This window comes from Arachis hypogaea, chromosome 19, assembly GCF_003086295.3.
Source record: "Arachis hypogaea cultivar Tifrunner chromosome 19, arahy.Tifrunner.gnm2.J5K5, whole genome shotgun sequence".
In the NCBI taxonomy this organism is placed as follows: Eukaryota; Viridiplantae; Streptophyta; class Magnoliopsida; order Fabales; family Fabaceae; genus Arachis; species Arachis hypogaea.
In genome coordinates, this window is record NC_092054.1 from 159,256,723 (window position 1) to 159,361,216 (window position 104,494).

Consider the following 104,494-nt stretch of genomic DNA (forward strand, 5'->3'; position numbering starts at 1 on the left):
AGAGGAGATGCAAGCCAGAACCAAGGAAGGGGGAGTTGTCGTCGCCGTTGTGCCTTGCTGCTGCCGGTTCCGTCGCCTCTATCGCCGCCATTGATTGAGTCCGTCGCTGTCATTGTCGCTGGTCTGGAAGGAAGAGAGCGCGCAAGAGATTGGAGAAGGAGCAGAGGGCGACGACGCCGGTGGGTGTCACTGCCACCATGGTTGTCGACGCTGTTCAGTGAGGGGGAAGAACCGTTTTTTCTCTTTGCTTTTACTATTGTTGTTGTTGTTGTTATTGCTTTATGTGAAGAAGATGATGATGGAGGTATAGTGATGGTGATGAAAGAAATGAGGTGGTGGTGCTTTTGAACTCAGAGTTTGACTCAGGTGAGGGCGAGACAGGGAAGGAGGGGGTGGATGATGCGGATGATGATAAGGGTAATTTAAAAATTTTATGTGATTTTTTAGTGTTTAAATAATTTTGTTATATGGAATTCATGTTCTGTGGATACAAATAGTAATTTTATTTTTTTTTATGGGTAAAAATAGTAGTTTACTCTTATTTTCGCTATTGAAGATCAGATGACAATGTAGGAAGTCAATAGAAGAGCTGAGAGGCTGTAGAAAGTCAATAGAAAAGCTGAGAGACGGAGAGTGTGAACTGTGGAGGATATCGTAGTGGAGAAGAACGGCATAAGAGAGTAAAATAAAGTCAATTGAGGTTATCTATATTATTTTCACAATTGAAAGTTATTTATAAGTTTATTTATAAAAGATAAAAGTGAGTATTTTTGTTTAAAAAGAATGCGAGTGATACAATTTTTTATATCAAGTTGTGAAAGTTACGTTATCGAATTTCCTATATACAAATATAGACCATGAAAAAAAGAGTTATTCTATGGTACAGATGTAAATTGGTACAAATTTACAGATTTTTTTCCTGAGTGAACATGAGATCGACACGTGGCTATGTTGATCCAGGGCTTGTCTCCCCTTTGATGGCTGGGGCTGGCTAAGTCGTTAGCCATTCTTTTTTGATTGGGTCTTTGTTGGTGGGCTGTTTGACTTGGACTTTGACAAACAAAAAAATTGGGTATCTAATCATGTAACTTTTCGTTTTTTTTTTTTTTGTGTGGGTTCCTTTATTAATGGGAGGAGGAACACTGAATAGCAAGTGTTGATGCATCCATGGAGGCCGAACCAGTAAGGATTATGGTATCCCTAAAAAGGAAGCCCTAGGTTTCGAGGGATAGGGAGAGAGCTGCTGAAGGCGTCGCCATTGGTGGTGGATCTAGCCTCGAAGCTGGGAATGATCGACGCTCGAGGTTTGTTTCGTTTTCCGTGCCAACAACGTGATCCACGCACCGTTTTTCCTCTTTTTGTTGTTGGGCCAAGCACAAATACATCTTACCCAACCCGAAACCCGTCGAACCGAGACGGATCCCCAACACCTCGTCCTGCTACCAACAGGACTCCGCACAAAGCCCCTCGTTTCCATAGGTGCCGCTACTGAACCATCGCATCTCTTACCAACGATTTATCATCGGATCTGGACTCAGGACTTGATGTACTTGCTATGGCCCGAACAGGTCTTTCCACGACGACCACATGCACAACAACAACCTCGTTTCCATAGGTGCCGCTACTGAACCATCGCATTTCTTACCAACGATTTATCATCGGATCTGGACTCAGGACTTGATGTACTTGCTGTGGCCCGAACAGGTCTTTCCACGACGACCACATGCACAACAACAACCTCCGGAGAAGCCGACGCAGTCTCTGCAATTTGTGCCCCCTACTCCACGCGATAGAGACGACGAATTTCAGAACGCGGTGAGCCCCAACCGCTTCGACTCATCAAAGGCATACAACAAAACGTCGTCGTCCGGGTTTGTGTTGGTCTTTCTCCACTAGCTTTACCCGACCCAAACGAGCGGCGGCTTCGTTGATGGTCATCAGATCTCGATTCCGTTGTTGGTGTTCATGGTAGTGCTGTGGGCTGTAGATCTCCTCGTTTGTCAACAGTCACTCGGATGCTGTTGTTGTCGCTTTCGTCTTTATCTTCTTCCTCTAGATTGCTGTGATGTGGACCTATACGAAACATTGTGTATAAGCCCAATTCTCTTTAGGGAGTCCACCACTGATGACCAACAAAAAAAATACAAAACACCGGCCCGGCCCAACTCCCTTGCAGTTGCTTTTGATTGGCTTATTCCAGAAGCCGGCTCCTCCTTCGAAAACTAAGGCAGACAAGCTTTTAAACCTCTGCCAAGCTTGTTCCCTCCGGCCAACAACTTGCACACTTGTCAACATATTATCTCATCTGTATGTATTAATCTGTACCATATAATTGGCCTGAAAAAAATTGTGCAAGAGTAGGCTCAAAGAATAATTTTGCAATATATAGGGTGCCCGTGTAAATATGTAAATAGCATGTTAATGTTGAAATACTTTGCCAAATACGAACGTTCTCCTCCCGCTTGCAACCATGTCCCAGTGTCGAGATCGCACACCCCATTTCACAAACGTATAATAATGCTATATGACCAATAAATTAGAACATCAATATAATATTGATCCCTATTTGATTTGTTTGTGTGTATTAGTCGCAAACTATTTGTACGCATGAATTCATGAGTAGTTACTAAATAAAAATTTGATATTAGACCTAGGTTTTTGTTTTTTGGAAAAAAAAATTATTCATACACCGAATATTCTTGATACCTATATAAAAGTACAGTTATTATTTATTAATTGTGTACTAAAATTATTTTTTAATTAACAAAACAAAAAGAATACATGTTTAATTATTAAAAAATATACTAATATCAAAACAATATTTATTATAAAAGATATTATAAAAGATATAAATATAAAGATATTATTTTTTGAACATTCATTTATTCATCTTCATAAAAAAATATAATACACTCGACATAAATTCATCAAATTTAAAATATAAAAAGATCACCGTTTTTCAAATATATTTAAAAAAATTACATAAAAATTTTCTAAATTTTTTTTGAAAATACTCTTTGTATTTGGAATATTTTAGATCTTTTAATAGATAAAAAAAATTACATTTTTAGTTGTCTTTTCATAGTTGATAATTAAAATTTTTTAAATAATTATTTAATTAAAAAGTCAAAATAGCTAACTATTCTCAACTTTTAACTTCTCATAATTCGTTAACTATTAGCTGACAAAATTCATTATCTGGAGCCATCACTTGCCAAGTTGCCATAATTCGACTCTTCACCTCGTGTGGCAAGGGCATCTGCAACCCCATTGGCACTTCTTTGGATCAAATTGATTGAACCTCATAGACCAAGGCTGACCGTGTTTCATGCCAAAAATCTTCCCGCTAATATCTCTCTTTCAATGATCTAAAGGCACCCTCCAATGGCCAAGTCTATGACCTTGTATTTTCTTACATCTTTGGTAATGCCCATAACCTAGAAACTGGTCCTCCTTCTGAATCACTATCACTGTCTGAGGAAGATGTCAAGGATAGAGAATCATCAAGAACATATTCCACAACCTGCAATTAATAGGTCTACATTCGTTAATAAATAAGGTTATATATATCAACTTTGCAAAATACCAGCCAACTTTAAAAAGAATTGGTACTTTCAGAAACATCTTTAGCTTTTTAAAGTTAAAACTTAGAAGCACAAAAAGTTTGGTCTTACTATAATGCCAATGAGATTATGGCTAAACAATGCAGCACAAACCTGGAATGGTGTTACAGGCTTGATTTCCTGAACTTCGGAGATCATTCCGCTATGTACATTGGGGCATTTTGAGTTATTTAGCCAAACTACTGTTCTGCAGTTTACACAGTATCCGCGATTGGTTGTTAATTTCTTTGCCAATGCTCCTGCATCGGAGTAGACTGATTAACATAAGAAGAAAATATGAGGATTTGTGTTTATCTTAATGAGAGAAGAGAAAGAGTAGCTTCTTCATAGTGTGATAAAACATGACTGCGGAAAAGTAATGAAATGAAACTCATTACTCCTGACAATATCCGAAGGTAAAGGATAAAAACATGAAGAATGCTAGAGGGCCATCAAAATTTATAATTTTTGTTCATCACTTGGCAATCAATGTTTAAAAGTATGGGATAAAGTATGTTGTTGGATTACTAAATTAAAGGAATTGACTTGATGGCTAAAAACAATAAATTCTTATGATCCCCTAGCATTTCTCTAAAAACATTTGACAATTCGAGTAAAATTACATTGCATAGTGGGAAATAAATAAACACTTGGTTAATTGGTTTACCCGTGTATGCTCTATTGACTGCCTCTTTCCAGTCAGTAATGCTTTTGGTATCTGTGAGATCCTGCAGATGCCTCTTATTACGATCTTCAACCCTATTTATAAGCTGCTGTTTAGCAGCATTGCCATATAGCACAACATACTGCAACTCCCACAGATGATTATCATTTGCAGCTAAGTTCCATGACCTGAAAAATGCAATATCATGTATCCATGAGTTAACAGTGAAGCAATATTGATGATAAATTTAATTTCCAGACTAAGCAAACAAAAAGATATCAATATCATTGGTAGTTATTGTTTCAGGAATGACATGCTCAATCACCAGGATGAATGATACATGACGAGTTGATGCAATATATGTCATGAAGGTAGGAGAAAAAAAGTATTACCAGCAGACTAACCCCACCGAGACCAAAGATTGCATATCGAGAAAACTGAAAATGTGCACCAGAACATCATGCGGCAGTTGGAACGAATCTGAATTACAGGATGGGGAAAGCTTCATAAAGACATGATTTGTTTTCATTCGTCAATGGAATAAACAAAGCTGTTTTGCAATGTAATCTGACCTTTTTCTTCCTGATGCTGAGGTTTGCTGCGCCTCTTATGAGCAACCATGGCGAGCTTAAATTCTTTTACAGCCATATTCCTTTTTTGCTTTGGCAGTGCAGCTTCTACACTCTGAAGAAGGAAATGGACTGCAGAAACGGCACTCTGAGTCTGTATTCTAGAATTAGAAGAGCAATAAAAAAAATTGTGATAATAATAATAATAATAATAATAATAATAATAATAATAATAATAAAAGAAAAGAGATGTGAGAATGCCTTCTCTACTAATACAACTTTAATTCCCAACAGTATTGCTCGGTAACATTCAATAATAGTTCTCAATATCTTGGCAATTACATAAAAAATGTTATTCTTGAAAGCATAACAATAATCACCTAGGAAATTATAACAAGAAACAACCTTTTTTCATTACAAAAGCACATACGAATTTCTCCATATTTTAACAAAAAATAAAAATATAAATTTCAAGAATTATCAGCTTGAACTTGTCTATCAAGTTGATACAAGAATACTATTGAAAATCATATATCCTGAATTCCATTCAATCTCAAAGTACCAAAGTTTCAACTTGAATGAAAAGCAGAAGAAAATGAACAGAATTGATGGTGTTGACATACTGAGGAAGGAGGCGAAAGGCGGCGAGAGTGTCATGGAAGATGATGGATTGCAAATTCTTTGGGAATTGAATGTAAGCCTCCCTTAGAATGAACCCAATTTCTCTGCACGCAATCGGGTATCTGTAGATTTTTGGGAGAGACTCCCTCAGCCCCAATTTCTCGTACCTCTCTATTTGGCTTCTCATGTTCATGTTCTCTTCTCAATCGCAAGAATCAGACACAATCTTCTATGGTTCTGCTGAATTCGGGGACAACCTTCTTAGGGTTCCCGTTTTGCAATCGAAATCTACCGCCTTTTCTACGTTTCCACGAACGGCTATGATTTTACTAAATCAAAATTGGAAGATTTTTTTATTTTTTTTTAAAAAAGGGGTAAATAACTAAATATAAATATTTTTCTTTCCTTTTTCAGCGTGGCTTAAGGAGAAGGGTGGGAATTAACTTACAGAGCATTGCATTATTGTCTTCCTTAATGGCACCCAAGCTAAAATGGAATACTTGTGGAACCTAAGTGCTGAAAGTTTGAGCACTATTCATTTTTAAAGCTTGGAGAACTATTCATTTTTAAAAGATGGATCTTAACAGCTATATTGTTATTTATTGACTTTCATGGTTGAGCGTGTTTATTTAATATTTATCCAAGAAAACTAACGGGTTGTGTTAGGTAATCAATTACTTTCTTAAACAACATGAATAATAGACCTTAAAATTGGCCCAATTCAAATAAAACACTATACACTCCAAATTATTCACCTAAATCTTAATATTAGAATAACCATCCGCACACCTAATAAATTGAACATCCGATATATCTATTGTTCACATTGTTTAATATTTTCATTGTGTATCTATATTTTTCCATTACTAATTTATTATATGAAGATATAATAATTCAGACATTTCTATTTAACATGATAGGATTTGGTTGAAATGCATTTATTGATGTACAAAATACTGCTATATTACGTTGTTCTTCATTGTTAATACATACATAATGCACATGGTGCTCCTACACTTAAAAACGGCACCACATTTGACACAGAATATAGATCCCTAGACAGTACATGTGGTGAATGATCACTGGTTTGCAGAGAACCCACACACAAACCGAGAACCCTCTACAAAATTTGATGCATATATATTCTCCAATAGCTCCTTGATTTGATGCTACAGTTGAGCATCTTTAAGTTGAATTTCTCATGCTGAAGAGTTATTTGTATTCCCCTGTTCCAAGTTATGCACTCACTGGCTTTAGCACTATCTATAGGAAATAAGTGAGTTGCTCTTTCTTCCTTGAACCTCCTTCTCCATACAAATCATTCCACTGCTTCAGCTCGCTCATTATTGATCCTTCTGCAGCAAAACTTGCAGCCACCTACATTTGCAGTTGCACTTACATCTATCAGACAATTTCTAACCTATGTGATGCCAAGAAAGTGAGTGAAAAATGATCAGTATGCCATACCTGATTCTTTGCCTTTCTAATGTCTTCCATGGTCAAAGGCCTCAGGGTAACTGATTGACCTTTTTTATCCTCTGTAGCATTGGACATATCTTCTGAGATTTGGCCTTGTGCCGCTTTCTTCTTCCGTTCCTGAAATAAGGTGCAATGGGGTTATTACTTATCAGTTAAGCACAGCACACAGAAAATACTTATTCAGAAGTGAGTTGGTAGCTACCACTTCCTTCATGGTCTCCTGCTTGAGTAGCTCCCTAACAGGCCGATAAGCCGCTGTCATGCACAAATTCTGTTCCCAGAAATGATTAAGGTCAATAGATTGTCCTAAAATCAAACAAATTAGAGTCACCAACTAACAAGAAGACAAACCTTAAGATCACTCCCGCTATATCCTTCCGTCATATCTGCAACCTCTTTGAAGTCTATATTTTCATGTTTTTCCTTACTTAGAAGAGTTTTCAAGATGCCTTCCCGGTTTTCAGCAGATGGAAGACCAACCATAATCCTGCGCTCAAACCGTCTTATAATAGCCTCATCGAGATCAAATGGCCTGTTGGTTGCAGCAAGAACCAGAATCTGCTCACTAGGCTTTGTCAATAGTCCGTCCCAATGAGTCATGAATTCATTTTTAATCTTCCTCATTGCCTCGTGCTCTCCGGCTCTGTTACGCTGCCCAAGCATGCTATCAACCTCGTCAACAAAAATAATAGTTGGAGCAACCTTTGCTGCAAGCGTGAACAAAGCTCGAACATTCTTTTCATCTTCCCCAAACCACTTTGAAGTTATGGTGGACATTGAAACATTAATGAAACTTGCACCTGCTTCATTTGCAATCGCCTTTGCCAGCATTGTTTTTCCTGTACCAGGAGGCCCGAAAAGCAATATACCTCTACAAGGCTTTAGAAGGCCACCTTTGAAGAGGTCTGGTCTTCTAAGGGGAAGCATCACCGCCTCTTGAAGTGATTCTTTAATCTCATCCAATGCACCAATGTCTCCAAATGTAACCCCTATCTCATTTGCAGGTATCACCTCTGGTCTTATTCGCTTCTCGAACTCATTGTCCGGAGGAGGTTCCTGTAAGCATGCAATTCATTGAGAAAAAACAACTAGTTTCCAAGTAGCTAGCTATTAAGATATTGATCATACAGCTGCTTTTGCAGGAGTGCTATTCTCTCCATCCTTCTTTGTTACTGGGTTAGATTTCTCTCCCTCGCTTTTTTCAGGTGCTTGGGCATCGCTCCTTGTATCATTCTTTGCACCAATACCATCTTCTCCCGCATCATCCTACCAAATCAATGAATACAAGTATGTAACCAATAATCCTGGATTATTCTTTGAACCACTATCTATGAATATAGATGTGAACGAACCTTGGTCTCATTAGTTTTTGTATTATCCTTTCCACTGACTTTGCCTTCCTGGAACAGATTCAGCGCCTGACACAGACTGCGCGCATCCAATATCAGTGATGAGAAGGAAGAGTTTTCTTTCCTTTCAAAGAACCATTGATCAGTAATAGCATACTTACCTCTTAGCCGATACAACTAGCTTTCCGTTCCGGTATTGTGGATCCTTAGTGTTCATCAAATGATAGGAAACTGCAGATGCCACGACTTCCTCAATGTAGTTACTGAGTAGCATAGTGTCAGAGTGGCAGATTGAATGCAAGTCATCACAATCGATGCCACTTGTTGATAGAACTTCAGCAATGTGGTTTCTGTTATCTTGAAACTGAAATACTTTCATGTCCTCTTCCAGTTGGGCTTTCCAGTTGCCAGATTGAGTCTCATCTTCAGGGGGTTTGATCTCAATGTTGTAAGGAAATAATATACCTAGCCGTTCATCAACTTCTTTACAGTAATCTGAATCCACCACTTGGGAACCAAGTATCAACACTGACCCTGTCAGTTTCTTCATTAGTCTTTGCAACATACTATACATTGTCGGCAATCGAAGGAATAGCTTATCAACATCCCTGATATATAGAACAATGGCACTAGTTTCTGAGACAGAAACCAAGACCTGCAAAAATTACATTAACATAAGTATTTAACACAATATAACCTCAGCTTTATAAGTAAGTTTTCAGTGATGCAATGACCTTGTAAAGTGACTTCACAAATAGCTTTTCATCAAAAGAAACATGGTTTGTTCGCTGCAAAGAACCTGTAAACCAAAAAAAAATGAGCAGTAAGAATCAGAACAACATTGTAACTTGATGAGTTAGCAACGAAACAGAGCACCATTTAATTAGCTGAATTACAAGTTTAAGGCTAAGGCATTGTTTTAGCTGCAGTATTATGAATATTGATGTATGGCATTACAAGTAAAAATAAAAGATGAATGTTTGAGAAGGAGGAGTAGGCCTAAAAATATAGGGAATAAGGGCTAAAAGAACATTTTTTCTTTCAAGTATAACCTGAATCATTTGGACCAAACAGGGAGGTACTTATATCAGATGAAGAAGAGGAAGTCCTTCGGAGCTTTGAAGCATTGTTAAAATTTTCATTTCCACCGCTACTTTGTCTATTTTCTTGTCCGCTACTACGATGTCGACGATGACTACCTGCATAGCAAATATCAATCAAGATATAGTGAAGTAGGAGTTACAAATATAAAGCTTGCAGCATCTAAGTAAAGTTCAAGAACGAAATAAGAGATATGGAATAGATCATTTATAAAAAAGAGAGAAACAATTTTAGAAACCTTGAGAACTTCTTCCTTCAGTACCTCTACTTTCGCTTGCTGACGGGAGGAGTGAAAAGTTACTAAATAAACCAGACATTCGCTCCATAGTTACCTCGGATAGGGACCTTTTCAAACACTATGAACACAAGCAAATGTGTTAGCAAAGTCTCACCGTACAGATGCACAGAAACAATTCTTAATGCAGAATACAATATACACAATACATAAATAAATAATGTAGTGCATGCAAAACTTACTGATTCTCTTCTAGAGCATCCATATTTGCTCTGCATCTGTATAACGGAAAAACAAAAGGTAGATGATATGCATTTCATAATTCAAAGCGAAAAAAAGTGAGAATCTCTAAAAATAATCACCTTCAAAGAGAATTCAGTAATATCTAGCAGCAGCAACTTGGATTCAAAAAAGTGTGCTAAAGCTTTGACAAGCATTTGCTGGTAAATTTCTTCAAAAGTTTAAATGCAACTTGTGTTAGCCATGTCAAATCAACCTAAGAACCAGAAAGCTTTTGAATGATTGACAACATAGAAGTTGAACATAACATACCTGCAGGTCCGGAGAGCAAAATAGCTCTGCTTACTGGTGAAAGGTTCCTCATGTGTTTGGAGAAGTGTTGTTGTTTTAAATGAACATATCCAGCACTTGTCAACAAAACTCGAGTTTTCTCACTGTCATTGTAGGCATCATTAACATTTGGCCCAATCAGGAAAATAATGTTAACCTCAATATATGACTTTGAATATCAGCTAGCACAACTCAAAAATTGGGTAAGCTATATTTGTTCAAATAATATCATGAAAGTGACAACAAATTTCTTTCAGTTCTCATCTGTTGTTTCAACGCAATAGATATGCGAAAAAGCAACCAAAAGAACAACACATTGAAAAGCCAAATCGAGCCTGTGCCAACAGAACATTCATGATAGTTTGTGAGGTAGGGCTGGTAAACTTGATGGTGAAAACCTTGAGATAAATCTCAAAGATATGAGAAGAACCCATCATGCAAAAAGCTAAATTTATAAATACCCAAGTATTCAAAGAAAATTACCATGAAATACGTATATAAAATTGACGTGCCATTCTTCAGGGACAAAATGTGAAGAAGCCAAATTTGAAAGAGAAAGATGCAGAGAGTGAATGAATAAATTACCTCAAGTAATAAGGGAACTCGTCAAAAGTGACCTTGCTGTTCTTTCCATCAATGATCTGCTTCTTGAGCTCCTGAACAATCTGTTCCCCAGGAAGCTCGTCTACGTCATGGCTCCCTCCTCCAACCCATTTCTGCCCTGAGCTCAATCCCAACCCAACACCCAACCCAACCCCAACACTCAATGCAGACAACAGCACGTGCTTCTGTTCCATCACAACAACAAACAAATAAACACAACCAAAGAAGGAGAAAAAGTTTGATTCTTTAGGACCCTTCCAATCGTTTCTCACCAGAGGGTATCAGAATTATTGATCAAGTTCATATATTGATGAAGGCATATTTGGATATTGGAGGAAATGTTGGGGACAAGAAAAGTATGTATGTATGTATGTATGCATGCATGTAAGGGGAAGAAGATAATAGATAGATATGTCCGAGGAGAACGTTGGTGTGAGGGATTTGTGGCTCGTGCTATATATAGCTTCCAATGTTATCACCGTTAAATTATACGTTGCCGGGAACCAAATACCACAATGTCTTTAAAAGTAACTAAATAATAATAATAATAAAGGAAAAAAAAAGGGAAGGATCAATTCTTGCTACTTTCCTAAATTCCTGTTTACTGATTTTTAGCTCTCACAATAAAGTGCTGATCACTGCGCACAGGCGTGTTGGTACCACCAAAATTGGATGAGTTTCTATAGTTATTAGGTACATTGTTAGGTATAGTATCTTTTCTCCTGCTGCTAATACCATCTTTTATTTTATTGAGAACATTGATTAGCATTTACAGAATTATTAAATACATAATAAAAATATTATAGTATATTTTTGTATAAATATATATGTTATTTAATTTATTTTAAATATATATTTTGTATCTTAATATATATTTTATATGAATGTTTGAGATAATACTCAATTTGATCCTGAACTTGCGACGGGCCTCAATTTAATCATAAAGTTTTAATTGTATTGTTTAGTTTTTAAATTTTGGTAACGTGACTCATTTTAGTTTTTAGAATGATTTTCGATGTACAGACATAATGGAATAAAAAATAATATTATAAATAGTATTTATGAAAAATTTTTTTTCTAAAAACAAGTGATAAGATTTATTTTTTAATATTTAATTGTCAAAACTAAAACAGTTTTAGTTTAAAAGTTCTAATATAATATTTGATTGTCTGTCATATTTTTATTAATATTTATGTGTTAAAAATTAATTTGAATCACGCTTATAAAATTTAAGAATTAAATAAATGTAATTAAAATTTAAAAATTAAATTAAATTTTTACATATAAATTTAGATACTAAATTAAATATTAATTGGATTAATTTAGTGGCTAATTTTTTTTATACAACTAGCACGAATGAATAATGATACGTAATTAATGTGATACCGCATATAACATTAACTTGTAGCGGGATTGATGATTTATTTTCATTATTTTAAGAATTTTTTTTCTTTTCTTTCCTTTAGCAAAAAGCCAAAAAAATCAAGAATTGTACTAGGATCAATTATTTTCAATATTTATATAAACTTTTTAATAGAGTAGTTATCACATTATAATGGAGTTACATTAGGTGGCACAGTAAACGGGTGTATGCTTGGCAGCTTTATCCACCCATAATGTCTATTTTTGTCATAGCTTGGGCGTAACATACTAACATATGATATAAATTTAATGTATTATTATTTACAAATATTTTTACCAAAATGTTATTTTTATTAAAAATTTATTTGTTTTATATATGGTGGGTAACTCTTTTATTGTGTTAACTAGGAGGTGCCATAGCTAATGAACCCTAACTAATATGACATTTGTTTTCTCTTTCCACGTAAAAATATTTAAGTTCGAACAATCGAACCTCACATGATGTAATGACAAAAAAATAATAATAAAAATTAAAAGCTGTAATTTATTTATGATTTTACATATCATCATTCTAACTTTTATATCTACCATACCAAAATTTCCACCCTCATGATATTATCCTAAGCATTTAGGATTATGGTATACATTTACGGATTTTGTAATATTTTCTCAAGTTTGGTATTATTTTATTATGATTTTTACCTTTTGTTTGGCACAAAATCATTTTGGCTTTTTTTCCCCTTTAAAAATATGCCATAGAGTGAAATTTAGTATGGTTGACAAGTGTTTTTTTTTTTTTTCGATAACTAACCCACACAAAATCATTTTGTCCCAATATAGTTACTGTAAACTACTAAACTATGATAATGAACACATAAGGATATATAACTGGATAGATAAGCCACTGATCAAGTAAAGCTATATTTTATATATGAAAAGAATTTTAAAAAAATACTAAAGTTAATGCATTAATTAATTATTTTAATACTAAAATGTGATATGCAGAACACGAAACTCAGAAACTGCATAGGAATTTAACTATAGCTGCGTCAAGTATTCCTCAGTCTATTCCCATTTGCTTGCTGATTATATTTCCACGCGGGATGCGATTGTATTATTAATTATTCATATACTTATATTTTCTCACATGTCGTTTTCTTTAAGAGTTACTAGTGAGTTTCCCAGTAATTTACCTGCAAATTACTTGAGTTTTCTAGTTTGTACAATCATCGATGACAGCTACGAAAATACGAAGGCATTAAGGCACACGTCAAAGGGCAAACCTCAGGTCAACGAGATTGGTTTTTCTGAAGTCAAGCTCAAATAATTAAACACTTAACGTACACTTTCGTGTATTTTTTTTTTATTTTATTTCTCTCTTTGGAATCTAAAATATGAACTTAATATTTAAATTAATCTATAAAAAATATAATTTTAAATTAATTAATTTGATTTTTTTTATTAATTAGATATTAATATATCACGTTAAATACTATATAAGTATGATAATATGATATGTTAATAACTTAATACTAGAGACAGAATTTAGTGTAGTTTAAAAAAAGTAATGATCTCTTTTAAAATAATAATTCTACATGTAAAATTCTTTATTTTTATGGTTTATTTAGTCTCTTTTAATTTAATTTTATTTTTTAGCTTTTTATTTAATTATGTTTTTTATGTTGGCTTCCTCCAAACAAAGTTTTAGTTCTATTTCTGGTTAATACTACATGTTACAAAATAATTAACTAACGTATCATATCACTAGCACATAGCATATTACATATTATTTGATATATCATAAATTTATGTAAAACCAAGTAAGTTATTAAAAATATATTTGTGAGTCATTTTGTTCATAAAATTTAAAAAAGTAAATCAAGTTATTTCTTAGACAACTTTTTCATAATTTTTTTTTATTTTTTTAAATATTTTTTTATTCTATTAACGTTAATCTTATTTATTACACCATAGCAAGTAAGATTTTCTTAACAAAGAATAATAGAAAAATAATATATTATTAATTATATATACTTTTTATGTCTCCAATAACTATGAATATAAACTATAATTATTAATCAACTTGGATTGGTCGAGTGGTTAATTCACTCGTCGCCTAAGCAAGTGTTGGGGGGTTTAAATCCCGCCTTTTGCATGCAGCAATTCATACCGCGTGGACAACACAAAAAAAATATAATTATTCATCAAAGTAATTAATAATTAAAGTATTAAAAAATTATTTTCTCATCCAAATTTTTAGATTTTTAGATTTTAACATTTTAAAATTTTTGTTTTTTAAATGGAAATCTTTTTATTTAAAATTTTTATCAAATAACTATGAATTATTTTCTAAAAAAATTTTGTTGGATTCTGACACTGAATAAATATAGCAGTTATTTTAAATTTTTAGTCATTCACTCATTCAAACCTTTTTCTTTGAATTATAAAATTTATCTTAGTTTAAATTTAGATCATCTCTATTGATAAGGTAAATCAAATTGATGTTAGTTGTAATCTATTAAATCTAATAATTAATTATTGAATAATTTTAATTTATGTCAATGATTGTTGGAGACATAAATATATAAAATTAATATTTTTTTTTATTATTTTATGTGAAACAAATTTTGTTTGTTAAGGTATAATAAATGAGATCAAAATTTTTAAGATTAGAAATATTAAAAGTTTAATATTATATTGAAGGAAAAAATAAGAGAGATTTGTATACAGATTACTTGATTCACTTTTAAAAATGGTAGATATCACTGCAAAAAAAACGTTAAGTACCATCAGAATTACTGTTGAGAAAACGAATAAAATCCGAAGATAAATTATTTACCGACGGAAGAAATCCAACGGTGTAAACCTTGCCGATAGCTAGTTACCGTCGGATTTTTTCGTCCGACAGATTACTTGCTCAAAAATCATTTGATTACCGGTGAATTTTTCCGACGATAACGTTAGCGCTACAATATCCTTTTTTCCGCATTATTAGGTAAATCCAACGGTAATGTCAATTTGTTTTTTAAATATTATGACACAATTTTTTTCTTTTTAACTTTAGTTTTTTATTTAAATTTATTTTTTACATAATTAGTGATCAAATTATAAATAATAGAAATCAATTATATAATATTAAATATCTAAAAGAATAGATGTAATTAGTTAATTACACAATACACTATGCATCACTATGTCTCACATTCTGGAGAGATCAACATGTAAGAATGGTAGGAGGACAAATGATATTAGTAAGAGTACTGCTAGGGAGCCAATGACCTAAGTGTACAATGTGTATAATTGGCTAAATCTTTGGTCCATGAATAAAATGAACATCACTCATACTATCCAGAATAACCATTCGGATACCAGAGATAATAAACATCTCATGTCATAAAACTACTCATCCCAAAAGCTTAAGCTTTTTGATTTTGGGGTTCACAAAGAATCGAACTCGACCTTTTGGATCTAGAACTCTAATACTATATCATGAAACCACTCATCCTAAAAGCGTAACCTGACAGGACAACGTAACATTAATGGTCATATCTCTAATACTTCCTAAATCTCCATTGTACACATTGTACGCTTAGACCATTGAATCCCTATACTTTCTCTATTAGTAATTTTGTATCGTTTGAAATAAAAGAAATCCTAGTTGTTTTTTAACTTTTCGTCTTTATTCAACTTTTTTTTAAGGATTTATTATTTAATTAATTTAAATATCTACTTTTACGTATTATTTATTCAAAACATCAAAAAAGTTATTTTTTATTCTTTCTCCTCTAAAAATTGAATAAAGAACAATACTTAAAGAATACCTAGTTACACTGAAACAAACCAACTTTTTATCAAGGAAAAATCAGTTAAGGTGATAAATATCGCAATTCCTTAAACAAATGATTTAAGTACAATGTCTACCAAAAAAAAAAAAAACAAATGATTCAAGTTCAAGTTTTGAAAATAAAAAACTTGTTAAAAATTTCGATGAAAGACTTATGCCCCTTTATATAGTGTATACCCATGTAGTGTGTATTAGTGTGTTGTATGGATATGTAGTACATAGATATAATACTTAGGATTGGAAATTGTTCAATCCAAACAAAAAAAAAATCGATGCTAGTGGCTTAATTAGAACGCCGAAAAAGAAAAGAACAGAAATAAATCAAATTATGTTTTCTCATTTCACAGTTGACCTTTATTGCTCATAATTCACACGATACACAAACACAACAATCACTACCGCAACCTCATCTCATTAATCCTCCATGCGCATTATTGAGAAGTATAATTTTATATACTAAATAAATCTTGGAGATTTGGGTGACAGTGAGTAGGGAGGCGCCAGAAACATGATACTATTAAGAACTATATTACTTCATTAGATCCAGAAATACAAAAGCATTCCACAAACTATGCAACAACATTGATGGAAAGAGGTTCTTAGATCTTACAAAGACAGCACCCATCACTATGCCTAGAAATACAAGTGGCAGCATCCTCTGAATGTTAAAATGTGCCAAGGCAAATGCTACTGAGCTAACTAATATGGCAGACCATAGTGGCATGTACTTGGTTAAAGACGGGAGAAGGAAACCTCGGAAGACGATCTCCTCCCATATTGGGGCGCAAACTGAGACAACCATTGCATAGAGGGCCATTGCCACTGGGTCTCGTGCCACAATTGATTGCTCTACGCTTGAGACAGTCACAGGACTAGATTGAAGCACAGGTAACAAATTTAGGTTCACCTGTGACAGGTGATTGATAACAGGGAACATGAGGCAGCCTAAACTGACATCAAAAAGCCAATTGCCTTTGAATTCAAATTTAAACCAGTCGGATGTGAGTGGTTTAAACTTTGCAAGGCAACGATGAAGTATCACTATGCCAACCACACCTTCAGCAATATCAGTTAATAGGCTGTACAATGCTTGTCCCCTGTATGTGAGAGACTCCTTTCTAAACCCCGCCATGGAAGCCAAAAATGGAACTATCCAAGATCCTACAAACCAAAATGAAGCGATCCAAAGAAGCATAACCTGCAGAATCCATCTAAGAGACTAAGAGTTCTTAACTAAAAGGAATTATAACATACACCTTTACAATCACAATCACACACATTTATATTATTATATATACACTCATTCTCAAGCACCAGCCAGAAACTCCTCATTCCTCCCAAAAGAGGGAGAAATACATCTTTCTGGTCTTGTCGAATCAGGGCCTATGATGGAATGATCATTGCATGCATTTTCCACATGGTCATTCCAATCAAAAGAAGCAGGAGAACAGAACCTCAATTTACCATACCAAACATATTCTGAGAAAATACATTATTGATAATGGTATCTAAAAGATAAAAGATAAGAAATGCTTTTACCTGAACAATGGTCTTTGCCGTCCAAGGAACTGCCCAAGGTTCCCCATCAACGATGGAACTAATGATCTGAATGCAACAACATCACTTTCACTTTTTCATCAAGGAAAAGAAAAAACTTCACCATTGATGCTTGCATTGTTTAACATAACATAAATGGGATTTAGGGTTTAGGGTTGAAGTTAAGTTGTTTTTAATTGATCATGCTATACTTTTTAGGGCAAACCATAATAAAAGCTGCTTAATTTTGCCAAAAGTGATGCATCAAGGTATAAATTCCATAGAACTTTAACACCAAATTGGGTTATTAATTTGGCTCTCATTCAATAATCTAAAACACATTCAAATTAAGCGCAGGTTCTTACTAACAATTTTTTTTCCTACGGAAAGGCTCTAAAACCATGTTGGAGAGAGAAGGGTATATAATCAGTGGCTGAATAATATAAATCTGATTAATGTAGTCCCATGATTAGCAATCAGTATAATTAGATTATTTGGTTAGACTATCCAATCAATCTAGACCTATTTTATATAATAACTCCGCCCATGTTACATAGTTGGTTCCAAGCCCAGATAAAGGAAGAGGATTGTGTTTGACCCTCGACAGCCAGCATAAAAACTTATTTGAATCTTCATGACATAGACTAGAGACATTATTGCGCTAAAGTTAGGTTGCTGACTCGAAGCAACGCGCTGTATAGCTCGAATATAGTGTCAAATGAGCAAGAGCCGCTGCATCAAAACCCAGGTGTAGTGCAAACTAAGCAAGGGATTTCACGTTTGGTTTTTGTGAACAGATGAGGATAAATAAGTTAGTTAACCAAGGAAGAGTGAAAGTAAAGACATAGGTAACAGAACACTACAGTTTGGGGTATGGAACATAGGCACACTTACAGGAAAATCTATAGAGGTGGTGGACACCATCACAAGGAGAAAGATTAACATAATGTGCCTACAAAAAATGAAATGAGCAAGGATGAAGACAAGAGAGTTAACTTTAGGGTTTAAGCTTTGGTATGCAGGAAAGGTGACAAATAGAAATGGAGTAGGCATTATTGTATTTAAGCAGCGGAAAAAGGATGTGGTAGAGGTCAAAAGGGTAAGGGATCGGATTATCGCTATAAAACTTGCGGTAGAAGGGGATATTTTTCATGTGATTTAGCGCATATGCACCAAAAGTAGGTTTAGAAGAACAACACAAGAAGAAGTTCTAGGAGGAGTTAGAAAGTTTAATTCAAGACATACCTTTGGGAGACAAGAATTTTTTAGGAAGAAATTTAAACAGTCATGTTGGAAACGATGTAAATGGATATGAGAGAATACTGGGGGCCATGGTTTTGAGGCTGCCAATACGAAGAGCAAAATTATCTTGGACTTTTCCTCAACTTTTGATCTCCTCATCGCAAATACTTATTTTAAGAAGAGAACGAACACCTTATAACCTATAAGAGTGGTGTAATAAGCTCTCAAATCGATTTCCTTTTGCTAAGGAGAGTCGACCAGAAATTTTGCACCAATTGTAAAATTATTCCGGAAAAGAAGTTGACAACACAATATAGGGTGTTCGTCATAGATTTTCGCATTGAACGAAAGGTGAAAAGCAAAGAAGCTACAAAGATGGGTAGAAGAAAAAGCTGCAAGGAGTCATGGTGGTGGAACACAAATATTCAAGAGAAGAAAAAGGTAAAGAGGAAATGTTTTAAAAAATGGTCTTTAAGCTGCAATGTTAAAAATTGAGAAAAAAAATTATAAGATTGCTAAGAAGGAGACTAAAGTGGTAGTAAGTAAAGTAAGAACAAGAACAATAGCATATGAGGATTTTTATCATTATTTGGGTACGAAGGAAAGGAAAAAAGATATATATAAAATCGCAGAGTCAAGAAAGAAGAACAAGAGATTTGGATCAAGTTAAATGCATCAAAAGCAAAAACAGTAAGGATTTGGTCCAAGATGAGAGTATTAATAAAAGATGGAGGAGCTACTTGTATGAGTTATTTAATAAATAACAAGAGACTTTTCCATGATTTGGTTGGTTATATACAAGGAAAGGAAAACAAAACTTTAACTATTATAGAATGATTCGAGATTTCGAAGTAAGAGGATGTCGGATGAGTGGAGTTAAAACCCTTTGGTCTCTATTTACAAAAATAAGAGGGATATACAAAATTATGAAAACTACATAGGGATCAAACTCATGAGTCATACATGAAATTGTGGGAGAGGATAATAGAACGGAGGTTGATACATGAGATACAGGTCTCGGAGAACTAATTTGGCTTTATGCCGAATAAATCCACCATTAGATCTATATACTTGTTAAGGAGAATGATGGAGAGATACCAGAGTAACGAAAAAGATCTACACATGTTGTTTATTGATTTGGAAAAGCATATGACAAAGTACCAAGAGAGGTTCTATAGAAGGTTTTAGAGAAGAAGTGTGTAAGGATTGCATATATTCGTATAAGTAAGGATATGCGAGACGAAATATATGGGATGTAAGTTTGGTAGGCGAAGGAGAAACAATAATACAGAAGCGAAAATTGAAGAAACTATCTTACCACAAGTAAAGTGTTTTTAAGTATCTTGGATGCATAATTAAGGATAATGGAGAGATTGAGAAATATGGAAAAGATAGGATACACGCAAGCTGGTCAAAGTGGCAGAGTGCGTCTTGTTTTACATGCGACAAAAAAGTACTTTTAAAACTTAAAGGGAAATTTTATCGCACTGCCATTAGACTGACTATGTTGTATGGAACAGAGTATTGAACAGTAAAAGGTGAGCATGGACATAAGTTTAGTGTGACAAAAATGAGGATGTTGCGCATGATCAGCCACACATGTATGGATAAAATAAGAAACGAAGATATAAGAGAGAAAGTTGGAATAACGTCTATTGTAGAGCATCTGATCAAGTGGATGGATGAGATGAAAGGTAAACACGGAGCAAATAGTAGAGAAAGACCAAAAATAAAATCATACATGAGGTGGTCAATGAAAATTTGTGTAAACAGTCTCACTGTTAACATAATACATGATAGGCCGCAATAAAATTGTTTGATGTATGTAGTCGACCCCACCTAATGGGATAAGACTTTATTATTATTATTGTTGTTGTATCGCTCTAATAAGAATATATAAATAACATAATGTTTTTTCTTTTTTCTTATATATATATATATATACACCCCATTTGGAATGTGATAATCAAGAATGGGAAGTGATCACAAAGACAACTCTAAATTTTCAGGTCCATGGAATTAAATCAGAATTTATGTCAAGTTTGTCAAAAAAATTGAGGAGTAGGTCCGTTATTCAGTGATCACAAGCATTGGAAATGCATGAGAAACCAACTTTAAACAAGGTTAGCATGTCAGAGAGTTTATGAAGGGACAGACTCCACAATAAATTTAGCAGTATTTCACCAACATGAAGGAAACCAAACGGAAGTCATAAAATTCATTTTAGGCCTATACAGTAGTACCCTAATGGGTTGTGCTGATGTGCAAATTAAAAACAATATGAACAAGATCCATATAAATGGCCATATGACATAATCTATTAAATTAGTGCTTATTAAGATTTGATTTGGTGAAATTTTTATTTTTTTAAAAATAGTTTATAAAAACAAACTTTTAAAAGATAGTTTTTTTTTTTTTAAATTATAACATTTATATTTGATAAATTAAATTAAAAATGACTTTTAATAAACACAAGCAACAAATATGTTTGGTAAAATAACTTTTAAAATTTAAAAATATTAATATAAGAATTAAATTTGAATATTAATTAAATTTGAAGTTATATTAGACTTTTTAATTTGAGAAAAAATTCTAAACGGTCCCTGACAATTACTTCGAAAGACAATGAGACCCTCAATAAAAAAATATTCTTTTCGGCCCTTGGTATTTATTTCTATGAGACTGATTAGCCTCTTTGTTAATATTTTTCCTTTGTATTAATGAAATAAGTTTACATGGCATGTTAAACTGTTGATTTATCCGTTAAGAGCCAACTAGGATTAACAAATTCTTTTTTGTTGGGAGTCTCGTCTTTAGAGGTAATTGTCAAGGCCTTAGTTTTTTTTATTATCTTTTTCAAATATATTGGCTAAATTTTTTTTTGTGTAAAACTAAAAAATAATAGTGATTTTTAAATTATTTTTATTTAGAAGATATATTAGTAATTAACGTGTCACGTAAGTATGTTTTGAAAAAAGATCATTGACAGATGGACTAATCAGTCTCACGAAATTAAATATCAAAGAATGAAAAAAGTATTTTTTTTATTGGAGGCCTCATAGTCCTTGGAAAAAAAATTTTTATTGGAAGTCTCGTAGTCCTTTAAACAATTATCAGGACCGAAATAGATATTTACCTTTTTAATTTTGCCAAGTACAAGTTATCTTTCAAAAGCTTTACTTTAAATGCTTTTAAAAACACCCATATTTTTTTAAAATTGCATGATTTTTTTTTATAGACTATGTTACGTGTGCACTAAAATCAACCACCAAAGTCAGCCACCCAGTATAAAATATATGTTAAAATACAAATACACATTGAAAATAAATTAAACCACACATGTATTTATACACAAATATATTAGTGGCTGATTTTAATAATTGAGTTTAGTGTACAAATAGCATTTTTGTTTTTTTTATTTATCAAACCCAAAACGAGTAGCTGTGTGCTTTCTACCAAACCAAGCCTAAGCACAGGACTTCAAATTTTTAAGCCAAAATAGGTTATAAGATATAAGAGATAGGCAGATGAGTAAATTCCTTAAACATACTGAAAATGATCTTCATGAAACATGACTAAACAAATGAAATCAATACCTTATGGAGAGTTGCAATCCAATCTTTATTTAACTCCTTGGACTTGTCACCTTTAGGCTTCACCAAATCTCCTGCCAATTTATCTGTGAACTCGGAGCCATTATTTTCCAATGGAGCGTTTTCATGCCTAAGACACAGCAGTCTCCACTTCTACAATGGAGAAATGAATTATTCGGATCAGAACAAAATTTACCAGCAAAGAACCTTAAAAAGAAAAACTAACTAACCATTTCAGCACTTCACATAATTCAGTCATCAAATTAAATATCTGAATATTTTTTCATTTTGAAAAAACAAACGCACAATTCAATTGAGCTACGAGACAAAATTTTAAAGAACGAAGGGTAAAAAGAAATGGACATAGAGTTATCTACACAGAGAGAGAGAGAGAGATAGAGAGAGAGAGAGAGGGGTTACCTTTTTAGGAGGGGGGGATAAATTGAATGAAAGGGGAGATGGGGTTGTTGGACAAAGAAGCGTAGCCCGAGAATTGTGGAGGCGGAGGGAAAGAGAGAAGGGAAGGGAAAATAAGGCGGAGGCGGAGGGCATAACTCCAATTAAAACTGATGAATTAATGTTATCACAGAACAATGGGCACCGCCATGATCGACATTGGAATTGGAGCTTTCAGCTTTCACGAATGAAAGGGAATGAAGGACCCGCACCCAACCCAACCCAACCCAACCCAACCCAACCAGCCCAAAGTGGGTGGCTGCTAGACACTGTTTCTGTGTTTAACCGTTTATGACTTACGGCTTATTGCTCTGCTGTTGATGTCACTGTCTAGTGTCTAAGACTATGTAATTAAAGCTTTTTATTTGGATTTAAATACTTAATAATCGATTATAGATAATTATTAACCAAATCTCATATGGTTTACGGCGGGAATTTCGCCATGTAATGCCCTAATGATACTGTTAAAAGCCTATTTCTCTCAAATATTAAAAGAAAAATAACATCCAATTTTTCTTACTCTCTCAAATAAAACTAGTCATCTTTTACATAATTACAAAATAAAACTATTAATAAGTACTAAGTAGAGCTAGCTGAGCTCAAAGAAGACACCATTCTTTCCTTTTCACTGTCGGTACCAGCTAGAAACACTATGTCAACCCTCCATTTTCGTAAGTGTGAACTGGTATTTGATCCTAAATTTTAGACCAATTCAATTGGACCTTTCAAATTTTAATATCCAAAATAATTTTTAAAATTAATTCAATATGGTCTATTAACTCTTAGCTCACTTAATTTTAGATTTAACATTATTTAAAATATAAAATAAAATATATTATTAAATTATTAAATTAAAAAATTAACTAAGAAAATTAAACTGATAATTAAATAACAATAAAAAATAATAAATTATAATTAATATTTTTATATCAAAGCTACACTCTTATAAATAATTTTTGTTATTATAAATATTTTTTTTTGTTTTACTTAAAATTACGTATATTATTGCTTCTAATTCTAAATATATATACATTTTCTTTGTCAATCTTAAATAACATTTTTAATAGGACACCAAAAAAATAACATTTTTAATTGCTAAAATTTTGACATAATTTTATTTGTTAATAGATAAAATGTATGTTTTAAATTTTGAAAATTTTTAGTGAAAATTATGGTCTAAAGAAGAGAGAGTTAAATCTATGATCTCTTTTAAATTTATTCACTTTGACTTCAAACAAGAGTTAGAAATTAGAATTGAATTGTTGTTGAGTCTATCAACTTAATAATACAGGAAATATTTTTGTTTTATCTTTTTATGATTAATTAGGAACAAAATAAATTCGTTATTTTTGTATACTCTGAGTTACTATAATTTCTGTGAGATAGATTAAGTAGGACACAATTTCATTTTGTCTTATATCAAATATAAAATAGAAACAGAACAGAGAAGAAAAAAATGATACAATCATGTATTCTGATTTAACCATCATGTACAAAGTGACCTACGTCTAGTCTTGTGGTGGAATTTTTCCTATATTTTACAAAAATTACAATCACCAATTCTCTAGAATTCTACTCAATTTTCTATATGGGACAAACCAAACTTCTACCCAAGCTTAATATAGTTAGGTTCACTCCCTAAACTTTCAATAGCTAAGTGCTCACTCAACTTAGGGCTTGTTTGGGTAAGCTTCTAAGAAAATATCTTTTTTTGAATTATCTTTTTTTTTTAAAAGATCTTATAGAAAAGTAGAAGTAATTTTATATTTGGATATCTCATTCCAAAATATCTTTTTATTTATCAATTATATTTGGATATAACAATATAAAAGTATTTTTTTATTTATTTATTAATACATGAAAAATATCCTTTTTTTTTAATGAAAAAAAATCTTTTTAAAAAAAGATGTACAACTTCTCAAAAAAGATGTTTTTTAAAATTTTTTAGTGCTTTTACTTTTACTACTAGAAATTTGTTAAACACACTAAAAAATAAAAAATATCTTTTTTTCATTGAGAAAATATATTTTTTTTATCAAGATAATGGCGCCCAAACAAGCACTTAATAAGGAAATCTCCTCAAAATCATAAATACAAAACATAAATACTTACAAAAGAGTTTGACATAATTTTATGGATTTTCTCCAATATTCCTCTCTTTGTCTTTTCTCTCAATGACTTTTTCTAATACCTCAAATGAAAATTGAAGAACTGAAAATTCAATATAAAGCGAAGAAGGAGAAGAATGTTAAGTTTGAAAGATATGAAGACCCAAACAGTGTGCTCACTCACCTTGCTTCAATTTCTGATCGTTTATCCTTTTTAAAGAAGAGTAAAATTTTCAAAACTTGAGTTTGGTTGAACACTTTTGACTTATTCTTCTTCTCCAAAATTTAGAGTTGAAGCGCATAGAAGAGATTGGACAACAGTAATGATTACAATTGGCTTAAATTTTTACCTAATTGCTTCAACAATCTAAACCATTGATCCATTTTTTGACTCTAAATTTTAATTATAACATTTAATTTACAGTAGAGATACACAATCTTCTTTTTCTTTATGTTATCCTACTCAGGAGGAAGACAGCTTTAAAAAGTTAGAATGGAAGTATAAAGATGGAAACTTGCTTCTCTAATTTGCCTATGAATCAAATCAGATTTGATTTTGCTTCTTGGCTTCAAGTCTTAACTTCTTTCTCTCTCTCTTTTTCGTTGTCCAAATTTGTGATTATTTTTTTTTTTGAATGCTTGAATCCTGTTCTGAACGCTCCTTTTTGCTCGTGAAAATTCTTTTTCTTCCTTAACTTAGGGATTAATCATATGGGTTGCAATAAAAATAGAAAAGTGACTATTTAGTTAGAGTGTTGGACTCATTGGATATGGACTTGAGAAATAAATGAGTTGGATGTTACAATTGGGCCTATTTTAAATATTTTTTAATACAAAATACACATATCACAAAGATTTTTAGGATTTTAATTCAAGATTATAATGTTAGTTATTATTAAATTATTTTTTTTTTAAAACTCAACAATCTCCTATTTGATGACAAATTTTACGCAATAAAATGAATTGGCATTAAAAAAGTAAGAAAAATTTTTTGATACTTCCCTTTGATGTTTCAATTTCAAGTTGATTTTTTCCCTTTTTTTTTCCGTTTAATTGGCTCTCTTTAAATGTGAGCTTTTCTTAACCTGTGATTATTAATAAACAATCATTTATGTACAAAAACTATAATCAATAGTTATTATTAACTTCAATCAAAACACTTTCTCAAAATATTTGTCACGACCTAAAATGAGACATGACCGGCGCTCAGGAGAATAATCTCATAACAAGTTTAACATACGCAAACATAAATTGAATAAGAAATTTACAAATATTTTACAAGTTTTAAAATAAATAGTTATACATTTTTAACAAAAATTAAAATAATTAATAATAGTTAGATCCTGCCTGTGACATATGGAGCATATACACCTAGGAACTCGATAAAGAATAGATACTCATTGGAGATTGTTACTCTTGAATAGAAAGTCTCACATAGTCAAGTATTTGTTCCTGAAAAATATTTTTAGAAAAATGGGGTGAGTTTTGCAACTCAGTGACTAGACAATACATATATAATCGGCATGAGACCATATAAACATTACTATCAAAATAATTTTAATTAGAAAATAATAATTGATAATAATAATAAGTGAATCAATAAGGGAGTTCTCATATAGAAATTAAATCAAAAGTCCACACTTGGGCGGCTCCACCTCTATGGGTAGCCCTTTCCTCTAGTATGTCCTAACAGAATAACAGATCTAACGTGTGGCCTATACATTAGGCTAGCAACATCCCTGCTAGCTGGAGTCTGAGTCAGATGCATCTAAGTTAACATCATAACCGCCGTTAACTACGGTTTTTTAATACGAGCCTCCCAGACTAATTCAAAACATATAGTTTCAAATACAATAAATCTTTCAGATATATAAAGTATTGAATCAAACCAAATCAAATAATATTTTCTCGTTAGAAATCTTTTTCAATCATACTTTTTAAATCATAAAAACAAATTTTACAATTTCAAAGTAAGTGAATGTTAACAAATACTTTAATGCTTCAAAAGTATATATTCGAGTAAAATCAAATATTCTAAAATAATATAAAGCTTTATCAAATATATATATAGTCTCGTGTAAAATTTAAGGTATGAGCATCATAAAAATAATTATTCAACTATAATAAATCAATTATTTTAATGAAATTAAAGTTCTTCAATAATAGTTATAAATATAATTAAAAACTTATAATAGCATAAACCACAAGATTAACAGTTATAAATGTAAAGCTTACTCACAACGTGGTCCAAAGGACCGAAGAGACCAAACCCGAATTGTCGAATTAAAGGGTGAGGATAATTGAAGTAGAATGGAATGGAAGAGCGCAGAAGCGGCAGCTCCGACAGGCAAACAAAACAACGAATCGAGACATAATGGAGCGGGAGCAGCAAACTAGTGGCACGCAGCAACAACGGCTAAAGACAGAGCAACGACAACATCATCAATGGCAATGGTAAAACAGTGGCAAAGCCAAAACAGAACAAACAACCACTAACCAGGCTAGAATGGTGGTGAAACAAAACTGATAAAGGTGCAAGGCGTTTTCAAAAGGGCAAGGGCAGTGGCGAAAGGCTCCAGTGAAGGAATAATAAAGGACAGAGCTGGGTCAAGCTGGCAGAGGCTCCAGCGGTGGTTTTTCCGGCGACAATAGCGCCACACAGCTCGACAGCGGCCTCCTTCCACAATAACAACAACGGTGGCAACACCCACTACCAACACCCCCCTTGCCAGCGACAAACTCCGTCGCGTTTTCCTTCCCCTTTCTCAAAGTCTATCTCTTTGGGTTCTTTGGCGGCGGCGACAACTTGGTGGTGGCAGAAGCAACACCTCCTCCCTCTTCTCCATCGTGGTCTCCTTCTCTATCTTAAGTTGTCGCTCTCTTTCTCTCGCACGCGCATCACTCTCCTTCCTCGAGCCTCTCTGTGAGTTCTGTCTGTGACGGCGACGGCGAACCTCCCTCTGCCAGCGCTGTCTTTCCCTCCCCTCGTCTCCTTCTCTCCTTTGAACCCCTCATTCCTCTTTCTCTCTTTTGTTTTCTTTGTGCGTAGGTGTTTTGTGTGAGAATGTGAGTGGGTTTAATTTTGGAATTAAGGTTAGAGTTTGATAAAATGGATAAGGGTAGAATAAGTATTTTGATAACATTTGAGGGGGTAGGATAGCAATAGAAGAAATTAAATATAAAATATTTTAGAAAAATCTTGAGACATTACAATATTGTACTAGTATTTTAAAAATTATCAAGCTTCAAAGTCTATAATGCAGCATCAAACAAATAGCCTACAGCCAAATTGATTCAATTCATTTTCATATTAACTCCCCTTTTATTATCAAGAAGGTAAAATATATTCTGCACATAATTTTGTTAAGCAGAAACAGTCATCAGTTCAAAATTTTAAATTCCATCAATCAGATTACAGTCATCTAGATAAAGAAAAAAATATCAAAAGATCACAATATAAATATAGAAATAGTTTTTAAGCAGACGCAACAAAGACACTGGACTAGCCATGAGATCTTTCATCTTCGATTTTCAAGATCTCTTCATCTTTTTTATCAGATTGGACCGGTTTATCTTCTAAGAAATCAATGTACTTAAGAAGCACTTCAACTCGGTTATAAGACTTTCTCAAAGAATTTTTATTTTGAATTGCCAATTTTCTTATTTGTTTGCTCTAGTTGATGAGATGTTTGGTCAGATTCATAAATTCTTGTAGAACATCTTTCACTACGCCATTGACCAAATACTTATTGGAGGAGGATATACTGGCAGTGATAAGAAGAAATTAGAACAAAGAGTAAAGGGATAAGAAAAAATGGAGGAAAGACGCAGCGAAAATATAAAAGGATAAATAAGAAATTTTTCGACTAGACCTCTAAGAAACCTGTTCTTAACAACCTAGGTCACCGGAAGAGTTTTCCTACTAGACCTCTAAAAAACTTGTTCTTGGCAACCTAGGTCACCGGAAGGGTTTTCCCTATTAGACCTCCAAAGAACCTATACTTGACAACCTAGATTAGGGGGATGAACATTGAAAGAGACCACCACGCAGATCACCTTAGTGTTGGATCCTTCAATCTTCTTCATGCAACAAGCGAAAAAAATTACTCACTTCACTTAATCACACTAAAAAAACGTGCATAAAGCATTAAAAAAATTTTATTCATTAAAAAGTTATGTAAATTGTCTCACCAAAAGTGTTTAAATAGGCCCATAACAAACTAACTAAAAGATAAGATAATATAACTTAATTTAAATCTACTAAAGATAAGATAACTAATTTAAATAATATTTGATCTTATTGGATTATATCAGATTTGATTTAAATTTAAAATTCTAAAGATATATGATAACTAATTTAAATCAGATTTGATCTTATCAGATTAGATTTGATTTGATTTAAATTTAAAATTACTATTAAGAAAATAAGAAGCAAATCAAATCTTCCAAGTTCCAACAACCTCTAACAGCAAACCAAATAAAAATAAATGCCTAAAAAATTCGAAAATTAATAATAAATTATGCCTTCAATTGATTTTGAAAAGCATTATTGGACTTCTTGTTGTCCTGCCTTAACCCAATAAGTTTTATGAGTTGTCGCCATTTCAGCACCACTACTGTTTTTGAGACGGACTCTTGGTCTTCTTGATGTCTAAGACCGGCATGGTACAATTCTTTTAGTATTCAAATCTTTGAATGTGACGAGATTACCATTCTACCTCTTAGCTCTAAAATGACAAAAATGCCCTCCTAATCACGTATCATCCTCTCGCTCTTTAAAAAGATTCGTCCTCGAATCTTGAATGAGAAGCTCTTTTTCTCTCCAATGAATCCAAACTCAATCTCCAGGTTCAAATATTATGGTTTGATGGCTCTTCTCTATCCACTAAATTGTGGCTATGTTCCCTCATGTGTGCAAGTTCAATCTTTTTAACCATACTTTCACCATTTTGTTCAAAGTATGCAATTTGTCTTTCTTCCTTTTCATCCATATTAATGCCTCTATAATTGACCAGTGAATCTACAAAACCTAGGAGAGTTGATATAAAAATACTAAAAATTTCATGGTTAGATATATGAGAAACTAAGGACTCCATAAAATTCAATGATACTAATGTACTCTTGTCTAAGCTAGAACTTTCTAGATCTCTCTCACAAGTGTGTTTATTACTCTCAGTTTCTTTTTCGCTCATTGACTCCTCTCGCTCACTATTCTCCTCTTTTCTCTCAAAACTCTCGCTTTCAATCAAACATGGATTCTTTTCACTCAAACACTCACCCTCTTTCTCAGTTTCTTTTTCACTCATAGACTCCTCTCGCTCGCTAGTCTCGTTTTTTCTCTCAAAACTCTCGCTTTCAATCAAATATGGATTCTTTTCACTCAAATACTCACTCTCTTTCTCAGTTTCTTTTCTTTCATATTTTTCAAATTGCTCACATTCCAATGATCTAGTTGAGAAATTCTGTACTTTTGAATCTTCCAAGGACACATCACCCTCTATAATATACTCAACAAATTCTTCCATCTCTGGCTTTGAAGAAGAATGAAAGATAGGCATAGAAGAAATTTTTTTCTTATGTCGATCTATAATACCCTTCTTGAAGTCAGAAACTTTGACTTTTGTCTGATCCTCAAATTTTGCTCCTTTGGACCGCCAAGTTGCTATAAATTGTTGCATATACTCCATGTAAATGGCTACTTTGACCAAATCCTCCATGGTCTCGTAACGGTAGCGTTATATTTTATCTGCAAGTTCTTCGCGTAATCCAATCAAAAATCGTTCCATAAGAACCTCAGGACTCAGTTTAATATTGGCTTTGTCCATCAAATAAAGAAACTCATTGTGGTACTCCATCACTAATTGTGAACCTTGTTGTAACGTACAAAATTTTCTAAAAAATTCGTTGTGGTATGATGGTGGCACAACCCGATTCCTTATGTAGTATGATGATGGCACAAACTGGTTTCTCATAATTTTTTTCATCTTCTCCAAGGTGCAAATTAGACTTTTTTCATACAGTCTTCTAGATCTTCCTAATTCAATCTACCATATATGGGCAGCATCGAAAAAATTGGCTTGTACCAGTCGAACTTTTTTTTCCTGTGAAAGGATGCAATTTGCAAAAATCGACTCTACCTTCCTTTCCCATCCGACATAAGCTTCAAGATTATTCATCTCTTTAAATGCAGAGATTTGCAACCGAGAACCCTTTTTCGCATATGAGATTCCTTCATCATCACTATTGTAATACTCAATCATTTTTTTTACAACTCTTTTTTTTTGTTTTTTTTAATCTAAAGTGAATTTGCAGAAATTAAAGAGAAAAAAACAAAGAGACTAAACAAGATCCATGGAACGTGTAGATAAATAAGAATTTACCTACGACTTGTAACTGATACCAGATGATAAGAAGAAATTAAAACGAGAAATTAAAACGAAAGATAAAGAGATAAGAAAAAATGGAGGAATGACGCAGCAAAAACATAAAAAGATAGATAAGGAGTTTTCCTACTATACCTCTAAGAAACCTGTTCTTAGCAACCTAGGTCACCGGAAGAATTTTTCTACTAGACCTTTAAGAAACTTGTTGTTAACAACCTAGGTCACCGGAAGAGTTTTCCCTACTAGACCTTCAAAGAACCTGTACTTGACAAATTAGATCAGAGGGATGAACTAACTAAAAGATAAGATAAGATAACTTAATTTAAATCTCCTAAAGATAAGATAACTAATTTAAATCATATTTGATCTTAAATTTAAAATTCTAAAGATATATGATAACTAATTTAAATCAGATTAGATCAGATTTAATTTGAATTTAAAATTCCTAAAATTACTACTAAGCAAATCAGAAGCAAATCAAATCTTCCAACAACCTCTAACATCAAAACAAATTAAAATAAATGCCTAAAAAAATCGAAAATTAATAATAAATTATACCTCCCATTGATTTTGAAAAGTATTATTGGACTTCTTGTTGTCCTGCCTTAACCCAATAGGCTTTATGAGTTGTCGCTATTTCAGCATCACTGTTTTTGAGACCGACTCTTGGTCTTCTTGATGTCAAAGACCGGTATGGTACAATTCTTCTAGTATTCAAATCTTTGAATGTGACGAGATTACCATTCTATCCCTTTTAACTCTAAAATGACGAAAATGCTCTCCTGACCACATATGAAGCAGCCGAGGGTGGATGAAGACTTTCATCTCCTTCTTCTTTCATGACAATGTTCTTTCCCGTTTTAGTCCCTTTTTTTCTTAGATTGTTTTATTACATCACCGCCTTTCAGATAAGAAGTTTTATTTTCTTGTTATCATTTATGTGACGCATCATCAAGTATGCAAAAGAGAATTCAGCTTTATTGAGAATGACAAAGAAGCGCAATAAAAAGATGGGACAGCAACAACGATTAGAGTTGGCTTGAATCCTTACCTAGTTGTTTCTTTTTCTTCTTATTTCTTCTGACTTTAACAATCTGAATCATTGATCCATTCTTTGACCCCAAATTTTAATCATGACCTTTGATTTATTGTAGAGATACGCCATCTCTATTTTCTTCATATTACCCAAATGATGCATTTAGGAGGAAGGCCGTTTCAACAAATTAGAATTAAAGCACAAAAATGAAAACTTGGCTTCTCTAATTTGTCTCTGAATCAAATCATATTTGATTTTGTTTTTTGGCTTTAAATGTTGACTTTTTTCCTCTCTTTCCTTTTCAGTTCAAGATTTATAATTTTTTTTCTTTTTCGAATGCTTGAATCCTATTTTGAACATAAGTGTTTGGTTGGAGTGTTAATCTCATTGGATATGGGTTTAAGAAGTGAATGAATTGGATGTTGCAATTTGGCCTATTTTAAATATTTTATTTTTATGCACAAAGTACACATATCACAAATATTTTGGGATTTTCAATCTAACATTATAATATTAGTCATTATCAAATTATTATGGTTGTTTTTCACAAACTCAACATTTAGGGTCTGGTGTATGTTAAGTTGGAATTTGGGTTTTCTAAATATGTGGATAGAAATAAACTCTTTTACTTTAATGATTATCATTTCATTCATTTGTTAATGTAGCAATGAAAAACGCAACCATACCAAGTGACTAGATTCCTGGATTTTGCTTATAGACATAAAGAAAGTAGCAAAAAAGGCACCGCTATCTGATTTAGTTAAGATAAAACATTGTCATTATGCAAAATCCAGTTCTAATGTAGGAGATAATATATATGCATTTAGCAAATACTTCGGAATATAATCTGACCGAATCCTTGTAATATGTTTCTGACTATAAGACAAAGATGCGTCGAAGCACGGCCTTTCAAAAGTCAAAGAGTACAACATTACGGCTTAAAATTTGATTTCGCGGATACAATCAACATGAAGAAACATGATACTTCTTAATCATTCCTCATTCCTCACGTACGATTTGGTTCATGTCTCACAACTTATGATTATTTCAATGCAGGTCACTATTCACTTTTTTCCGCATTTTCTCATGACAGTTATGGTATTTGGTATACACTATTTTCTAAGACTTTATAAGGAGTGCCATTTTTAAAATGAACAACTTCAATTGGAAAGGCTACAGTGTTACACTACACAAGTGATTCTTAGCGACTAGTGAGCAACTCATTTATCAAAGTTTCAAGCAACTTTGATGGCTTCATATTTGATCATTGTAATTGCACTCCTATCATTCTTTCTGCCAACTATTATAGCAATAAGCTCAAATAATGCAGGTGGAATTGCCATCTACTGGGGTCAACGTGGAGATGAGGGAACCTTGGAAGAAACTTGTGCTTCTGGGAACTATGCATTTGTGAACATAGCTTTCCTATCTGCATTTGGGAACGGCACAAATCCAGTTTTGAATCTTGCTGGCCATTGTGACGCCCACACCGGTCAATGCACTGTTTTGAGTTCTGATATCAAGTCATGTCAAGCCAAGAACATCAAGGTCATGCTTTCCATTGGAGGAGCTACCTTCCAAAACTACACACTCACTTCAAGCGTGGATGCAGGCCAGGTAGCAGCATACTTGTGGAACAACTTCTTGGGTGGACAATCTTCTTTGCGGCCGCTAGGGGATGCTGTCCTGGATGGAATTGATTTCGTTATTGAGGGTGGGCAATACCATTACTGGGACGATCTTGCCAAAAACCTCTCCAGTTACAACAACCAAAGCAAGAAAGTGTACCTAACTGCTGCACCACAATGTCCTTTCCCTGATACTTGTCTTGGAACTGCTCTCAGCACTGGCCTATTTGACTATGTTTGGGTTCAATTCTATAACAACCATCAATGTGAGTACAATAAAGGAAATATAACTGGTCTTCAAGATTATTGGGGAATTTGGACTTCAAATATCCATGCAGATATGATTTTCTTAGGGCTACCTGCTGCAATTAATGCTTCTATTACCGGCTTTATCCCTCCGGCAAATCTAACTTCAGAAGTTCTTCCAATAGTCAAGAATTCAACTAAATATGGAGGAGTTATGCTGTGGTCCAGATATTGGGATAAACTCACAAACTACAGCTCTTTCATCAAAAGTTATGTTTGATGCGTGAGCTCTGTGTGAACATGTTCAATTTCACAGATATGATTAATACTTTTTACCTGCATAGATCAAGCAGTATAGTTCTTTGTGTGATTTGATCTTTTCCAATAATAGTTGTCCCCCTATCTACGGTGAACTGATGACTTACTGAATTATGTTTTCATGTATATCTATCTAATTAAAACTTGTATGTTTATTATATATTTGTATTGGTGAGAGCACAATCGTTTCTTTTCTTCTTTGAAGTTGAAACATTATCTTGGTGACATTGTGGAATTGCTACATGTGGCTCGAGATGTCAGATGGCTTGTAATGGTTGATGAGCTGGAAGGGTTATACTCTCTTTTCATGGCTTTATATACATGTTCTAAGCCTTCCTCAATTAAGTCTAGTACTGTCTGAGGCATTGGAGGCATGTTAATGTTGGTTGATCCTTCTAGCATCCTCACCACTTCCCCCATTGTTGGTCTCAAGAAAACCACATCTTGGATGCACCAAAATGCAACTTTCAGAGTTCTCATTAGCTCTTCTTCGTCAACCACCCCATTTAGTCTTCTATCTGCCACTTCGATTGTAGATCCATTAGTCATCTCCTACAGTAACCAAACATGACATGAACATTATTTATCTAGTTAACACTTGTTGGTTTTATTTAAACAGCATCATCCTTAATTAGAATTCAATGGGCTTATCATCCCAGCGTATGGTCTTATAATGAGTGTAGCCTTTTATGTTCATTCTGATTCGGAAAAACAAGTAAATAAAGTTGCACGGTTCATTCAACAACAATTAATTAAGGATAGAAGAACACTGAACACTAATATATGAAACACACCTTGTAAGCCCAACCAGGATAGAAGAAATCCTCTGCATCAAAGGACATATCAAGATTTCTCCTGCCACCAATTATCTCTAAGAGAAGCATCCCATAGCTGTAAACATCGGCTTTTACGGTTATAGGGCGATTACTAACCCATTCTGGTGCCAAATAACCTCTTGTCCCTCTTACCATTGTCACCACATGAGAGTGCTCCCTTCCCATCAATTTGGCTAATCCAAAATCAGACACTTTAGGACAAAAGTTTTCATCCAACAATATGTTTTCAGGTTTGATGTCACAATGTATTATCCGGTTCCTGCACTGCTCATGAAAGTAAGCTATCCCTTGTGCAGTAGCTACAGCTATATAAAACCGTGTTGGCCAATCTAGTACTCTATCTCTTGCTTCATATGAAGGGAAGATCCACTTATCCAAGGAACCATTCTTCATGAACTCATAAACTAGCAGCCTGCCAAATAAGCAATTGTTTTAACAACAAAAACTTCTGCTTTGATAGCCAACTCAGATTTTTTAGATGTTTAGAAGAAAATTTAATAACTTGATTGTCAAGTAACAATGCATACCGATGCAATCCCTCGGAGCAGTAGCCGCATAGGCGAACTAAATTCATATGATGCATTGAGCCAATGGTGTTCACTTCAGTAATAAATTCTCTCTCTCCATGTGGCAGAACTCTGTCAAGTTTCTTAACTGCAATTAGTGTCCCATCTCCCAAGCTTCCTTTGTACACACTCCCAAATCCACCTGCAAAATATGTACAGTTAGCAAGTATTTAAACTCAATCAAAACACTCAATATAGGATACACTAACTACCTGTTCCTAGCAGCTGCGAAAAGTTGCTAGTCCTGATTTGCATATCGCGATAACTGAAATTCATGGGAGCACCTGATAAGATCATGGAACTTTCCATTTCTCTTCTCAACATTCTTTTTCTGTGAACACTGTAATACAGCAATAAGCATAGCAGCACAATGAGAACCATCATGATCAGAACAGTTGGAATAATCACAGCCTTCTCTTTCACACTCCCCATCCCATCCGAAGAGCTATTAGACCCTCCAGCTTTGCCATATGGTGTCACTGAGCTGTTTGCTCTGACCTTCACAAACAAGGTTGAGCTAGTATCCTCAAAACCACCAAAATCCAAGCTCCTTAACACCCAGCAGTATGGTCTCTCCTCATCTAGCCCATAAACAGATGCAACGCAGTTGCAGTCTGATAAGCAAGCATCCCCACATTTTGATACTGAAGCAACATCACTGTAGTTAGCTATCACTGAAAATTCAGAATAGTAATAATTTGTTAGCTGCACTGTTGAAATCCTAAACTGCGATGTCTGGCTTTCGCGCCTTGAATTGCATTTTCCAACAAGAGATGAATTCTCATAGCACTGGCCTTCCTTGCCAACTTTAGAAGTTCCTGGCAAGCAAGTGCAAGAGGCATTTGTCTTGGTTCTGTCCAAATGACAAACTCCATTGCCACAAATTCCAGCAATATCACATGGATTTGAAACTGCAGCCCATTCTGGCACCCATTGTCTCGACCCATTTACATCATCGTCCCATCGATACAAACGCAAGTTGCCATTCTTTTCCAGGGTTAATCTTCGAAGAACGGTCAATTGTGTAGATTGGTGAACTGCAGCAGACAAACCTGCATCGTCGTTGTCATTCTTATAAACATAAACTGCTCCATCAGAGGCATCTCCGTAAACAATTCTAAAGCTTCCGGCTTGGCCTAAAACTGCTATAACTTTTCCGGTCACATTCGAGATATCAGGACCCTGCCAATAGGAATAGTTGGTGTATGATTCCTCCGAAGCCTTGGAAGTTTCAGGTAGATTGTAAGTCAAGGCAAGGCTTAAAGAAGTAGGCTGTTGAAGCATTTTGAGAGCATAGTAGCCTTCATGAGAGGAAGACTTTGATGAGGTTAACTCTGAAGAAACTGTTAAGGGCTGGTTTGGGAGGAGTGTGTCAGATGGTTGCAAAAAACTCTGCCACACAAGGTTTTTTCTACTGTCATGGAGAATGAAGTTACCGGATTCTTCCATGGTTGCTGCTTCTACACCAGCACCTGAGGTGTTTGAAGCCCAAACGGTGGTGTCTCCGTCCATGAGGACAAGGTTGCCGGTTGTGTCCAGCTCCAGCATTGCATCTTTGGATACAGGAGAGTCTCTATTTGGATTCAAAAGGAAAATGAAAAATGTTGCAACTTGGCATATATAGAGATGATGATAACTTGCAAAAGCTGTTGTAAAGACTAAAAGACTAGATGGAGATATGATTTATGACTTTCTCTTTTGTTTAAGTGAAAAATCAGAACTAGCCATCTAATCTCCAATATCTAATTTCATAAACTAATCATATTAATAGTCAATTAACACTCTTAGATATGTGTTGGGATGTCACTTCACGTGTCGCATTAGCAAATTTTAACACAATCAACAAACAAAGTAAGGAAATGACTAACATGACTAATTTAAAATATTTAAAAGACAAATTTAATTAAAAAAATCTTTTAGAATTAATTTGGAGAATGAATGATCTTTCTAATTTGACCATCTACTCATAAAGATAAGTATGAGATTAGTTTAAATATATATGTTTTTTATGTTGTATATGACAAAAGGTATTTTAGAAAGAAAATTTATGCATCGACATTTTTCAATCCTCATAAAATATGTAATAGATAACAGATAAAAAATAATAGATTATTGGTGTGAGATTTGACTCATTATACTTACAAGAACAATTTAATTGCATATCATTTTTGTTGAATGATATCATACTAAGACTAATGAGAATGAGACTGGTAGGAGAAATACCTGTTAGGTGACCAAACCAGTGTTGGATCTCCTGGAAGCTCATTAAACCAAATGCCCAGCTGAAATAATCGATTATCATTCTCTGATTTTGTGAACCCAAAAGCAAATGTATTATTATCAGAAACCCATGTTTGTCCCTTACTAGCCAATAACCTCGAGCCCAAACCAATCTGATTAGAAGAAACGCAGCTACTGATGAAACACCCCAAGACCATAACAAGAACTCTAGCCCCATAGCAATGAAATGAAAAAGCAGCACTTTTCATATTTAACATGCAACTCTTTAGTTTGTATATATAGTAATATGTTAGTGAAAAAAGAACCAAGATTTCATGATAGTTTGCCATGGTGTTATATATTGAAGAAAATACAGTGTTCTATTTGGAGAAGAAAAGCACAATTAATAAATACTGTTAGCGGTGGTTGAGCTACGAAGTACAAAGTTTGAAAAAGGTTAGTTTCATGTGTTGTGGTCGGCCAAGAGGATATGATTAGTTATATGGCTTCCCCTTTTCCATTGCTTTGGTGTCTTCAAGTTCAAATCATCAAATGTGAATTCAAGTCTGTGAGACTGTGACTCAACAAAAAGAACAACGGCCTTACATGGCTGACACGTATATGATGGTTCCTAATAACTCAATTTGATTTTTAAATTTCAATTGACACAAAATAATACTAAAGTTTAACTCAGCGATTAACGTGGTTCCTCAATTTCCAATTTATTCTACTTGCGTTCTCAAATTTTAAGTAGTAGTAAGTAGCAACTCAATTTGTTTTTTCAATGTTTCATTAACGTCTATCAAATAAAATCCAAAACCACAGCGTTCAATAGTAATTCAAATAACAAATTGAAAATTTTTCCCAACAAACGCTCCTAAAGAGCGCCGCATTCTGCCAGTCCCCAACCCACGCTCTCTCTGCTAATGGAGAACATGCAGTCCGCGGAGGAGCTGGTTCGGGAGTTCCTCGTCTTCCGAGGCTTCACCAACACTCTCCAATCCTACGACTCTGAGCTCCGAACCGATCTTGGAAAGGGCTTCCACGTCGATAAGATCCTCGACCTCATCTTCTCCCTCTACGTTCCCAAATTCCAAGCCGATAGGCTCGTTGCCCTCCTCTCCTTCTTTAAGCACTACCTCTCCTCTTCTTCCGAAACCGCACTCCTTTCTACGCTCTCCAAAATCCAAACTTCTCTTCTCCGCTTCTACGTGGTTCACGCCTTGCAAGCCAATCGCAGGGACAGAGTCATCGACTTCTTCGCTGTCCATGGCAGTGACCTCTTGCAACGCTCACAGGATTGGACTCGCTGGTTCGGTGCGTTTTGCTGTCGACGTTGTTTTTCTCTAATCTGTTGTGAGTGTAATTGTGATTTTGAATTGCGATGATGCAGCGATTCCTTATGTTAAGAATCCGAACCTGGATCCTGAATTTCGGGTTTGTTTCTCCAAGGAGTGGTATGAGGCCTTGCATCTTTCTGTCAGAAACTTCTTTAGCGAGATATTCAATGGAACTCATATCCTTCACAATTACTCCTCTAAGTATTATAAATAACTCTGATTTTTATGTTTTCGATGTAATTTTTAATGTAGTTAATAGTTATCCTTAATAAAAATCACGGCTACCTGCACTGCTGAAGATCAGTTCAGAGATGAATGCCACCAACGTACTCAAAAAAGATATCCTGAATCTGAATATTAAATTGGCAGAGCTTCAGGCTTTGCTTGATGAGAAAGAGGCGAAATTATCACACTATAGGAGGTAAGCATGTTCAATTCTCTCGAGACTCTAATGAGATATAAATATTTGGTTTTTCTAATTAGTTGTGATTGAAGTATGGAAGGAAGCATTAGTTCATTGAGCAATTTGCGGGAGGAAAGTTCTCAGATGTCAAGAGGTTTTCCAGAGGTTTCCCCAACTGCTGTTCCACGAGCAGTTCAAACAGAAATTAACCAAGATTCAGTTGTGAATGGAGCTGCAAATATTCAGTCTGAGTATGTCATTTCCAAGTCAGGTGATAATTCAACTGTGGCATTGAATGACCGTGTTGGAAATGGTGGATCAGGCGATACCATGCAAACAGTTCATGAAAGTCCAAGTATAGGTATATGCTCTTCAAGACTGCTTCCATATTGTTAAGTGATGTTGATTATTCACTTGATCTAAGCTCTTTAATTTAGTTGATTACTACTTTCTACTGATACACTTTTGTTGAATTAACATGATACTGAGACTAAAATAGCAATTATCAGGCTAAGAAACTAGCCAAACAGAAAAGAGAAGAAATAAAAAAGCACTTGGTCTTTAGGCTGAGATAGCAATTATTAAATGATTGAGTAACCATTGATTGTTTATTTCAAATTAAAAATAAAAAAAATTAACAGTTACTTCTGTGGCAGAAATTAGTGGAGAAGTTTGTGGTGAAGAAGATTTTCCTGATGTCAAAGTAGAGCACCAGGTAAATTTGCGAATAATTCTCTATTTATGTCTTCTTCCCACCCCCCCCCTCCCCCCTCTCTCCTCCTCCTCCTCCTCCTCCTCCTCCTCTTTTATCCATTTCGCATATGCAATTTCAATTCCATTATCTTAGTAAATATTTAATTGCTGTGGTGTTTTTAGGAGACGTTCTTGGGGCACACTAGTCCAATCAGCCGATGTTGCTTCTCTGCTTCCGGGAACAATATCGCTAGTGCTTCTCTAGATGGAACTGTTAGGTAAGCTTGACTGGTGATGAAGACAAACATATCAAGATTATTACTTGGAAAAATGGAGCAGTCTTAATGTAATTTTCAGTTTTGGTTGTATCCATTTGCCATAGTCTATTTTGAACAGTAGCATCACCAATATCAAATACAGCAAAAAGAAACAATGCCATGATATGAGCCACCCGCAATAGATTTTTGTTTCCAAATAGCACTTTATTATGTTTTCCTTCACCAATATTTTTTCTTAACCATATCTGCTACTCAATATTTATGATAACTCTCTCAAGCAACTTGGCCTTTGTTTGTTTCACATGTTTTAATAAAGAATATGGACATATGATTCATCAACTCCGGTGTCTAGAAATGCAACCATATATTGTGGCACGGAAATTTTGTCTCTTGACTGGGAATGTAAATCTGACCGCTTGGTATGTGAATTGACTTCTCATTGTGATGGAAATTATTCAATTGTATTGATCATATGAGATTTCAAATCAAAATAATTAAGTTGTTTCTCTTGAAAAAAGCTGTTAATAGGTACATCAGATGGGTGTATTAAGGCATGGAATGTAGATGCAAAGAGAGTTGTTTGTGATCTCAATACAACTCAAGCATTTCCAAGGTATTTACTGAAAATAAAATTTTATGGTCTCTGTGCATTGCTTTTATGCTCTCTCTGACACATATGTGGTTTTGCAGTGTCTTGGACATAAAGTGCAGTCCTGTGGAACCTATTTTTGTATCTGCAGCAGGATCTGGAGGGTATTTATCAAATTTTATATCATTTTTTTGTTGACATGTTGATTTTTTTGTTTGGTCATATGATTTTCTGTTTTAACAGTATTTTACTCCAATTTAGTTTCGATATGTACATTTACTTTCTGATTTTTGGACATAAGGATGAAAGTATAGTTATATACCATTTGGTGAGCTATCCTGCCTTTCATCATATTTTCAATGCCCATCTTTTATGTAGTTTATTTTTTCTTATTATTACAATGTTGCATACTTTTTAGCATGGGAGTATGAGTATCATATTGTCTGTGTAGTGCTGGTTCCAATTATTTTGACAACCTGGGTTTTGCTTCTCTCACTGTGTGGAACATGAAGACGTGGAAACCCATGGTATGTGCTTCTTTGTGTAGAATATTTGTGTAAATTTTTTGGCAATGATTAATTTTGGATCTCATAAAGACAGTCCTTCCTCTTGGAGAAGATCCACCAGCTATTACTTCTCTATGCTTTAATCACAATGGAAAGATTTTAGCTGCTTCTGCTGTTGATGGAATGATCCACATGTTTGGTATCCTTTATTTAGTCATCTGGCTACTTTGCAGCGTTGATGTATTTTTGTGCTTTGTATATGAAATCAAATATTTTTGTATTCATTGCATCTAGAAAGTTATTATATTTATCCTTGATAGAGTTGCCAATACAGTAAAGTTCATTTGTCTGGTAAAAAAATGCTGCCAATATTTGTCCTTTTTTAAAAGGTGAGAGTTATACTTTATGTATTAACTGGGGTCCCATGGGTGCCACTTCATCCTTAATTAGCCAAAGACATGTCTGCTGGCCTACAAATTACTGGCTGGCCTGCACATGATTCTTCTATCAGTTCTATTCTTTTTGGACCGGATGAGACTAGCATTTTTAGCCTGGGCTCTGACAGGAAGGCAAGTACTATAATGTAACATTTTGCCATGTATGCAGCTTCTGACATGGATTTTACACTTCGTACTAATTGGTGCTTTGTTTTCAGATTTTTGAGTGGAGTTTGCAAAATCAAGGTCAAATTCTATGGTCAAGAGACTGCAGTAGGTATGTTTCTTTTTTGACACCTGATGCTTGGCTGCAGGTGTGAAATCCCACTGTGAAGTGCACTTGGTTGCTCTTTATAGCTTATGAAATCAAATATACAGTTTATCAGAGTTATCGTTAGTATTTATTATTTGAGGCAATTTCAAGTGTTGTTCTTGAAGGAATTTGTAAGAACTATTACCCATTACCTAAAGCTGACTTTATGGAGTAAATTTTCTAAATAGTATCAATGTAAAAACATTTGGCCTAGGTTAATAGTATGAAATTATCTATAGCTCAATCCAAATTTTGAGGGGTGTGTTGTGGCACTGCTGTAGTTTTGTTACTTCCTTTTTCTATTTTGGACATTTTAGTTCATTTATGCCATGCCATGTGAGGGATTTTCTTGTATCTCCATTGCTTCTGTCTTCGCATATGGATATGTTCAAAGAATTGATTTGCAGCATTTTATGTTTTTATTTAACAGGTTCTCTTACCCTCTGAAAGGTTCACAATATTGCAGACATGAGATGGCATTAGATGCAAGTGGGAGAAGACTCTTGGTAACGTCTAGTTCAGTTAGAGCCCCCATATACCAGGTTTATGTTTCCTGAATTCTTCTCATACTCTGATTAGAGATTCAGTTTCAAGGGACTACTATTTACTTGTGGCCTCATATTTCTGATTATCTTAGTTATCTAACATGTTAATGTCTCATCCTCTCATGTCAGGTTCAAGGTCATTTAAATGGTTGGAGAACACTTCCTCATGGTGCTCCTATTACTGCTGTGGATTGGCATCCTACCTCGCCCATTTTCCTGACTGGATCAGCTGATAACTCTGTCCGAGTGACATCTTTATCATAGCGTCACATGTTGTAAGTCGATTTTTTTCATCTTTCTCTGGACAACATTTAAGTTGGAATTATTGGATTCTTATGTTGTAATCTGTCTGTTATTTTATATTTTTTATTTAACGAATTAAAGATGATTTGTTGGCATTTGTATGCAATTTACTTTTGTGTATATTTATACTTTTGTTTTTTTTCTCCATCCTTTTTACTTTTTACCATGTGTATGTATTATATTTTAAATTTTAAGTATTAGAATCTTCAGTTTAATTTCATATCTTTTTATTTTATTTTATTTTATTTATTTAGTAAATTGAGCTTTATATTAGTGTGTTTACTATTTAGGGTTTTTATCTTTAACCTAATGCAAGAGGTATAAATACCTCCTAAACTATTATAGCCATCTTACAAAGATGTTAGAGGAATGAAAGCTCTTTTTAGTTTTGTGATAAAATCATGATGTGGACAAAAGAGGTTGGGTGAACCCTTCTCGCTTCTCTGACAAAGAAATTGAAAGCGGTTTGGTGACGTTATTGATGATGCTGGTTATAATTGCTTGAGCGATGGTGGTTGATTGTTGATTACATGGACTGATTCGGCTAGGGAAAGTGAAAAAGAAGAGAGCTAAAGAAAACTGAAAGAAGAGCAATTTGCAATACGTAATATGTATTGTTTGTTGTGTGTTGTGTATATTTAAGGTACTAGTATTTATATTGCAAGCTAAGTAAGGAAATTGCTAGTATTTATGGAGTTTGAATGAACTTGGTTTTATAGAATTGATTTTGGGTAAAAGTGAATTTGTGTCAACATGATTTTGTTTGGTAATTGTTCTGGCCCAGTTCAATAAGTATCGAAGGTCCACCAAGTAGACCCACGACCCGGCCGTACGATGAGACGCCCATCACGTGACACGATCTCCTGTGGGAGGATCTAGACAGTTAGTAGAAACTTCTAAGGGGTTGGGCTTAAGTGAGAGGGTCCACTTGATGAATGGGGATAAAAGATCCTCAGGTACGTCACCATAACCCCAATCTTACCGTCTTATTATACGGACGTTTACTTTGGCATCGGAGTGTCCTTGTAGGTGGCCCACCGACGACTACTGGCAACATACCTCACCTCAATTCTCGCGCTCGGGTTTCGATCCTCACCTCCACCAATCCAACGAACTATCGAACAATGGCGCCGTTTATGGGGACCTGACCCGAGTTGATGATGGAGGCTTTCCGCCAGTTGGACGAGCCAGAAGAAGGGATGGGGGGGGGGACCTCACATCTGTTCAAAAGGGCCATGATAAAGGGGGAGAAGGGAAGCCGAACACCTAAGGTGGTGAACATGTGTTTATACACCTAAATCTAGTCCGGGACACGAGGAGCATCAAGATTAAGTTGGCAAACGCGTTTCCGGGGGCCTGGCACTAGGAGCTCGTAATTCGCCTCCTTGGTGCCACCGTGGCACCGCCACACAATGCTCCTGAATTGCAGAGCTATTGTAATTCCTCCACGGTTACCCTGGAGGATGTGCTTGTGACGTCGGTAGTGCACCACACGCAGCGATTTATAGGAGGTCGTTGCGCCATACCTATAGTGAGGGTACCATTTAAGTTAAATCGTGAGGTCGGAAGCAGCTTCTAAGCCAAAACTAAGTTATTCTACGATAAGCAATTGTTATTCTATACTACACCGTTCTAGCCTAAACCATGAAAAAGACACCTATGGCACCTCCTAAAAGCTATCTAGCAAGCACCAATTCGATCTAAAAAGCAACAACAAAAAGGAAACCAAGATGGCAATGGCGGAGAGTAAGCAAAATGGCACAGCTAAATGGTCACCTACCAACAATTGCGACGCAAAAAGGTACTGGAAGTTGGAAATCGCAGGACTCTCGTGACCGTAGCAAGAAATCAACAAGCAAGGAGGGAAATGGCAATTGCAGAAGGGAGGGAAAATGGGTGAGTATGGTAAGCAGTTATGAAAAAAAAAAAAAAAGAGAAAAGGAAAATGATAATAGGAAACGAGAGTGGAAAACGTAACTGAAGAAGAAGCGCGAAAGGCTAGGGGTAGAATAAACCTTTCCACGTGCTTTCAAATCACATTTAAACACATTTAATGTCCCGGGCATGATAATCGAAGTGGCGTCCTCGAATAGGGGGTTAGGGGCAACCCCCACACGCGAGGAAAGCACTAGAGGCCTGAACTCTTGCTGAAAAGCCATGTTGGGCAAAAACCACCTCTCATGGGAACACGGGTAGTCGAATACGTTAGTCACGAGTCTCGCGACTTGATGCATTGGAGGCACTGTTCTGGCCTAACCCAATAAGTATTGGAGGTCCACCAAGCGGACCCATGATCCGGCTCAGCACGTGACACAACCTCCTGTGGGAGGATCTAGACAGCTCGCAGAAGTTTCTAAGGGGCTGGGCCCAAATGAGAGAGCCCACCCGATGAATGGGGATGAAGGAGAGGGACCTATTCCTCTCCTCAAATACATCACCATAACCCTAATCTAGCTGCCTTATCGTATGGACGTTTATTTTGGTATAAGAGTGTCCTTGCAGGTGGCCCCACCTGCTAACCCACCGACGACTACTGGCAACACACCTCACCTCAATTCTCGTGTTCGAGTTCTGATCCTCACTTCCACCGATCCAACAAACTACCGAATAGTAACTCTATACAAAATTGATTTTGATAGAATGAATATTGTTTGTATAATGTTAGTTAAAATTACTTTTAGATAGATAATTACTAAAAAAGACATGACATTAAATTATGTATTATCTTTTTAAACATGTTTAAATTTTTTGATATTTTTTCTAATATATTTTTATATTGTATTTTCTCTAATACTCTTTTTAGTATTCTATAATTTTTTACTATTATTATTTATAATTAATTTTTTGTTTAATTTGCTCTACTTAATAAAAACAACAATTCATATTATAAAAAATAACAACAATGGACATAATATACAAGGACAACAATTATAAAATTATACGCCAAACTCAATATTTCTTCATCCTTGTGCTATGGAATCTTAACAAAAAGGATATGGAAGTTTTCTGAAATTTATGGCGTCATTTGATTGGATTCATGTAGAAGTGATTAAATGACTAGATTTTATAAAAATTACAATAATATTACAAAGCCAAACAAAAAAAATCATAATTTTTTTTATAATCCTCTCATTACTCTTTTAATTAATATTATTTTGTATTACAATTTTTCATTACTTATAATTTTTTAAAAAGAGAATAAAGGATTGAATTAATAAAAAAGAAATAAAATTTTCTCAACTAATAGTCTAAGGAGCTAACCCAACGCATAAGTTAAAATTTTTAGATTGAAATGTTAAAAAAAATTGAATGTATTTACTATGGTTCAAACGCTAGACCAAAAACACCCATAAATTAATTTGTAGTCGTGATTAAATGAGAAAATTTTGTTAAAAAACACGTAATCTTTTTTTAATTTGCAGATTTTTTGTTGAATATAAAAGAAAAAATATCACACTTTTAGTTGTAAAACACATAAATTTTGATTGCATAACACAAATTATTTGAGTTGGGAAAGATGTTTTAATTGAATGACATAAAGAATAACATATGAGTTTTAGTTGAGAAACACATAAATTCAGTAACTTTAAAATAAATAACACATAGATTGCTTTGAATTGTGTGTATTTTTTAGTTGAATAATAAAAAAGCATCTTCAATATTAGTTTTAGTTTAATTTTATTTTGGATTTTACACAATGTTATATAAGTATTTGTTGGATCATATATTATAAAAATTGATTTGATATTTCAATTTAACATTACAATGTTTATCTTTATTACTAGTTTTAATTTTAATTTTATTTTGAGTCTTACAAGATGACATATAAACATTTGCGGGATCATATGTTATAAATAGTAATTTGAAATTAATTTTTTTTTTCTAATGTTTAGTCTTAATTTAGTTAAAATTTTATATTATTTTTAATTACTCTATCAACATAATAATATGAGAAGCAAAATTTTATTGGTTCTCTATCAAAGTGATACCGTTTTTTTAAGGTGAGACTAGTTTCATTTTTCGATCAATTTCAATGTAAGTTTTAATTTTAAATCAATTCATTTCTTGAAATATCAAAAGTAATATTCTAAAAGCACTCCATTGGAATTGTTCTAATTTTCAATTTCAAATCAGCCCAGTCTCTAGTTACTATAAAAATAAAAAGTGATATTCAAAAAATATTATATTAAAATTGTTTTAAAAATAAAAAATTTGCATGGTTCTTCTTTAAGCTTTGTTATTGATAAAAAATAGTTGTGTCTTTCTATATTTTTCTTAAAAAATAAGAATTTCATTAAAAAGTACAAATTTTAATTAAGAAATATAAAAAACTTATTTTAAAATGTGCAAATTTTTAAATAGAGTAAGAAGAAGAAGAAAACAGTAGAAGAAGGAGCCATAGGAATTAATTTTGTGTTTAATTTTTTAATTCTAAAGTGCTTATTTTAAAAGAAATGTGATAAAAAAAATTTATTATGAGAAAAATTATTTTTTTAATTTTTTTATAAATACTTAAATAGCTTTTTAGAAAGCTATAATTTGATCTTGAAAATTGTACCAAATATTAATATTATTAATTTTTTCATAAATCAAAACTAAAAAAAAAAAAAAAAACTTTTGAAGTTTTCCAAACGAAAAAAAAGGAGAGGCGTTGGTGTGGGGCAAGCTACAATTTAGAATTTTATTGAGTAGTATATAATAATAATATTTATTTGCCCCCATTAAATTATTAAATTTGATCCCACAATAATTTTTTATTCAGCTTTCAACACTTGATAGCCAATTTGAAAACTTCATATTAGATGTCCATTATAATGACGAATTTTCAAATTTACATAAGATTAGTGTTCTTTCTTAGAAATCGACTCGAAAGAATATTATCTATTCATTTGTGTTTCTTCTTTTAAAATTAGCTTTAGTTTTTTCATAATAACTACACTAATTGAATGAACTTCTTCAACTATGAATATCATCAAGAGCTAATTTGTATGAAAGTTGAGTTTTAAATGATTGTTTAACGATATATAAAAAAAAGACATTTTAATTATATTGTCAAGATTTTAAAATATGAAATATAAAAAATTAAATTTTAAATTATATGTTATTATTTAAATTATTATTTTAATATTTTAATTTGTAATTAGATATTTTAAAACTTAATAATATTTTATAATAACAAAATATAATTATAAAATAAGTTAAATGATATATGTATTTATACATAAATTTATAATAGATAATTTAATAACTAATTTTTTATGTAAACGTAATATTTTTATTATAAAAATTATTATAATATTATATATATTTCGCCCCACTATCAAAATTTTCTAGATCCGTCACATATGTGTACTATAACATGTCTAAAATTAGCATGTGAGCAATGGGTAAATAATGGTAAAAACATTAAAGAAATATGATAACATTATATATTTTTCTAAACATTAATTTAGCAATATACACTTAGATATCCATTTTTCATCCTTAACTATATATGTAAATAAAATCGCTTTTGATAGAATTATAAAAGAGTAAAGTTTATTTCTTGTCTTTAATATTTTCAAAAAATTTTACAAATATTCGTAACGTTTTTTTTCTAATAATTTTCTTTCTATAAAGTTCAATTCTACTATCAATTTTAAGGTTTGACAATGAACAATTAATCAACCTTTTTTCTTGAAAATAGTATGCCTTAACCATTAAAATAAAGTTCAATTTTGATGACGTATAGAATTTTACGTAATCATTCAGTCAGATTTGACTGAATTATGTGTTTACATAAATTTTTAATTGGTAAATTTAAAAATTAATTATTTTTTATGATTTGATAATACATGATTAATTTTTGTATAGAATTATTTTATATTGATATGGTATAAAAATTAAATTTTTAAAAATATTTTAAAAGATGCTCGAAAGTATTAATTAAAAAAATTTACTCTCAAATTATATTATAAAAAAAAACTTAAAAATTATTAAAATTAATTATTTTTTATTATTAATCTAATTTTTTTAATTTAATAATTTAATAATATATTTTTAATTCACACTTTTAAATATTGATTACTAACTACTAACTAAAAATAATAAATTCTAGTGGTTGTCTAGTATTTTTCTATTATAAATATATCGTTTTCTTTACCAAATTATGAATATATTTATTATTTATTATTGACAAATCAATAAAGGTTAAACGGTGTCGTTTCTAATGCGCGCCCTCAAAAGCGCGGGAAAACTTTCCGCCTCTTCAATTAAGCTCAGGCACACTCAGATCCCCAAATAACCCACTCTGCAACCTCCAACCTAAAAATTCTGCAGAATCTTATTCTGATTCCAACAATACCCTAGTCCTGAGCAACATCAGCAAACACCATGGACATGGAAGGATTATCGCTAATCTGCGCCTCCCTAGGCACCGTCGAGGAGGATGACCAAGGCAACCGCATAGGCTACGTCAAGGGAGAATACTGCCTCGGTATTAATTTCACCCATTTCCCATTTTTGTTCTCTAAATTCAATTCGGTGAAGGTTTCTCGGTTCCTAATGGGTCAATTATCGGTACCGACTTTCCAGATAACCTGAAAGACTTGCTGAGGTTTCTGCGGCGCGACGACCCACAAACCCGTGAGGCGTTCAAGCAGGTGTGCAAATGGAACAAGGTTTCCAAGGATTTGATTCCGATCATTGAGTACTACCAGGAGGATCGAAATTTGCTTTTGAATGCAGGTTTAGCTTTGTTTTTACTTATTTGAATTTGAATGAATGATGCTGATTGTTGTGGGTTTGATTGATTTTTGGTTGTTGATGGCCTTTTCTATATATATTTATTTATTTATTTCAGTGAAGGTTTTGGTGTTCCTTACAATGCCAATAGAACCAGGTTCCACGGATATTCAGCAGCAGCTTGAGTATCTGTGGGGATTGAAGTCTGCACTGACGAGTAGTGATGTAGTTGCTGTGGTAGTGTCATTACTAGAAAGACCACTCGAGAATTTGGAACAGTAAGCTTTATATTGTAACTATTGTTGAAAATCATTAGAAGGGAAGGAATTGGGAACCTCTAGTTTGTGTTGGCATATCTCTTATTTATTTGTTCTGTTTTACAGTGATGCATTCACTGAGGATGATTGGAAATTGGTACAGCTACTGCTTACATTATTTAGAAATATCCTGGCTGTACAGGAAATCCCATTGCAACAGAGTTCAGCGGGATTTGCTACTGAGTTCTTATCAGTGAGAGATAAGTTTCTGGAACTGTTGTTCCGTGAAAATGTAATGGATATACTATTGGTTATATCTCAATATGTCGGTGGCTCCAGCATTTATCTCCAGCAGGATAACTTGCTTCTACTGGAAATTTTCCATTACATATTCTTCGGTCAGGATCCAGTGTTGATTGTTAAGACACATTTACATGGAGCAAAGGTTTTCCCTCTCAACTTAGCGCATCAAGTTACTAATTTACATTATTCTTTCTAGAATGTATTTCAACAATACAATGAACTAGTTTCTTTGGATACGTAATAATTTCATCTTGGTATCTGCTACCTCTCTAGCGGTTTTGTTTCTTATCTTTAAGTGTTATGTTTGGTCTTGTTTCTCAGGTGGAGGAAAACTCCCAAGCTTCTCTTAGCAGTCTCCAGTCCATTATGGAGGAGGAAAAGAAGAAAAAAAATATCTGTAGTCTCAACAATTTTAGTAGGCATTCTCAATTTAGTGGGACATTTTCAAGGCTTACCATGGTATTACATTTTGGCTCTTCTGTTTAGCTTTCATTATAGTAAACTTCAATGATACCAGTTTGCTCTTTTCGGTAGGATGGTTCTAAGGCAGTACTTAAAGGAAATCCTAATTCTTCTCTTAATGTAACGCTTAAATCAAAAAACATCACGCGAGCACATGCCAAAAAAATTGCATGGGACCATCCAAGGTTTCCTCCAACAAAGGATAAGATATTGGAGTTGCTTCAAGCATTTATTAATCAGTTCCTTTCTGGGGGATACAATGGTATAACTTTTACGATTTTCTTATTTTTATGTTTAGTTACAAGTATATTATTCTGTAGTTTTTCAATTGCAAACCAGAAAGTAAGAAAGTAATCGCATTGTAAGTTTAACCCGTGCCAGTTTTGATGCGGTCTATTCGTGAGGATATTGAAAAGGAGCATCCTGCAATTCAAAAAAGTGACGTTGTTGTTTTCTTTCAAGTGGCTGAATTTGTCACTTCATTTCAGTTTCACAAGTATTCAGCTTCTAAGGTGAGAATAGTTAGTTGAGATCTCATATCTCTTGGCACATTTTCTCCCTTCCTCTATTAATGCTAGAGATGTTAAATCCATATTTCATGATATTCATGGTTCTAACCAGGAATGACTTCTGATTCATCTGAACTTTGGAACTTGATGTAGATTCTCCACACATAAGTTCCTGACATTTTTACTCAAGTATGCAACTGTATTGATTTCATTTAGCTGAATATAGAAATAACTCTTTATTCACCTGATGAATGATAAATTTATAACAGAAGAATTTTGGCTGAATGATTGGAAACCAATAAAATACCATTACAATTATAAAGTAAACTGCAACATCATTTGTGCTTATGTGGTGTGAGCCTATGAAGATCACTTCTGCCTTGATTTATAATAGTACTACCTTTCCTTTGTGAAAGGATATGATCACAAACTTTGGGTTTAAATAATAGGCCCTTATTACTTTGATATCTATTTTGGGTTGGTTCTTTGAATTATTTTAATATGTTTTTCATACATGTTGTCTCTTCTTTAATAGAGTAAGGAGGGAGGGGATACATTTGAGACATTGGGCGACAAAGGTGTTTATTCCTCAGATTTCAACGGTCAAATATGTGGTCCAATTGCAGCATCCTTGAATGAGTCAATGTTTCAATTAGTGATCTCAAAGTGGCGCCAAGCCTATGAAGGTTTGAAGGAAACAAATGACTACAAGTTCCTATCTGCAGCTGGTTCACTTTTGAAAAACATGGTAATGTTCGCTGCAAAATTCTAATATTTTAAGCTATTTACTTTTGATTTCAAAGATGTATGTACCCTTACACAGTGATGTGGAAATTGAGAACTTTTGGCATTTCCTTCTTTTACATCTGTACTCTTATTTTAAATTATGATGCCTAGGTTATGATAAATATACCTCAGATTCTTCACTTTTGCAAACACTGTTGCGTGGAAATTACCATCTCATTTCAACTCCGTTTTCTTCACATTCCTCATTTCAGTCAAAATCTTGTCCTTTTCTCAAGTCCATAATCATTGTCTTACTCTTATACTAAGGATACATATTTAGGAAAACCCTGTCAATTGGGGAATAGTAGCAAGAACTTCACCTTTGCTCATAATCTCACTATAGGCTGCCTAATTATCATTTCTTGATTTTGCAGATTCGCATGCTTGATTTAGTACTTAAATTATTTCCAGAAGACTCCAAGGAGCCACAAACAGCTCGCATCCTTCTTTACAAGTTATTTTATGATCAGACTGAGGAAGGGATGACTCAGTTCCTCTTGAATTTGATAAAAACTTTTGACAACCACAAACAACCCAAAAGGTTTAACCTCTTAATCTAAAAAGGGAAAACTCACGTCTAACATACAAATGGGATTGCAATTTTTCATGTGTTAAATTCATACTTTGGCAGCATTCAGGTGTAGAATAATTATCTATCCGAAGTACTTTTCTTGATCCTTTACAATGTGTACTAGTTAATATTCTATATATCTATTTGTAGAAGTTGTGGGGTAATGCTCTATGCTGCTAGGCTGTAGTATGATTGCAATCAGAAGGGTGTTTATTTATAATCCAAACATTTTCTCCTTTTTTAGTCAACTCAACTAATTGATACTGTTCAATTTCAATCTGTTATGTGTACAACCAAAGGTATCCAACTATGGTCATGACTAATGATAATAGTGATTTTAATGCATATTTTGTATCTATGTTTGTGTATCATTTTTTGTTGTTGCAGTTCTTACTATCGTTGTTTCTTGTCAGTGATCTTGCAGATCTGGTGGAAATCATTCACAAGGTTGTAAAGCTAATGGATAATCTCCAATCTCGGGGAGCATTGAGGGTAAGCTGAGATTATTTATATATTTGTTTCGAACTGTTGAGTGTTGATTAAAATCTGACTTAAGTGTGTTTTCAAGCTAGCAACCAAAAATTTAGATCATTACAAACATTTAAAAATTGAAATGTGTACATAATTAATCAGGCCAAAATTTAACAATCATATAGATTACTCTAAAAGTGGGTACTTTAATTTACTGAATGAAAAGTGATATCCATAAAGTCAAATACCGTACAAGTCAAATTCTCCACTATCATTTGTGTTTTCATCTTGCTTATTATCTGATAATTTTGCAACTCTTAATCCTTTTCTTTATTTTGTACGTTACTAATTCAAGGTGTCTAAAAAATCAAAGAAAATAAGAAAGAAGAAACTTCCTGAAGTAATAGAATCCGCAGACAAACAAATTGAAGAGCATTCTAGCATTCAAAATGAGGATGGCATCTGTATTGGTAATGAATCAGCTGAAAGTCAGCCACTGCAAAAGGACAACCCATCAAATGCAAATCCCCCTGGTGAAGAAGGCATTGTTGTCCCTGATGATAGTGAACATGAAAATGTTGTTGAGGAGTTTGGGAACTTGGATAGTCTGGAGCCAACAGAAAACAAGAATCCCAAGCATGCTAATGAGGACGAGTTGGATGAAAACGTTGATTCTTCTGACGAAGAGCAATTAAATACAATTTGTGAAGTCGATTTCAAGGTCTCAACACTGGTCTCTACTTTTGCAAATCACAATATTATTCAGAAATTATGCTGGCTGCTGAAGTTTTATAAGAGCAATTCTCTTGCGACAAATCATTACATAATAAGCATGTTGCGAAGAATTAGCGATGACCTTGAACTCCATGCAACGTTCTACCAGGTTTAAGTCCAAAAGGCATTCCAGCTTCAATGATATTTAGTTGTTTATGAATGTGGATAACGTTTGTTAATATACTATTGCAGTTGTCGCTGCTCACAACTTTTTATGACATCCTGGTTGAACAAAAATCATGCCCCTGCAATGAATATGCAGATATAGTTGCTTTCCTGAATAGTTTGGTGAGAAAAATGCTAAAGAAAATGAAAAAGCAACCACTACTGTTTGTTGAAATCCTTTTTTGGAAGACCCGACGGGAATGCCACTACATCAATGCTGAATACTTACTGGATGAGCTTGGTCATTTGAGGAAAGAAAGTAGGAACTGGGGTAGTACTCAAGGAGATGGAGAAGTTGGTTCATCCGCTGCAAAAGTATGGACTCGTAGAAGTATAGCTGATGCACTTGGTGACGATGAAGCTGATGTTCTGATCACTCATGAGTTCGGATATCAAAAGTAGGATAAAATTCCCAAGCTCTGCTTTTGACAAGCTTTAGTTAGATTGAGATAACCAATTTTAGAATGTACCAATTATTATTGACTTAGATTTCACTGAAGATAAGTTTCTTTAATTTTCAATTTGTTTTATTTATTTCATAATCTGCTCCTTTTCTTCTTTTTTCTCCAGCAACGAAGAAATGCTTGACGATGTTATTGAAGGCTTTGTTTCTACCTTTGGCAGTAAGGATGGCAAGGATGATAATAGGTGCATTTACAACTCATCATCATAGTTGATCTGTGATTATGAGATTTCCTTGTTTCTAATACTTTGTTTATTGGGCCAAAACAGTGAGGGGAAAATGTTGGAAGATGAATCTCAAATAGCTCCAAGGAGAAAGAAAAAACTTATTCTTGATGGTGAATTGGAAGAACAAATCAAAGAGCTCTTTCAGAAGTAGGTTTAAACCTATCAAATTCTATTGTCTAAACTTTGAAGCATGCTTCAAATTACGCCTTGTCTATAGGCAATTTAGCCTTTTTCATATGGCACCACTGCCTCAAACATACTTCAAGGAGTTAGCATGATAAATTGTTTTCATAGCTTTCAAAAATTTGTTTCTCTTGCCTATAGTGTTGGTCTTCATTGCCATTGCTGACTTTAACTTGCTACTGATATTTTAGATTTAAAGATGATCCACAATGCAGTTGTCGTATTGCCGAAGCGCTAGATCAACATGGAAAAATCTCAGCGGCTCAAATTTTCAATAAGTTGAAAAAATTAGGACTAAAAGTTAGGCCTAAGAAAAAGATGCGCAATTCTGATGAACCCTCTTCAACTAGGCCTAATGTGTGAGTGTATTTTTTAACTCCTGCTTTGGATTTTTCCCTTGAAATTCAATTTAGCTGGATATGTAAAAATATTTTTCTCATCCATTCCTAGTTCAAGAAATATTTTTATTTTCAACTTTTTTCTTTTGAATTTTTTTTCAACTATATTTTACAGCCAGAAAAGAAAAAGAGTCCATGCTTTTAGTGAAGATCAAGAAGCTCAAATCAGAGTTTTATATGAACAGTGAGTGCACTTGGTTGCTTGTTGGAAGATTACATTTGAACTATACTATCTCTGTTTTTTATTTTGCTCATGGGATTTGGACTTTCTTATTGTTGCAGATTTAAAGATCACAGAAGATGTAGTTTCATGATAGCCAATTCACTGGATTTGGCTGGTAAATTCACACCTGCTCAAGTCTCTCGAAAACTTAAGCAGCTTGGCTTGTCTTTTCCTCAGAAGAAGAGCTCTGGAGGAGAAATGCTTGAAAATGGTGCAGATCTTGTGGATGGTTCAAAAGATAGAATGGAGGAATCTGATGATGAGAAATTGATATCATTGATCCCAAGGTAATGTGCTGATCTTCTTTCTGTACATCGTTGGTATAATAATGCTATATAGTTGCAATATTGTATTCACCAACTGTCATGCGGAACATCCAAGCATTCTGTATATACAGTTTTAGCACAAAATTTTCTCAAGGTTTGTGCGTAGTATTAAATATATGCTTAAGCTCAACTACAGCACTTTGTCAAATACAACTTTGTTGTGCTGCCCTGCTGAATGAGTCTCTTCTATCTTCAATTTCTAACTATTTATTTAATTCTAGGAAAAAAATGAAGAATGTCAAAGTATCAATTGAGCAACTACATGAACAGACTAGCAAGGATAGTTTGTCAAAAGATGATTCTGATGATGAAATGCTCAGCTCTGTTCGAAAGTAAATGTTTTTTTTTGCTTAACTTTTATTTGGATGGGGAGTTTACTGATCATTGATAAATGATAGAAGCTTACATGTTAGTATCAGATATCTAGTTTTAGCTGTTCATTCTTCTGGGACATGCCTCTATGTGCTCTGACTTGAAAATAGGATTGGCTTGTCTTGCATGTCTAAAGCTTATTCTGTTCTGAATTAATGACTTTTTGTTTAGGAAAAAAATGAAGATTGGCCAGGAATCAAATGTTGAGTTTCAAGAAAATACCAGTGAAGATACATTGTCAAGAGACGATCCTGATAATGAAATGCTCAGCAATTTTCTCAAGTATCTCTCTCTCTCTCTCCCCCCCCCCCCCCCAAAACAAAAAAAACATGGGAATAGGGAATTAAAGTAATCATGTGCTGCTGCCTATGTTCACTCTTTTCTTCATTGGGCCATAATAATATTGCTCAGAATGTACCTTTTCTTGTCAATGTTTATATGGATGATTGATGCATCTGATACATTTAGCTTTCTGGAGTTGCACCATGGTTGATTGGTGCACCTGCCATGTTTGAATCATCTTTAATTGATAGTTTACATATATTCCTTACTCTTATTTATCAATCTCAAACTGTAGCTTTGATGTAAATAGTAACTCTTAAAAAGTGGCAAAGCCTTTATGAACTTGTGTTCAATGGACACGATCGTTTTTTGGGTTGACATCCAAGGTAGGATTTCCTTCTAAGATCGAAAATGCATATTCAATGACTCTAATCACTTGTGATTTGATTTGGGTTTCATGAGTGAACAGAACCATGTATTTCAACTTGCATTTCGGATTTGTTTTTCCTTGTAATTTCTTCTTTTACATTTGTTAAATTTCTGATGTAGGAAAAATAGAAGATCCCTGCTTGCATCAAAGCACGATGACCTTGAATCTATCCAAATTGAGGAGACAATGGACAGCGATTCTTCTCATGGCGGCTGTAAAGATCTTTCGGAAAGGTATGTCATCTAACTATTTATTTAATTCTAGGAAAAAAATGAAGAATGTCAAAGTATCAATTGAGCAACTACATGAACAGACTAGCAAGGATAGTTTGTCAAAAGATGATTCTGATGATGAAATGCTCAGCTCTGTTCGAAAGTAAATGTTTTTTTTTGCTTAACTTTTATTTGGATGGGGAGTTTACTGATCATTGATAAATGATAGAAGCATACATGTTAGTATCAGATATCTAGTTTTAGCTGTTCATTCTTCTGGGACATGCCTCTATGTGCTCTGACTTGAAAATAGGATTGGTTTGTCTTGCATGTCTAAAGCTTATTCTGTTCTGAATTAATGACTTTTTGTTTAGGAAAAAAATGAAGATTGGCCAGGAATCAAATGTTGAGTTTCAAGAAAATACCAGTGAAGATACATTGTCAAGAGACGATCTTGATAATGAAATGCTCAGCAATTTTCTCAAGTATCTCTCTCTCTCTCTCTCTCTCTCTCTCTCTCTCTCTCTCTCCAAAAAAACATGGGAATAGGGAATTAAAGTAATCATGTGCTGCTGCCTATGTTCACTCTTTTCTTCATTGGGCCATAATAATATTGCTCAGAATTTACCTTTTCTTGTCAATGTTTATATGGATGATTGATGCATCTGATACATTTAGCTTTCTGGAGTTGCACCATGGTTGATTGGTGCACCTGCCATGTTTGAATCATCTTCTTTAATTGATAGTTTACATATATTCCTTACTCTTATTTATCAATCTCAAACTGTAGCTTTGATGTAAATAGTAACTCTTAAAAAGTGGCAAAGCCTTTCTGAACTTGTGTTCAATGGACACGATCGGTTTTTGGGTTGACATCCAAGGTAGGATTTCCTTCTAAGATCGAAAAATGCATATTCAATGACTCTAATCACTTGTGATTTGATTTGGGTTTCATGAGTGAACAGAACCATGTATTTCAACTTGCATTTCGGATTTGTTTTTCCTTGTAATTTCTTCTTTTACATTTGTTAAATTTCTGATGTAGGAAAAATAGAAGATCCCTGCTTGCATCAAAGCACGATGACCTTGAATCTATCCAAATTGAGGAGAGAACAATGGACAGCGATTCTTCTCATGGCGGCTGTAAAGATCTTTCGGAAAGGTATGTCATCTAAGTGCAATATTATTTGTTAATTTAGAAATTGCATACTGTTATCAGTTTTGATTATTTAGGCTGACCATGAGTTTGTTAGTAAAGGTTCATAGATATTTTGTCTACTTAGCATTTCTTGTTCGCTTTTACTGAAACAAAACTTATTTCCTATTCATCAGTTTGCCTGGCTGCTACAGTAGTATTAGTATTACTGGTTGTGTTTAATTGTAATGGGATAAGGTAGGTTGAGTTCGAATTGAAGATGAATAAGGTTGATGTGATATATTCATTCATTATATTCACAGATGACATAATTCTATATCGAGTTTAGCTAAGATGTACTAAGGGTACAAGTTAAGGTTATCAATTAGGAAAATTTATATTAAAAAAATAAAAAATTTAAATTTTCAATGCATTTATTATTTATTTATTAAAGTAAAAGTTTAAAAATTTATGCTAATAGTAGTCTTACTTGTGCCTTTAGAACACAAATTAGATAAATCCTAATCATTCTACATTATCTATAGCAAATGTAAAATTAACATTATGCATAGGCAGTTTGTGAGAAATTTTATAGGTTAAACTGATTTAGTGGTTGAATTGAATGGAATTGGCAGTGGAGAGCGGGTAGATTTAATGAACTCGGACAAAGTAGAATATCATCAAGTGGATCCTGAATTGGTGGATTCGGAGGATGAAGTTGTTGTTGGTGCACCTCCTGATAATACTGTATCCAGAAGGAAGCTGAGAATGGTGATTGATCATGAGGACGACGACTAAGGACAATCACTGCTTCTTGCAGGTTAATTAATGTATATAATATTATTATTAATGAAAGGCCATTTTATTGCTCATATGTATTTAGACATGCGTGATTAGCTCGAGCAGCGGAAAGCATCTTGAAGTTCTTAGGAAAGTAGTTTGTTTTATTTATGGTAAAGTACATTAGTACAGTAGAATATACGGTAGATCAGGCAATCTTTCTTAACTGAAATATGTATTGGGAAACTGAGACTTGCTGCATGCCATTATGTGCTTTGTTTTAGTTTACATTCAACCCAATCAATTTGACAATTTGTATTGTTGGCTCCCACGTTCACCCAGAAGCAATTTTAATTTTAAACATTAAAGCTTAGTTTTGTAAAATTTTTTAAAGAGGAGAAAAAAAACCATCTCATTTTATATTTGGTAAACTAAAAGTTTATGTGCTTATACTTGTAGTTTTTAAAAACTAGGAATATTTTTCAAAGTTGATTTGTGTTTATTAAAATTAAAAAGTCTAATATAACCTTATATAATAATAGAGATTAAGTATGATTTTAGTCTCTATGGTTTAGGCTGAATTTTCTTTTATTTCAACCTTTTTTTCATACAAAATCATTCCTAAGGTTCAACGTAATTTTAAAATTGTCCTTTCAAATAAATTAATTTTTAAAATCTACGGTTTATATTTTTTAAAAATATATTTACTTAAAAAAATTCACATAATAAATAAATAATTTTTTTTATATTATTACATCTAAACATAATTGTTAAATATTTTTATTTAAGATATTCAAATATAAAATTATTTTTATTTTTGAAAATACATTTTAGAAAAAGATTACCTAAAAAATTTTTTTTTGTAGAAATTTACCTAAACAAATTAAAAAATATACAGATTAAATAGATTAAAAAATAAATTTAAAATATTATAACAAAAATATAAATTAAATAAAAATTTTTTGTATATTGTTTGAAAATCTAAACTAGTATACTATAATAGGTTGCAGAAATTAGAATACTCTACTTTCTTTTAAATAATATTGTTAAATGCGATTGTTTATTATATAACATTTTTTGATCGCATATTTTTTTAAGTACATAATGATAAATCACACTTTTTTTTGGTGACTCATGATAAATCACACTTTAATAACACATTAAAGGAAAAAAGAGGAAAAAAAATTTTCCGAAAAAGAAAGTGATAATAAACGAAGTTGTTCAATTACCAAACCCAAAACGGCGTCGCAGTTTTGCAGGCAATGCATCCAACAACTTTGGGACAACATGGTAGCGCAATTCATTTGTTCGATACAAACGAAGTGTCTGCGTTGCGTGTGTCTCTCCCTCCTATACTTGTCTCAGAACCTCCGCCGAATACAACGGCGATTTCTACAAGCCTTCACATTTTCAGCACCCTTCCTTCTTATTCATTTCTCTATTCTTCACACAACCACCCCCCCCCCCTCCTCTTTATCCTTCTTCTCTTTTCCCCAACACACACACACAAAAGAAAAGCAAAAAAGTACTCTCTCTCTCTCTCTCTCTCTCTCTGCAGCACAATGTCTCAGGTAGTAGCCACTCGATCCATTAACATCACCCTCTCACGCCCCAGTTCCGGATCTGCACCTCACAGGCCGCAAACTTTCTTAAAGCCTCCAACTTTTGCTTCCAAAGTGTTCCAGCCACAAGGGAACATTGACGAGTCCTTCAAAGCTTCCTTCACAACCTGCCACGTCATCGACGCTAGGAAACCTACACCTACGGAAGTTGTGCCCGTCTCACCCGAGGATGACCAAAAGGTTCGTACTTTCTGCCGCTTTATGCAAATCCTTGTTTGTGTTGCTTGCTTGGTAAGAAAACTAAGAATGGGCAAGTGAGGGAATTGATGTTTTTGGAAGGATCCAGAGATGCTAGAAATGGAAGATAGTGTTGTTGGTTTTGGGGATTGCTAAAATTTGTAGTTGTAACCCTTTCTTTTTACGGTATTTGGTGACCATTAGATTGAGGAAGAGTTGCAGCACTTGCGTGGCTTACAACAGCTTGGTGACACTGCTGTCGGAATGTGGTCAAAGCCTACGTTTAGGAGAAAGACTAAGATTGTTTGCACCATTGGGCCTTCTACGGATACAAGGGAAATGATTTGGAAGCTGGCCGAGGCTGGGATGAATGTTGCGCGTTTGAATATGTCTCATGGTGACCATGCTTCTCATCAGAAAGTTATCGATTTGGTAAAGGACTATAATGCACAATCCAAGGATAATGTAATTGCAATAATGCTCGACACCAAGGTAAGGTATCTTCACTGTTAAGTGGTTCTAACAAGGCTAATTTTCTGATGCTTTGTTTATTCTCTTGTCATTTCCTGTATTGTTCTTTTGATGTTGTGTTAGCTGCTTATTCTGTTTTTTTTTTTTTTTTGGCAGGGTCCTGAGGTTAGGAGTGGGGACCTGCCACAACCAATTACATTAGAACCTGGGCAAGAGTTCACTTTCACTATCCGGAGGGGTGTCGGAACCACAGATTGTGTTAGCGTTAACTATGATGATTTTGTTAATGATGTAGCAGTTGGGGACATGCTTCTTGTTGATGGTATGGAATCAACTTGCAGTAAAATGTTAAAGTTAGCCAAAACTTTGTGTTACTCAACCATGAGAGCTATTGATTTCTTTTCTCGAGGGGATTTCTTTTACTACTTTATGTATTTATCTTGGTACTGCATTCGGGTAGTCTCCTGGTCTTACAAATATGTCACAACTCGTCTGTGGTTTTTTTTTTTTTAATGGTCGAGTGCATGGATAAATTTTTTGCTTTAATCAGTGGGTGCTGTTTTAAGGAAGAAACAACTGCTTTTAATGAGTGAATGCAATCCAGCATGTTTAAGGAGAGTCACAAGCTTCTGAGGTCCATAGATCATTAATTATAATTTGCTGTCATGTGTTTCAGTCAGCCTGCAAATAAACAAAATTTTGGAAGATGTCCTCCGAAAAAATATGGTATACTACAGGCAATAGTTGGCAAAATGCATTTAAAGATTTGGCATTCTTATTGTTGAGTGATAACTTCATTTGTGTAATGTATTTGGATCTCAAAAAGAGACAGTGAGTTTAAAATGATAAAGGCTATGGCAATACTAAGCCTTTGTTGTATGCTATAATTGCTAGTGCTGCCTTTGATGAACTTGTATTCTAACTCTTCATATATCATGTAGGTGGTATGATGTCATTGATGGTAAAGTCTAAGACCGAGGATTCTGTAAAATGTGAAGTAGTTGATGGAGGAGAGCTTAAATCGAGGAGACATTTGAATGTTAGAGGAAAAAGCGCAACATTGCCTTCAATCACTGGTTAGATTTTTACTATTCCTATTCTCTATAATTTGCACTTAGTATGATAGTGTCTATTCCTTTCTTCATGCCATTGTGCATGCAATGCATGCTTATGCTTCTACTTATGCTTATGCGTGTCTTCATGTGCCTGTGTGCTGATGTTGGCTGTATATTGTGTTTCTGGTCATTTTCCATGGATGTAAAAATGTAAAATTCATATTGACTTGCTGCAGAGAAGGACTGGGATGACATTAAATTTGGAGTGGACAACCAAGTTGACTTTTATGCCGTTTCCTTTGTTAAGGATGCACAAGTAGTTCATGAACTGAAGAACTATCTGAAAAGTAAATATCTAAAATACTTCTCAAATACAGAAATGATTAATCCTGTTAGTTACTTATTTTCTCTTTATAATTAGAAGTATGATTAATTCCACATTCAATGCTGTAGGCTGTGGTGCCGATATACATGTCATTGTAAAAATTGAAAGTGCAGACTCCGTTCCGAACTTGCATTCAATAATTACAGCATCTGATGGGGTGCTAATCTAATCCCTGCACTATTTCATGTTTGATGCCTAATTCTGGACTAATGAATTTATTTAATATTGTGAAATCAGTCATCCTGAATTTTTAATGTATATGCTTAGTATGGAATTAAATTTTTGGACTAATTCCGCATTAATTGTTGATTTTGACCTATCTGCTTTCACAATCCTGTTTAGGCTATGGTTGCAAGAGGAGATCTTGGGGCTGAGCTACCTATTGAGGAAGTTCCACTTTTGCAGGTAAAATCCTACTTAAAAGAACTGATATTCAATCTTTAACATAATATTGGGCAGTATCATCCTCCATACCAGACATGAAGATGTTCATGGTAACACTCAATATGCCTGCTAATGTAGGAGGAGATAATCAGAATATGCCGTAGCATGGGAAAGGCTGTGATTGTTGCAACAAATATGCTTGAAAGCATGATTGTTCACCCAACCCCAACCAGAGCAGAGGTATCTGATATTGCAATTGCTGTTCGAGAAGGTTCTGATGGAATAATGCTTTCTGGTGAAACTGCTCATGGAAAGTAAGTAAATAACTTTCCCTGCTCGAATTATTATCTGATGAAATAATAAATTTAAATCAAGAACATGCATTGAACGTTGTGACAATAGTGATTAAATTTATTGTAATGCAGGTTCCCACTAAAAGCTGTGAAAGTAATGCACACAGTAGCATTACGGACAGAAGCCACTATACCAGGTAGTCAGATGCCACCTAATATTGGTCAAGTATTCAAGGTTTGAACTTTAGACTTGATTCATTTTGTTGCTACTCTCTCTCTCTCTTACAATCAATGCTGAAATGTGCGGTTTATTTATATTGGCTTTATGCAGAACCACATGAGCGAGATGTTTGCATACCATGCAACCATGATGTCCAACACCCTTGGAACCTCAACTGTTGTCTTCACTAGATCAGGCTTCATGGCTATTCTTCTAAGCCACTATCGACCAACTGGCACCATATTTGCTTTTACAGACCAGTGAGTTATTTTTCTCCCGTTTATCTTATTGATGAGAAATATGATAGTTGTCTAAGGAAGAAAAAAGGAATAGATGCAGGCTGATCGTGAAAATAAAATTATTCAGTAGCCAGTGATGAATGCCTCTTCCGAAATGCACTGGGTCACATTGTACATATATTTTACCTTAACATTTGGGTTGAAGTTCTTGTTTTTTTCTGTTTCTTTCTCTTTTTTCTTCTGATTCATTTAATTGAAGCAACTTGCAAGCACTCAATTGAAAGTTATTTTGTATTTTTCTGCCTTAATCATAAACTAGGCAACTTTATTATGTACCTTATTTTGCTGCTCAGGAAGCGGATACAGCAGCGGCTGGCTTTGTATCAAGGAGTTTGTCCTATATACATGGAATTCTCTGATGATGCTGAAGAGACATTCAAAAGAGCCTTGGATTTGTTGCAGGTAACTAATACTTGAATGATATCTTCAGCAATTCAGATGTTATCTTATGTGTACTGTACTTCTGTTCACATTTTAAAAAATGGCTGGTTGTTAGGGTCCAAACTTGTTTCAACCAATGTAGTCACTTAAATACGAACATACTGCTATTAGTCTATAAGCAAATGCTTTATGTTGCACTCACCAATGGAAGCGTCAACTTTTGCCATTAAAAATTAACTATTTGACTGGCCCTTTAGAAAGTAACTTTTCCCCTACTGTTTTAAGTTTATTATCATACATGTATTTGTTTGTATATGCAGAGGCAAGGAATGGTGAAGGAAGGAGAAGAAGTAGCACTTGTACAAAGTGGAAGACAGCCCATATGGAGGTTCCAATCCACTCACAACATCCAGGTCAGAACAGTGTAAAAAAAAAATACAGAAAGGTGGAGATAGACTAGCAAGAAAATAACCTTTAAGCTTTCGAGGAGACACTGCTTCAGGATTTGTAGGAAACATTTACGGCTTAGAAAAGTATATTTCATTATTCCCTCTTTGGAAGGGATGATGTCAATCTGCTTTGATTTGTTTGGTTGTTACTTGGTTTGCTCTGTTAGGTCTTTTTGTTTTGTCGTTTACTTTCTCATTGTTAATGTTAGCACGTTATGTCTGAACTTTTTAATTGTTTTAAAATTTATCGTGGAAGGATCATGCTGTTATTGAAATTTTGATAAGAAAATGGAATGAGAAACGCTTCCAAGCTTGAAGCAATTACTTGATCGTTGAGCTATTAATAGCCCTTATAATATATCGTTAAGCTGGTCGAAAGGAATGTAAAGGTTCCTTCAACAGCGCTATTTTCAGCTATTTTTTGAGCCATAGAAAATTGTTAAATTGCCAACAATTCAAACAGACGCTTGTTCAGACTAATATTTTAATTTTTAAATACTTCTTAGTTGGATTGCTAACTGGAGGTATAATCATGATCTTGTTATGAAATCGGAATGCTATTTGGAAAACAAATTTTACCCCATGCCTTGTTATTTAACTGGATTTTGGTTTTGTTCTCTATGAATTAAAATGCTGCGGAAGTTCTCAAAAGTTGCCGACTTATTACACTAAGAAAGATATTTATACGAAGTTATCAATATTGTTGGAGGTAGACAATTCGTGATTCATGAAGGTTTTGAAAATCGATTCGAATTGACCGGTCGAACTGGTTGAATCGAAAAAAAGAACGGTTCGAACAGATGTTGAAATCAAAGATTGAAAAGCCGATGTTAGATTGTCAAACCGGTTGAAAATCGGTCAGTCGAATCGAATCGAGATCTGACCGATTTTTTTAATTTTGCAAAAACCCCACCATCGTTTTGGATGCTGGGATGCCCTAGCCAAAAGCCAATTACCCAACCCAGCAACCTTAACTCCACACAACAGCTAAACGCGAACCCATCCCTCCCATCACCCTCGAGCTCCTCCTTCCTCTCACCGTCATCGATCTCAATCCCTCACCTCTGTCCAGCTCCCGCCGCCGTCGCCGAAATGAGCTTCGAAGTCACCGTCGTTATTGTGCAGCTCTGTTCCACCATTGTGCAGCTACTGTTTCAGCTTTGAAAGCACCGTCGCGCAGCTTTGTTCCATCTTTGCCGGGCTCGCCTCCTGCCTCCGTCACGCAGCTCTGTTCCATCGTCGCCGGCACTATCTCTGTTCCACCTGTCATCCCTTTGGTTGTGCCCTTGTCCCCCTCTTGCTTAAGATCTACTCTGCTCTGTTCTAGGGCCTCTAGCTTCTAGGTATTTTTTTAATAATAATTGTTGAATAATTGTTGTTAGTTAATCTGTAAACTTGTTATGAGTTGAATAATTGTTGAATAAGTGTTAATTAATCTGTGAATCTTGCTGTTTTTACTGTAAATTACTCCATTGTTAATGATTCCGATAATTCATCTGCAGAAGGTGATGGGGTCTTCAGGCTTGAATCCTTTGAAACTAAGTGTTGCACGTGGGGTATGCCTGTTTTGTGTCTTCTTCGCTGCTGTGCTCCGTTGACCATTGTGCTGTGTTTTTCTGTTTAATTAAAATTTTTCTTTGAGAACTTAGCTTTGCCATGCTTGATAAATTGTGCCAATTATGCATTTCTTGAAATTGGTATGCCTCTGTAGATTCTAAATAGTGTGTTTCATGATTCTGATTTTGATAATTTGAGTAGTTTATGAAGCATAGTTCACTGTTATTGCAAATGATTTGGGACTGCTTTGAAGAATGTATGAAGTATATTACTTGCTGTGTTTGGAGTTGTGTATTAATTAAATTGGTTAATTTGTTATTTGAGCCATGTTACAGCTTGTTGTTAAATAAAGTTTAAAGTTTCAATATCCATTTATTAGTTGGTAATGTTAATATTATTAATAATATTAATAATACTACTAATCATAAAGTGGAGAGGGATTGTAGAATTTGTCATAGGTTTGGAGAGTGATATTCTGAGTCTGGTGTTTCAATTGAATTGGGTTGTGCTTGTAAAGATGATTTTGTTGCTGCTCACAAAGTATATGCTGAGACATGGTTTAAGATTAAGGGGAATTTGAGTATAAATTCCATCTTTACTTTATTCTGTTTAACTGCAAAATTTGGTTTTTGATATTTTTTAATGTTGAATTTGATTGATTCTATGGATATTTTAGACACCCTTTTGTTTATGATTCATGGAATTGAGAATTGGATTGTTTGATACTGCTCTATATGTATACTTGTTCTATGTCTCGGTACTGAGTTTGACAAATATTCTCAATTATTTACAGCTATGGTTCCTTCTTGAACGGGATTTTATTTTTTCCAAAAGAAATCATAGAGAATTTTATTTTTCCTTCGATGACCAGTTCAGTTTTCAGAACCTTGCTGATGCATAGTCTAGGCTCTGCGAATGTGAAGATTGAAGTGGACTCAGCAGTGGATGTCAAGCTATGCTTACAAGACTCGAATGAATTCCATACCCTTGCGGCGAGCGTAGCTGCTGCGCTCACTCATCATTGATGTTGCGTTCATCAACAACAGCTTCTTTGCGCTTCTTTCGGCACCAATCTCAATTTGGTACTCTTTCTCATCCCAAACCCTTCCTTTTTCCCATTACTCTCTCTTATACCACTAATATTGATGCCATCAAAGGCAGGCCCCTTCTCCTATATTCTATTAGGAATCTCCAAAACCTTGATTCTGCTTTGCATCTCTTTCACAAGATGGTTTCCGTAAACCCTTTGCCATCTGTGAAGGACTTTAATTTATTGTTTAGCTCTATTGTTAAGATGAAGCATTACACAGCTGCCATTTCGTTAATCAAACACTTTTTCTCCTTAGGACTCAAATCTAATATCTGTACACTCAATATTATTGTCAATTGTCTGTGCCGTTTGAATCACACTCCCTTTGCCTTCTCTGTGGTGGAGATGATGTTCAAAATCGGTTTGGAGCCCAATGTGGTCACATTTTTACCACCATTGTTAATGGTCTTTCCAGGATTTTCTAGGAATTTCTAAAGATTTCTAGGTTTTTCTAGGGTTTTTTTTTGCGTTTTCTACGCTTTTTTAGAGTTTAAAAAGTTTTTTAGGATTTTCGAGGGTTGTTCTAGGGTTTTCTAGGGTTTTTCTGAGTTTTCTAGGAATTTCTAAGGTTTTCTTGGATTTTCTTACGATTTTATAGGATTTTCGAGTGGTTTTTATGGTTTTCTAAGATTTTCTTAGGTTTTTCAAAGATTTTCTAGGATTTTCTAGGGTTTTCTAATGATTTCTTGGGATTTCTAGGGTTTTTCTTAGGTTTTCTAGGGTTTTCCTAGGGTTTTCTAGGGGTTTTCCAAAGTTTTCTAGGATTTTCTAAGGTTTTCAAGGTTTTTCTAGGGTTTTCTTTGCGTTTTCTACAGTTTTTTAGAGTTTTAAAGGTTTTTTAAGATTTTCAAGGGTTTTTTTAGATTTTTCTAGGGTTGTTCTAAAGTTTTCTAGGTTTTTTAGAGGTTTTTCTATATTTTTCTAGAGTTTTTAGCTTTTTCTTAGGGTTTTCTAGGGTTTTTTATGGTTTTCTAGGGATTTCTAGGGTTTTCTAGGTTTTTCTTAGGATTTTTTAGGGTTTTCGAGGGGTTTTTATAGTTTTCTAGGATTTTTCTAGGGTTTTCTTAGGGTTTTCTAGGGTTTTTCTACGACTTTCTAGGGTTTTCTAGAGTTTGTAAGGTTTTTTAGGATTTTCGACGGTTTTCTTAGGGTTTTCTAGCGTTTTCTAAGGTTGTTCTAGGGTTTTCTAGGATTTTCTAAGGGTTTTCCAATGTTTTCTAGGGTTTTCTAAGGTTTTCAAGGTTTTTCTAGGGTTTTCTTTGCGTTTTCTACGATTTTTTAGAGTTTTAAAGGTTTTTTTAGGATTTTCGAGGGTTTTCTTATAGTTTTCTAGGGTTGTTCTAAAATTTTCTAGGGTTTTTAGAGGTTTTTCTATATTTTCTAGGGTTTTTAGCTTTTTCTTAGGGTTTTCTAGGATTTTAGGATTTTCTAGGATTTTCTAGGTTTTTCTTAGGTTTTTTTAGGGTTTTCGAGGAGTTTTTATAGTTTTCTAGGGTTTGTTAGGGTTTTCTAGGATTTTCTAGGGATTTTTAGGGTTTTCTATGGTTTTCTTAGGATTTTCTATGGTTTTTTAGGGTTTTCGAGGGTTGTTTGCGATGTTCGAGTGTTTTTCTATGATTTTCTTGGGTTTTCTTAGGTTTTTCTAAAGTTTTCTAAGATTTTCTATGATTTTCTAGTGATTTCTTGGGATTTCAAGGGTTTTTCTAGGGTTTTCTAGGATTTTTAAGGTTTTCTAGGATTTTTGAGGGGTTTTTTAGGGTTTTCTAGGATTTTCTTAGGGTTTTCGAGGGGTTTTTATGGTTTTCTAGGGGTTTTAGGGTTTTCTAGGGTTTGTTAGGATTTTATATGGTTTTCTTATAATTTTCTATGGTTTTCTAGGGCTTTCGAGGATTTTTTAGGGTTTTCTAGGGTATTTGAGAATTTTTCTAGGATTTTCTAGGTTTTTCTAGGATTTTCTAGGGTCTTATAGGGGTTTCTAGGGATTTCCTGTGATTTCTAGGGTTTTCAAGAGGTTTTCTAGTGTTTTCTAGGATTTTCGAGGGTTTGTCTAGGGTTTTCTAGGATTTTATAGTTTTTTTAGGATTTTCTAGGGTTTTCTTAGGATTTTCTAGGGTTTTCCTAGGGTTTTCTAGGATTTCTCTACGATTTCTAGGGTTTTCTAGGGTTTTTAAGGTTTTTTAGGATTTTCGACGGTTTTTTAGGGTTTTCTAAGGTTGTTGTAGAGTTTTTCTGGGGTTTCTAGAGTTTTTCTAGGGTTTTCTACGGTTTTCTAGGGTTTTCTTAGGGTTTTCTGGGGGTTTTCCTAGGGGTTTCTAGGATTTTTTTAGGATTTTCGAGGGTTTTTTAGGATTTTCTAGGTTTTCAAGGGTTTTCCTAGGATTTTCTAGGTTTTTCTAGGACTTTCTAGAGTTTTCTTAGGTTTTTCTAGGATTTTCTAGGGTTTTCTAGTGATTTCTTGGGATTTCTAGAATTTTTTAGGGTTTTCTAGGATTTTGTAGCGTTTTCTAGGGATTTGTAGGGGTTTTCTAGTGTTTTCTAAGGGCTTTCCAGGGTTTTCTAAGATTTTCTAGGATTCTCTAAGGTTTTCTAGGATTTTTCTTGGTTTTGTTAGGAATTTCTAGGGTTTTTCTAAAGTTTTTCTGGGTTTTCTAGTATTTTCGAGGGTTTTTCTAGTGTTTTTTAGGATTTTATGGGTTTTTCTAGGATTTTCTAGGAATTTCTAGGATTTTCTATAGTTTTCTTACGATTTCCTATGGTTTTCTAGGGTTTTCAAGGGTTTTTTAGTATTTTCTAGGGTTTTCTAGTGATTTTTTAGAATTTCTGGGGTTTTTTAGGTTTTTCTGGGGATTTCTAGGGTTTTCGAGGGGTTTTTATGGTTTTCTAGGGTTTCTTTAGAGTTTTCTAGGGTTTGTTAGGGTTTTTCTAGGGTTTTCTAGGATTTTCTAGGGATTTCTAAGGTTCTCTTAGGATTTTTTATGGTTTTCTAGGGTTTTCGAGGGTTTTTTAGGATTTCCTAGGGTTTTTGAGGGTTTTTCTAGGATTTTCTAGGTTTTTCTTAGGTTTTTCTAGGGTCTAGGATTTTCTAAGATTTTTTAATGTTTTCTTGGGATTTCTAGGGCTTTTCTTGGGTTTTCAAGAGTTTTCCTAGGATTTTCTAGGATTTTTTAGTGATTTCTAAGGGTTTTAAGGTGTTTTCTAGGGTTTTCTAGGGGTTTTCCAGGGTTTTCTAGGAATTTCTAAGGATTTCTAGGTTTTTCTAGTATTTTCTTTGCGTTTTCTACGCTTTTTTAGAGTTTAGAAGGTTTTTTAGAATTTTTGAGGGTTTTCTTAGGGTTTTCTAGGGTTGTTCTAGGTTTTTCTAGGATTTTTCTGGGTTTCCTAGGGATTTCTAAGGTTTTCTAGGATTTTTTACGATTTTCTAGGGTTATCGAGTGGTTTTTATGGTTTTATAGGTTTTTTAGAGATTTTTAGGGGTTTCTAGGATTTTCTAGAATTTTCTAATGATTTCTTGGGATTTCTAGGGTTTTTCTTTGGTTTTCTAGGATTTTCCTAGGATTTTCTAGGATTTTCTAGGGTTTTCTTTGTATTTTCTACACTTTTTTAGAGTTTAAAAGGTTGTTTAGAATTTTCGAGGGTTTTCTTAGGGGTTTCTAGGGTTTTTTAGAGTTGTTCTAGGGTTGTTCTAGGATTTTTCTGGGTTTTCTAGGAATTTCTAAGGTTTTCCAGGATTTTCTTATGGTTTTCTGGGATTTTCGAGTCGTTTTTTTGGTTTTCTAAGGTTTTTCTAGAGTTTTCTAGGGTTTCTAGGGTTTTCTAGGATTTTCTATGGTTTTCTTAGAATTCTCTATGATTTTCTAGGGTTTTCGAGGGTTTTTTAGGGCTTTTGATGGTTTCTCTAGGATTTTCTAGGTTTTTCTTTGGTTTTTCTAGGATTTTCTAGGGTTTCTAGTGATTTTTGGGATTTCTAGGGTTTTCTAGGGTTTTCTAGTGTTTTTCTAGGGTTTTTTAGGATTCTCTAGGGTTTTCGAGGGCTTTTCTAGGATTTTCTAGAAATTTATTGGTTTTTCTAGAATTTTCTAGGGTTTTCTTAGGGTTTTCTAGGGTTTTCTTTGGGTTTTCCTAGGGTTTTCTAGGGTTTTTCTAGGATTTTCTAAGATTTTCTTGGGTTTCCTAGGATTTTCTAGGGATTTCTAGGATTTTCTATGGTTTTCTAAGGTTTTCGAGGGTTTTTTAGGGTTTTCTAGGATTTTTGAGGGTTTTTCTAGGATTTTCTAAGTTTTTCTATGGTTTTTTAGGGTTTTCTTGAATTTTCGAGGGTTTTTCTAGGGTTTTCTAGGATCTTATAGGATTTTCTAGGGATTTCTAGGGTTTTCTATGGTTTTGTTAGGATTTTCTATGTTTTCTAGTGTTTTCGAGAGTTTTTAGGGTTTTTGAGGGTTTTTCTAAGATTTTCTAGCGTTTTCTTAGGTTTTTCTCTGGTTTTCTAGGATTTCTAGGGTTTTCTAGTGATTTCTTGAGATTTCTAGGGTTTTCCTGGATTTTCTAGGGTTTTTATAGGGTTTTCTAGGATTTTCTTGGATTTTCTAGGGATTTCTAGGGGTTTTCTAGGGGTTTTCAAGGATTTTCTAAGGTTTTCTAGATTTTTCTAGGATTTTCTTCGCATTTTCTACGCTTTTTTAGAGTTTAAAAGGTTGTTTAGGATTTTCGAGTGTTTTCTTAGGGTTTTCTAGGGTTGTTCTAGGGTTTTCTAGGATTTTTCTGGGTTTTCTAGGGATTTCTAAGGTTTTCCACGATTTTCTTATGGTTTTCTAGGATTTTCGAGTGGTTTTTTTGGTTTTCTAGGGTTTTTCTAGGGTTTTTTGGGGTTTCCAGGGTTTTCTAGGGATTTCTAGGGTTTTCTATGATTTTCTTATAATTTTCTATGATTTTCTAAGGTTTTCGAGGGTTTTCTAGGGTTTTTTAGGATTTTCTAGGATTTTCGAGGGTTTTTCTAGGGTTTTCTAGGATTTTTTATATTTTTCTAGGATTTTCTTGGGTTTTCTTAGGGTTTTCTAGGATTTTCTTGGATTTTCCTAGGGTTTTCGAGGGATTTTCTTGGATTTTCTAGGGTTTTCTTGGGTTTCCTAGGGTTTTCTAGGATTTTCTATGGTTTTCTTAGAATTTTCTATGGTTTTCTAAGGTTTTCGAAAGTTTTTTAGAGTTTTCTAGGATTTTCGAGGGTTTTTCTAGGATTTTCTAGGTTTTTCTAAGGTTTTTTACGATTTTCTTGAATTTTTGAGGATTTTTCTAGGGTTTTCTAGGATTTTATAGGATTTTCTATGATTTTCGAGGGTTTTCTGGGGATTTCTATGGTTTTCAATGGTTTTGTTAGGATTTTCTATAGTTTTCTAGGATTTTTTAGGGTTTTTAGGATTTTCGAGATTTTTTTAGTATTTTCTAGGTTTTTCTAGGATTTTCTAGCGTTTTCTTAGGTTTTTCTAGGATTTTCTAGGGTTTCTAGGGTTTTCTAGTGATTTCTTATGATTTCTAGGGTTTTTCTTGGGTTTTCTAATGTTTTTCTAGGGTTTTCCAGGATTTCCTAGGGATTTCTAGGGGTTTTCTAGGATTTTTCTAGGATTTTCTAGGGGTTTCAAGGATTTTCTTGGATTTGCTAAGGTTTTCTAGGTTTTTCTAGGGTTTTCTTTGCGTTTTCTACTGTTTTTTAGAGTTTTTAAGGTTTTTTAGGATTTTCGAGGGTTTTCTTAGGGTTTTCTAATGTTGTTCTAGGGTTTTCTAGGATTTTTCTAGGATTTTCTATATTTTTCTAAGGTTTTTTAGCTTTTTCTTAGGATTTTCTAGGGATTTCTATGGATTTCTAGGGTTTTCTTAGAATTTTCTTATGGTTTTCTAGGGGTTTCGAAAAATAGAATTGAAAATAAAAACATGAAACATTTTCTCGTACCAAACACTACCTAAATTTTATAATGCGATTTTGTTGTTCGAAACTTCGAATTGTCTATTGTTTTTCGGGACTCTTTTTCTTTTGTAATAGATTTCTATTATATGTTTTGCGTTCTTTAGAGGTGGCAAAACGGGTCGAGCCCGTCGGGCCGATCCGCTAAACCTGTTAAAAAAGGTGGGTCGGGCTAGGATTTGGAGCCCCCAAATTAAAGAAACCCGCCAAACCCACACCGCCAAATTGGCAGGTTTTGGCGGAGCGGGGCGGGCCGGTCCGTCGGGCCGAAGATTTTTATTTTTTTTATTAAATAAAAGAGTGATTACTGTTATAAAATTAATAGTTATAGAATTTTAAACACTTTTTTTTCATTTTTTGTTTTTACTCTTCTTTTAGCTATTAACTTTATTTATTTTATTTTACAATTTCGTATATATGCTCAAATTATGTGACTTATCTTTTAAAATAAAGATGATTCTATTGACAAATATTATTTTGAACAATTTTGTTGAAGTTAAAAATTAAAAAAAAATAGTAAAAAATTATATTATAATTTGACTATTTTTTATTTGTATTTGGTTTTTTAATTTTATTTTTGGTTAATTTTAATGAATTTTATTTAAAAAAAAAAAGAAGCGGGCTAGCCCACCAATCCGCCAATCCGCCATAAAGCGGGGCGGGCTAGCATTTTGAACCCATTTTAGTTGGCGGGGCGGGACGGTCCACTCCGTTTATGGGGCGGGCCTAAGTGGGGCGGGGCGGGTTGGGGCGGGCCGGCCCACTTTGTCACCCCTAGTTATTGGGGTGTATCGTATTGATATGGAGTTAAATTTTTTTTAAACAATAATATATAAATTGAAGGGTAGGTATTGTGAGGGAGAGAAAACTTAGCCTCTGATTTGTGCTCAAACTTGATTGATGAAGAAAACATACTCTAGGTATTTTGTGTGCATATTTTTTTTGTCAAGTGTGTAGCAAATTGCAGGATAATTTTTATAGTTAAAAATAAAAAAAAATTAAAAATCCAAATCGATGGGTTAAAATTGAAAATTAAAAAAAAAACAGAGTTTTTAATTTGTGTCATATTAAATCAGACCTTTCGATTTATTAACAGCCATCTTCTACACCCTTAAATAATACACAAAACCCAAATAATGATGGATAATACATCAATTTTTTCAATATCAAAATTAAAAAGTATTTTTTCGGAGCGTATTTATTGTAGTTTTTTATTTTTTATTTGATTAATTTGAGTACAAAATATGTTTGATTTGTGTTTTATTTTTATTTTTAATGTTTTTAATTTTTAAAGTTTTACAAAAATAAATATAAAACCAAAAGTAATATTTTATTGTTTTTAACATTTTTTGTTAATAAAATCCTAAAAAAAAAATCTGAAAATGAAACAAAAGAAGCTGAAAGCAAGAACTGAGAGAAGTAAAAAGGGTTCCATTACCGTTGGCATTTCATTTCTCTCCGCAAAAACGGCATGACGCATTCTTTAACATCGTCGTTTCATTCCTTCTTCTTCTTCCCTCCTTCTTCATCATCCGTACAACTCAACACACCAAAGCTTCAACTTCTGTTACCAATGTCATCAAATTCTCAACCGCTTCCCCTCAAATTATCTCTCACACAAATAGAACAAGAACCACCACCAACAACAACAATCGCCACAAGATTCGAGCTTCGTCCTCAACCGATGATCCTTCACCATCTTCATCAAGTGCGACGAATTTCATTTTTTTTCAGTTCCGCTGCTCTAACTGTTACTTTGGCGGTGGCTAATCGTGTGCTGTATAAGCTTGCTCTTGTTCCCATGAAAGATTACCCCTTTTTCCTTGCTCAGTTCACCACATTTGGGTAAACGCTATCATTTCTCGCTTTCAATTTAGTGTCGCTCCTCTGTTGCTTTTTTTGCATTTTCATTTGCTACTTTTCACTGCCAAAATTCTGTTTTCGTTATTAATTTTACTTTTGGGGTTTATGTTGTGTCTCTTTAGAGTTATATATATAATGTTGCTTGATCATTCAAAAGCCAAGTAATAAAATATAAGGGCAAAAAAAGGTTATAAGGATTTGAGAACTGGAGTGGGACCGTGCTAAAAATTTGATGATAAAGTGGGTGTCCAGTGTCCACACATATTATAATGGTTTGGTCATTTTGGGTTAAACAATGTTTGTGTCTAATAGATGATTGGTATAGAAATAATATTTTTCCCTCATCCAATCATTATTCACATGAAACAGAAGTGTTATTAGTTGAGAGTGGAGTAACAGTGTTTTCTTATAATGTATAAAAAAGGACATAGCATTACATTTATGTCAAAAATTCATGCATATAAAACAAGTCTCAATTGATTGGTAGTATATCAGAATTAATTTCTTCAGAATAACTCTGGTTTGTTGTATCTGTGTCATGTATGCAGGTATGTGGTTGTGTATTTTAGCATATTGTATATCAGAGATAGGGCAGGTATTGTAAGTGATGAGATGCTAGCCATTCCAAAACTTCGCTTTCTGGCCATTGGGTTTCTTGAAGCTTTGGGTGTGGCCACTGGAATGTTTGCTGCAGGTACTTATCTTTGATGGTTGGTAGGATCAATTCACTACACTACACTACCCTCCTCCTTTCTTTTTATTATTTTTATTGCTACCACCTTTTTAATTTTGATTTATGCCCATTCACCTATTATAAAGTTCCTTATATATCGTCACTACACAACAAACTAGCTACTATGGAGATTGGAGAGTGAGTAAGAAAAAGTATCCAAAATAAAAAAGGATGACAAAGGATAAGACATTACTTATGCATCTATGATCTATCCCAACACAACATAATTCATAACTTTTTTTTTATAAATAAAAGGAGAACTCAAATATATATTAAGGAAATTATTAATTAAATTTAATTTTTATATATCGATAGTATAAAATATTTTACATAATTATTTAATTATATTTTTTAAAATAATCATTTATAAGATCAATATAAAAAATATTTATTTTTATTAACGTGATATTATATAATTAAATGTACGTATAAAATTATTTTATAATAATTCTGATTCTTCTTTTTATTTATTTTTTTTCAGGTTTAATTTTACAGTTTAGGATTTAGGGTTTGGGGTTTGGGGTTAGGGGTTTAGGGGTTTGGGGCTTTAGGTGTTTGGGGTTTGGGGGTTTGGGTTTTGGGGTCTAGGGTCCGGGTCTAGGATTTAGGGTCTAGGGTCTAGGGCTTGGGGCTTGGGGCTTGGCGCTTGGGGCTTGGGGCTTGGGGCTTGGGGCTTGGGGGCTTCGGGGGCTTCGGGGGCTTCGGGGTTAGGGGGTTAGGGGGTTCGGGGTTCGGGGTTCGGGGGTCGGGGGTCGGGGGTTCGGGGGTTCGGGGGTGTAGGGTCTAGGGTGTAGGGTCTAGGGTCTAGGGTCTAGGGGTTTTAGGGGTTTAGGGGTTTAGGGGTTTAGGGGTTTTAGGGGGTTTAGGGTGTGAGGGGCTCAGGGGCTCAGGGGTTCAGGGGTTCAGGGCTTCAGGGCTTCAGGGCTTCAGGGCTTCAAGGATTCAGGGGTCGGGTTCGGGGTCGGGGTTCCGGGTTTAGGGTTTAGGATTTAGGGTTTAGGGTTTAGGGTTGAGGGTTGAGAGTTGAGGGTTGAGGGTTGAGGATCTAGGGTCTAGGGTCAGGGGTCAGGGGTTTTGGGGGTTTTGGGGTTTTTGGGGTTTAGGGGTTTAGGGGTTTAGGGTCTAGGGGTTCGGGGGTTCGGGGTTCGGGGGTTCTTGGGGTTGGGGGTTTGGGGTTTGGGGGTTTGGGGGGTTTGGGGGGTTTTAGGGGATTTTAGGGTTTAGGGTTTAGGATTTTGGGTTTTGGGGTTTTCTAGTGTTTTGGAGGATTTTTCTAGGATTTTCTAGCGTTTTCTTAGGTTTTTCTAGGTTTTTCTATGGTTTTCTAAGGATTTACTATGGATTTTTAGGGATTTCAAGGGATTTCTATAGTTTTTTTAAGATTTTCTATGGTTTTCTAGGGTTTTCTATGGTTTTCTTTAGATTTTCTAGGAATTTTTAGGGATTTCTAGGGATTTCTACGATTTTCTAAAGATTTTTAAATATTTTCTAGGGTTTTCGATGGTTTTTTATGGTTTTCTAGGGTTTTTGAGGGTTTTTCTAGGATTTTCTTGGTTTTTCTAGGGTTTTTGAGTGTTTTCTAAGATTTTCTGAATTTTTCTAGGGTTTTTTAGGGTTTTCTAAGATTTTCAAGGGTTTTTCTGGGGTTTCTTAGGATTTTACAGGATTTTCTAGGGATTTCTAGGATTTTCTATTATTTTCTTAGGATTTTCTACTGTTTTCTAGGATTTTCGAGGATTTTTTGGGGTTTTCTAGTGTTTTGGAGGATTTTTCTAGGATTTTCTAGCGTTTTCTTAGGTTTTTCTAGGTTTTTCTAGGGTTTTCTATGGTTTTCTTAAGATTTTCTATGGATTTTTTGGGATTTCTAGGATTTTCTATAGTTTTCTTAAGATTTCCTATGGTTTTCTAGGGTTTTTTATAGTTTTCTTAGGATTTTCTAGGAATTTTTAGGGATTTCTAGGGTTTTTTATGATTTTTTAAAGATTTCCTATAGTTTTCTAGGATTCTCAATGGTTTTCTTAGGATTTTCTATGAATTTTTAGGGATTTCTAGGATTTTCTATTGTTTTTCTAAGATTTCCTATGGTTTTCTAGGGTTTTCTATGGTTTTCTTAGGATTTTCTAGGGATTTTTAGGGATTTTTGGAATTTTCTATGGTTTTCTAAATATTTTCTTTGGTTTTCTAGGGTTTTCGAGGGTTTTTCTAGGATTTTCTAGGTTTTTCTAGGATTTTTAGGGTTTTCTAAGATTTTCAAGGGTTTTTCTAGGGTTTTCTAGGATTTTATCAGGTTTTCTGGGGTTTTCTAGGGATTTCTAGGGTTTTCTAGGGTTTTCTTAGAATTTTCTATGGCTTTCTAGGATTTTCGAGGATTTTTTACGGTTTTCTAGGGTTCTCGAGGATTTTTCTAGGATTTTCTAGAGATTTCTTAGGTTTTTCTAGGATTTTCTAGGGTTTTCTATGGTTTTCTTAGGATTTTCTTTGGATTTTTAGGGATTTTTAGGGTTTTTTATGTTTTTCTTAAGATTTCCTATGATTTTCTAGGGTTTTTTATGGTTTTCTTAGGATTTTCTAGAGATTTTTCGGGATTTCTAGGGTTTTTTATGGTTTTTTTAAGATTTTCTATGGTTTTCTAGGGTTTTCTATGGTTTTCTTATGATTTACTATGGATTTTTAGGAATTTCTAGGGTTTTCTATAATTTTTTTAAGATTTCCTATGATTTTCTAGGATTTTCTATGGTTTTCTTAGGATTCTCTAGGGATTTTTTGGGATTCTAGGGTTTTCTATGGTTTTCTAAATATTTTCTAGGGTTTTCGAGAGTTTTTTATGGTTTTCTAGGGTTTTCGAGGGTTTTTCTAGGATTTTCTAGGATTTTTTTAGAGTTTTCTAGGATTTTCTAAGTTTTTCTAGGGTTTTTTAGGATTTTCTAAGATTTTCAAGGGTTTTTCTAAGGTTTCCAAGAATTTTAAAGGGTTTTCTAGGGTTTTTCTAGGGTTTTATAGAGTTTTCTATGGATTTTTAGGGATTTCTAGGGTTTTTTACGATTTTCTTAAGATTTTCTATGATTTTCTAGGGTTTTCTTAGGATTTTCTAGGGATTTCTAGAGTTTTCTATCTTTTTTTAAGATTACCTATGATTTTCTAGGGTTTTGTATGGTTCTCTTAGGATTTACTATGGATATTTAGTGATTTCTAGGGATTTCTATAGTTTTCTTAAGATTTTCTATGGTTTTCTAGGGTTTGCTAGATTTTTCTAGGATTTTTTAGGGTTTTCTAAGATTTTCAAGGGTTTTTCTGGGGTTTCTTAGGATTTTATAGGATTTTGTAGGGTTTTCTAGGGATTTCTAGGATTTTCTATGGTTTTCTTAGGATTTTCTATGATTTTCTAGGATTTTCGAGGATTTTTTGGGGTTTTCTAGGGTTTTCGAGAATTTTTCTAGGATTTTCTAGCGTTTTCTTAGGTTTTTCTAGGGTTTTCTATGGTTTTCTTAGGATTTTCTATGGATTTTTTGGGATTTCTAGGGTTTTCTATAGTTTTCTTAAGATTTCCTATGGTTTTCTAGGGTTTTCTTAGGATTTTCTAGGGATTTTTAGGGATTTCTAGGGTTTTCTATAATTTTTTTAAGATTTCCTATGGTTTTCTAGGATTTCCTATAGTTTTCTTAGGATTTTCTATGGATTTTTAGTTATTTCTAGGGTTTTCTATAGTTTTCTTAAGATTTTCTATGATTTTCTAGGGTTTTTTATAGTTTTCTTAGGATTTTCTAGGGATTTTTAGGGATTTCTGGGGTTTTCTATGGTTTTCTAAAGATTTTCTTTGGTTTTCTAGGGTTTTCGAGGATTTTCTAGGATTTTCTAGGTTTTTCTTGGGTTTTTTAGGGTTTTCTAAGATTTTCAAGGGTTTTTCTAGGGTTTTCTAGGAATTTATAGGGTTTTCTAGGGATTTCTAGGATTTTCTAGGGTTTTCTTAGAATTTCCTATGGTTTTCTAAGATTTTCGAGGATTTTTTACTGTTTTCTAGGGTTTTCGAGGATTTTTCTAGAGTTTTCTTAGGTTTTTCTAGTATTTTCTAGGGTTTTCTATGGTTTTCTTAGGATTTTCTTTTGATTTTTAGGAATTTCTAGGGTTTTCTATGGTTTTCTTAAGATTTTCTATGATTTTCTAGGGTTTTTTATGGTTTTCTTAGGATTTTCTAGAGATTTTTAGGGATTTCTATAGTTTTCTATGGTTTTTTAAGATTTACTATGGATTTCTAGGGTTTTCTAGGGTTTTCTTAAGATTTCCTATGATTTTATAGGGTTTTCTATGGTTTTCTTAGGATTCTCTAGAGATTTTTAGGGATTTCTAGGGTTTTCTATGGTTTTTTAAGATTACCTATGATTTTCTAGGATTTTCTATGGTTTTCTTAGTATTTACTATGGATTTTTATTGATTTCCAGGGAATTCTATAGTTTTCTCAAGATTTCCTATGGTTTTCTAGGGTTTTCTATGGTTTTCTTTAGATTTTCTAGGAATTTTTAGGGATTTCTAGGGTTTTCTACGGTTTTGCTAAAGATTTTCTAAATATTTTCTAGGGTTTTTGAGGATTTTTTATGGTTTTCTAGGGTTTTGAGGGTTTTCTAGGATTTTCTTGGTTTTTCTAGAGTTTTTGTCTGTTTTCTAGGATTTTCTAGATTTTCCTAGGGTTTTTTAGGGTTTTCTAAGATTTTCAAGGTTTTTCTTGGGTTTCCTAGGATTTTATAGGGTTTTCTAGGGATTTCTAGGATTTTCTATGGTTTTCTTAGGATTTTCTACGGTTTTCTAGGATTTTCGAGGATTTTTTGGGGTTTTCTAGGGTTTTCGAGGATTTTTCTAGGATTTTCTAGCATTTTCTTAGGTTTTTCTAGGTTTTTCCAGGGTTTTCTATGATTTTCTTAGGATTTTCTATGGATTTTTTGGGATTTCTAGGGTTTTCTATAGTTTTCTTAAGATTTCTTATGGTTTTCTAGGGTTTTCTATGGTTTTCTTAGGATTTTCTAGGGATTTTTAGGAATTTATAGGGTTTTCTATAGTTTTTTTAAGATTTTCTATGATTTTCTACGGTTTTCATAGAATTTTCTAGGAATTTTTAGGGATTTCTGGGATTTTCTATGGTTTTCTAAATATTTTCTAAGGTTTTCGAGGGTTTTTTCTAGGATTTTCTAGGTTTTTCTAGGGCTTTTTAGGGTTTTCTAAGATTCTCAAGGGTTTTCTAGGGATTTCTCGGGTTTTCTATGGTTTTCTTAGAATTTTTCTATGGTTTTCTAGGATTTTCGAGGATTTTTTTCAGTTTTCTAGGATTTTCAGGATTTTTCTTGGATTTTCTAGGATTTTCTTAGGTTTTTCTAAGATTTTCTAGGGTTTTCTAAGGTTTTTTTCGAAATTTCTTTGGATTTTTAGGGATTTCTAGGGTTTTCTATGGTTTTCTTAAGATTTTCAAAGATTTTCTAAGGTTTTCTATTGTTTTCTTAGGATTTTCTAGGGATTTTTAGGGATTTCTAGGGTTTTCTATGATTTTTTAAGATTTACTATGGATTTTTAGGGGTTTCTAGGGTGTTCTATAGTTTTCTTAAGATTTCCTATGGTTATATAGCGTTTTCTATGATTTTCTTATGATTTTCTAGGGATTTTTAGGGATTTCCGGGTTTTTCTATGGTTTTCTAAAGATTTTCTTTGGTTTTCTAGGGTTTTCGAGGGTTTTTCTAGAATTTTCTAGGTTTTTTAGGGTTTTCTAAGATTTTCAAGAGTTTTTTTAGGGTTTTCTAGGATTTTATAGGGTTTTCTAGGGTTTTCTAGGGATTTCTTGGATTTTCTATGGTTTTCTTGGAATTTTTTATGATTTTTTAGGATTTTCGAGGATTTTTTACGGTTTTCTTGGATTTTCGAGGATTTTTCTAGGGTTTTCTTAGGTTTTTCTAGGATTTTCTGGGGTTTTCTATGGTTTTCTTAGGATTTTCTTTGGATTTTTAGGGATTTCTAGGGTTTTCTATGGTTTTCTTAAGATTTCCTATGATTTTCTAGTATTTTCTATGGTTTTCTATGAATTTTCTAGGGATTTTTAGGAATTTCTAGGATTTTCTATAGTTTTTTTAGGATTTTCTATGAATTTTTAGGGATTTCTAGGATTTTCTATAGTTTTCTTAAGATTTTATATGGTTTTCTAGGGTTTTCTATGGTTTTCTTAGGATTTTCTAGGAATTTTTAGGAATTTCTAGGGTTTTCTAAAGATTTTCTTTGGTTTTCTAGGGTTTTCCTTGGATTTTCTAGGTTTTTCTAGAGTTTTTTAGGATTTTCAAAGATTTTCTAGGGTTTCCTAGGATTTTATAGGGTTTTCTAGGGATTTCTAGGATTTTCTATGGTTTTCTTAGAATTTTTCTATGGTTTTCTAGGATTTTCGAGGATTTTTTCCGGTTTTCTAGGATTTTCGAGGATTTTTTCTAGGATTTTCTAGGGTTTTCTTAGGTTTTTCTAGGATTTTCTAGGGTTTTCTATGGATTTCTTAGGTTTTTCTTTGGATTTTTTGGGATTTCTAGTGTTTTCTATGGTTTTCTTAAGATTTCCTATGATTTTCTAGGGTTTTCTATGGTTTTCTTGGGATTTTCTATGGATTTTTAGGGATTTCTAGGATTTTCTATAGTTTTCTTAAGATTTCCCATGGTTTTCTAGGGTTTTCTATAGTTTTCTTAAGATTTTCTAGGGATTTTTAGGGATTTCTGGGGTTTTCTAAAGGTTTTTTTTGGTTTTCTAGGGTTTTCGAGGGTTTTTCTAGAATTTTCTAAGTTTTTCTAGGGTTTTCTAATATTTCAAGGGTTTTTCTAGGGTTTCCTAGGATTTTATAGGGTTTTCTAGGGTTTTCTAGGGATTTCTAGGGTTTTCTATGGTTTACTTAGAATTTTCTATGATTTTCTAGGATTTTCGAAGATTTTTTACGGTTTTCTAGGGTTTTCGAGTATTTTTCTAGGATTTTTTAGGGTTTTCTTATGTTTTTCTAGGATTTTCTAGGGTTTTCTATGGTTTTCTTAGGATTTTCTTTGGATTTGTAGGGATTTCTAGGGTTTTCTATGGTTTTCTTAAGATTTCCTATGATTTTCTAGGGTTTTCTATGGTTTTCTTAGGATTTTCTAGGGATTTTTAGGGATTTCTAGGGTTTTTTAAGGTTTTTTTAAGATTTTCTATGATTTTTTAGGATTTTCTATGGTTTTTTTTAGGATTTACTATAGATTTTTAGGGATTTCTAGGGTGTTCTATAGTTTTCATAAGATTTCCTATGATTTTCTAGGGTTTTCTATGGTTTTCTTAGAATTTTCTAGAAATTTTTAGGGATTTCTCGGGTTTTCTATGGTTTTCTTGGATTGTATAGTGTTTTCTAGGGTTTTCTAGGGATTTCTAGGGTTTTCTATGATTTTCTTATAATTTTTCTATAGTTTTCTAGGATTTTCGAGGATTTTTTACGGTTTTCTAGGGTTTTCGAGGATTTTTCTTGGATTTTCTAGGGTTTTCTTAGGTTTTTCTATAATTTTCTAGGGTTTTCTATGGTTTTCTTAGAATTTTCTTTGGATTTTTAGGGATTTCTATGGTTTTCTATGGTTTTCTTAAGATTTCCTATGATTTTCTAGGGTTTTCTATGGTTTTCTTAGGATTTTCTAGGAGTTTTTCGGAATTTCTAAGGTTTTCTATAGTTTTTTAAGATTTACTATGGATTTTTTAATGTTTCAACGATTTTCTTATGATTTTCTAAGGATTTTTAGGGATTTCTGGGTTTTTCTATGGTTTTCTAAAGATTTTCTTTGGTTTTCTAGGATTTTCGACGGTTTTTCTAGGATTTTCTAGGTTTTTCTACGGTTTTTTAGGATTTTCTAAGATTTTCAAGGGTTTTTCTAGGGTTTTCTAGGATTTTATAGGGTTTAATAGGATTTTCTAGGCATTTCTTGGGTTTTCTATGGTTTTCTTAGAATTTTTTATGATTTTTTAGGATTTTCGAGGTATTTTTACGATTTTCTAGGTTTTTCGAGGATTTTTCTAGGATTTTCTAGGGTTTTCTTAGGTTTTTCTAGGATTTTCTAGGGTTTTCTATGGTTTTCTTAGGATTTTCTTTGGATTTTTAGGGATTTCTAGGGTTTTCTATGATTTTCTTAAGATTTCCTATGATTTTCTAGGGTTTTCTATGGTTTTCTTAGGATTTTTTAGGGATTTTTATTGATTTCTAGTTTTTCTATGGTTTTTTTAAGATTTCTTATGATTTTCTAGGGTTTTCTATGATTTTTTTAGGATTTTCTATGAATTTTTAGGGATTTCTAGGGTTTTCTATGGTTTTCTTAAGATTTTATATGGTTTTCTAGGGTTTTCTATGGTTTTCTTAGGATTTTCTAGGAATTTTTAGGGATTTCTAGGGTTTTCTAAAGAAATTCTTTGGTTTTCTAGGGTTTTCCTTGGATTTTCTAGGTTTTTCTTGGGTTTTCTAGGATTTTCTAAGATTTTCAAGGGTTTTTCTAGGGTTTCCTAGGATTTTATAGGGTTTTCTAGGGATTTCTAAGGTTTTCTATAGTTTTCTTAGAATTTTTCTATGGTTTTCTAGGATTTTCGAGGATTTTTTATGGTTTTCTAGGGTTTTCGAGGATTTTTCTAGGATTTTCTAGGGTTTTCTTAGGTTGTTCTAGGATTTTATAGGGTTTGCTATGGTTTTCTTAGGATTTTCTTTGGATTTTTTGGGATTTCTAAGGTTTTCTATGGTTTTCTTAAGATTTTCTATGATTTTCTAGGATTTTCTATGGTTTTCTTAGGATTTTCTAGGGATTTCTGGGGTTTTCTATGGTTTTCTAAAGATTTTCTTTGGTTTTCTAGGGTTTTTGAGGGTTTTTCTTGGATTTTCTAGGTTTTTCAAGGGTTTCTTAGGGTTTTCTAAGATTTTCAAGGGTTTTTCTAGGGTTTCCTAGAATTTTATAGGGTTTTCTAGGGTTTTCTAGGGATTTCTAGGGTTTTCTATGGTTTTCTTAGAATTTTTCTATGGTTTTCTAAGATTTTCGAGGATTTTTTACGGTTTTCTAGGGTTTCGAGAATTTTTCTAGGATTTTCTAGGGTTTTCTTAGGTTTTTTTAAGATTTTCTTTGATTTTCTAGCTTTTTCTAAGGTTTTTTTAGGATTTTCTATGGATTTTTAGGGATTTCTACTGTTTTCTATAGTTTTCTTAAGATTTTTTATTGTTTTCTTGGGTTTTCTATGGTTTTCTTAGGATTTTCTAGGGATTTTTAGGGATTTCTGGGGTTTTCTATGGTTTTCTAAAGATTTTCTTTGATTTTCTAGGATTTTCGAGGGTTTTTCTAGCATTTTCTAGGTTTTTCTAGGGTTTTTTAGGGTTTTCTAAGATTTTCAAGATTTTTTCTAGGGTTTCCTAGAATTTTATATGGTTTTCTAGGGATTTCTAGAATTTTCTATGGTTTTCTTAGAATTTTTCTATGGTTTTCTAGGATTTTCGATGATTTTTTACGGTTTTCTAGGGCTTTTGAGGATTTTTCTAGTATTTTCTAGGGTTTTCTTAGGTTTTTTAGGATTTTTCAGGATTTTCTATGGTTTTCTTAGGATTTTCTTTGGATTTTTAGGGATTTCTAGGGTTTTCTATGGTTTTCTTAAGATTTTCTATGATTTTATAGGGTTTTCTATGGTTTTCTTAGGATTTTGTAGGGATTTTTAGGGATTTCTAGGGTTTTCTATGGTTTTTTTAAGATTTTCTATGATTTCTATGGTTTTTTTAGGATTTACTATGCATTTTTAGGGATTTCTAGGGTGTCCTATAGTTTTTTTAAGATTTCCTATGGTTTTCTAGGATTTTCTATGGTTTTCTTAGGATTTTCTAGGGATTTTTAGGGATTTCTGGGATTTTCTATGGTTTTCTAAAGATTTTCTTTGATTTTCTAGGGTGTTCGATGGTTTTTCTAGGATTTTCTAGGTTTTTCTAGGGTTTTTAAAGGTTTTCTAAGATTTTCAAGGGTTCTTCTAGGATTTCCTAAGATTTTATAGGGTTTTCTAGGATTTTCTTAGAATTTTCTATGGTTTTCTAGAATTTTTGAGGATTTTTTACGGTTTTCTAGGGCTTTTGAGGATTTTTATTGGATTTTCTAGGGTTTTCTTAGGTTTTTCTAGGGTTTTCTATGGTTTTCTTTGGATTTTTAGGGATTTCTAAGGTTTTCTATGGTTTTCTTATGATTTCCTATGATTTTCTAAGGTTTTTTATGGTTTTCTTAGGATTTTCTAGAGATTTTTAGGGATTTCTAGAATTTTCTATGGTTTTTTTAAGATTTCCTATGGTTTTCTAGGGTTTTCTATGGTTTTCTTATGATTTACTATAGATTTTTAGGGATTTCTAGGGTTTTCTATGGTTTTCTAAATATTTTCTTGGGTTTTCGAGAGTTTTTTTAGGGTTTTCTAGGGTTTTTGAGGGTTTTCTAGGATTTTCTAGGGTTTTTTAGAATTCTCTATGATTTTCTAGGTTTTTCTAGGGTTTTTTAGGGTTTTCTAAGATTTTCAAGGGTTTTTCTAAGGTTTCCAAGACTTTTATAGGGTTTTCTAGGATTTTTCTAGGGTTTTATCTGGTTTTCTATGGATTTTTAGGGATTTCTAGGGTTTTTTACGGTTTTCTTAAGATTTTCTATGGTTTTCTAGGGTTCTCTATGATTTTCTTAGGATTTTCTAGGGATTCTTAGGGATTTCTAGGGTTTTCCATCATTCTTTTAAAATTACCTATGGTTTTCTAGGGTTTTCTATGATTTTCTTAGGATTTACTATGGATTTTTAGTGATTTCTAAGGATTTCTATAGTTTTCTTAAGATTTCCTATGGTTTTCTAGGGTTTGCTGGATTTTTCTAGGATTTTTTAGGGTTTTCTTAGATTTTCAAGGGTTTTTCTGGGGTTTCTTAGGATTTTATAGGATTTTCTAGGGTTTTCTAGGGATTTCTAGGATTTTCTATGGTTTTCTTAGGATTTTCTATGGTTTTCTAGGATTTTTGAGGATTTTTTGGGGTTTTCTAGGGTTTTCGAGAATTTTTCTAGGATTTTCTAGCGTTTTCTTAGGTTTTTCTAGGTTTTTCTAGGGTTTTCTATGGTTTTCTTAGGATTTTCTATGGATTTTTTGGGATTTCTAGGGTTTTCTATAGTTTTCTTAAGATTTCCTATGATTTTCTAGGATTTTCTTAGGATTTTCTAGGGATTTTTAGGGATTTCTAGGGTTTTCTGTAATTTTTTTAAGATTTCCTATGGTTTTCTAGGATTTCCTATAGTTTTCTTAGGATTTTCTATGGATTTTTAGTTATTTCTAGGGTTTTCTATAGTTTTCTTAAGATTTCCTATGGTTTTCTAGGGTTTTCTATGATTTTCTTAGGATTTTCTAGGGATTTTTAGGGATTTCTGGGGTTTTCTATGTTTTTCTAAATATTTTCAATGGTTTTCTAGGGTTTTCGAGGGTTTTTCTAGGATTTTCTAGGTTTTTCTTGGGTTTTTTAGGGTTTTCTAAGATTTTCAAGGGTTTTTCTAGGGTTTTCTAGGAATTTATAGGGTTTTCTAGGGATTTCTAGGATTTTCTAGGGTTTTCTTAGAATTTCCTATGGTTTTCTAAGATTTTCGAGGATTTTTTACTGTTTTCTAGGGTTTTCGAGGATTTTTCTAGAGTTTTCTTAGGTTTTTCTAGTATTTTCTAGGGTTTTTTATGGTTTTCTTAGGATTTTCTTTGGATTTTTAGGAATTTCTAGGGTTTTCTATGGTTTTCTTAAGATTTTCTATGATTTTCTAGGATTTTCTATGGTTTTCTTAGGATTTTCTAGAGATTTTTAGGGATTTCTATAGTTTTCTATGGTTTTTTAAGATTTACTATGGATTTCTACGGTTTTCTAGGATTTTCTTAAGATTTCCTATGATTTTATAGGGTTTTCTATGGTTTTCTTAGGATTTTCTAGGGATTTTTAGGGATTTCTAGGGTTTTCTATGGTTTTTTAAGATTACCTATGGTTTTCTAGGGTTTTCTATGATTTTCTTAGTATTTACTATGGATTTTTAGTGATTTCTAGGGATTTCTATAGTTTTCTTAAGATTTCCTATGGTTTTCTAGGGTTTTCTATGGTTTTCTTTAGATTTTCTAGGATTTTTAGGGATTTCTAGGGTTTTCTTCGGTTTTGCTAAAGATTTTCTAAATATTTTCTAGGGTTTTTGAGGGTTTTTTATGGTTTTCTAGGGTTTTGAGGGTTTTCTAGGATTTTCTTGGTTTTTCTAGGGTTTTTGATTGTTTTCTAGGATTTTCTAGATTTTCCTAAGGTTTTTTAGGGTTTTCTAAGATTTTCAAGGTTTTTCTAGGGTTTCCTAGGATTTTATAGGGTTTTCTAGGGATTTCTAGGATTTTCTACGGTTTTCTTAGGATTTTCTACGGTTTTCTAGGATTTTCGCGGATTTTTTGTGGTTTTCTAGGGTTTTCGAGGATTTTTCTAGGATTTTCTAGGGTTTTCTTGGGTTTTCTAGGGTTTTATAGAGATTTCTGAGGGTTTTCTAGGTTTATCTAGGGTTTTCTATGGATTTATATGGTTTTCTTTGATTTTTTTAGGGTTTTCTAGTGTTTTTGAGTGTTTTTTAGGATTTACTATGGTTTTCGAGGATTTTTCTAGTATTTTTTAGGGTTTTCTAGGAAGTTCTAGTGTTTTCGAGAGTTTTTCTAGGGTTTTCTAGGATTGTCTTGGATTTTCTAAGGTTTTCTAGGGTTTTTCTAGGGTTTTTGAGGGTTTTTAGGTTTTTTTAGTATTTTCTACGGTTTTCTAGGGTTTTTCTAGGGTTTTTTAGAACTTTTTAAGGGTTTCTATGGTTTTCGAGGATTTTTCTAGGATTTTCTAGGGGTTTCTAGGGATTTCTGAGGGTAATCTAGGGTTTTCTAGATTTTTCTAGGAGTTTTCTAGGATTTTCTATGATTTTCTACGATTTTCTAGGATTTTCTAGGGTTTTTCTAGGATTTTCTAGGATTTTGCTAGGTTTTTTCTAGGATTTTCTGGGATTTTTGAGGGTTTTCTATGAATTTATAGGGTTTTCTATGGTTTTCTTAGGGTTTTTATGGTTTTTGAGGATTTTCTAAGATTTTGTAGGGTTTTCTAAAGATTTTCTAGGGATTTTTTGAGATTTTCTAGAGTTTTCTAGGGTTTTCTTGGATTTTCAAGGGTTTTCTAGGAATTTTCTAGGATTTTCTAGGGATTTTCTAGGGTTTTTGAGGGATTTCTGAGGATTTTTTGGAGTTTTCTAGGGTTTTCAAGGATTTTTCTAGGATTTTCTAGCATTTTCTTAGGTTTTTCTAGGATTTTCTATTATTTTCTTAGAATTTTCTATAGATTTTTTGGGTTTTCTAGGGTTTTCTATAGTTTTCTTAAGATTTCTTATGGTTTTCTAGGATTTTCTATGATTTTCTTAGGATTTTCTAGGGATTTTTAGGGACTTCTAGGGTTTTCTATAGTTTTTTTAAGGTTTCTTATGGTTTTCTAGGATTTTCTCTTAGGAGGTTCTATGGATTTTTAGGGATTTCTAGGGTTTTCTATAGTTTTCTTAAGATTTCTTATAGTTTTCTAGTGTTTTCTATGGTTTTCTTAAGATTTTCTAGGGATTTTTAGGGATTTCTCGGGTTTTCTAAAGATTTTCTTTGGTTTTTTAGGGTTTTCGAGGGTTTTTCTAGAATTTTCTAGGTTTTTCTAAGGGTTTTTAGGGTTTTCTAAGATTTTCAAGGGTTTTTCAAGGGTTTCCTAAGATTTTGTAGGGTTATCTAGGGATTTCTAGGGTTTTATATGATTTTCTTAGAATTTTCTATGGTTTTCTAGGATTATCGAAGATTTTTTACGGTTTTCTAGGGTTTTCGAGGATTTTTCTAGGATTTTCTAGGGTTTTCTTATGTTTTTCTAAGATTTTCTAGGGTTTTCTATGGTTTTCTTAGGATTTTCTTTGGATTTGTAGGGATTTGTAGGGTTTTCTATGGTTTTTTTAAGATTTCCTATGATTTTCTAGAGTTTTCTATGATTTTCTTAGGATTTTCTAGGGTTTTTTAGGAATTTCTAGTGTTTTCTATGGTTTTTTTAAGATTTTCTATGTTTTTTTAGGGTTTTCTATGGTTTTTTTAAGATTTTCTATGGATTTTTAGGGATTTCTAGGGTGTTCTATAGTTTTCATAAGATTTCCTATGATTTTCTAGGGTTTTCTATGGTTTTCTTAGGATTTTCTAGGAATTTTTAGGGATTTCTGGAGTTTTCTATGGTTTTCTAAAGATTTTCTTTGGTTTTCTAGGGTTTTCGAGGGTTTTTCTAGGGTTTTTAGGATTTTCTAAGATTTTCAAGGGTTTTTCTAGGGTTTCTTAGGATTTTATAGGGTTTTCTAGGGTTTTCTAGGGATTTCTAGGGTTTTCTATGTTTTTCTAGGGTTTTCTAGGATTTCTAGGGATTTTTAGAGTTTTCTATGGTTTTCTAGGATTTTCGAGGATTTTTTACGGTTTTCTAGGGTTTTTGAGGATTTTTCTAGGATTTTCTACGGTTTTCTTAGGTTTTTCTAGGATTTTCTAGGGTTTTCTATGGTTTTCTTTGGATTTTTAGGAATTTCTAGGTTTTTTCTATGGTTTTCATAAGATTTCCTATGATTTTCTAGGGTTTTCTATGGTTTTCTTAGGATTTTCTAGGGAATTTTAGGGATTTCTAGGGTTTTCTATGGATTTCTAAAGATTTTCTTTGGTTTTCTAGGATTTTCGAGGGTTTTTCTAGAATTTTCTAGGGTTTTTTTGGGTTTTCTAAGATTTTCAAGGGTTTTTCTAGGATTTTCTAAGATTTTATAGGGTTTTCTAGGATTTTCTAGGGATTTCTAGGGTTTTCTAAAGATTTTCTTAGGTTTTCTAGGGTTTTCGAGGGTTTTTATACGATTTTCTAGGTTTTTCTAGATTTTTTTAGGATTTTCTAAGATTTTCAAGGGTTTTTCTAGGGTTTCCTAGTATTTTATAGGGTTTTCTAGGGTTTTCTAGGATTTTCGAGGATTTTTTACGGTTTTCTAGGGTTTTCGAGGATTTTTCTAGGATTTTCTAGGGTTTTTTTAGGTTTTTCTAGGATTTTCTAGGGTTTTCTATGGTTTTCTTAGGATTTTCTTTGGATTTTTTGGGATTTCTAGCGGTTTTCTATGGTTTTCTTAAGGTTTCGTATGGTTTTCCAGGGTTTTCTATTATTTTCTTAAGATTTTCTCGGGATTTTTAGGAATTTCTGGGGTTTTCTTAAGATTTTCTTTGGTTTTCTAGGGTTTTCGAGGATTTTTTCTAGGATTTTTTAGGTTTTTCTAGGGTTTTTTAGGGTTTTCTAAGATTTTCAAGGGTTTTTCTAGGGTTTCCTAGGATTTTATATGGTTTTCTAGTGATTTCTAGGATTTTCTATGGTTTTCTTAGAATTTTTCTATGATTTTCTAGGATTTTCGAGGATTTTTTACGATTTTCTAGGGTTTTCGAGGATTTTTCTAGGATTTTCTAGGGTTTTCTTAGGTTTTTCTAGGATTTTCTAGGGTTTTCTATGGTTATCTTTGGATTTTTATGGATTTCTATGGTTTTCTTAAGATTTCCTATGATTTTATAGGGTTTTCTATGGTTTACTTAGGATTTTCTAGGAATTTTTAGGGATTTCTAGGGTTTTCTATGGTTTTTTTAAGATTTTCTATGATTTCTATTGTTTTTTTAGGATTTACTATGCATTTTTAGGGATTTCTAGGGTGTTCTATAGTTTTTTTTAAGATTTTCTATGATTTTCTAGGATCTTCTAGGGTTTTCTATGGTTTTTTTAGGATTTTCTAGGGATTTTTAGGGATTTCTGGGATTTTCTATGGTTTTCTAAAGATTTTCTTTGATTTTCTAGGGTTTTCGAGGGTTTTTCTAGGATTTTCTAGGTTTTTCTAGGGTTTTTTAAGGTTTTCTAAGATTTTCAAGGGTTCTTCTAGGGTTTCCTAAGATTTTATAGGGTTTTCTAGGATTTTCTAGGGATTTCTTGGGTTTTCTAGGGTTTTGTTAGAATTTTCTATGGTTTTCTAGGATTTTCGAGGGATTTCTAGGGTTTTCTATAGTTTTTTTAAGATTTCCTATGGTTTTCTAGGATTTCCTACGGTTTTCTTAGGATTTTCTATGAATTTTTAGGGATTTCTAGGGTTTTCTATAGTTTTCTTAAGATTTTCTATGGTTTTCTATGGTTTTCTTAAGATTTTCTAGTGATTTTTAGGGATTTCTGGGGTTTTCTTACGATTTTCTTTGGTTTTCTATGGTTTTCGAGGGTTTTTCTAGGATTTTCTATGTTTTTCTAGGGTTTTTTAGGGTTTTCTAAGATTTTCAAGGGTTTTTCTAGGGTTTCCTAGGATTTTATTGGGTTTTCTATGGATTTCTAGGGTTTTCTATAGTTTTCTTAGAATTTTCTATGATTTTCTAGGATTATCGAAGATTTTTTTACGGTTTTCTAGGGTTTTCGAGGATTTTTCTAGGATTTTCTAGGGTTTTCTTATGTTTTTCTAAAATTTTCTAGGGTTTTCTATGGTTTTCTTAAGATTTCCTATGATTTTCTAGGGTTTTCTATGATTTTCTTAGGATTTTCTATGGTTTTTTAGGGATTTCTAGGGTTTTCTATGATTTTTTTAAGATTTTCTATGATTTTTAGGGTTTTCTATGGTTGTTTTAGGATTTACTATGGATTTTTAGAGATTTCTAGGGTGTTTTATAGTTTTCATAAGATTTCCTATGATTTTCTAGGGTTTTCTATGGTTTTCTTAGGATTTTCTAGGAATTTTTAGGGATTTCTGGGGTTTTCTATTGTTTTCTAAAGATTTTCTTTGGTTTTCTAGGGTTTTCGAGGGTTTTTCTAGGATTTTCTATGTTTTTCTAGGGCTTTTTAGGGTTTTATAAGATTTTCAAGGGTTTTTCTAGGGTTTCCTAGGATTTTATATGGTTTTCTAGTGATTTCTAGGATTTTCTATGGTTTTCTTAGAATTTTTCTATGGTTTTCTAGGATTTTCGAGGATTTTTTACGGTTTTCTAGGGTTTTAGAGGATTTTTCTAGGATTTTCTAGGATTTTCTTAGATTTTTCTAGGATTTTCTAGGGTTTTCTATGTTTTCTTTGGATTTTTAGGGATTTCTATGGTTTTCTATGGTTTTCTTAAGATTTCGTATGATTTTATAGGGTTTTCTATGGTTTACTTAGGATTTTCTAGGAATTTTTAGGGATTTCTAGGATTTTCTATGGTTTTTTTAAGATTTTCTATGATTTCTATTGTTTTTTTAGGATTTACTATGCATTTTTAGGGATTTCTAGGGTGTTCTATAGTTTTTTTAAAATTTTCTATGGATTTCTAGGATTTTCTATGGTTTTCTTAGGATTTTCTAGGGATTTTTAGGGATTTCTGGGATTTTCTATGGTTTTCTAAAGATTTTCTTTGATTATCTAGGGTTTTCGAGGGTTTTTCTAGGATTTTCTAGGTTTTTCTAGGGTTTTTAAGGTTTTCTAAGATTTTCAAGGGTTCTTGTAGGGTTTCCTAAGATTTTATAGGATTTTATAGGATTTTCTAGGGATTTCTAGGGTTTTCTAGGGTTTTTTTAAGATTTCCTATGGTTTTCTAGGATTTCCTACGGTTTTCTTAGGATTTTCTATGAATTTTTAGGGATTTCTAGGGTTTTCTATAGTTTTCTTAAATTTCCTATGGTTTTCTATGGTTTTCTTAAGATTTTCTAGCGATTTTTAGGGATTTCTGGGGTTTTCTTACGATTTTCTTTGGTTTTCTATGGTTTTCGAGGGTTTTTCTAGGGTTTTTTAGGGTTTTCTAAGATTTTCAAGGGTTTTTCTAGGGTTTCCTAGGATTTTATTGGGTTTTCTAGGGATTTCTAGGGTTTTCTATAGTTTTCTTAGAATTTTCTATGATTTCCTAGGATTATCGAGGATTTTTCTAGGATTTTCTAGGGTTTTCTTCTGTTTTTCTAGGATTTTCTCAGGTTTTCTATGGTTTTCTTAAGATTTTCTTTGGATTTGTAGGGATTTTTAGGGTTTTCTATGGTTTTCTTAAGATTTCCTATGATTTTCTAGGGTTTTCTATGATTTTCTTAGGATTTTCTATGGTTTTTTAGGGATTTCTAGGATTTTCTATGGTTTTTTTAAGATTTTCTATGCTTTTTAGGGTTTTCTATGGTTTTTTAAGGATTTACTATGGATTTTTAGAGATTTCTAAGATTTTCTATAGTTTTCATATGATTTTCTAGGATTTTCTAGGGTTTTCTATGGTTTTCTTAGGATTTTCTAGGAATTTTTAGGGATTTCTGGGGTTTTCTATTGTTTTCTAAAGATTTTCTTTGGTTTTCTAGGGTTTTCGAGAGTTTTTCTAGGATTTTCTAGGTTTTTCTAGGGCTTTTTAGGGTTTTATAAGATTTTCAAGGGTTTTTCTAGGGTTTTCTAAGATTTTATAGGATTTTCTAGGGTTTTCTAGGGATTTCTAGGGTTTTCTATGGTTTTTTTAGAATTATTTATGATTTTCTAGGATTTTTTACGGTTTTCTAGGGTATTCGAGGATTTTTCTAGGATTTTCTTAGGTTTCTCTAGGATTTTCTAGGGTTTTCTATGGTTTTCTTAGGATTTTCTTTGGATTTCTAGGGTTTTCTATGCTTTTTTTAGGATTTTCTAGGGATTTTTAGGGATTTCTAGGGTTTTATATAGTTTTTTTAAGATTTTCTATGATTTTCTAGGGTTTTCTATGATTTTTTTAGGATTTTCTATGGATTTTTAGGGATTTCTAGGGTTTTCTATAGTTTTACTAAGATTTTATATGTTTTTCTAGGATTTTCTATGGTTTTCTCAAGATTTTCTAGGGATTTTTAGGGATTTCTAGGGTTTTCTAAAGATTTTCTTTAGTTTTCTAGGGTTTTCGAGGGTTTTTCTAGGATTTTCTAGGTTTTTCTATGATTTTTTAGGACTTTTCTAAGGTTTTCAAGTGTTTTTTAGGGATTTCTGAGGGTTTTCTAGATTTTTCTATGAGTTTTCTCGGGTTTTCTAAGATTTTCTATGGTTTTCTACGATTTTCTAGAATTTTCTAGGATTTTTCTAGGGTTTTCTTGGGTTTTCTATGGTTTTCTTAGGGTTTTCTGGGGTTTTCGAGGGTTTTTTTGGATTTTCTACGGTTTTCAAGGGTTTTTCTAGAACTTTCTAGGATTTTCTAGGGTTTTCTATGGTTTTTCTAGGATATTCTAGGGTTTTCTTGGGTTTTCTAGGGTTTTATAGAGATTTCTGAGGGTTTTCTAGGTTTTTCTAGGGTTTTCTATGGATTTATAGGGTTTTCTTTGATTTTGTTAGGGTTTTCTAGTGTTTTTGAGTGTTTTTTAGGGTTTTCTATGGTTTTCGAAGGTTTTTCTAGTATTTTTTAGGGTTTTCTCAGAAGTTCTAGGGTTTTCGAGGGTTTTTCTAGGGTTTTCTAGGATTGTCTTGGATTTTCTAAGGTTTTCTAGGGTTTTTTTAGGGTTTTTGAGGGTTTTTAGGGTTTTTTTAGTATTTTCTACAGTTTTCTAGGGTTTTTCTAGGGTTTTTGAGTATTTTTTAAGGGTTTCTATGGTTTTCGAGGATTTTTTACGGTTTTCTAGGGTTCTCGAGGATTTTTCTAGGATTTTCTAGAGATTTCTTAGGTTTTTCTAGGATTTTCTAGGGTTTTCTATGGTTTTCTTAGGATTTTCTTTGGATTTTTAGGGATTTTTAGGGTTTTTTACGGTTTTCTTAAGATTTCCTATGATTTTCTAGCGTTTTCTTAGGTTTTTTTAGGTTTTTCTAGGGTTTTCTATGGTTTTCTTAGGATTTTCTATGAATTTTTTGGAATTTCTAGGGTTTTCTATAGTTTTCTTAAGATTTCCTATGATTTTCTAGGGTTTTCTTAGGATTTTCTAGGGATTTTTAGGGATTTCGAGGGTTTTCTATAATTTTTTTAAGATTTCCTATGGTTTTCTAGGATTTCCTATAGTTTTCTTAGGATTTTCTAGGGATTCTTAGGGATTTCTAGGGTTTTCCATCATTCTTTGAAAATTACCTATGGTTTTCTAGGGTTTTCTATGATTTTCTTAGGATTTACTATGGATTTTTAGTGATTTCTAAGGATTTCTATAGTTTTCTTAAGATTTCCTATGGTTTTCTAGGGTTTGCTGGATTTTTCTAGGATTTTTTAGGGTTTTCTAAGATTTTCAAGGGTTTTTCTGGGGTTTCTTAGGATTTTATAGGATTTTCTAGGGTTTTTTAGGGATTTCTAGGATTTTCTATGGTTTTCTTAGGATTTTCTATGGTTTTCAAGGATTTTTGAGGTTTTTTGGGGTTTTCTAGGGTTTTCTAGAATTTTTCTAGGATTTTCTAGCGTTTTCTTAGGTTTTTCTAGGTTTAGCTAGGGTTTTCTATGGTTTTCTTAGGATTTTCTATGGATTTTTTGGGATTTCTAGGGTTTTCTATAGTTTTCTTAAGATTTCCTATGATTTTCTAGGGTTTTCTTAGGATTTTCTAGGGATTTTTAGGGATTTCTAGGGTTTTCTATAATTTTTTTAAGATTTCCTATGGTTTTCTAGGATTTCCTATAGTTTTCTTAGGATTTTCTATGGATTTTTATTTATTTCTAGGGTTTTCTATAGTTTTCTTAAGATTTTCTATGATTTTCTAGGGTTTTTTATAGTTTTCTTAGGATTTTCTAGGGATTTTTAGGGATTTCTGGGGTTTTCTATGGTTTTCTAAAGATTTTCTTTGGTTTTCTAGGGTTTTCGAGGGTTTTCTAGGATTTTCTAGGTTTTTCTTGGGTTTTTTAGGGTTTTCTAAGATTTTCAAGGGTTTTTCTAGGGTTTTCTAGGAATTTATAGGGTTTTCTAGGAATTTCTAGGATTTTCTAGGGTTTTGTTAGAATTTCCTATGGTTTTCTAAGATTTTCGAGGATTTTTTACTGTTTTCTAGGGTTTTCGAGGATTTTTCTAGAGTTTTCTTAGGTTTTTCTAGTATTTTCTAGGGTTTTCTATGGTTTTCTTAGGATTTTCTTTGGATTTTTAGGAATTTCTAGGGTTTTCTATGGTTTTCTTAAGATTTTCTATGATTTTCTAGGATTTTCTATGGTTTTCTTAGGATTTTCTAGAGATTTTTAGGGATTTCTATAGTTTTCTATGGTTTTTTAAGATTTAATATGGATTTCTAGGGTTTTCTTAAGATTTCCTATGATTTTATAGGGTTTTCTATGGTTTTCTTAGGATTTTCTAGGGATTTTTAGGGATTTCTAGGGTTTTCTATGGTTTTTTAAGATTACCTATGGTTTTCTAGGGTTTTCTATGGTTTTCTTAGTATTTACTATGGATTTTTAGTGATTTCTAGGGATTTCTATAGTTTTCTTAAGATTTCCTATGGTTTTCTAGGGTTTTCTATGGTTTTCTATAGATTTTCTAGGATTTTTTAGGGATTTCTAGGGTTTTCTTCGGTTTTGCTAAAGATTTTCTAAATATTTTCTAGGGTTTTTGAGGGTTTTTTATGGTTTTTAGGGTTTTGAGGATTTTCTAGGATTTTCTTGGTTTTTCTAGGGTTTTTGATTGTTTTCTAAGATTTTCTAGATTTTCCTAAGGTTTTTTAGGGTTTTCTAAGATTTTCAAGGTTTTTCTAGGGTTTCCTATGATTTTATACGGTTTTCTAGGGATTTCTAGGATTTTCTATGGTTTTCTTAGGATTTTCTACGGTTTTTTAGGATTTTCGCGGATTTTTTGGGGTTTTCTAGGGTTTTCGAGGATTTTTCTAGGATTTTCTAGCATTTTCTTAGGTTTTTCTAGGTTTTTCCAGGGTTTTCTATGATTTTCTTAGGATTTTCTATGAATTTTTTGGGATTTCTAGGGTTTTCTATAGATTTCTTAAGATTTTATATGGTTTTCTAGGGTTTTCTATGGTTTTTTTAAGATTTTATAGGGATTTTTAGGGATTTCTGGGGTTTTCTTAAGATTTTCTTTGGTTTTCTAGGGTTTTCGAGGGTTTTTCTAGGATTTTCTAGGTTATTCTAGGGTTTTTTAGGATTTTCTAAGATTTTCAAGGGTTTTTGTAGGGTTTCCTAGGATTTTATAGGGTTTTCTAGGGATTTCTAGGATTTTATAGGGTTTTCTTAGAATTTTTCTATGATTTTCTAAGATTTTCGAGGATTTTTTACGGTTTTCTAGGATTTTCGAGGATTTTTCTAGGATTTTCTAAGATTTTCTTAGGTTTTTCTAAGATTTTCTAGGGTTTTCTATGGTTTTCTTAGGATTTTCTATAGATTTTTTGGGTTTTCTAGGTTTTCTATAGTTTTCTTAAGATTTGTTATGGTTTTCTAGGGTTTTCTATGATTTTCTTAGGATTTTCTAGGGATTTTTAGGGACTTCTAGGGTTTTCTATAGTTTTTTTAAGGTTTCTTATGGTTTTCTAGGATTTTCTCTTAGGAGTTTCTATGGATTTTTAGGGATTTCTAGGGTTTTCTATAGTTTTCTTAAGATTTCTTATAATTTTCTAGTGTTTTCTATGGTTTTCTTAAGATTTTCTAGGGATTTTTAGGGATTTCTCGGGTTTTCTAAAGATTTTCTTTGGTTTTCAAGGGTTTTCGAGGGTTTTTCTAGAATTTTCTAGGTTTTTCTAAGGGTTTTTAGGGTTTTCTAAGATTTTCAAGGGTTTTTCAAGGGTTTCCTAGGATTTTGTAGGGTTATCTAGGGATTTCTAGGTTTTATATGATTTTCTTAGAATTTTCTATGGTTTTCTAGGATTATCGAAGATTTTTTACGGTTTTCTAGGGTTTTCGAGGATTTTTCTAGGATTTTCTAGGGTTTTCTTATGTTTTTCTAAGATTTTCTAGGGTTTTCTATGATTTTCTTAGGATTTTCTTTGGATTTGTAGGGATTTTTAGGGTTTTCTGTGGTTTTTTTAAGATTTTCTATGATTTTCTAGAGTTTTCTATGATTTTCTTAGGATTTTCTAGGGTTTTTTAGGAATTTCTAGTGTTTTCTATGGTTTTTTTAAGATTTTCTATGTTTTTTTAGTGTTTTCTATGGTTTTTTTAAGATTTTCTATGGATTTTTAGGGATTTTTAGGGTGTTCTATAGTTTTCATAAGATTTCCTATGATTTTCTAGGGTTTTCTATGGTTTTCTTAGGATTTTCTAGGAATTTTTATGGATTTCTGGAGTTTTCTATGGTTTTCTAAAGATTTTCTTTGGTTTTCTAGGGTTTTCGAGGGTTTTTCTAGGGTTTTTAGGATTTTCTAAGATTTTCAAGGGTTTTTCTAGGGTTTCTTAGGATTTTATAGGGTTTTCTAGGGATTTCTAGGGTTTTCTACATTTTTCTAGGGTTTTCTAGGATTTTCTAGGGATTTTTAGAGTTTTCTATGGTTTTCTAGGATTTTCGAGGATTTTTTACGGTTTTCTAGGGTTTTTGAGGGTTTTTCTAGGATTTTCTAGGGTTTTCTTAGGTTTTTCTAGGATTTTCTATGGTTTTCTTAGGATTTTCTTTGGATTTTTAGGAATTTCTAGGGTTTTCTATGGTTTTCATAAGATTTCCTATGATTTTCTAGGGTTTTCTATGGTTTTCTTAGGATTTTCTAGGGAATTTTAGGGATTTCTAGGGTTTTCTATGGATTTCTAAAGATTTTCTTTGGTTTTCTAGGATTTTCGAGGGTTTTTCTAGAATTTTCTAGGGTTTTCTAAGATTTTCAATGGTTTTTCTAGGATTTTCTAAGATTTTATAGGGTTTTTTAGAATTTTCTAGGAATTTCTAGGGTTTTCTATGGTTTTCTTAGGATTTTCTAAGGATTTTTAGGGATTTCTAGGGTTTTCTAAAGACTTTCTTAGGTTTTCTAGGGTTTTCGAGGGTTTTTATACGATTTTCTAGGTTTTTCTAGATTTTTTTAGGATTTTCTAAGATTTTCAAGGGTTTTTCTAGGGTTTCCTAGGATTTTATAGGGTTTTCTAGGGTTTTCTAGGATTTTCGAGGATTTTTTACGGTTTTCTAGGGTTTTCGAGGATTTTTCTAGGATTTTCTAGGGTTTTTTTAGGTTTTTCTAGGATTTTCTTGGGTTTTCTATGGTTTTCTTAGGATATTCTTTGGATTTTTTGGGATTTCTAGGTGTTTTCTATGGTTTTCTTAAGATTTCGTATGGTTTTCCAGGGTTTTCTATTGTTTTCTTACGATTTTCTAGGGATTTTTAGGGATTTCTGGGGTTTTCTATGGTTTACTAAAGATTTTCTTTGGTTTTCTACGGTTTTCGAGGGTTTTTCTAGGATTTTCTAGGTTTTTCTAAGGTTTTTTAGGGTTTTCTAAGATTTTCAAGGGTTTTTTTAGGGTTTCCTAGGATTTTATAGGATTTTCTAGGGTTTTCTAGGGATTTCTAGGATTTTCTATGGTTTTCTTAGAATTTTTCTATGGTTTTCTAAGATTTTTCAGGAATTTTTATGGTTTTCTAGGGTTTTTGAGGATTTTTCTAGGATTTTCTAGGATTTTCTTTGGTTTTTTTAAGATTTTCTATGATTTTCTAGGGTTTTCTATAGTTTTTTTAGGATTTTCTATGGATTTTTAGGGATTTCTAGGATTTTCTATAGTTTCTTAAAATTTTCTATGGTTTTTTAGGATTTTCTAGGGTTTTCTTAGGATTTTCTAGGGATTTTTAGGGTTTTCTAAACATTTTGTTTGGTTTTCTAGGGTTTTCGCGGATTTTTCTAGGATTTTCTAGGTTTTCTAGGGTTTTTTAGGGTTTTCTAAGATTTTCAATGGTTTTTCTAAGGTTTCATAGGATTTTATGAAGTTTTCTAGGGTTTTCTAGGGATTTCTAGAGTTTTCTATGGTTTTCTTAGAATTTTTCTATGGTTTTCTAGGATTTTCGAGAATTTTTTACGATTTTCGAGGATTTTTCTAAGATTTTCTAGGGTTTTCTTAGGTTTTTCTAGGATTTTCTAGGGTTTTCTATGGTTTTCTTAGGATTTTCTTTGGATTTTTAGGGATTTCTAGGGTTTTCTATGGTTTTCTTAAAATTTTCTATGGTTTTTTAGGATTTTCTAGGGTTTTCTTAGGATTTTCTAGGGATTCTTAGGGATTTCTAATGTTTTCTATCGTTTTTTTAAGATTACCTATGGTTTTCTATGGTTTTCTTAGTATTTACTATGGATTTAGTGATTTCTAGGAATTTCTATAGTTTTCTTAAGATTTCCTATGGTTTTCTAGGGTTTTCTATGATTTTCTTTAGATTTTCTAGGAATTTTTAGGGATTTCTAGGGTTTTCTATGGTTTTGCTAAAGATTTTCTAAATATTTTCTAGGGTTTTCGAGGGTTTTTTATGGTTTTCTAGGATTTTGAGGGTTTTTCTAGGATTTTCTTGGTTTTTCTAGGGTTTTTGATTGTTTTCTAGGATTTTCTAGATTTCTCTAGGGTTTTTAGGGTTTTCTAAGATTTTTATGGTTTTTCTAGGGTTTCCTAGGATTTTATAGGGTTTTCTAGGGATTTCTAGGATTTTCTATGGTTTTCTTAGAATTTTCTACGATTTTCTAGGGTTTTCTTGGATTTTTTGGGGTTTTCTATGGTTTTCGAAGATTTTTGTAGGATTTTCTAGCATTTTCTTAATTTTTTCTAGGTTTTTCCAGTGTTTTCTATGATTTTCTTAGGATTTTCTATGGATTTTTGGGATTTCTAGGATTTTCTATAGTTTTCTTAAGATTTCTTGGGTTATCTTGGTTTTCTTAGGATTTTCTAGGGATTTTTAGGGATTTCTAGGGTTTTCTATAGTTTTTTTAAGATTTCCTATGGTTTTCTAGGATTTCCTATGATTTTCTTAGGATTTCCTATGGATTTTTAGAGATTTCTAGGGTTTTCTATAGTTTTCTTAAGATTTTATATGGTTTTCTAGGGTTTTCTATGGTTTTCTTAAGATTTTCTCGGGATTTTTAGGGATTTCTGGGGTTTTCTTTTGATTTTCTTTGGTTTTCTAGGGTTTTCGAGGATTTTTTGTAGGATTTTTTAGGTTTTTCTAGGGTTTTTTAGGGTTTTCTAAGATTTTCAAGGGTTTTTCTAGGGTTTCCTAGGATTTTATATGGTTTTCTAGTGATTTCTAGGATTTTCTATGGTTTTCTTAGAATTTTTCTATGGTTTTCTAGGATTTTCGAGGATTTTTTACGATTTTCTAGGGTTTTTGAGGATTTTTCTAGGATTTTCTAGGGTTTTCTTAAGTTTTTCTAGGATTTTCTAGGGTTTTCTATGGTTTTCTTTGGATTTATAGGGATTTCTATGGTTTTCTATAGTTTTCTTAAGATTTCCTATGATTTTATAGGATTTTCTATGGTTTACTTAAGATTTTCTAGGAATTTTTAGGGATTTCTAGGGTTTTCTATGGTTTTTTAAGATTTTCTATGATTTCTATTGTTTTTTTAGGATTTACTATGCATTTTTAGGGATTTCTAGGGTGTTCTATAGTTTTTTTTTTAAGATTTCCTATGGTTTTCTAGGGTTTTCTATGGTTTTTTTAGGATTTTCTAGGGATTTTTAGGGATTTCTGGGGTTTTCTATGGTTTTCTAAAGATTTTCTTTGATTTTCTAGGGTTTTCGAGTGTTTTTCTAGGATTTTCTAGGTTTTTCTAGGGTTTTTTAAGGTTTTCTAAGATTTTCAAGGGTTCTTCTAGTGTTTCCTAATATTTTATAGGGTTTTCTAGGATTTTCTAGGGATTTCTTGAGTTTTCTAGGGTTTTCTTAGAATTTTCTATGGTTTTCTAGGACTTTCGAGGGATTTCTAGGGTTTTCTATATTTTTTTTAAGATTTTCTATGGTTTTCTAGGATTTCCTACGGTTTTTCTTAGGATTTTCTATGAATTTTTAGGGATCTCTAGGGTTTTCTATAGTTTTCTTAAGATTTCCTATGGTTTTCTATGGTTTTCTTAAGATTTTCTAGTGATTTTTAGGGATTTCTGGGGTTTTCTTACGATTTTCTTTGATTTTCTTTGGTTTTCGAGGGTTTTTCTAGGATTTTCTATGTTTTTCTAGGGTTTTTTAGGGTTTTCTAAGATTTTCAAGGGTTTTTCTAGGGTTTCCTAGGAATTTATTGGGTTTTCTAGGGATTTCTAGGGTTTTCTATAGTTTTCTTAGAATTTTCTATGATTTTCTAGGATTATCGAAGATTTTTTACGGTTTTCTAGGGTTTTCGAGGATTTTTCTAGGATTTTCTAGGGTTTTCTTATATTTTTCTAAAATTTTCTAGGGTTTTCTATGGTTTTCTTAAGATTTCCTATGATTTTCTAGGGTTTTCTTTGATTTTCTTAGGATTTTCTAGGGTTTTTTAGGGATTTCTAGGGTTTTCTATGGTTTTTTTAAGATTTTCTATGATTTTTAGGATTTTCTATGGTTGTTTTAGGATTTACTATGGATTTTTAGAGATTTCTAGGGTGTTTTATAGTTTTCATAAGATTTCCTATGATTTTCTAGGGTTTTCTATGGTTTTCTTAGGATTTTCTAGGAATTTTTAGGGATTTCTGGAGTTTTCTATTGTTTTCTAAAGATTTTCTTTGGTTTTCTATGGGTTTTTCTAGGATTTTCTATGTTTTTCTAGGGCTTTTTAGGGTTTTATAAGATTTTCAAGGGTTTTTCTAGGGTTTCCTATGATTTTATATGGTTTTCTAGTGATTTCTAGGATTTTCTATTGTTTTCTTAGAATTTTTCTATGGTTTTCTAGGATTCTCGAGGATTTTTTACGGTTTTCTAGGGTTTTCGAGGATTTTTCTAGGATTTTCTAGGATTTTCTTAGGTTTTTCTAGGATTTTCTAGGGTTTTTAAGGTTTTCTAAGATTTTCAAGGGTTCTTCTAGGGTTTCCTAAGATTTTATAGGATTTTCTAGGATTTTCTAGGGATTTCTAGGGTTTTCTAGGGTTTTCTTAGAATTTTCTATGGT

At 33.0% G+C, this 104,494-nt stretch overlaps 9 protein-coding genes across 20 annotated transcripts; 5 read left to right on the plus strand and 4 right to left on the minus strand.

Moving 5' to 3' along the window:
* Window positions 1-3,016: 3,016 nt before the first annotated feature.
* On the minus strand, window positions 3,017-6,005 carry LOC112777061 (F-box protein At5g52880). Of its 5 annotated transcripts, none has more exons than XM_025821340.3 (7): window positions 5,905-6,005; window positions 5,459-5,785; window positions 4,839-4,996; window positions 4,659-4,746; window positions 4,270-4,454; window positions 3,717-3,877; window positions 3,017-3,523 (listed from the first exon to the last, which is right to left on the minus strand). In XM_025821340.3, the coding sequence occupies exons 2-7, from the start codon at window positions 5,647-5,649 to the stop codon at window positions 3,413-3,415; spliced, it is 894 nt and encodes a 297-aa protein (XP_025677125.1). In that variant the 5' UTR covers window positions 5,650-5,785; window positions 5,905-6,005; the 3' UTR covers window positions 3,017-3,412. The 5 variants fall into 5 exon arrangements, with proteins under 5 accessions (XP_025677125.1, XP_072084866.1, XP_025677126.1 ...); XM_072228765.1 differs by having other exon boundaries at window positions 3,717-3,862; window positions 5,459-5,756; window positions 5,905-5,967; XM_025821341.3 differs by having other exon boundaries at window positions 3,717-3,862; window positions 5,905-5,946.
* A 373-nt stretch (window positions 6,006-6,378) lies between these two features.
* LOC112779406 (uncharacterized) lies at window positions 6,379-11,505 on the minus strand. Of its 2 annotated transcripts, none has more exons than XM_025823648.3 (14): window positions 10,776-11,505; window positions 10,173-10,294; window positions 9,983-10,071; window positions 9,863-9,898; window positions 9,624-9,741; window positions 9,337-9,483; window positions 9,019-9,083; window positions 8,446-8,939; window positions 8,288-8,363; window positions 8,064-8,201; window positions 7,287-7,991; window positions 7,138-7,206; window positions 6,924-7,052; window positions 6,379-6,833 (listed from the first exon to the last, which is right to left on the minus strand). In XM_025823648.3, the coding sequence occupies exons 1-14, from the start codon at window positions 10,985-10,987 to the stop codon at window positions 6,720-6,722; spliced, it is 2,514 nt and encodes an 837-aa protein (XP_025679433.1). In that variant the 5' UTR covers window positions 10,988-11,505; the 3' UTR covers window positions 6,379-6,719. The 2 variants fall into 2 exon arrangements, with proteins under 2 accessions (XP_025679433.1, XP_025679434.1); XM_025823649.3 differs by having other exon boundaries at window positions 9,648-9,741; window positions 10,776-11,222.
* A 5,003-nt stretch (window positions 11,506-16,508) lies between these two features.
* On the minus strand, window positions 16,509-23,151 carry LOC112776394 (uncharacterized). The gene is made up of 4 exons (XM_025820547.3): window positions 22,791-23,151; window positions 22,374-22,523; window positions 17,539-17,604; window positions 16,509-17,197 (listed from the first exon to the last, which is right to left on the minus strand). The coding sequence occupies exons 1-4, from the start codon at window positions 22,920-22,922 to the stop codon at window positions 16,529-16,531; spliced, it is 1,017 nt and encodes a 338-aa protein (XP_025676332.1). The 5' UTR covers window positions 22,923-23,151; the 3' UTR covers window positions 16,509-16,528.
* Window positions 23,152-33,322: 10,171 nt separating this feature from the next.
* On the minus strand, window positions 33,323-38,639 carry LOC112776619 (G-type lectin S-receptor-like serine/threonine-protein kinase At5g24080). Its single transcript, XM_025820829.3, has 5 exons — window positions 38,171-38,639; window positions 36,160-37,520; window positions 35,909-36,089; window positions 35,340-35,793; window positions 33,323-35,097 (listed from the first exon to the last, which is right to left on the minus strand). The coding sequence occupies exons 1-5, from the start codon at window positions 38,515-38,517 to the stop codon at window positions 34,759-34,761; spliced, it is 2,682 nt and encodes an 893-aa protein (XP_025676614.3). The 5' UTR covers window positions 38,518-38,639; the 3' UTR covers window positions 33,323-34,758.
* Window positions 33,412-34,529, plus strand: LOC112776622 (hevamine-A-like). The gene has a single exon (XM_025820831.3). The coding sequence runs from the start codon at window positions 33,602-33,604 to the stop codon at window positions 34,505-34,507; it is 906 nt and encodes a 301-aa protein (XP_025676616.1). The 5' UTR covers window positions 33,412-33,601; the 3' UTR covers window positions 34,508-34,529.
* Window positions 38,640-38,946: 307 nt separating the features above from the next.
* On the plus strand, window positions 38,947-43,694 carry LOC112776621 (uncharacterized). The gene is made up of 15 exons (XM_072228879.1): window positions 38,947-39,484; window positions 39,561-39,682; window positions 39,786-39,928; window positions 40,003-40,271; window positions 40,567-40,625; window positions 40,787-40,881; window positions 41,198-41,300; window positions 41,400-41,494; window positions 41,572-41,634; window positions 41,922-41,997; window positions 42,067-42,175; window positions 42,433-42,545; window positions 42,632-42,690; window positions 43,157-43,268; window positions 43,401-43,694. The coding sequence occupies exons 1-15, from the start codon at window positions 39,094-39,096 to the stop codon at window positions 43,533-43,535; spliced, it is 1,944 nt and encodes a 647-aa protein (XP_072084980.1). The 5' UTR covers window positions 38,947-39,093; the 3' UTR covers window positions 43,536-43,694.
* Window positions 43,695-49,788: 6,094 nt separating this feature from the next.
* Window positions 49,789-59,938, plus strand: LOC112776865 (uncharacterized). 7 transcript variants are annotated; one of them, XR_011878124.1, is made up of 23 exons: window positions 49,789-50,049; window positions 50,148-50,300; window positions 50,416-50,575; window positions 50,681-50,999; window positions 51,179-51,316; window positions 51,392-51,581; window positions 51,701-51,831; window positions 52,364-52,576; window positions 52,989-53,155; window positions 53,599-53,677; window positions 54,012-54,539; window positions 54,623-54,993; window positions 55,166-55,243; window positions 55,328-55,432; window positions 55,660-55,827; window positions 55,982-56,050; window positions 56,149-56,376; window positions 56,637-56,747; window positions 56,959-57,069; window positions 57,619-57,874; window positions 58,086-58,196; window positions 58,757-58,873; window positions 59,482-59,938. XR_011878124.1 is itself a non-coding variant. In XM_025821134.3 (23 exons), the coding sequence occupies exons 1-23, from the start codon at window positions 49,947-49,949 to the stop codon at window positions 59,642-59,644; spliced, it is 3,927 nt and encodes a 1,308-aa protein (XP_025676919.1). In that variant the 5' UTR covers window positions 49,789-49,946; the 3' UTR covers window positions 59,645-59,938. The 7 variants fall into 7 exon arrangements, 4 of the variants coding, with proteins under 4 accessions (XP_025676919.1, XP_025676921.1, XP_025676924.1 ...); XR_003190207.3 differs by lacking the exon at window positions 59,482-59,938 and adding an exon at window positions 58,502-58,592 and having other exon boundaries at window positions 57,619-57,732; XM_025821134.3 differs by having other exon boundaries at window positions 57,619-57,732.
* Window positions 59,939-60,819: 881 nt separating this feature from the next.
* Window positions 60,820-65,691, plus strand: LOC112776029 (plastidial pyruvate kinase 2). Its single transcript, XM_025819980.2, has 12 exons — window positions 60,820-61,428; window positions 61,630-61,917; window positions 62,053-62,218; window positions 62,838-62,972; window positions 63,188-63,298; window positions 63,405-63,493; window positions 63,679-63,741; window positions 63,859-64,034; window positions 64,146-64,248; window positions 64,345-64,493; window positions 64,826-64,934; window positions 65,234-65,691. Exons 1-12 carry the CDS (start codon window positions 60,889-60,891, stop codon window positions 65,339-65,341), a joined length of 2,037 nt encoding a protein of 678 aa, XP_025675765.2. The 5' UTR covers window positions 60,820-60,888; the 3' UTR covers window positions 65,342-65,691.
* A 9,689-nt stretch (window positions 65,692-75,380) lies between these two features.
* Window positions 75,381-76,750, plus strand: LOC112776950 (uncharacterized). The gene is made up of 2 exons (XM_025821230.3): window positions 75,381-75,807; window positions 76,374-76,750. The coding sequence occupies exons 1-2, from the start codon at window positions 75,434-75,436 to the stop codon at window positions 76,531-76,533; spliced, it is 534 nt and encodes a 177-aa protein (XP_025677015.1). The 5' UTR covers window positions 75,381-75,433; the 3' UTR covers window positions 76,534-76,750.
* Window positions 76,751-104,494: the final 27,744 nt, after the last annotated feature.

Excerpts from the sequence above, each read along its gene's own strand:
- LOC112776950 (XM_025821230.3), top strand. The coding sequence starts at position 75,434 with ATGACGCATTCTTTAACATCGTCGTTTCATTCCTTCTTCTTCTTCCCT. Across the intron at positions 75,808-76,373 it reads GCTCAGTTCACCACATTTGG|GTATGTGGTTGTGTATTTTA; the intron begins GTAAACGCTATC and ends TCATGTATGCAG.
- LOC112779406 (XM_025823648.3), bottom strand. The coding sequence starts at position 10,987 with ATGGAACAGAAGCACGTGCTGTTGTCTGCATTGAGTGTTGGGGTTGGG. Across the intron at positions 10,295-10,775 it reads GAGTTCCCTTATTACTTGAG|TGAGAAAACTCGAGTTTTGT; the intron begins GTAATTTATTCA and ends CTACAATGACAG. Across the intron at positions 9,084-9,336 it reads GTTTGGTCCAAATGATTCAG|GTTCTTTGCAGCGAACAAAC; the intron begins GTTATACTTGAA and ends TTTGGTTTACAG.
- LOC112777061 (XM_025821340.3), bottom strand. The coding sequence starts at position 5,649 with ATGAACATGAGAAGCCAAATAGAGAGGTACGAGAAATTGGGGCTGAGG. Across the intron at positions 4,455-4,658 it reads TCGGTGGGGTTAGTCTGCTG|GTCATGGAACTTAGCTGCAA; the intron begins GTAATACTTTTT and ends TGCATTTTTCAG. Across the intron at positions 3,524-3,716 it reads AGCCTGTAACACCATTCCAG|GTTGTGGAATATGTTCTTGA; the intron begins GTTTGTGCTGCA and ends TATTAATTGCAG.
- LOC112776394 (XM_025820547.3), bottom strand. The coding sequence starts at position 22,922 with ATGCCCTCCGCCTCCGCCTTATTTTCCCTTCCCTTCTCTCTTTCCCTC. Across the intron at positions 22,524-22,790 it reads TATCCCCCCCTCCTAAAAAG|AAGTGGAGACTGCTGTGTCT; the intron begins GTAACCCCTCTC and ends TCTCCATTGTAG. Across the intron at positions 17,605-22,373 it reads GGATTGCAACTCTCCATAAG|ATCATTAGTTCCATCGTTGA; the intron begins GTATTGATTTCA and ends TGTTGCATTCAG.
- LOC112776621 (XM_072228879.1), top strand. The coding sequence starts at position 39,094 with ATGGAGAACATGCAGTCCGCGGAGGAGCTGGTTCGGGAGTTCCTCGTC. Across the intron at positions 39,683-39,785 it reads GCGAGATATTCAATGGAACT|CGGCTACCTGCACTGCTGAA; the intron begins CATATCCTTCAC and ends TAATAAAAATCA. Across the intron at positions 40,626-40,786 it reads ATGTCAAAGTAGAGCACCAG|GAGACGTTCTTGGGGCACAC; the intron begins GTAAATTTGCGA and ends TGGTGTTTTTAG.
- LOC112776619 (XM_025820829.3), bottom strand. The coding sequence starts at position 38,517 with ATGGCAAACTATCATGAAATCTTGGTTCTTTTTTCACTAACATATTAC. Across the intron at positions 37,521-38,170 it reads CTGGTTTGGTCACCTAACAG|AGACTCTCCTGTATCCAAAG; the intron begins GTATTTCTCCTA and ends GAATCCAAATAG. Across the intron at positions 36,090-36,159 it reads TTCGCAGCTGCTAGGAACAG|GTGGATTTGGGAGTGTGTAC; the intron begins GTAGTTAGTGTA and ends CATATTTTGCAG.
- LOC112776029 (XM_025819980.2), top strand. The coding sequence starts at position 60,889 with ATGCATCCAACAACTTTGGGACAACATGGTAGCGCAATTCATTTGTTC. Across the intron at positions 61,918-62,052 it reads CAATAATGCTCGACACCAAG|GGTCCTGAGGTTAGGAGTGG; the intron begins GTAAGGTATCTT and ends TTTTTTTGGCAG. Across the intron at positions 63,299-63,404 it reads ACTGAAGAACTATCTGAAAA|GCTGTGGTGCCGATATACAT; the intron begins GTAAATATCTAA and ends TCAATGCTGTAG.
- LOC112776865 (XM_025821134.3), top strand. The coding sequence starts at position 49,947 with ATGGACATGGAAGGATTATCGCTAATCTGCGCCTCCCTAGGCACCGTC. Across the intron at positions 52,577-52,988 it reads GTTCACTTTTGAAAAACATG|ATTCGCATGCTTGATTTAGT; the intron begins GTAATGTTCGCT and ends TTGATTTTGCAG. Across the intron at positions 56,051-56,148 it reads ATCAGAGTTTTATATGAACA|ATTTAAAGATCACAGAAGAT; the intron begins GTGAGTGCACTT and ends TTATTGTTGCAG.
- LOC112776622 (XM_025820831.3), top strand. The coding sequence starts at position 33,602 with ATGGCTTCATATTTGATCATTGTAATTGCACTCCTATCATTCTTTCTG.